Source organism: Sinohyriopsis cumingii, unplaced genomic scaffold, assembly GCF_028554795.1.
Source record: "Sinohyriopsis cumingii isolate HCF-2022 unplaced genomic scaffold, ASM2855479v2 utg002967l, whole genome shotgun sequence".
NCBI classification, from domain to species: Eukaryota; Metazoa; Mollusca; class Bivalvia; order Unionida; family Unionidae; genus Sinohyriopsis; species Sinohyriopsis cumingii.
The window spans coordinates 1-117,500 of record NW_028316355.1 but is presented as its reverse complement, the minus strand read 5'-3'; the positions used below and the strand labels follow the sequence as shown (position 1 = coordinate 117,500).

The 117,500-nt window shown below is 37.6% G+C and overlaps 1 protein-coding gene across 2 annotated transcripts; it reads left to right on the top strand.

Annotated features, from left to right (window-relative positions):
• Positions 1-27,658: 27,658 nt before the first annotated feature.
• On the top strand, positions 27,659-114,450 carry LOC149769941 (uncharacterized). 2 transcript variants are annotated; one of them, XM_089949635.1, is made up of 13 exons: positions 27,659-27,876; positions 70,138-70,215; positions 71,862-71,951; positions 73,835-73,937; positions 78,793-78,922; positions 88,714-88,772; positions 89,583-89,668; positions 96,447-96,608; positions 102,147-102,199; positions 106,400-106,461; positions 107,330-107,393; positions 110,133-110,186; positions 111,542-114,450. In XM_089949635.1, the coding sequence occupies exons 2-13, from the start codon at positions 70,173-70,175 to the stop codon at positions 111,695-111,697; spliced, it is 1,062 nt and encodes a 353-aa protein (XP_089805761.1). In that variant the 5' UTR covers positions 27,659-27,876; positions 70,138-70,172; the 3' UTR covers positions 111,698-114,450. The 2 variants fall into 2 exon arrangements, with proteins under 2 accessions (XP_089805761.1, XP_089805762.1); XM_089949636.1 differs by lacking the exon at positions 27,659-27,876 and adding an exon at positions 67,113-67,215.
• Positions 114,451-117,500: the final 3,050 nt, after the last annotated feature.

The window sequence follows — 117,500 nt, the reverse complement described above, 5'->3', positions numbered from 1 at the left end:
CTTATTTAAAGTAATATATATATATATATATATATATATATATATATATATATATATATATATATATATATATATATATATATATATATATATATATATATATGTATATGTATGTATGTATGTATATGAAACGAATGTGTGGATATTAAAAAGCGAATTCCGTTTAAATACAGCATTAAAGCATTCAAGAAAGAAACTGCATGTAATTTAAATTCAGATATATAGTAAATTACAAAAGTATATTAAGTTTCCTGATATGTTTATTTTCTTCTAGCAAGAAAGACAGGAGAACCATATATTTTTACTTCACACACACACACACACACACACACATGGATCAGGGCTGAATCAGGTCAAGAGTTGGAGGGGTCTCCAAAATTTCAAAAGGGCCTTGACCTTCCTCGAAAGGACACCTAAGCAAACGTTTAGGTCTATTTACTCAATGTGGGCATAATAGACAATAAACGTACGTACGAATGTAATGATAGACAAATTTCAAGTGACAAATGACTGTGTGCGCGCGCGTGTGTATGTGTGTGTGTGTGTGTATGGTTCCTTTTTATAGCCTGGTGGGGGGTTCCGGCAATCCCGGACCCCACCCCACATCCACCTGTGGATAGGCATATCGGGATTGGGGGCGATCCCTCCCCCCCCCCAATGAAGACATAAATGAGCGCAAAACAAACTAAGCATTTCCTTATGTATGTTTTCTCTACAGTGAGATAGGGAAAATTCATCAGACTGTACGTCAGTGTTTATTGGCAGCAAAGAAGAATGACGAGAAGAAGTCCAGCTGTACCAAACGATCATGCCTTCATTTAACATCTGAGGATGCGGATGCTCCAGATTTCCTTGTTATGTTTTGTTATGGAAATGACACAGTGCATTGTTTGTAATAAAGGCAACCTTCCCCATTCAAGTGATATTCATTGTACGCTGTGAACACTTGTACCCAGTGTTGACATGCTACATATATATTTATTTTGAGTTGATTTCAAGTTAATTTCAGAGGCGGACTGGGGGGGGGGGCAAACCAGCATCTACCACCACGACCACTCCCACACGAAAAAATAACAAAAATGAGCGTGAATATACTGGAACTGATTACACTATACCTGGAAATGCTTAAAATCCAGGAACTTCCGTGGATTTCGCCCCTGGACTCACACCAAGGGTTCCACTAACCAACTCCCACATAAAAGAATGCACGTGTTATATATATATATATATATATATATATATATATATATATATATATATATATATATATATATATATATATATATATATATATATATATATATATATATATATATATATATATATATATATATATATATGGGTGGGTGTGGGTGTGTTGTAGAGGGGAATGACAAACAGAAGATCAAGGCAGCCTGGCAAGAGTGGAAAGACTTAACATGCGTAATGTGTGGTCGTAAGATGTTAGTCCGAGTTAAAGGAAAAGTATACCAAAAAAACAATGATAATACAAGTGCTGTTGTATGGAGGTGAGCATGGTCACTAAGGAAAACATGAAGAAGAACCGCTAGAGAGAAAAGAAATATGAAAGTAGTAAATAGGGCCACCATAGGGACAATGGGAATTAGCATTACAGACCCCCCCCCCCCGGCCACTATAGGGACAATGGAAATTTAACATGGAGAAAAACGCTGGGCCACATAGAGTTTGGGCTTGTTTAGGGACAAGGGAAATTAACATGAGGAATAGAGTTTGGGCTTGTCTAGGGACAAGGGGAATTGAACATGGGATTTTTTTTTTTTTAAAAATTTTTAAAAAGGGGTAGGCAATTGAAAAGTCATTCTCTTTTCGAGAAATATGGCTGGCCCTGAAAAGGGCCTTTGGTTTTCTTCTTCTTCTTCTAATTTCTTCTATTTCTCCACCAGCTTCTTATTTTCTGTCCTACACTTTTTCTCTTCTTTTCTTTCTTTCTTTTCTCCTCCTCTTCTTTTTTCTCGTCCTCTTCTTTCTTCCTCTTCTCATTTTCTTCTTCTTTTTCAATTTTTTCGTTCCATGCTCTCATCCCTGTCCTTTCCTCTTCATCCTCCTTCTCCTCCTTTATTTATTTCAACAGATCACTGATGATTACCTTCATTTTTCGTAAATTGTTTATCTCCATCTTCACTCGATGGGGACTATAAGAATAGTGATCCTCGTTTAGGTTAACCAACATTTGCTCCATCATTCCTAAATTGTCCAGGACGTTTTGCAATTTTTCCATTTTGTCAAGGTGGTTCGAAGCCATCTTCTTTTTTATTCTTTGCAGAATGGTTTGAACGAAGAATACTGTGGGTTCTTATACGAAAAGCGCGGACGTGATGGAAAACATCCCCCTAAGACATAAAAATTGATCTTACCTAGATCATGATCAAACAACGCGCGGACGTGAAGGAAAACATCCCCACTTTTCTCATTTCATATAATAAAACCCAAACTATACTCTCCACATACGCTAATAAACAATAAACAAATCCATAATTTACTATCCACACAATCTTACGTGAGCGCTTACAATCACAAACACAAACACACAAACACACAAACACATACCCTCACACTATGAAAAAAGAGTCAGTGTTTATATTCACACTACTCTACCTACACATTGGCAAATTGATGGTTATTTCTTGTCTAGAGTATTGGTTAGCCCTTAAAAGGGCTGTTTTTTTGAACTCCAGATGCGCCTATCTAATGATGGCACCTTCCTGGCCTGGCGCCACACACGCATCTTATTCCCCAGTCTCCTTTCACCTTTCTTCTGGGGAGCGCAGAGGGAGGATGATTCGCTTCAACACCCCAATCCTCTGTCTCGGGAATATTGTACGACATCCTCTCTCCAATTTTCTTTTTCTCCTCTTCCCTCTGTCTTCTCTCCTCCTCTTCCTTCTTTATTCTTTCCTCTTCTACTATAGCCTCCGCGGCCAGTTCATTTAACAGGCGCCTGACATATTCCAGATGTATCTGGAGTTCAAGAAGTTTGCTTATTCTGCTATTAATTTTTGGTGTTGATCAATCAACAAGGGTAGCTAGACTGCCGAACGAGTTTCAATTTATAGTGAAAGCGCGAACGTGAAGGAAAACATCACCCTAAAAACATAAAATTGATCTTACCTAGATCATGACCAAACAACGCGCGGACCTAAAAGAAACACTCACTCACTTTTTTATGCTACCCATCACTATTTTAAAATTTTTTATAAATCACTTCAATAGACTATCCACATACGCAAAGCAATCCAATCTAACCCCAAATATACACCTCAAACGTCCAAAAAAAAGACATCATTTTAATCTACTATCCATACCAACTTACTTGAGCACTTACAAACACAAACACACAAACACATACCCTCACATTTTTTAAAAAAGAGTTTATATTCACACTAATCTACCTACACACATTGGCAAATTTATCGTTATTTCTTTTCTAGAGTATTGGGTAGCCCTGAAAAGGGCTGTTTTTTTTGTTTGCTATGGCAATCTTTTTTTAGTTTCTAAGAATGCGATGTCCTCTGAGGATAGACTTTCTGGCGATAGGTCTGCTTCTTCGGAAAGAGAAGAAGAACTCTTTGGTGTCGATACGACAATCGACAAAGCCTCTGTCAGGTTCAGGTTGCTGCTGCTGCTGCTGTTGTTGTTGCTGCTGTTGCTGCTGTTGCTGCTGTCTCTGAAGTCTGTACTTCTCTGTCCATTCTTCTTTCTCCCTGTTCACTTCTTCTCTGAAGAGCTCTTCTATCAGGTCTTCAGTGACTTTTAGCATTCTCACATTCTCTATTTCTTCTGGCTTCGGTATCAGACTGTGTCTGACCCTATGCAAATTCACGTAGGCTTCGTTGAGTTTAGCTAGTTTGGAGCACATCTTCGTAGGAGGATGAGTCGACAATGGATGGTTAGACTGGAAACAACCCCGGCTCTTAAAGTCAAAGCGCGGACGTGAAGGAAAACATCCCCCACACGGTTTTCGAGCCGCAACGTTCATGAGAGGGATAGTAAGAAATGAAAGAGCATCAATCAAACATTTTTATAGCTAAACAAACCACAAAGGCATTTTTTTCAAAACACAACATTTTTTATTCAAAAATCACTTAACACTAAACAACAACTCTAACATTTTTAACAATAATCCAACAATATAACATCAAACAATTTTTTTTCAAATCACAAACATTTTTTTTTCTCAATTGACAATCTACTTTAAACAAGGCTGACAACGTTGTGAATGAAATTGTGATTTCCACTGTTGGAAGTCATGAGGCCATTGATGGACACTACGTTTCCTAGCTTGAGACAAAAGATAAGCATAATGGTCACAAAACTATCGATCTACTTTCACATCATTTCTTGAAGAAGAACGAGGATCAAAATGAGTCACTAAATGTTCTAAGGAATAGCCCAGGCTGCGATGATGCAGAAAATACACACAATATTGTCCACACACCAAGGAATCTGTGCCTTGTAATTTCACATTATTGAATCGGGTGGTCTGAGCATTTCTTCTCATAAAGTCAATGATATCGTCTTCCAAACGGGGCAATCCGTACGAATCGAAATATTCCACACATCCTTCTTGAGGAAAGTAAACGGCTACCCAGTGGGTTCCTGGGAGATGACTGTCGTCCGTGTTGATCACGTAAGCTTGATGGTCTTGAGGTTTGCGATGAGGGAGTTCATCTTTAGCACAGACGACAGGATTCCAAGAAGCCGTGTACGAACTGTGGTTCAAAAGGTAATAAAGTTCCCAGGTATCCATTTGTGTGTTTTTTTTCTTCACAGGTAATAATAAGTCGTCAATTCGATCCTGACTTTTTGCTTGAAAATGTCTGACAAGTAACCGTTTCTTCGTTTCGTCTCCTCACTCTGATTCAGGAGAGCTTCGATACGATGGATCTCTTGAGTGGTTAATGGTGGACAAGAATGTTCACGCAAGTCTTTATACCACTGGTGCAACACGTCTTCGTCCGAGATGAGACTCCAAGCTTCGTCCAGATACTCGTCCAATTTTTCTTCTTGACTCAGCATCAGGCATTTATCGTGTTGAATTTGACTGGGATGATCGTTTTAACATCCATAGCAATTTTTCTTGATCAATTCCGTCATTTTTTCGACCAAGTGTTTGGCAAAACAGGAGACTAAATGGGCTTCTTGTTCTGGCCATCTCGACGTCATCATGATCACTTCTTCTTCCACAGTCTCCTCACATTTCATGTCCAAAGTTTCTCCACTAGGTAAAGAGGGACAACAGTCTTCCATGGTTTCTAGTAATCTAGGATGACTTCTCTCAAACTGTTGATTTCTATCGTTTTATCGAATTCTGCATACAGGATGACGTTCACCGTTTCATCAGGGTCTCGGTCTTTAAACTGAATTTCCACACGAATCTGGCCGGATTTTATAGGGTGGAAATGTGCCTCGTCGCTGCCTTGGTCTGGAGTGAAATCAAAAGCCCACAAAGCGTAGCCTCCTGCATAATCCTCGTACGTAATACCGTGACTGGTATTGGTTCCTAACTGTCCGGTGGCTTCGTACAGGGACAAGTACGATCTCAAGTAATTCTTCTTGGTAAAGTCAGGTTCAAACGGTCGGGTATACAAGGTTTTGCCATCGCGACTGACTTCGATTTTGGACACGCCAAAGTGTTGAAAGTAGAAAGGATTTTTTTCGGCAGCTCCGTTGAAGGCTGTATTCTCGACGATACCAACGATCAAACGTTTGGGTAACTGTCCTTGGAACAGATGATCTTCGATCATGGATCGCTGTCCCTTGGGAATGGTGAAGGTTTTCACTTCCACGCGTCGTATGGGATACTTGGCGGTCGTTCTGCTCAACGTCTGACTGATGTCGTTTCCCACTTTAAATAACACTTCCACACGGCGTACGTAGAGTCTGGCTTCTTGGATTTTGGTTTTGTAACCGTCACTATCAGCAATTAATGGAAAGCGGTACTGCTACGATTCAGTCTCAGGCGGACATCCACCCCGTTCAGCAAATACTTTTCTTGCAACCACATGTCCAAATGCAAACGATCCATCAGTTCTAAACTTGTGTCGACTCCCGTGATTCACTTTCATCGTTCCACAAATCCATCATTGTTGTCTTTCTTTTCATCAGTTTCCAATATTTCAAACTTGGTAGGTTCGTCAGCTTCCCATAGCACACAGGCATTGAGATGAGTGTTCTTGGCATCTATTCCGTACGTCAAGAGATTTTCCAGGTAGGCACGATAAGGGTAAGTATCCATGCTGCTACTGACCAGTTTGTTATTCAAGTACAAGTCCACTCCACTGAACAAGGAATGCATGAAATTGTTGACGGGAGCTGCTGCTTCATCGTCTATAGTACCTCCAGTCTTATCTAGAATTTTGACTTTCAGGTACAAGTAACTGCTATTCAGATCGATGTAATCTTCGGGCTGTCCTTTGATTTCAAACTCGATGGGAGCGGAATCCGTCAAAGAGGAGACGGGGTGAAATTCCACCCACTGGGATTCTTGCATGGTCATCATGGTGGGGGGCATGGCAAACAGATCCAGTTCCGACTTGGAACAAGCGCAAGACTCTCGATGCATCATTTTTTTTTTTTTGTTCTTTCTCAATAATCGAAAACGTCTAAGTCTCGAACGGTTCTTCTTTTCTTGGCCTTTCTAGCTTGAAGTCTGGTGAAAGGGTGTTTTCTTCGTCGTCTCTTTCTGCCTTGTCCTTGCTGAATACCTGACTCGGTAGCGTGCAGGTCATTTATAGGTGTGTCTCGTCGGCCTAAAATGTCTTTGCCCGTTTGCAGCAAGACATTTTTGCCTGCCCTCATGAAGGCTTCTTTGGGGTTTTGTTTGTCGATGATGATATTTTGGAGAAATTCTTTGCCTTGCGTCAGTGCCGCATCTTTCAAGGCGTGTAATCCGCGTGTCACCATCGGTTTCAACACCGGGGTCACCGAACGAAAGGCCGATTTTAACATATCTCCTAAACCGTGTCCTCGCTGTCGAGCAACCCCTCGGTACACTGGATACAACACTTACGAATCGTGAGAGAACCGTTTTCGAAAATGGAGTTTCACCGTGACTTTTCCTTTGGTGAATGAAATATTTTGTCCCAAATCTCCTTTTATAGTAATGTTGACCGTGTCCAAATACGACTTACTGACAGGCAAATAGTGAGGATGGACAAATTTGCGGTGAACGTGGTAAGAGTTTCCACCTTCCTCGTCAGCGTTCGTGGCAGAATCCACTTTGAAAGGAATGACACGCAGTAACGGCACAGAGGTGTGTCCCACCACGTTGTACTCCACCACATCGGAATACACGAACATCAAATTCAGTCCTTGATTCAGTTCTACTGGGGTACGAAATAACTTGCTAAAAGACTCGTTGTCGTAAACGATGGGTAATTCGTTTTTCTTCATCATGGCCATTCTCATGTTCATGTCTCCGCCCAACATGTCGTACAATTCAGGACAAAATAAAATGGACATGATTTTACTTCGTTCAAATTTCATCGAGAAGCGACGAGCTGCTTTGTGGTACTCCATGGTGACACTTTTGTTGACATGCTCCAAAGCTTTCAGAAACACGCCATTAAACCTGGTGGCTATGGTGCTGACCAAATGTTGACCACTAAAATAATAGCTTGGGGGAATGAACAAGTGATAGGTGGTGTACTTTTGATTTTGTGTACGGGTTTTCTTGTCATATTTGACATTGCTATCCATCCACTGTTGCAATTGTTCGTCATGAACTTCCACATCAAAAAAATTTTGATTGGGAAGGACATTGAGGACTTGGGTCGGGTGAATCATTTCTACTAAAGCCACTTCCTAATGGGCTTCGTGATCTAAGGGGATGGCCTGAGGTAATTTGGCCGTGTAACAGCACAACGTGTTGTGGGGAAACACCTCCATGGAACTGTCACTGGGTAAGGTTAAGTAAAATTGGTTTTGGTGACTCATAATTCCAGAGTTCTGTGGCTGTCCGAGGGGTTACTGGACGTCAGAGGCGTGTCTCCGCCCAAAATGGGGTTCTGGTTGTTGTTGTTGGAGTGGTGACTGGCACTGGCACTGGACACAAGGTTCCCGTGGTTCCCGTTGGAAGAGAACTTCAGGGAGGGATTGGGAAGCAGGTAACCGATGCAACTGCTCAATAAAATGGTCCACAATTGTTTGTCTCCTTGTTGCAACTCAAATTGGCAATGACTGCCCCGATGACACAATAAGCCACGAAGATTTGGCAGAAAAAGACGATTTGCGTTTTAGGCACACGTTCTCCACACCACACCCACAAGGGTTGTTTTTGTAAATCTTGCACAGAAGAACTGGGTGAAGGAGGAGTGGTCGACGTAGCTGCGTCTGTGTGAAAGGGCATGATGGTCACTTCTTTTTATAGTCGATGACTTGCGAAGCGTCGATCCAAGAATCAAAACTGGGTGGATATCCTTTCCAACGTACTTTGACTTCTTTGACACGTCGTTTGCCCACTTTACGGGTTCTGCGTTCGAGAATGCTTTCGATGTCGTACACGTCGTCTTCTTTTTTGGTGACACGTTGTAACTCGGGCAAATAAAACGTTCCTTTGAGCACTTCTCCGTTCATGTCTTCCAATTTATAGACGGCAGGATGACGGCCATGCACTCGTTCAGTGACACGAAACAGTTCGGTCGTCCAGTTAGGTAAGTAACCTTTGTCAAAAGTGCGTTTGGTTTTGCCAATGCGCACCCAATCTCCTACGGCCAACATTCCACTTTTCTTGGGGACAGCCCTCGTCGGGGACGTACCAAACAGACGCTCAAACACTAGCACTTCGTTGTCGGGAGTCACGTCTTGCGGGGCACGTCCGATGCTTCGATGGTAAGATTGGTTGTACGCTTGCACCAGGTGCGGTAAGATGTCGATGTACTTCAGAGTGTGGTGATGCGTAAAATATTTCCACATGCGTTCTTTCAAAGTGCGTTGAAAACGTTCCACGATGCTGGCTTTGGTTTCGGGATTCTCGGTGGTAAAAAAATGAATGTCACGTTTCTTTAATTCTTTTTGGAAAGCTTGGTTCAGAAATTCGGTGCCTTTGTCCGTTTGCCATCGAAGAGGGTGACGACCACTTTGTTTTAACACCCGTTGCAGGGCTCGCACTAACTCGCTGCTCAATTTGGAAGTCAAAGGCACGACCCAGGCAAATTTGGAAAAGACGTCGATGACACAAAACAAATATTTGTAGCCACGATTGTAGCTGGCCAAATGAGAGACATCGGCTAAATCGGCTTGCCATTGAGGATCGATGCCTTCCACTCGGTTGCGACTTCTGAAAAACTTGCGTCGAATGGGTTTGTGTAAAGTGTAGGTAGCTTGTTCTTGTAACCATCGTTGCACTTGAGGTAAACGGAGACTTTTCAGTCGCGTTTTGGCAGGACGATACAATTTTTGATCTCTTGCGTAACCTGCAGGATGCGAGGGATCGTAGCAAATGCTGGCTAAGACTTTTTCCATTTTTTTGTGTTGGTTGGTGTGTTAATAAGGCACCCGCTCTTGGAAGATGCTACTCTTTTTCTCTTGCGGTACTTTCTTGGATTGCAATGCTTTGCGTGTGCGACCGGCAATAGGTGTTGAAGAGGAGGATATCTGAGCGGGGGATATCGGTTCTTGTTTCACTTCTGTCTTCACTTTCTTTTTCTCTTGTGATGATGAAGGGGTGGCCATCATCTTTTTAATCCATCCAATTCTGGAGGTAGGTGGTGTTGTTAACTTGCGTACTTTTTCTGGTGGAGTTTGAAACCCTTCTTCTTCTTCTTCTCCTTTTTCTGTCTTGGTCAGGGGTAGTGGTGGTACTGGTACTGGTACTGGTGATGGTGCTGGACTTTTCATCAAGGTCTTAAAATCTTTCAGAGTGGGTAGAGCTGTTTCGTCTAAAGCTTTCTGGTGAAAGAGTTGCAGTCGTTGCAAGAGTTGACCGTACTTTTGCGATTTTTCTGTTTCGGACAAATCTTGGCGATCCATCAAGGACTGCAATTCGTGTTGTAACTGGGACATTTCGCTCAAATGGGGATTGGGAGGTAAATGCGGGGTGCATTGTTCTTGCCACCGATGGTATTCCATCCATCGTTTGTAAGGCACTAAAGCTAGTTTTCGTCCTTCCATGGGGTTGTCAGGGGTCGATTCTGAGATCTTGGGACTTCCGAAGGCCTTTTTATCTTGCTCCCACCAGTCCTCCCAACATGGTTCCCAAGACTCCTTTCAGTATGGGGCCTAACAAGAGAGGCAAAATGCCTCCACGTTGGACCAACATCTTCTTTTTTTGACGAATGGGAATTTTCTTTCGAACCATTTGGCGAAGAACGTGACGATGTTTGCTTAAGCATTGTTTCTGGTGTTTGGACAAAGGGATCGTGCCTTTCAAAACGTTCAAACAACATTCGCACACGGTATCGATGACCTCTTTGGAGGCCGATTGAATGAGTTTTTTTCGTAGAGGTGGAGAAGCTTTGGACAGGACAGATAACATGTCCCCATGTTTGACTAAACGTGGTGGTAGTCCTTTTCTTTTCTTTCCTTGGGGTTTTCTGGAGGGTGACATCTTTGAGTCTTCAGGAGCACCAAAAAAAAAACACTGATACCCTATTTGGTCACAGGCCTTTTTTTATACTGGAACGCGTCGCCACTGATTGTCTTTACGTCGTATCAATTTGAGGACAGGCATGACACGTCGTGCAGGGGTACGTAACGGACTAAATCGAGCCAGTTCTTGCTTGGACAAATCCAGTAAACTTTGTAACATGCCCGATCTTTCTTGAACTTTGATTTTGGGAGAAGGTACTTTGTGAGCAGCAGCCACTGCCACTAAATTGGAGGGTCCTGCCACTGGGGAAGTTCTTTTGGGGGTCATCAACGGAGAAGTTCTTGGTGTGATCAACGTCTCCAAGTACTCTTCAGTTCTGGGTGTCATCAACGGAGAGGTGGATAAACGTGAGGCTGCAGGAGACGCAGTCACCGCCGTGGCAGGTCGTGGTTTGCGAGTGTAAGGTTGCGTCCTAGCCGAAGTGCCTCTCTTGCGACTAGTTTTCTTATGTGGACTTTTCTTTTTCTGGGGACTTTTTTTCTATTTCTTTTTCTCGGGGCTTCTTTTCTTTTTCCGGGGTGGTGGTGTCTGGTCAGAGGAGGGTCCTGCCACTGGAGAAGTTTTTCTTGGGGACCTGGTCTTTTTCTTTTTCTTCTTCGGGCTTCGTTGGACTTTTTTCTTGGGTATAACTTTGCGGGCATTAGGGTCCCATCTTAAGAGAGAGCGAATGATGACCCCTCCTAGAGTACCGCTCCCTCCAGGTTTCAAAATGATTTGTTTTTTGGTTTGAGTGTCGATGCGAGGATCGGCCAGTTGGACCAAAGCGACTTTGTTTCGATCGAAAAAGCGTTTGGTTTGATGAGGAATCTGAATGATTCCTTGGAGTATTTGACGTGCCGTCACCGTGAACCATCGTAAGACTTCTTTGAGACTAGCTTCTAAGACACGGGCTCGTGTTTGCGGATTTTTTTCTCGACTGATGCCATACAAGGCACGAATCAATTTGACGGGAAGATGCGACTGAAGGGACGTCATGTTGACGTTGTGTGAGACAGACGAAAAAGGGTCTGAGGTTTTTATAGATTTTTTTTTATGTGGAGTGAAATGAAGTCGAGGACGGAGACGTGTAATGGACAGGCCCTCCGTCTTGGCACCAGTGGTGAAACAAGTGGGTACGAAATCGCAAATCCTCGGGGGTCGTAGGTTTCAAATCGACGAGTAAATAGGCGTGTGGTGTTTGAGTGGCATCGTCGTACGCCTGAGTCAGCCAAGGCGTTCCTAACTGTTTGGCTAAGACTTGCGCTTGCGATTTATCTCGAGGGCTTTTAAACAAGACCACGTAATGCGCATTGAGACTGATGGTGCGATGGGCTTTACTTTGTTGAAACAAATTTTGGGTGATGTAAACGACACTGGCATTACGGTGATGCCCTTTGCGCGTGAACCACAATTTAATTTCTTCTTCGTCTTCTCCTAACATGTCGTCGAAAATGACCAAATGGGTTTGACGGGAGTCAGAGACGATGCCGTCGTCTTCTTTAGGAATGCCTTCCACAAACACGATGGAATCGCCTTGACTTTCTCGCAAGAGGTTGTACGCCGATTGCCACTCTTTGTAACACCACACGATCCGTTGAGGTGGCCGATCGATCAAATGATTTTTATGTTCGATCAAACGTTTGACGAATTCGGTTTTGCCTGAACCGCTAGGTCCAGCAATGAGCATGTTAAAGGGATGGCGAAGATACAAAGCCTCCCAACTGGCACGATCTAAGTGTTCGTCGATGACTTTGACAGTAGAGGAAGAGGGAGCAGAGACAGCAGAGGTAGCCATTGTGTGAAAAATGTCACTTGTGACACGAAAACAAACAAGACAAGAGTTTATATACTTTTTCAGAACACGTTTATTGAATGTTTTTTTCAAACATGAATACGAAAGACAAAAATACATAAAAGCCAAAGGTTTAAGTACAAGAATAAAAGGCACATGATAACCATTAACGTGGAATAAAAACAAGTGTCTGTACAACAACAACATGTTTTGGGTAATGTTCTAACCAGTTCTATAGTAGGGGGTAAGGTCACACAAGTGTCCTCCCGAAAGGGTCTTTCAGGCCTGTCCACGACAGTCCCGTCCTGGGTGACGGGTTCTTCAGGCACCGTCACTAACACGGGTTGAAAAGTAACTTTTTTCCTTGAACAACTCTCGTGCATACTGGGCCACTTCTTGGGTCCAAGCCTCAAAACCCCATTCTTTCCAGGCACGGACATCTGTCCAATGGGGATGTAAGTCACAAGCTACACACACATCGTCATACACGTCTTGGGTAGCTAAAAGTTGACGAATCTTTTTTTCCTGTTGAGGTCGAGAAGTATCCAGATGAAAACGCAAGGCTTTGAGCAAAAGGAGTTTTTCGTGACCATTTAAGGCCATTGAGGTGGTAAGTACTGATCGTAAAGAGTCCACAAAGAATCGGCTGGTAAACGAAATCCCAGAAAACAAGTCACTAAGACACACACCACTTGTCGTCCCAAATTGAATGGATACAGTTCTTGTAATAATTGATGGTAATGATCCACGGTTTGAATATGGTCATTGAGTTCCTTCCACGGAATCTGTTCAATAATATGTGACATAATCCGGGGCATGGCAACTTGATTTTATAGTGTCTTTGTTTCGGAAGCAATAAAGGTAATTTCTAACCAAACATGTTCGTTCTCCAGTAGGGAATTTAAATGTTACATACTGTAACTGAAACGTCAGAGTTTGTCTAGATGTTTCGTCTTTTTCTAAGCATATTCCATGTAACAAATGTTGGTAATCCTTTAACTCGTCTTCCTCAATACGTTGCAGTAAGTGAATCTCGAAGTAACCAAAATTACGAACGTCTAGTCCATCATCATCCCCAAACTGAAAGTGTTCAACAAGGTCTGACCACTGAAAAAATTTCTGACGAATCAGTTTTCTTATACCATTCAGGTACGAGTGGTTAAAGATCTGGTGACGTAACGGATGCAATTGTTCTTTACGTTTCACTTGTATTTTCACCAGCTCTCGGTAAATCCTTTCTCTCAACTCCTCAGGCAAGCCCAAAATGTTCTCTTGTAAAGTATCCATAAGTATATACACTGTTTTTGGAATCGTTGGGTGGTGGCCAATAGCCTCGTTTAACTTTGTGCCTAATGTAATATCCACTCATAATCAGTCTTCTTGTACTTTGGAACAGAGCATAATTTAAAAACGGATGAATCACTTTGAGTTTGTGTTTCACTTGTATTTTGATCAGTTCTCGGTAAATGCGTTCTCTCAACTCCACAGGCAAAGCACGAATGTTCTCTAGCAAAGTATCCATGAATAGGTCATACTAAATCCTCTTTGGTCTGACACATGAAATGTACTCTTTGCACAAACATGGTTTTACTTCAGTGTCGAATTTAAATCCTTTAGTTACTAATTTGCACATTACAATTCGTTCAGAAGTTTCCTCTTTCACTAAGTTGACATTGTGTTCAAGATGTTGGTAATTCGTTAACTCTTCCTCTGGAATTCGATGCAGTAAGATTACAATGATGTAGGTAGAATCGTCCATAACAAACCAATCCTTTTTAAAACTAGAGGATCGTTCATCAATGTCTGTCCGATGGAACACTTTCAATTGAATCAATCCTTGTATAGCCTTCAGGTACCAGTGGTTCAAACACCGGTGACCTAACGGATGCAATTGTTCTTTACGTTTCACTTGTATTTTGACCAGCTCTCGGTAAATGCGTTCTCTCAACTCCACAAGCACAGCACGAATGTTCTCTTGTAAAGTATCCATGAACAGATTATGGTAAGTTACTTCAATGTCTCGGTCCCACTAAGGGTAAGTAATGACAATTCGGTGACCATCGAGCATGTTCAACGTAGGCCGAATCTTGCGGTTCCCAGTGGTGAAGTGACACACCGCAACTGAAGCACTTGACTTTATCTCCTTCGCCCAAGTAGAAAAATCTGGCTCTGGCTAATTCTTCGGGGGTCGGTCATCCCAGATACTTAGGCCATTTTCCTTTGATCGATTGAAGACGATTTTCAAAGTCGCAGTATTCCGACAAACGCACAGGGAACGAATATTCGTCTTTCACAGGTTCGTTTCGATGAGGGTTGAGTGACATGGGCAGGAGTTTGCTCAGGGCTGGATGACATCCGTAGGGGGGTAGACGTGAAGGTGAACATTTCCCTTTAAACCCAGTAAAGTGTCCAAGAGGACGAGCGGCATCACTTTCGCATCCCACAGGTTTGACACGCACAGCATCCCTTTCCATGATAGGGGTAGTGACACTAAAGTTCCCATGATGCTTTACGGCATCGCTAAGGTCACAGCGTACAGCATCGTACCCATCGCAAGGCTCACAATCGCATTCCACTTCCGAAGCCTCACACTTGAATTGTGCCTTTCTAAACAACTTGTTCTGTGTTTCTCTGAAAGTATTCATCTTGTTCGCTCGGTCTTGGTAGTCACAATGAACTATTGATCTTGACCATAGCCCCTTTTTATACTAGTCGCAATGCAGTCTCCAGCTTGTACATCTTTCCTTTTTTACGTTTTCTATGTCCTGTTTTGGAAGGTACCGTCTCTAAGGTACCGTGAACATTGTACCGTAGTGTGATGGGTGGAAAGGCCATAGAAAGGTAAGGGCAGTGCGGAGACCATCGAGTATGTTCCAGAATAGCTGAATCTTTATAGATACATAGATCCATTCGTAACTTCAGTCCGCAAGCGAAACACTGTACCTCGTATCCCAATCCTGACTCAGGTCCCAAGTAGACAAATCCTGTTCTAGCTAAAACATGCGAAGAAGGTAATCCTTCCCTATCCGTAGGCCATTTCTGAAACGTGTCCAATCGTCGGGCACAATCACAATAGTCAGGTAAGAAGAATGGAAAATGGTAGGGTTTGAACTTGGAGTTCTCATCGGGTTTCTCACTCGATTCTTGCTGTGGCGAAGTCATCTTTCTGGTGGGTGACTATCCTCTTACAACCAATGTTTTATACCAACGTGTCCATACGGTAAGGTGAAATGATTGGGAAGTCGAACTCGCTTCTGGTACACGATTTGATAGACTTTTTCCAAGGGCCGACTGACGATGTGGTGAGTGGGTAAACGTACAATCTTGTTCGGTTGATAGGTGGTCACTTTAAAGTTTCCATCCTCTCCCGATTGCAAGGCTTCTTTCAATACCCCAAAGTTGACCACTCGACTGGTACGATGATTCAGAGTCAGTCCTTTCACTTTGCACGTCGTGTGCACTTCTCCTTGTTTGTCCCGGTATTCGTAGCCGTAATTTTTGGGACCGCCACTGACGAAGCTTAGAATCTTGTAGTCGGGATGCTCGTCTGTCCAGGCTCCTAAACGGTCTCCTTCGATGTCAGGGAGCTGTTGACTCGGGTGATGGATGTAAATGCAACTGTCCGTGTCAAAGTACAGGACGCGTTCTCCTAACAGTTCTAAAGCTTCGTACAATTTTAAGCGAGCATGAGCTGTCACGTAAGCCGCAATGATGACATTTCCAAAAGGGTCGTCTTGTACAAAGTCCAGATCTTCTTCGTAATTGACCAAGATCAAATCCTCTCGAACGACGTCCACGTGTTTCATGTATTTGGTTTTGTCGTGAATCATCTGGAAGTAGCGGGAAGGTTCTGTCAAATATTCCGTCTTGGGTAAACACGGGCGTTGTGCCATTTTACCCACAAAAACAATTTAACATCACTTTGGCAAACGATCGCCTGCCTTCGTTTTTCTCGATGTGGTCTAAAGTGATGCCTTCTTGTTCATAGTATTTCTCTTTGAATTGTATTTGGTCTTGGGGAGTGTGACACCAGGAAGGATAGCCGCTGGCTTCTTGCTTCAGTTTCAAAAAGGCATCCACGTAGTCGGCGAAAATGTCTTTCTGACTGGGGTCACCCTTGTGGTATTGTTGTGTCTTGGGAAAGTGGCAAATTTCGTACACTTCTAACAGTTGGTATCCCATGTCCAGAGCTTTGAACAATTCTACGCTGACCCAGGTTCCCGTCAAGGCACGTTCTTCCTGGGTGTGATGGCAAGGCTGGTCTTGGTTGCACGTTTCGGCACAAGTACGGCACAAGGGAAACATCAGTTTGCCTTGAAAATGGTGAGGTAAGACGGGATGGTATACGTTCGTGGGAGGCAAAACTTTACACTTGATCAAGCCTTCGTATTGTCGAATGTTTTTCAGGTCGATGTGTTCCGTTAACAATTGCGGGTGTCCTACAGGAAAGCGACAATATTTGCACACGTAGGGATACAGCGAACACACGTCCAAGTATTTGATTTCTTCTCCTTTCTCTTCGTCGACTTGGTACAGCAAACAGGTGGCATTGGTCCTTCCTCCGTACAAACTATCCCTCGGGTTCAGCGGGTCCATGAACTGGTAACTTTCCACGAGACGTTTAAACTCGGGATCGGTTTTCATACGGTGATCGTACTCGTGTTCCCACATTTCCACCACTGGGTATCCTTGCTGTTCTAACTTTAGGCGTCGCTGACATGTGTCCTGGTAGAAGTCTTCCATGGTCCGTTGTAAAAACTGATTTTTAGTGTCACGGTCAGGGTAACAGACGGTGCATCCGTGAAATAAGCAACCGTTAAACTCGTACACGATCTTGGGGTTTTCTAAGTCCCAGCCATCGACCGAATACGTTCCGATGGTCTTTTCACCCCCTCCGTTGCGGGCATGCTGAATCCACTTGTCTTCCTTGTCGCACAAGTAATGTAACCAACGTAGGGCTTTGACCGAGTATTGACGTTTGACATAGTGGGTCGTTTGAGGGCTAATGACAGCTACGGTCTTTTCAGGCATGAATCGTTGTCGGTACACTAAGGAACACGCTTTGGCAATGGTGCAAGCTTCTTTCAAAGGATCGACCCCTCCGTGTTCCATGAACAGTTCTCGAAATTTTCCACAGCAACGCCGTAAAATGTCCACGTCGGAACGACAATACTTTAGCATTTCTTCCTGAAAGTCGAAAGGGTCTGAGGCGTGAGCCTGGTACCAAGCGTAGAAAGCTTCTCGTTGTTCGGTACACATGTTGTCGGGGTCGTAATAGTGAGCCTCAGGTAAATGGGGTAGAACGGCGTGTTGATTGGCTTCCGTATTGAAAAAGTGTGGAAAGTACCCTTTAGCCATTTCTGTCATTCCAAACGTTTTGGGCATTCGACTCAAATGCATGGCCAAGTAACTCATCGAATCTTTAAACTGTACTTGTCCCACTTGCATGAAAATGATTTTGGCTCCGTTCAAAGTCACTTTAGGACGCTCGGTGTCTTGTTCCGTATAGTATCTGAGAAGAAACTGTCCATCGTATCCGGAAAAATTGTGAGCCATCACCGTGGCATAACGATGACAATCTCCGTAACGTTCGATGTCCTCTTGGTTCCACGTCTTGTCGATGGGGTCTAAGACCCATTGGGGAAAATCGGCTAACGTGTTCGGTCCCCGAAAGATTTTTTCACGTCCTCCAGGAAACTTGCTGCAGTGAGGGCAATGACTGAAGACAGGTTCTTGAATGCACTTCTCGCACGCTCGATGAGCCATGCAGAAATTAGGAATGTGAATGCCGGTCTCTTGCATGCATTCGAAATCGAAAAAGATGAAATTGCCTTTCTTCTTGTGACCGTCCTCTTTCTCTGGTGGGGGTTGGTATTTTTGCACGCAACATTCGTGTTCCAAGTCCACGATGTGGTGACAAATGTGACATTTTTTCTTTCCTCGACATACGTGTGCCTTGGCAGTATTAGTACATATGCCTTGTCCACAGGTAGGGCACAATTTCAGGAGTTGACAAGCAGATTTCTTCTGTGAACCTTGTGTTTTCAAATGTTGTTGGTAACAGGTATGGATGACAAACGTGCGCAGACAAGTTGAACAAGGTACTGGTTCTTCGCTCAGACAGGGTGGAGAGGCCAAACATCCTGGGCATTTCATTCCACAATGCTTGTGTTGCTCTCGATTATTATAACCACGGTCACATTTCTCACAGTAATATCTGTATCCCAGGAATCCGGTGATACTGGTAATGGTATCGAAATGGTCATCGTGATAATAAACATGAATGTATTTTCCGTCCTTAAAATCTTGGCCTCGAAACAACAGAGGCCCGCGCACTTCTTGAGGGTGAACTTTCAAGGTGTAGCGTGGAGCTAGGGCATCTTGCAATGTTTGCATCTCAGGAATGCCACAGGGTGTGTCTTTGGACAAGCCAGCTTGTTGCAACAGGAGTTCTGCTTCGTTTCGTTGTTTGGTTCGGTTCGATTTTCGAATGTTCTCCCAGGTTCTTTTCCATTCTACCGTGTCGTTCTTGTTGGCATAGGTTCGTCCCACCACGATGGCACGGGCTAAACACATCTGGTCTCGAGGGTTGTTAATCCGGACGAGACTCTTTTTGGTGCTGCGAAGATCGTCCACCAATAACATCTTTTTGCGTCCAGTCCCTTGAGGAGCAGAGACGTGGGCCATTTTCAGTGTGGCTTTACCATCGGTGATGTCAAACTGATCATTAGATTGTTGTACGTGTTGAATCTTGTCCATGACTTTGGAAGGGGTTAGTTCTGCGGGTCTGCTAAATTCGATCCAAACAGGGGATTTCAAACCGTCGTGATCTATGGATAGTGTCAAGCGATCGTCTTCTTTGGGTTGACATTGTCGCTTGAGTGCGGTGAGCAAATAATCCCACATCTCGGTGATGAACCCTTCTGCCTTCTCTAAGGGTACGTCAGCCTTGAAATCTTTAAACTTCACTGTGTAGGTGTAAGCCGTTTTTCTAAATTTTCTAGAGGAGCGCTTTTCCGTCTCTCGAATGGAATAGTACTTTTCAGGGTTGACTAAGGGTGACGAACATGGTTTAGAGGGTTCGGATTCTGGTTCACTCATGTCCTCTTCAAAATCACTGACATGAATTTGTGCCAAGATTTCAGCCCTGGTACGAGGCGATAGATCACGTTTCTGCCTCTTACTTTCTTCTTCTTCTTCTTTCTTCTCGAATGAATGGGATCGTTTCATCTTGAGTGCAAAACGTCAAATGACTCAAGTTTAAACACCATAGACTAATTTATGGTCTTGGCAAACCAGCGTATATAAAAAGGGTGTGTCTTGTCCTTTCACTATTCATTTCACTCTCAAACCGAGGAGAACGATGGAAGAGACTACCCAGATGGAACGTTTCGTCAGAGCTTTGCGAGGGGTCATTAGAAAATTCTCTTCAGACCAGCCGACGGACTACTCTCCTTCCTTTCGAGATAAGAGTCAGGATACTTGCTATATCTGTCAGAAGAAAGGGCATTGGTCTTCAGAGTGTTCAGACCGTCAAAAAAGAAAAAAAAACAGGGGCTAAAAAAGACAAAAGTCAAGATACCTGTTATTATTGTAAAGAAAAAGGACATTGGTCTCCAGATTGCCCAAAAAAGAAACAAGAGGAGTCAGAAGAAAAGAAGGATTCTTCAGAAGAAGAGAGGGATTCTTCGGAAGAAGAGAGGGATTTTTCAGAGGAAGAAAGCAGACAGGTGAAGAAAAAGAAACAGGAGAAGAAAAGAAGAAGGGAAGAAAGTGAGGAGGAAGAAGAGGAAAAGAGTGTGACGGTGATGAAATTTAAAAAACAGAGAGGCTAAACAAGGAGACAGAAGAAGTCAATGAACTTTTTATTAAAGTGTTCTGTTGTGAATTGTGAATTGGATTGTAACAATGGATAAAAGAATAAATTAATGATATAAGGTAAGTGTCTTTGAGTTTTGATTTTAAAATAAGAAGCTACACTCACGCACTCATACAAAGACACGTACTATAGGGGTAAAATGGGTTGTTTTGTTTGAGTTATTGGCAAATTGAAATTGTATTTCTTTTCGAGAAATGTGGGTGGCCCTGAAAAGGGCCTTTTATTGGTGTAGGGGTGAGTTTAAGCAATCAACTTTAACTGCCTTAAGCCTTTGCCACGGCCAAGGCCTACTTCTGGACTGCGTAATGTTGATGATGATTGGGTTGAAATCACTAAGGGTGGTACGGTAGGCTTAGTCACAGGGTTGACGTGTTTAGCTCGGGAAGGTCGTATTCTCTTCGGTCGTAATAAAGAAGTCTGATACATTTGTTTCAGACTTCTTAATTCCGCTAAAATGTCCAACAGTACCGTGGCCGTTTGATTTTCACCCTCTTGTTTCTTTGCTGCTGCTACTTCTTCTTGCTGTTGTTTTTTTCTTACCTCTTCTTCTTGCTGCTGTTGCTGTAGGAGAAAAGCTTGTTCCGCTTCCTTTTGTCGTTGTATAAATTTCTCCAAATCTTCTTTCTGTTTCTGTCTAAAATTCTCCACTTGCGGTAATGAAGAAGGTAACGAAGGTTCCGGAACAAATTCTTGCGAGGAGAGAAAATCCACAAAATCCCAATTCACCTCTTCTGAAAGTAAGTCCGGGTTCCTTTGGGCAGTCTCCCCTGTTGGTGCACCCCAATGGATCGTTTTCTGAATTTCCGTCATGTTGAATCACTGTCGCATAGATTGACTGCACACAAGCGCTAGCGAATCTATATAGACTACATGACGTCACAGACTGCTCTCTTCTTATTGGATGCGAGCTGACTGAATTTTGTAACGCGTGTTCGGATTGGTGAATGAACTCAATCCGTTTCAATCCTTGCTCTACCTGTAAATAAGCGCAGTTCACTGCATTGATTCACCTGTTCTCGTCGCTTCAAGATGTGGACCGATGTGCAATCTTCTACGCTTGTGTCTTCCATGATGTTCCGGACGGACATACCCATGTATGTCCGATCCAAGTGGACCGTTGTCCACAGGACAGACACCAGTCTGTGGATACGTAGGATCTACGTAGAAAGACAAGGATGCCTCAAAAGAGTCCTGATTTACGGGCCAACAGTGAGACGCAGCCTAAGGACAAGAAGAAGACCAATGCGGTGCCCTTTATGTTAATGGATACATTAACATAAACCCAAAGGCCCTTTTCAGGGCCAGCCATATTTCTCGAAAAGAGAATGACTTTTCAATTGCCTACCCCTTTTTAAAAATTAAAAAAAAAAATAAAAAAATCCCATGTTCAATTCCCCTTGTCCCTAGACAAGCCCAAACTCTATTCATGTTAATTTCCCTTGTCCCTAAACAAGCCCAAACTCTATGTTAAATTCCCATTGTCCCTAAAGTGGCCCAGCGTTTTTCTCCATGTTAAATTTCCATTGTCCCTATAGTGGCCCGGGGGGGGGGTCTGTAATGCTAATTCCAATTGTCCCTATGGTGGCCCTATTTACTACTTATGAATATTGAGTTGGAGACTTGGGGTCGCACTTAAAGAGAGGAAAAGAAATGAAGACAACCACCAAATAGTTGTATCACAGTCAAGGTTCGTGAAGCCAGACAACGGTGGCAGTGTAACATAAAACGGAGGGAAAAAAACAGCTAGATCAGAAGAATCGTGAAGACATAAGGGTATAGGCAACGGAGCCGAGGACGATATACGATGTGGTACATCAGGATCTGAAGAAACTCAGACTCAGTGCAAAAAATACTGTGACAGAGCTGAATGGAAAAAGAGAACCCATGTGGCTAACCCCTATCCAGAGAGGGAATAACAGCCAGAAGGATATATATATATATATATATATATATATATATATATATATATATATATATATATATATATATATTGACTTATTGGCAAAATAATTTTCATTTTTTTACATTCTTATATTTTCACATGTGAGCAAAATTTATTTTCACATGTTAACATATTAGAATATTTCCATCATGCCATGCGACGCTTGATTGTGTGTTTCTGCAAAAGTTGTATCTTCAACAACAAATAAAGTGTACCCTGAGAACAAATATATAGAAACTGTCTTACATTTTAGACATGGAAATTGATCGTTGATAATGAAATTGACCGTTAGCGTCTCGCTAGAGTTATTTCCCTTACTTCATTGATAACGACAAAAACCCGTTGTGATACTAAGGATCAAGAGACAGATTTTATGCACACATTTAATGCTGCATACACCTGCCTAATATAAAAATTCATAAACATATAACATAGTTAATTGAGGTCCAAAAGGTCCAAATATTTGGATAGATATAATTAACCCAAACATAAGACTATCATTCATTTATCCTGAGAAGTCAGTAGGAATTCACAAAATAAAAAGTTGTTTCACCGCACCCCCAAATTTGTACACGCATTTTTTCATGTCTGTTCTGTCATATATAATGTTTTGTTTAAATTTTTATTTTGTTATGCTATTTGGTGTCGAGAGTATGCGATCTCGTTTAAGGAGTAAAAGTCACGTGATCGCAAACACTAGGTTCAATCTGATATTTTCTGTAAAGCAGGAGCATGCTACAGACTGTTCATTTTATATGGAGAATTTGAATAAATTCTACTAGATACGGATGATCATTCCTGTCTTCGTATGTTTTCGTTGGAACTGTGTTTAGCTATCTGTTTAGTTGTACATCGTTACGTACGACGAGAACAGAATGGTAAAAAGATATAAAATACGGCGGTCTCAACTACAACAGACACGTTATTGTGCGGATACATTCTAGACATTTAGCCACGTCAAGGGTGGAAATCGGATCTCGTTGCTCAGGTACTATTAGGAATGATGCAAAATCTATAATCTCTATGCAGTCAAACAAATGAGTGACTATTGTTCTTGTTACAAGGGCGCGTGCTGAAGCAGAGGCTGCACGCACGCGGCACCTATAATGAAAAGATATCAATCAAAAAGCTCCAAAGAGCCCTTATTGAAGAAGCAGAGCAAATGACAGCCACTATCGCTACAAATAGGAAGTTAGAGTTTGAAGTCAATTTAAAGGCAGTATATCAGGGGAAGGAAGCTGCTGAGGCTGATGCCCGGACCAAGGTCTTTGAAGCAGTTGTAGAACGAAGCGCCAGGGAGACCCAGGGTACATTTGTCAGTCAAATGCTTTTAGATGATCCAGGCCAGCGTACCAGGGACTATGTGCCAAAGCAAAACGCTATGCACACCGGCTCATTCTCTACTCCTGATTGCAGGGGAAAACAGATGCCGAAAACATCGCCGCTCTCACATGAAGAAGATGTACGTCTTCTTGATATGAACCGGTATTACCCACATTTTACCATGGATGCCAGTCGCCATTACACTGATCGATACGTCTACAAGCCCACATATGCACTAGACCAGGCTTACAATCCATACATGCATACGCAGAGAGACACGCTACTGCAAAACCACATGCAAACACTTTACATCAGTCAGACTCAGAGCTTACCTATGACATCGCCGTCAGCTAGGGTCGTTGTGCAAAACATTCACACTTTTCACAGGCCAGATGCATCCGACCAACAGCACATAAAACCATCATTCAATGTTGCTTCGTCCATCCATGGCACTCCGCACGTGTCTCATATTTCGCATGTCGAAGCACCAGGTATGAAGGATTTGGCCTAATACTTGGTTCGCCGTGAACTAGTCAACACGGTGCTCTTCAAGTTCGACGACCGTCCAGAGAACTAAAGAGGACGAAGTCCACATTCACAAACGCCATCAGAGATTTGGATATTTCTGAAAGTGAGAAACTTGACTTTTTTGATAAATGGATGGAAACGAATCCTCAGAGCACGTGAAAATGGTCAGGTCATTACATGTGAATAACCCTACAATAGGACTGAAGACAGTATGGGATAGACTGGATCAGTGTTACGGCCATCCGCAGGTCATCAAGAACTCGCTATTCAAAGCATTAGAGAATTTTCCAAACTTTTCTAACAAAGACAATCAAAAGCTACGAGAGCTTGGAGATCTGTTAATGGAAATTGAGTTTGCCAAAGCAGATCCACACATACCAAACCTCAGTTATTTAGACACCGCTCGTTGAGTAAACCCCATCGTACGAAAGCTGTCACACTGTTTGCAAGAAAAATGGATCTCGTAAGGCTCAAGATATAAGGAGTAACATAAAGTCCCATTCCCACCTTCTCATTCTTTTCAAAACTTATTCGTGATGAAGCTAAAACAACGAACGAGCAAAGCTTCACATTCAGTTTTTCAAAGTCTTCAAAGTCTGAGAAACCAACTACGAGATACGGTAACACAATAACACCTATATCCGTACACAAGACAGAAGTGTCTTCTACTACGTTGACCCCACTTACACATATTACCACTTCAAGTTGCAAGATCGAGGATTCCAGCGAACAATGCCCATTGCATAAGAAGCCTCACCCCCTTAAGAAATGTGGTTTTAGAGAGAAACGCAAAAACCTGCTGAAGGAATACGAAGTCTGTTTCCGATGCTACACTTCAACGAATCACGCAGCTAGAAATTGTAGATCGACAGTTTAATGTACAGAGTGTAACAGCGATAAACATGCGAACATTCTACAGCCAGATACTCATCAATCTATCCACCCAAAGGCTTCTATTTTTGACTCAAGACAGGGATTGTGGGAAGAAGGAACACAATGCCACTACCTTCAGTCACTTCCAAATGCACTGAGGTTTGTGGAAAAGGTATCGAAGGAAGATCCTGTTCTAAAATATGCCTAGTTAGAGTGTACAATAAAAGACAGCCTGACAAAGCAATGAAATGTACACTATCCTGGACGATCAAGGTGATAGCTCGTTAGCTAGGTCAGAGTTCTTTTATTTATTCGGCGCACATGGAAATGTTTCTCCATATACAATCAGATCGTGTGCATGACGGATGGAAACTATGGAAAGAAGAGCAACCGGTTATGTCATAGAGAATATTGACGGAAGTACAACGCTATTGTTTTTCACGCTGAAAGAATGTAACCAGAGACCGGATAATAGAAGCGAGATCCCGACACCCGATGCGGAGCATCATCACCAACATCTGCAGCTCGTTGTCAGCCATATAGCCCCGTAAGATAAAGACGTACAGATACTGTTTCTACTCCGTAGGGGCATATTGAGAGTGCACAAGGTTCACGAGCAGCACAACGGTCTCAACGGCGCTGCCTCAGCACCAAGACTTGACCTTGGATGAGTTATAGTAGGTGATGTCTGCATTGAAAAAGCGTCTAAACCTGTGAACGTCAGCTCCTTCGCTACAGGAGTGCTAGAGAATGGACGCACATCTTTTTTCAGACCATGCCCGAATAATTTCTTCGTGAAAGAGAGAATCAGCAACACCGAAAAACAAAGTTTTATTCCTTAAACCTTCAAGGAGTTTTCCACTCAGGGAAGATGTGACGGTGGTCCTGGACATAAGTGTTCGACAAAACAAAAGACAATGATAAAGCGGCCCCTTCTATTGAAAACAAAGAGTTCATGAAAATAATGGACAAAGCATGTTTCAAGGATGCATCAAACAGCTGGATATCTCCGTTCCCCTTTCGTACGCCAAGATGCCGACTTTCTAATAACTAAAAAAATGCGTTCACTCGACTCGCGTCACTATGACTACATGAGACGAACATGCCTCACATCAATTTCAAGAAAACACGAGCCAGAAAGACCAAATTCACAAGTATATCTATATCTTTAATTATTACACAATACTAGCTCAAAAAGTCACAGCATAGTCTTAAGGTAAGAAATTTGCCAGGGACCAATTTACGAAACTGTCACCTGCCACCTAATGCATCTGTCTTGCATTGTTTTCAGATAATGCAGATAGTTTACAAAATAACAATTACAGTGACAGATTATGTCCTACTACTTTCTTATGTCACGTATATTTATATGATCAAGCTATGAAAGTGAGGTGAATTTTTAAAACAGGGTAGGGGTGCATGTTGTGCCGAAGAGCGAGTGTAATCTTAACTTCTATTCTGGAGCAAGTATGATATACAATAAAAAGAAAATGTTATTTTCTTACGTTAATACCGGATGGATTGTATCATGTGGTACCAGTATATATATAAAGTCGTGGTTTCGCCACTCGTTAAAATATGTTTTTGGTACCACACAATATACCTGTTACTAATGTAGGAAAAGAAAATATCCTCTATATTATATTATATTATATAATATTATATTATATTATATTATATTATATTATATTATATTATGGTATATATAGTGCCGGATTACCCATTAAGCACACGAAGCACGTGCATAGGGCATCAGCCCAACAGGGGCACCAGAAAAAATTCAAATTAATTGTTGATGCTAAAACTGAATGAATTATATTTGACCATTTCGATCTGATATGTGAGCATTTTCATTTGGACTGATGGTAACACTGATATTTCCCTCCTTTTTAGCTCTTAATATTGCTGTTTTAGTCTCGCATTTGTTGGGGGGTGGGGGCGCACAATAATATTTTCAGTTCTTAGGGCCCTGGAAGGTCTTAATCCGGCACTCTATATTAATATATATATATATATATAGAGAGAGAGAGAGAGAGAGAGAGAGAGAGAGAGGCGCTTGACATAGCACCTGCTATTCTTTCCTAAATTATGTCATTTGTTATCTATGTTATCTATACCTTCTCATATGTTTCCACCTGTGCCGAGGATAGGGCGTGGCAAATAGGACAAAATTCCGGGGACCACAATTGTAAGGAGGTCCACCGCTGTCAAATTTGTAATTTATAGTGACATACTGAAGAATTTGTTCTAGGCCCACAAATCCTGTCCGCGGCCCTGGTTTCCACCCTCCAGCTTGCACAGTAGACACGCGGTGCTATCGAGCGATCAAAAACCAGCTATTAAACTACTAAATATACCAGATACGACTGGCACGACCCAGTGGCGAAACTAGAATAGTTGGACCCCTATGCAAAGCTTACCGATGGGCCCCAGCCGAATCTAATTTGTACGAAAATAATCCATGGACCCATATGCTTTGCATACTGCCTAAATAAAATTGTGTGAATGTGCCCATTAAGTGTTGCCCACATCTTTGTTTTTGCTAGTTATAAAACAAATGCTTTTAATAAAAAGCCATTCTCTGTCAACTATTTTTACATTAGTATATGACAAACTCGTATTTTAAAACTGCACGGTTCTAAACGCACCAATGTTTACAACCACCAGTCTCAAGACGGTTGGAGAGCTATTTATATGTATAGTCACCAGTCTAATATATACATGTCCCTTAGAAATGAACCGACACGTCTACTGATATTGATAACGTTGCCTGTCGTTAGTAACTGGGGTAGTTTCCAATATGTTCCCGCTTTAAAGGCCAATCATCTGCATAGAAACAATTCAGGAAGTAAAAGAGAAAATGTATCAGTTACACAGTGTTCTAGAAAGTTTCATACATAAAAGTTAACCTGACCTGGAAATGTGTATTTCGTATTTGGATCGGATTACTGGTAAGTGTATTACATGTATTAAATGTAACGAAAACGAAAGCATGTAGTAAACAAAACTTAGAGCCAGGAGACGTACATTTTCATGAAAAGGCAACATGTTTTAGCGTGAAATACTTATGTGTTAGGTTGAACGCCATATTTCAGAAAACGATAGACCAGGTGTGGGCCAGAGTAGGCCCATGTGACATTTCTATGTGGCCCACAAACTGGTTTACAGTATGAATTGCCTTCAACGATAAACATTGGATAAACATGTCGTCTAATTGTTATTGCGTCTAATTACTTTTGTTGTGGAAGAACATGATGGGGTCTTTATGATAGTAGAAATATGTGGAGTGCCTTCCACCCCCGCCGGCTGCGAAAATTATTGCCCGTTCCTGTGTGATTGGCTGTACATAGCGGTCAGTATACTTGGTTGAGAAAAGAATCACCAACCCACGGGGAACTACTGGCAAACTTTATCACGTACCCGCGCTAGCCTGGTCAAGACTCCAGGTCACGTTGACAGAGGTGTGAGTGATGAAATCTGAGATGGAAGGGCGTGACGTTACAAATAAGACGATACTACAGTAACAAAACCTACTTTAATCGTACACAGTTGTAGAATCTCAAACTGACAAATGTAACAAATGTCTCATATATCAAGGAAATTAGCTTGTAAATTAGATATACTTAAACAGTTCGGTCTGTGTATGAGATCAGCCCAGTCTAATGCATATTATACCGTTAGAGATTATGTAAATCTCATGTACATGTCCGACAAATTGTTGTTGTTTTGTTGTTTTGGGGCTTAACGCCATTTTTCAGCACACGATAGGCTATACATGGCGGCCAGTATTAATGGTGGAGGAAGAACCCGGGAAAACCCCGGAAAGAACCACCGACCCACGAGAAGCTACTGGCAAGCTTTCTCACATACCCACATTGGCTGAATCCTAGACTCGAACCGCCGAAGACAGAGGTGAGATGGCAGTGATCCGTAACGGAGAGCGCTTTAGACCACTCGGCCACTCGGGGCCCCTTGTCCGACAAATAAGACGATGTGTGTTATAGGACACGTGACTTAAATTTCATTTCAGATGACATTCGTGTCTCAGCACTAACATTTCAGTGTATATATTGGTATATCATTTTATTGAAAGTCATTGTATTATTTATAGACAGCGAGAATCCCGTTGTACTAGTGTGGATAACTCATCCGTGTCACAAGATCAAATTGTGTATTAATAAATATTCAATCATGTGACAGTTCATTCGTATCGTCGATTAATTCTTGCCAAAAAAGCTGGTCATTCAAAAAGATGGTGAACAATTTGGGAATCTTATCTACGCTATTCGAACCTTGATGCAAAACAAAAAATTATGGTTTTTGAAAGTAGAAAAAGGATATTTCCATCAAAACGTTTCAATGGTGAATTATTAAAAAATGTACATTCATTTACCATGGCTTGCGTTTATTCAAAGATGGTTCATGGATGCCACAGCAATGTGTTCGTGAGAATTTAGTTGCTTTTAATTTACACCAAATATTTTGAATGCGCTTTTCTTCCTATAAGATTAAAATGTAAACTCGTTGACACTCACATGGGATCTGTGCTTATTTATGAATGGCAGATATGAGGTTTCCACCAAGGAAATGTTCAACAAATTCATACAGAATTTTGCAGACGATTGAAAAGAATCTGCTCATTTAAATAGTCTCTGTGGCGAATGGGAGAGATACCAACTGTGGAAAATTTGACAAATACGCCTTTATAAATGTTGGACTTGAATATTGGTGAATAGAGATAGTTTGAAATTTTGTTTACACAGATACTACGTTAAAAAAAGCGATGTTGATAACGGTAACTCTTTAAATGGGGAGAAAAATGGGCATTTCAAGTAAAATTTATGTTACGGCCAAACAAACAAAAAAATGTGTTTCCAAACGGCGAGGGTGTTTTATTTGTCTGTGTCTCTCTCAATCGGACTACTTTTGCCCTTGTATTTAAACATGATATTACAATCAGTGCGATGGGTGTATGGAAGAAAGGAAAGGTTAATGGATGGAACAAGTCCCGTGTGATCACATTTTTTCACTAAATGAATCTAATACTTTTCGGCAATTTTAATACCAAAATGGATGTGTCAGTTTAATTATTATTCTTAAGGTGTTTCTGAAATTTCTTCTTCGTCTAAATAATTGTTGCTTAAACTGCCATTAATAATCTAATTAATTCAGTTTGCGACTTCAGTGTTCAATATTTTAATAAAAGGAATGCCCAATGAAACTTACAAACAGGCATACATAAGTATTATAATTGACCCACTGTAACATTTCCTGAAGTACAGATAAGTGGATATTTGAAGGGAGTGGCATAAGAAAGCATGATTAAGCGAACAAACAAACTAAATAACAGGGAAATGAATATACGAAATGAGAGACACATGGCAGAGTTATGGAAATAGTCAAATCTTTCAATAGCGGCATTCCTAGGAAAAAAGACAAACTGAATATGTGTGCATGGTTCACCTCTCAAACTTGGATTTTGAACAAATGCAATACACCGAATGTCATTATTATTATTATTATTATTATTAACAGGTTTAATTTAGAGCATCATTCAACACAATTAAATGGACATATTGTTCTCTCCCAAAGTTATGTTGAACACATTATGGCTGTATCCTGCTCATTTTGCACAGTCGTAGAATTAAATCATCACTGACAAATTGTGTCCATGTTTTAAGGATTTTACATTTAGTACCTTTATCTTTCAACGAGCTTTTACGTTTATTTGGAAGTATCTGTCTTTCTAAATTTGTATGCAATCAAATTTTACCATTTTTCGAACTTATTTGGTTCGCTCCATATAGCCACTATCGTATTGTGTGCCGTAAAACGCTACTAAATATGTAGTTTATGGTGTGTGTCACGACATAATAATAATTTCCCTACTCCTTGATAGCTTGACTGTAAAACAGAGGACCGACTCTTTGTTCGGCCAGCTTGTATAATTAAGTTTCGGTGAAGCTATTCTAACTTAAAATATCTGGATTAACCAGTTTCTCAGCTCACCCGTCAAGACCAAAAGATTTTGCTTATGTGAGAGGCATGTGATGAATAGGAAATGAAATGAGCTTAATTTATGTATTTTGGATTTTTAATGTAGCTTTAAAAAATATTTCAGTCGTTTCGCTACGATAGTAGTTAAGTGGGGCACTATACGTACAATGGAAATTAGCAGTACGGAGACCCCTGGGTGAATATACGTACAATGGAAATTTAACATGGCGAAATATCGTGGGTTAATATACGTACAAGGGGAATTAACATGGGAAAAAATTGTGGGCCGATATACGTACAAGGGGAATTTAACATGGGAATAGAGTTTGGGGGTTGTTTAGGGACAAAGGGGAATTGAATATGGGATTTTTTTTTTTTTTTAAAAATTTTTTAAAAAAATTTTTTTTTAAAAAGGGGTAGGCAATGGAAAGGCTATCTCTTTTCGAGAAATATGGCTGGCCCTGAAAAGGGCCTTTGGGTTTATGTTAATGTATTCATTAACATAAATGGTACCGCATTGGTCTTCTTCTTGTCCTTAGGCTACGTCTCACTGTTGGTCCGTAAATCAGCACTCTTTTCAGGCATCCTTGTCTTTCAACGTAGATCCTACGTATCCACAGGCTGGTGTTTGTCCTGTGGACAACGGTCCACTTGGATCGGACATACATGAGCATGTCCGTCCGGAACATCATGGAAGACACAAGCGTAGAAGATTGCACATCGGTCCACATCTTGAAGCGACGAGAACAAGTGAATCAATGCAGTGAACTGCGCTTATTTATAGGTACAGGAAGGATTGAAACGGATTGAATTCATTCACCAATCCGAACACGCGTTACAAAATTCAGTCAGCTCGCATCCAATCCGAAGAGAGCAGTCTGTGACGTCACGTGGTCTATATAGATTCGTTAGCGCTTGTGTGCAGTCAATCTATGCGACAGTGATTCAACATGACGGAAATTCAGAAAACGATCCATTGGGGTGCACCAACAGGGGAGACTGCCCAAAGGAACCCGGACTTACTTTCAGAAGAGGTGAATTGGGATTTTGTGGATTTTCTCTCCTCGCAAGAATTTGTTCCGGAACCTTCGTTACCTTCTTCATTACCGCAAGTGGAGAATTTTAGACAGAAACAGAAAGAAGAATTGGAGAAATTTATACAACGACAAAAGGAAGCAGAACAAGCTTTTCTCCTACAGCAACAGCAGCAAGAAGAAGAGGTAAGAAAAAAACAACAGCAAGAAGAAGTAGCAGCAGCAAAGAAACAAGAGGGTGAAAATCAAACGGCTACGGTACTGTTGGACATTTTAGCGGAGTTAAGAAGTCTGAAACAAATGTATCAGACTTCTTTATCACGACCGAAGAGAATACGACCTTCCCGAGCTAAACACGCCAACCCTGTGACTAAGCCTACCGTACCACCCTTAGTGATTTCAACCCAATCATCAGAAGTAGGCCTTGGCCGTGGCAAAGGCTTAAGGCAGTTAAAGTTGATTGGTTAAACTCACCCCTACACCAAAATAAAAAGGCCCTTTTCAGGGCCACCCACATTTCTCGAAAAGAAATACAATTTCAATTTGCCAATAACTCAAAAATAAACCCCACCCATTTTACCCTTATAGTACGTGTCTGTGTATGAGTGCGTGAGTGTAGCTTCTTATTTTAAAATCAAAACTCAAAGACACTTACCTTATATCATTCATGTATTCTTTTATCCATTTTTTACAATCCAATTCACAACACAACACTTTAATTAAAAGTTCATTGACTTCTTCTTTCTCCTTGTTTAGTCTCTCTGTTTTTTGAATTTCTTCACCGTTTTTTCCTCATTTTCTTCCCTTCTTCTTTTCTTCTCCTGTTTCTTTGCTTCTTTTAAATAGAATTGTCTTCTTTCTTCCTCTGAAGAATCCCTCTCTTCTTTCGAAGAATCCCCCTCTTCTTCCGAAGAATCCCTCTCTTCTTCTGAAGAATCCTTCTTTTCTTCTGACTCCTCTTGTTTCTTTTTTGGGCAATCTGGAGACCAATGTCCTTTTTCTTTACAATAATAACAGGTATCTTGACTTTTGTCTTTTTTAGCCCCTGTTTTTTTTCTTTTTTGACGGTCTGAACACTCTGAAGACCAATGCCCTTTCTTCTGACAGATATAGCAAGTATCCTGACTCTTATCTCGAAAGGAAGGAGAGTAGTCCGTCGGCTGGTCTGAAGAGAATTTTCTAATGACCCCTCGCAAAGCTCTGACGAAACGTTCCATCTGGGTAGTCTCTTCCATCGTTCTCCTCGGTTTGAGAGTGAAATGAATAGTGAAAGGACAAGACACACCCTTTTTATATACGCTGGTTTGCCAAGACCATAAATTAGTCTATGGTGTTTAAACTTGAGTCATTTGACGTTTTGCACTCAAGATGAAACGATCCCATTCATTCGAGAAGAAAGAAGAAGAAGAAGAAAGTAAGAGGCAGAAACGTGATCTATCGCCTCGTACCAGGGCTGAAATCTTGGCACAAATTCATGTCAGTGATTTTGAAGAGGACATGAGTGAACCAGAATCCGAACCCTCTAAACCATGTTCGTCACCCTTAGTCAACCCTGAAAAGTACTATTCCATTCGAGAGACGGAAAAGCGCTCCTCTAGAAAATTTAGAACCACGGCTTACACCTACACGGTGAAGTTTAAAGATTTCAAGGCCGACGTACCCTTGGAGAAAGCAGAAGGGTTTATCACCGAGATGTGGGATTCTTTGCTCACCGCACCCAAGCGACAATGTCAACCCAAAGAAGACGATCGCTTGACACTATCCATAGATCACGACGGTTTGAAATCCCCTGTTTGGATCGAGTTTAGCAGACCTGCAGAACTAACCCCTTCCAAAATCATGGACAAGATTCAACACGTACAACAATCTAATGACCAGTTTGACATCACCGATGGTAAAGCTACACTGAAAATGGCCCACGTCTCTCTTCCTCAAGGGACAGGACGCAAAAAGATGTTATTGGTGAACGAGCTTCGCAGCATTAAGCGTAGTCTTGTCCAAATTCACAATCCTCATGACCAGATGTGTTTAGCCCGTGCCATCGTGGTGGGACGAACCTATGCCAACAAGAACGACACGACAGAATGGAAAAGAACCTGGAACACTATTCAACGATCCGATCGAGCCAAACAACGAAACGAAGAAGAACTCCTGTTGCAACAAGCTGGCCTGTCCAAAGACACACCCTGTGGCATTCCTGAGATGCAAAAATTGCAAGATGCCCTAGCTCCACGCTACACCTTGAAAGTGCACCCTCAAGAAATGCGCGGGTCTCTGTTGTTTCGAGGCCAGGATTTTAAGGACGGAAAATACATTCACCTTTATTCTCACGATGACCATTTCGATACCATTACCAGTATCACCGGATTCCTGGGATACAGTTATTATTGTGAGAAATGTGATTATGGTTATAACAATCGAGAGCAACACAAGCATTGTGGATTGAAATGCCCAGAATGTTTGGCCTCTCCACCCTGTCTGAGCGAAGAACCAGTGCCTTGTTCAAGTTGTCTGCGCACGTTTGTCAGCCCTGCCTGTTACCAGCAACATTTGAAAACACAAGGTTCACAGAAGAAATGTGCTTGTCAACTCCTGAGATTGTGCCCTACGTGTGGACAAGGCATACTTACCAACAATGCCAAGGCACACGTATGTCGAGGAAAGAAAAAATGTCACATTTGTCACCACATCGTGGACTTGGAACACGAATGTTGCGTGCAAAAATACCAACCCCCACCAGAGAAAGAGGACGGTCACAAGAAGAAAGGCAATTTCATCTTTTTCGATTTCGAATGCATGCAAGAGACTGGCATTCACATCCCTAATTTCTGCGTGGCTCATCGAGCGTGCGAGAAGTGCATTCAAGAACCCATCTTCAGTCATTGCCCTCACTGCAGCAAGATTCCCGGAGGGCGTGAAAAAATCTTTCGGGGACCAAACACGTTAGCCGATTTTCCCCGATGGGTCTTAGACCCCATCGACAAGACGTGGAACCAAGAGGACATCGAACGTTACGGAGATTGTCATCGTCATGCCACGGTGATGGCTCACAATTTCTCCGGATACGATGGACAGTTTCTTTTGAGGTACTATACGGAACATGGCACCGAACGTCCTAAAGTGATTTTGAACGGAGCCAAAATCGTTTTCATGCAAGTGGGACAAGTGCAGTTTAAAGATTCGATGAGTTACTTGGCCATGGCTTTGAGTCGAATGCCTAAAACGTTTGGAATGACAGAAATGGCTAAAGGGTGCTTTCCACACTTTTTCAATACGGAAGCCAATCAACACGCCGTTCTACCCCATTTGCCTGAGGCTCACTATTACGACCCCGACAACATGCGTACCGAACAACGAGAAGCTTTCTACGCTTGGTACCAGGCTCATGCCTCTGACCCCTTCGACTTTCAGGAAGAAATGTTAAAGTATTGTCGTTCCGACGTGGACATTTTACGACGTTGCTGTGGAAAATTTCGAGAACTGTTCATGGAACACGGAGGGGTCGATCCTTTGAAAGAAGCTTGCACCATTGCCAAAGCGTGTTCCTTAGTGTACCGCCAACGATTCATGCCTGAAAACACCGTGGCTGTCATCAGTCCTCAAACGACCCACTGTCAAACGTCAATACTCGGTCAAAGCCCTACGTTGGTTACATTACTTGTGCGACAAGGAAGACAAGTGGATTGAGCATGCCCGCAACGGAGGAGGCGAAAAGACCATCGGAACGTATTCGGTCGATGGCTGGGACTTAGAAAACCCCAAGATCGTGTACGAGTTTAACGGTTGCTTATTTCACGGATGCACCGTCTGTTACCCTGACCGTGAGACTAAAAATCAGTTTTTGCAACGAACCATGGAAGACTTGTACCAGGACACTTGTCAGCGACGCCTAAAGTTAGAACAGCAAGGATACCAAGTGGTGGAAATGTGGGAACACGAGTACGATCACCGTTTGAAAACCGATCCCGAGTTTAAACGCCTCGTGGAAAGTTACCAGTTCATGGACCCGCTGAACCCGAGGGATAGTTTGTACGGAGGAAGGACCAATGCCACCTGTTTGCTGTACCAAGTCGACGAAGAGAAAGGAGAAGAAATCAAATACTTGGACGTGTGTTCGCTGTATCCCTACGTGTGCAAATATTGTCGCTTTCCTGTAGGGCACCCGCAATTGTTGACGGAACACATCGACCTGAAAAACATTCGACAATACGAAGGCTTGATCAAGTGTAAAGTTTTGCCTCCCACGAACCTATACCATCCCGTCTTACCTCACCATTGTCAAGGCAAACTGATGTTTCCCTTGTGCCGTACTTGTGCCGAAACGTGCAACCAGGACCAACCTTGCCATCACACCCAGGAAGAACGTGCCTTGACGGGAACCTGGGTCAGCGTGGAATTGTTCAAAGCTCTGGACATGGGATACCAACTGTTAGAAGTGTACGAAATTTGCCACTTTCCCAAGACACAACAGTACCACAAGGGTGACCCTACTCAGAAAGGCATTTTCGCCGACTACGTGGATGCCTTTTTGAAACTGAAACAAGAAGCCAGCGGCTATCCTTCCTGGTGTCACACTCCCGAAGACCAAATACAATTCAAAGAGAAATACTACGCACAAGAAGGCATCTCTTTAGACCACATCGAAAAAAACGAAGGCAGGCGATCGTTTGCCAAAGTGATGTTAAATTGCTTGTGGGGTAAAATGGCACAACGACCGTGTTTATCCAAGACGGAATATTTGACAGAACCTTCCCGCTACTTCCAGATGATTCACGACAAAACCAAATACATGAAACACGTGGACGTCGTTCGAGAGGATTTTATCTTGGTCAATTACGAAGAAGATCTGGACTTTGTACAAGACGACCCTTTTGGAAATGTCATCATTGCGGCTTACGTGACAGCTCATGCTCGCTTAAAATTGTACGAAGCTTTAGAACTGTTAGAAGAACGCGTCCTGTACTTTGACACGGACAGTTGCATTTACATCCATCACCCGATTCAACAGCACCCTGACATCGAAGGAGACCGTTTAGGAGCCTGGACAGACGAGCATCCCGACGACAAGATTCTAAGTTTCGTCAGTGGTGGTCCCAAAAATTACGGCTACGAATACCGGGACAAACAAGGAGAAGTGCACACGACGTGCAAAGTGAAAGGACTGACTCTGAATCATCGTACCAGTCGAGTGGTCAACTTTGGGGTATTGAAAGAAGCCTTGCAATCGGGAGAGGATGGAAACTTTAAAGTGACCACCTATCAACCGAAGAAGATTGTACGTTTACCCACTCACCACATCGTCAGTCGACCCTTGGAAAAAGTCTATCAAATTGTATACCAGAAGCGAGTGCGACTTCCCAATCACTTCACCTTACCGTACGGTCACGTCGGTATTGGTCTGTATATAAAAAGGAACCCTAGGCAAGATCGATAGTTCATTGTTCATGGAAGTAACTTACCATGTCGTTGACGAAGAAGAAACCAGATTGGTTAGGAGTCAAATGTTGGACATCACCGAGACCAGGGTTTTGAGGCTTGGACACAAGAGGTGGCCCAGTATGCACGAGAGTTATTCAAGGAAAAAAGTTACTTTTCAACCTGTGTTAGTGACTGTGCCAGAAGAACCCGTCATCCAGGACGGGACTGTCGTGGACAGGCCTGAAAGACCCTTTCGGGAGGACACTTGTGTGACCTTACCCCTACTATAGAACTGGTTAGAACTTTACCCAAAACATGTTGTACAGACACTTGTGTTTATTCCACGTTCATGGTTATCATGTGCCTTTTATTCTTGTACTTAAGCCTTTGGCTTTTATGTATTTTTGTCTTTCGTATTCATGTTTGAAAAAAACATTCAATAAACGTGTTCTGAAAAAGTATATAAACTCTTGCCTTGTTTGTTTTTCGTGTCACAAGTGACATTTCTCACACCATGGCTACCTCTGCTGTCTCTGCTCCCTCTTCCTCTACTGTCAAAGTCATCGACGAACACTTAGATCGTGCCAGTTGGGAGGCTTTGTCTCTTCGCCATCCCTTTAACATGCTCATTGCTGGACCTAGCGGTTCAGGCAAAACCGAATTCGTCAAACGTTTGATCGAACATAAACATCATTTGATCGATCGACCCCCTCAACGAATCGTGTGGTGTTACAAAGAGTGGCAATCGGCGTACAGCTTCTTGCGAGAAAGTCAAGGCGATTCCATCGTGTTTGTGGAAGGCATTCCTAAAGAAGACGATGGCATCGTCTCTGACTCCCGTCTAACCCATTTGGTCATTTTCGACGACATGTTAGGAGAAGACGAAGAAGAAATTAAATTGTGGTTCACGCGCAAAGGGCATCACCGTAATGCCAGTGTCGTTTACATCACCCAAAATTTGTTTCAACAAAGTAAAGCCCATCGCACCATCAGTCTCAATGCGCATTACGTGGTCTTGTTTAAAAGCCCTCGAGATAAATCGCAAGTGCAAGTCTTAGCCAAACAGTTAGGAACGCCTTGGTTGACTCAGGCGTACGACGATGCCACTCAAACTCCACACGCCTATTTACTCGTCGATTTGAAACCTACGACTCCCGAGGATTTGCGATTTCGTACCCACTTGTTTCACCACTGGTGCCAAGACGGAGGGCCTGTCCTGTACACGTCTCCGTCCTCGACTTCATTTCACTCCCCATAAAAAAATCTATAAAAACCTCAGACCCTTTTTCGTATGTCTCACTCTCAGTGCGAACATGACGTCCCTTCAGTCGCATCTTCCCGTCAAATTGATTCGTGCCTTGTATGGCATCAGTCGAGAAAAAGATCCACAAACACGAGCTCGTGTCTTAGAAGCTAGTCTCAAAGAAGTCTTACGATGGTTCACGGTGAAGGCACGTCAATTACTCCAAGGAATCATTCAGATTCCTCATCAAACCAAACTCTTTTTCGATCGAAACAAAGTCGCTTTGGTCCAACTGGCCGATCCCCGCATCGACACTCAAACCAAAAAACAAATCATTTTGAAACCTGGAGGGAGCGGTACTCTAGGAGGGGTCATCATTCGCTCACTCTTAAGATGGGATCCTAATGCCCCCAAAGTTATCCCCAAGACAAAAGTTCAACGAAGCCCCAAGAAGAAAAAGACCAGGTCCCCAAGGAGAACTTCTCCAGTGGCAGGACCCTCCTCTGACCAGACACCACCACCACCCCGGAAAAAGAAAAGAAGCCCCCAGAAAAAGAAAAGTCCACAGAAAACTAGTCGCAAGAGAGGCACTTCGGCTAGGACGCAACCTTACACTCGTAATCCACGACCTGCCACGGCGGTGACTGCGTCTCCGGCAGCTTCACGTTTGTCCACTTCTCCGTTAATGACACCCAGAACTGAAGAGTACTTGGAGACGTTGATCACACCAAGAACTTCTCCGTTGATGACCCCCAAAAGAACTTCCCCAGTGGCAGGACCTTCCAATTTAGTGGCAGTGGCTGCTGCTCACAAAGTACCTTCTCCCAAAATCAAAGGTCAAGAAAGATCGGGCATGTTACGAAGTTTGCTGGATTTGTCCAAGCAAGAACTGGCTCGATTTAGTCCGTTACGTACCCCTGCACGACGTGTCATGCCTGTCCCCAAACTAATACGACGTAAAGACAATCAGTGGCGACGCGTTCCAGTATAAAAAAGGCCTGTGACCAAGTCGGGGTATCAGTGTTTTTTGGTGCTCCTGAAGACTCAAAGATGTCACCCTCCAGAAAACCCCAAGGAAAGAAAAGGAAAGGACTGCCACCACGTTTAGCCAAACATGGGGACATGTTATCTGTCCTGTCCAAAGCTTCTCCACCCCTACGAAAAAAACTCATTCAAACAGCCTCCAGAGAGGTCATCGATACCGTGTGCGAATGTTGTTTGAACGTTTTGAAAGGCACGATCCCTTTGTCCAAACACCAGAAACAATGCTTAGGCAAACATCGTCACGTTCTTCGCCAAATGGTTCAAAAGAAAATTCCCATTCGTCAAAAAAAGAAGATGTTAGTGCAACGTGGAGGTATTTTACCTCTCTTGTTAGGCCCCATACTGAAAGGAGTCTTGGGAACCATGTTGGGAGGACTGGTGGGAGCAAGATAAAAAGGCCCTCGGAAGTCCCAAGATCTCAGAATCGACCCCTGACAACCCCATGGAAGGACGAAAACTAGCTTTAGTGCCTTACAAACGATGGATGGAATACCATCGTTGGCAAGAACAACGCACCCCGCATTTACCTCCCAATCCCCATTTGAGCGAGATGTCCCAGTTACAACACGAATTGCAGTCCTTGATGGATCGCCAAGATTTGTCCGAAACAGAAAAATCGCAAAAGTACGGTCAACTCTTGCAACGACTGCAACTCTTTCACCAGAAAGCTTTAGACGAAACAGCTCTACCCACTCTGAAAGATTTTAAGACCTTAATGAAAAGTCCAGCACCATCACCAGTACCAGTACCAGTACCAGTACTACCAGTACCAGTGACCAAGACAGAAAAAGGAGAAGAAGAAGAGGATGGGTTTCAAACTCCACCAGAAAAAGTACGCAAGTTAACAACACCACCTACCTCCAGAATTGGATGGATTAAAAAGATGATGGCCACCCCTTCTTCATCACAAGAGAAAAAGAAAGTGAAGACAGAAGTGAAGACAGAAGTGAAACAAGAACCGATATCCCCCGCTCAGACATCCTCCTCCTCTTCGACACCTATTGCCGGCCGCACACGCAAAGCATTGCAATCCAAGAAAGTACCCCAAGAAAGTCCTCCAAGAGTGGGTGTCTTATTAACACACCAACCAACACAAAAAAATGGAAAAAGTCTTAGCCAGCATTTACTACGATCCCTCCCATCCTGCAGGTTACGCAGGAGTTCAAAAATTGTATCGTGCTGCCAAAACGCGGCTGAAAAGTCTCCGTTTACCTCAAGTGCAACGATGGTTACAAGAACAAGCTACTTACACTTTACACAAACCCATTCGACGCAAGTTTGCCAGAAGTCGCACCCGAGTGGAAGGCATCGATCATCAATGGCAAGCCGATTTAGCCGATGTCTCTCATTTGGCCAGCTACAATCGTGGCTACAAATATTTGGTTTGTGTCATCGACGTCTTTTCCAAATTTGCTTGGGTCGTACCCTTGACTTCCAAATCGAGCAGCGAGTTAGTGCGAGCCCTGCAACGAGTGTTGAAACAAAGCGGTCGTCACCCTCTTCGATGGCAAACTGACAAAGGCACCGAATTTCTGAACCAAGCTTTCCAAAAAGAATTAAAGAAACGTGACATTCATTTTTTTACCACCGAGAATCCCGAAACCAAAGCCAGCATCGTGGAACGTTTTCAACGCACTTTGAAAGAACGCATGTGGAAATATTTTACGCATCACCACACTCTGAAGTACATCGACATCTTACCGCACCTGGTGCAAGCGTACAACCAATCTTACCATCGAAGCATCGGACGTGCCCCGCAAGACGTGACTCCCGAGAACGAAGTGTTGGTGTTTGAGCGCCTGTTTGGTACGTCCCCGACGAGGGCTGTCCCCAAGAAAAGTGGAGAGTTGGCCGTAGGAGATTGGGTGCGCATTGGCAAAACCAAACGCACTTTCGACAAAGGTTACTTACCTAACTGGACGACCGAATTGTTTCGCGTCACTGGACGAGTGCATGGCCGTCATCCTGCCGTCTATAAATTGGAAGACATGAACGGAGAAGTGCTCAAAGGAACGTTTTATTTGCCCGAGTTACAACGTGTCACCAAAAAAGAAGACGACGTGTACGACATCGAAAGCATTCTCGAACGCAGAACCCGTAAAGTGGGCAAACGACGTGTCAAAGAAGTCAAAGTACGTTGGAAAGGATATCCACCCAGTTTTGATTCTTGGATCGACGCTTCGCAAGTCATCGACTATAAAAAGAAGTGACCATCATGCCCTTTCACACAAAAGACGCAGCTACGTCGACCACTCCTCCTTCACCTAGTTCTTCTGTGCAAGATTTACAAAAACAACCCTTGTGGGTGTGGTGTGGAGAACGTGTGCCTAAAACGCAAATCGTCTTTTTCTGCCAAATCTTCGTGGTGTATTGTGTCATCGGGGCAGCCATCGCCAATTTGAGTTTGCAACAAGGAGACAAACAATTGTGGACCATTTTATTGAGCAGTTGCATCGGTTACCTGCGTCATAATCCCTCCCTGAAATTCACCTCGAACGGGAACCCCGGGAACCTTGTGTCCAGTGCCAGTGCCAGTCACCACTTCAATCACAACCAGAACCCCATTTTAGACGTAGACACGCCTCTGACGTCCAGTAACCCCTCGGACAGCCACAGAACTCTGGAATTATGAGTCACCAAAACCAATTTTACTTAACCTTACCCAGTGACAGTTCCATGGAGGTGTTTCCCCACAACACGTTGTGCTGTTACACGGCCAAATTACCTCAGGCCATCCCCTTAGATCACGAAGCCCATTGGGAAGTGGCTTTAGTAGAAATGATTCACCCGACCCAAGTCCTCAATGTCCTTCCCAATCAAAATTTTTTTGATGTGGAAGTTCATGACGAGCAAATGCAACAGTGGATGGATAGCAATGTCAAATATGACAAGAAAACCCGTACACAAAAGTACACCACCTATCACTTGTTCATTCCCCCAGGCTATTATTTTAGTGGTCAACATTTGGTCAGCACCATAACCTCCAGGTTTAATGTCGTGTTTCTGAAAGCTTTGGAGCATGTCAACAAAAATGTCACCATGGAGTACCACAAAGCAGCTCGTCGCTTCTTGATGAAATTTGAACAGAGTAAAATCCTGTCCATTTTATTTTGTCCTGAATTGTTTGACATGTTGGGCGGAGACATGGACATGAGAAAGACCATGATCAAGAAAAACGAATTACCCATCGTTTACGACAACGAGTCTTTTAGCAAGTTATTTCGTGCCCCGGTAGAACTGAACCAAGGACTGAATTTGATGTTCGTGTATTCCGATGTGGTGGAGTACAACGTGGTGGGACACACCTCCGTACCGTTACTGCGTGTCATTCCTTTCAAAGTGGATTCTGCCACGAACACTGACGAGGAAGGTGGAAAGACTTACCACGTCCACCGCGAATTTGTCCATCCTCACTATTTGCCTGTCAGTAAGTCGTATTTGGACACGGTCAACATTGCTATAAAAGGAGATCTGGGACAAAATATTCCATTCACCAAAGGAAAAGTCACGGTGAAACTCCATTTTCGAAAACGGTTCTCTCACGACTCTTAAGTCATGTATCCAGTGTACCGAGGGGTTGCTCGACAGCGAGGACACGGCTTAGGAGATATGTTAAAATCGGCCTTTCGTTCGGTGGCCCCGGTGTTGAAACCGATGGTGACACGCGGATTGCACGCCTTGAAAGATGCGGCACTGACGTAAGGCAAAGAATTTCTCCAAAATGTCATCATCGACAAACAAAACCCTAAAGAAGCCTTCATGAGGGCAGGCAAAAATGTCTTGCTGCAAACGGGCAAAGACATTTTAGGACAACGAGAAACACCTATAAATGCCCTGCACGCTACCGAGTCAGGCATTCAGCAAGGACAAGGCAGAAAGAGACGACGAAGAAAACACCCTTTCACCAGACTTCAAGCGAGAAAGGCCAAGAAAAGAAGAACCGTTCGAGACTTAGACGTTTTCGATTATTGAGAAAAGAGACAAAAAAAATGATGCACCGAGAATCTTGCGCTTGTTCCAAGACGGAACTGGACCTGTTTGCCATGCCCCCCACGATGATGACGATGCAAGAATCCCAGTGGGTGGAATTTCACCCCGTCTCCTCACTGACCGATTCCGCTCCCATCGAGTTTGAAATCAAAGGACAACCCGAAGATTACATCGATCTGAATAGCAGTTACTTGTACCTGAAAGTCAAAATTCTAGATAAGACTGGAGGTGCTATAGACGATGAAGCAGTAGCTCCCGTCAACAATTTCATGCATTCCTTGTTCAGTGGAGTGGACTTGTATTTGAATAACAAACTGGTCAGTAGCAGCATGGATACTTACCCTTATCGTGCCTACCTGGAAAATCTCTTGACGTACGGAATAGATGCCAAGAACACTCATCTCAATGCCTGTGTGGTATGGGAAGCTGACGAACCTACCAAGTTTGAAATATTGGAAACTGATGAAAAGAAAGACAACAATGATGGATTTGTAGAACGAAGAAAGAGAATCACGGGAGCCGACACAAGTTTAGAACTGATGGATCGTTTGCATTTGGACATGTGGTTGCAAGAAAAGTATTTGCTGAACGGGGTGGATGTCCGCCTGAGACTGAATCGTAGCAGTGCCGCTTTCCATTTGATGGCTGATAGTGACGGTTACAAAACCAAAATCCTAGAAGCCAGACTCTACGTACGCCGTGTGGAAGTGTTACCTAAAGTGGGAAACGACATCAGTCAGACGTTGAGCAGAACGACCGCCAAGTATCCCATACGACGCGTGGAAGTGAAAACCTTCACCATTCCCAAGGGACAGCGATCCATGATCGAAGATCATCTGTTCCAAGGACAGTTACCCAAACGTTTGATCGTTGGTATCGTCGAGAATACAGCCTTCAACGGAGCTGCCGAAAAAAATCCTTTCTACTTTCAACACTTTGGCGTGTCCAAAATCGAAGTCAGTCGCGATGGCAAGACCTTGTGTACCCGACCTTTCGAACCTGACTTTAAAAAGAAGAATTACTTGAGATCGTACTTGTCCTTGTACGAAGCCACCGGACAGTTAGGAACCAATACCAGTCACGATATTACGTACGAGGATTATGCAGGAGGCTACGCTTTGTGGGCTTTCGATTTCACTCCAGACCAAGGCAGCGACGAGGGACATTTCCACCCTATAAAATCCGGCCAGATTCGTGTGGAAATTCAGTTTAAAGACCGAGACCCTGATGAAACGGTGAACGTCATCCTGTATGCAGAATTCGATAATACCATAGAAATCAACAGTTTGAGAGAAGTCATCCTAGATTACTAGAAACCATGGAAGACTGTTATCCCTCTTTACCTAGTGGAGAAACTTTTAGTGTTGCATTGTTGTTAAAAAATGTTAGAGTTGTTGTTGTTTAGTGTTAAGTGATTTTTGAATAAAAAATGTTGTGTTTTGAAAAAATTGTTTGATGTTATATTGTTGGATTATTGTTAAAAATGTTAGAGTTGTTGTTTAGTGTTAAGTGATTTTTGAATAAAAAATGTTGTGTTTTGAAAAAAATGCCTTTGTCTTTTGTTTAGCTATAAGAATGTTGGATTGATGCTCTTTCATTTCTTACTATCCCTCTCATGACACTCACTAAACGTTGCGACTCAAAAACCGTGTAGGGGATGTTTTCCTTCACGTCCGCGCTTTGACTTTAAGAACCGGGTTGTTTCCAGTCTAACCATCCATTGTCGACTCATCCTCATAAGAAGATGTGCTCCAAACTAGCTAAACTCAACGAAGCCTACGTGAATTTGCATAGGGTCAGACACAGTCTGATACCGAAGCCAGAAGAAATAGAGAATGTGAGAATGTTAAAAATCACTGAAGACCTGATAGAAGAGCTCTTCAGAGAAGAAATGAACAGGGAAAAAGAAGAATGGACAGAGAAGTACAGACTTCAGAGACAGCAGCAACAACAACAACAAGAGCAGCAGCAGCAACCTGAAGCTGACAGAGGCTCTGTCGATTGTCGTATCGACACCAAAGAGTTCTTCTTCTCTTTCCGCAGAAGCAGACCTATCGCCAGAAAGTCTATCCTCAGAGGACATCGCTTTCTTAGAAACTAAAAAGAATGCCATAGCAAACAAAAAACAGCCCTTTTCAGGACTACCCAATACTCTAGAAAAGAAATAACAATCCATTTGCCAATGTGTGTAGGTCGAGTAGTGTGAAAATAAACACTAACTCTTTTTTAAAAAAATGTGAGGGTATGTGTTTGTGTGTTTGTGTTTGTAAGTGGTTAAGTACGTTGGTATGGATAGTAGATTAAAATGATGTCTTTTTTTGGTGTTTGAGGTGTAAATTTGGGGTTAGATTGGATTGCTTTGCGTATGTGGATAGTCTATTGAAGTGATTTATAAAAAAATTTAAAATAGTGATGGGTAGCATAAAAAGTGAGTGAGTGTTTCTTTTAGGTCCGCGCGTTGTTGTTTTTTGGTCATGATGTAGGTAAGATCAATTTTATGTTTTTAGGGGATGTTTTCCTTCACGTCCGCGCTTTCACTATAAATTGAAACTCGTTCGGCAGTCCAACTACCCTTGTTGATTGATCAACACCAAAAATGAACACGAGACTGGAGAAACTGTTGGAACTTCATGTGCATCTGGAATATGCCAGGCGCATATTAAATGAACTGGCCGCGGAAGCCATTGTGGAGGAGGGAAGGATAAGAGAGGAGGAGGAAAGAAGAAACAAAGAAGAGGAGGAGAGAAGATATAAAGAAGAAGAGGAAAGAAGATACAAAGAGGAGGAGAGAAGATACAAAGAAGAGGAGGAGGAGGAGGAGGAGGAAAAGGAGAGAAGAAGAAGAAGAAATTTCAGAATCCCAGAAACCGAAAATTGGGATTCTGAAGCCACATATCCTGCCTCTGCTATCTCCCCCCAAAAGGTAAAAAGTAACTGGGGGATAAGATGTGTATGCGGCGCCAGGCCTGGAAGGTGCCACCATTAACCAGGTGTCCATGAAGTTCCAAAAAAAAAAAAAAAAAAAAAAAAAAACAGCCCTTTTCAGGGCTACCCAATACTCTAGAAAAGAAATAACGATCGATTTGCCAATGTGTATAGGTAGAGTAGTGTGAAAATAAACACTAACTCTTTTTTAAGATAGTGAGAGGGTATGTGTTTGTGTGTTTGTGCTTGTAAGAGCTAAGGTATGTTTGTGTGAATAGTAGATTATGGGTTACTTTATTGTTTCTTAGCGTATGTGAAGAGTATAGTTAGGGTTTTGTAAGCGCTCACGTAAGATTGTGTGGATAGTAGATTATGGATTTTGTTTATTGTTTCTTAGCGTATGTGGAGAGTATAGTTTGGTTTTTATTATATGAAATGAAAAAGTAGGGGGATGTTTTCCTTCACGTCCGCGCGTTGTTTGGTCATGATCTAGGTAAGATCAATTTTACGTTTTAGGGGGATGTTTTCCTTCACGTACGCGCTTTAAGTATAAGAACCCACAGTATTCGTCGTTCAAACCATTCTGCAAAGAATAAAAAAAGAAGATGGCTTCTAACCAAATGGACAAAATACAAACATTACAAGACGTTTTAGACAACTTAGGAATGATGGAGCAGATGTTAATAAGGCTGGTTGAAGACCATTATTCCTATAGTCCCCATCGTGTAAAGATGGAAATTAATAACTTAAAAAAGGTAAAGGACAAGATTAGTGGTGTAATGAAAGAGATAAAAGAGGAGAAGGAGGATGAAGAGGAAAGGATAAGAATAAGCAAATGGAACGAAAAAATTGAAAAAGAAGAAGAAAATGAGAAGAGGAAGAAAGAAGAGGAGGAAGACAAGAAGAAAGAAGAGGAGGAGAAAAAAAAAGAAATAAAAGAAGAGAAAGAGTGTAGGAGAGAAAATAAGAAGTTGGTGGAGGAAAAGAAGAAATTAGAAGCAGAAGAAGAAGAAGAAGAAAACCCAAAGGCCCTTTTCAGGGCCAGCCATATTTCTCGAAAAGAGATAGCCTTTCCATTGCCTACCCCTTTTTAAAAAAAAAATTTTTTTTAAAAAAATCCCATATTCAATTCCCCTTTGTCCCTAAACAACCCCCAAACTCTATTCCCATGTTAAATTCCCCTTGTACGTATATCGGCCCACAATTTTTTCCCATGTTAATTCCCCTTGTACGTATATTAACCCACGATTTTTCGCCATGTTAAATTTCCATTGTACGTATATTCACCCAGGGGTCTCCGTAATGCTAATTTCCATTGTACGTATAGTGCCCCACTTAACTACTTACGATGTCTGCAGTGTTGCAATTTATAGCAATGTCTAGAAATGGGGCATCATGCCGCAGACATGTACCATTATGTCCCACCCAGCCACATTATCCTGACACGAGGCCGGCCAGTCCTAACACTAACCTCTTAATGATGTGTGCCTAGCGAGGCAATTGTTTATACCGTTTTTTATAAATCTTTGGTTCGACTCGGCAGAGGTTCGAATTCGCGAACTTCCGCATCCGAGGCGGACGCTCTAACCGCTAGGCCACCGGAGCGATCAAATGAGCTTAATCTAGCAATTGCTATTGACACATTAACCAGTAACTTGGCCTGTGTTTTCTAGACAAGTTTTGTAAATGTTGACTGACACCTGGCCGTTATGAAATGGGAGGAATTCTTATCTCTTCTCATATTTTTTCATGAGATATAACTTTAATTAACCGACAGGTGAGAAGTAAAGTGGGATTTCGAACAATACCCGTCTCACCGTTACAAAAAGTGACTCACTTTTGTTGCAACTACATTATGCTGCTAAGTTTCTCGGCACTTAGCACCACCACATCGAATTGCTTCGAACCCTTTACTTTTAAGTAAGAAAGGAAATGCCTAGCTTTCCAATTTAATAACTAGACACCGTTATGACTGGAGCACTGTACATACACGCGAGATAAGAAATGTATAACTATATATTCACTTTATCTAAATAAATACCTTCGTTGTCAAGCAACAGTTTAATTTGCATGCACGGAGTGGTCATTGTCGATATGATTCAGTGACCGTGTATTACAGGGAGAAACTATTATTGGCTTAGGAAATATCTGGCCACTAACTACGGAAAGCAAGTGACTGTTATTTGAAGGTGACCGTTAAAATAAGTTGGACTGTATATAAATTTACACACAAGGATAACCAGCAAGAGGGTAAATAAAAGGAACATTGTGTACGATTATAAAATCCAACAGAAAACTTTCTCGTTTTATTCACAAAACTGAAGTTCTTATCGCAAATGAACATTAATATATTGTGAGACCAACAATTGAAGCAAATTTTCAAAGAAGAACTGAAGAAAAAAAAGATGCAACTGTTTTCATTAGAGTAAGCAGCAAAATAAGTATCTTCGGTTCCGCTCCATCTCCGGTAAACTTTCACTATACCTGACAAGCCACGTCCACTGAGTGTGAATGACTTTCAGACAGTAGAAGTCTTTCTTATTTTTATTTAATCAGCTACATCTGGGATTGATCTTGTGCTTGAGTGTATGTGTATTTATTTCTTATTTCATAGAAGAAAGATTTTTTTTTCATGCAATATGACATTTAGTCCTTAGAGATAGTTTAAACACACTGATAAGAACAGGGCAACCTAATTAAAGTTCGATCTTCGACAATTCTTCAATGACATGGTAGTCGTTTTGGTTAGAAGTACGACGGTAAATTAAAACTTGTTTATCGGTAATAAATTGAATATCAGTATTTGTTATTGTAAGTTTCGAAGTTAAAATTATTAATGTTTCAAACATACGTTTAACATATTGCGAAGTGTTATTGTACATTACAAACTAATTTTCGATGAGGTTTGCCGTCTTAAATGAAACCTCGTAAGTTCACGTGTGATTAACCGTTACTTAAAGGACCCTTGATATGCGCACAGACATTATTTAAAGTGGTTATTGAGAAGTTCAACAAACACGATTTTTACAGGGTAGGAAGTTTAAAGATTTTCACCGCTCTCTTCCCCCACCCACCCAAATTTCAACGCTCAGTTCGTGGGCCTAACCCTAACCAAACTTACGAATTGTCAGTTTCAACAGGAGTTTTGAATTCGTTATCAAAGTCCTGTATTTATACAATGCTAAATTTTAATTATATTCATTTCATATTACATTGCGTGAAAACTTTCTGCACATTGAGACAGGAAGTTTTTCAGAGAAAAATCGATAGAATATTTACTCAGGCGGATGGTGTATTTGGGTTAACTCCGTCATAATTTATAAACTTGGTGTGACAGCTTATCTTTGAGTGTTGCATGTAATAAATCTATCACCAGCGGAGCTTTGGAATTCTTAGTGATGCAGCAATTACTGAAAATCCGTTGTTGTTGTTGTTATGGGGTTTAACGCCATTTTCAGCACACGATAGGCTGTACATGGCGGCCAATATAACTGGTGGAGGAAGAACCCGGGAAAACACAGTGAACAACCACCGACCCACGGGAAGTTACTGGCAAGCTTTCTCACGGACTCACATTAACCGAGCCTGAGAATCGAACCCAGGCAGACAGAGTTGAGATGGTAGTAATCGGTAACGGTGAGAGCTTTAGACCACTCTGCCACCCGAGGTCCCTCAAACTGTCTGGTAAACCCATCGATTGGCCGCCCGTCTGTCTCATTCAGTTTTATGTATATTAAGATTCTTAGTGAGAGACAGAGACGGAGGCATAGAGTGGCAGAGAGAGTGACCGGGAGTGGGGTGGGGGAATTGTTTAGTTGCCCACAAATAATGAGTTAACCTGAGCTGAATTATGGTCTCTTAATCGTCATTTGTAGGTTGTAGGTATGGCTATGTGAATCGTGTAAAAAATGGGAGTTTTGGTCCATCTATCAAACTTTTAACTGAGATTACAACTTTTATCATAGCTGCTTTGTAACTTCGTTATATTTCTCGTGGGTATATGGTTCTTTCAGGGGTTTGCCCGGGTTCTTCCTCCACCATTAACACTGGCCGCCATGTATAGCCTATCGTGTGCTGAAAAATGGCGTTAAATACAACAACAACAACAACTTTGTTATTTAGTCCCTTCAACGCTTCGCGACTTGCAGCTATTCAGTTCGTTTCTCAATAGTTGTTACATATAAAACCATTTTGTAAAATTTACTTTACACAAGTGACCAATAAATTCTAATTTCCATTCGTTTCATTGACAAAGAAAGCATTGACATGATAAATTATAATAATCAAATGGATGAGAAGAACAATGTTGAGGCATCTTGTTAGGATGTGGAAATGATGAATGTTCATTTTGTCATGAACAAAAATATCCATTTGATTTTGATATGGAGGGCTTCGCGACTGTTTAAACACTCTTCATAAGAATTAGTACGTTAATGAGAAAGAATAATAAATGAAACAGAATAAGCAAAGTTTTATATGTACATTTACCAAAACTTAAATTATATTGTATGAGTGGATATATTGGGTCACTATTTTATGTGTTAGGCAAGATGAAAAAAAATCAGAATATGTGATCTTATTAAGTACACAAATGGACAATTGCGTACAATAAAAAGTCAAGTGTAAAAAGACTTTGGATGACCCCTTGTACAAAGCATTTCACGGACGGTCACTATATAAATATACATTGTCTGTAGGAAGAAAAATTATAATCATTTTTGTAACAGTGATCAGATTGCTTCTAGGTACCCTTGTTTGTATTTTTAAATTGCGTCATAAAGCCCATTGTTTGTATTTTTAAATTGCGTCATAAAGCCCATTGTTTGTATTTTTAAATTGCGTCATAAAGCCCATTGTTTGTATTTTTAAATTGCGTCATAAAGCCCATTGTTTGTCTATGGTTTAACTTAAGCTTTAAGTAAATGTCTTTGAACGGTAGCACAGCGATTCAAATAGTTTATAGTAAATTGGATAGTACTGTAGTTATTTCACATGGTGAACAAGAGTTAATTCATATATTAGCAAAGTGATATACATTTCATTAGGAATGTTTTACAAGATTTTAAATATACTGCTAATTGTGGAAAGACAATTCGGAGAGAAAAATGCACAAAAAGCGTAACATCAACTTTTGCAGCATTTCACATATTTAATAGTTATTGTTGTGTTGAAAAGGTGGTTTCATTTTTTGGTGTGTACTTGTGAAGAGTCGACGGATAGGACATGTTCAGCAGTTATATGTTTTGGCAACATTTCTAGTCTATAGGATTTGTCCGATACAAGAGCGCTACAGAATGTTCCATATAGAATCCATTCTCGCAAACACCTTTCCTTTATTATTCTTGCTTAACATTTTCATAAAATTACTTTATATCCTTCATAATTGAATCATCCTCTGACATTTGCAACATTATTCAATCATTAAAACTGGTTAATTGCTTTTCTAGTTTATTAAACAATTCGAGAATTTTTTTTCTTTGACGGTTTAATTTGAGACAAAATTTGAATGCTTCTACAGTTATGCTCATTTATCTGCTTTGGCTAAACTTTACATGATAACAATTTTCGTCTCTTTCTGTTTCTTCTCTTTCTGTCTTTTCTTGGCATGTGTAACTGCAGGCTTTGAATATTTCAGTGAGTTAAATTAATCTAACTCGTGGAATATTTTCTGGCATATATTTTATAATACATAGAAAGTTAGTCACAGGAAAATCACTAATAGTACCTGAAAGTAACTGTCCAAATTAAACTCGGTGCTAAAGGGTACAAATAGGTTAAACGTAAAGTTTTTAAAAACAACCAACTGAATGTAACATTTTGTTTGCTAGATTGTTGAACTTTAACAAAGTTCTATCCAAAATAAATGTTGCAGCGGACGCTAAGATTAAAACAGATGTTTCTTTCGCTAGAAGATCATTTTGTGAAATCATTAATACCGTGTGTAGGACAAACACGTGCACCCAATTAAAGTAAAGGTGAATGGAAGAGGTACTAAAATGTGCAGAGAGGGAAAGTTACGCATGGTTCAAACGTTTAAATACAATTAGCAAATTAAGTTTGGAAGGCATGTACAAATCCGTCCAGTTCTTACGTGTTTCGGCTGGAATAAACAGTAACACAGAAAGAGTTTAAAACAAAAAAGCTTTTTAAAATTTAACAAATTTATTTTCCTGTAAAAATTCTGTAAAAATGAAAAAAGGAGAAGAACATACTGTTTCAAGAATCAAATCCAAAAATAATCTAAGAATAATCCACGAATTATTTTGCAACAGTCCTAATAACAAATGTTCTAATAATTTCAAGTTCGAATCCTGATGAAAAATCCAAGATGGATGACGATGACTTATGATGTGGTCAGTACTGTGCTTATCTACAGTTTCTTGTAGAAATACAAATAATGACACTCCGGTGTTGGAAATCCAAATTAAATTTGTAAGCAATGTCTTTCCAAAATCTCTGTGTGAGCACTCCTCAAAATATTTCCAGAGAAAAAAGAAATAATCCTTTTGAAATCCAACTGATATATCTGAAGAAAATTATAGCTCAAAATCTGGCTACAATAAACTAACGTGACATCAGTGTGAAAAGCCCCAAACTGAGACAGATCTCTTTAAAACAAAAGTTATATTGTATTATAAGACGCAGTTTCGAAATTCCCCCAAGTTGCGAAATCAGAAGGGGTGGTGGTCACGTGATGATGTTTATATCACGTACACAGAATGTGGCCTTGATTAGACCAATAATTTTCTCAAAGAAATAAAGAATAAAAAAAGCTGTTTGCAACTTAAACCCAAAGCCCCATCATGACCTTGAGAAGAACCAATCATTTTAAAATAAAATTAGAACTTTGTTTACTAATTTTGAATCAAGGTCAGGATCCAGGCCAAACAGTGATTGAGGTCAACCAATTTTCAGGGAAAATATCTCCAGTGAATAAATTTACATTATAATAGCATATAATAGAATAAAAAATTTAAAAATGACAAACAATTAAATTAAAATAAATAGAAATTAAATCAAATATATGTAACACAGTAAGTACACATCTAAAATCGAAGATACATACCATGTTGATGAAAGAATTGTTGAATTGTTATTATTATTATTATTATTATTAGTAGTAGTAGTAGTAGTAGTAGTAGTAATAGTAGTAGTAGTAGTAGTAGTAGTAGTAGTATTACTTATGACGAAAATGTGGGAGCATCAGAACAATCTCTTGAGATTTGCAAAAAGAATTTGGCTTAAATAAATCAGAAGATTTTGTATTTATGATAAAATATGAGAGCAGAATTGGAAAATTCTGATGAGCAAATATTTTAATATTTCGTTTAAATGAATGGAAAAATAATGTTTCCTATGACGAATAAGAGAACAATAAAGGCAACAACAAAAGTAAAAGAGACCATTTTTCATCGATGATATTCAGACATACAAATTGTCTGTTAGTATCAGTAAGGGTGGATATATGTTCATTAGTCGTGTTGAACCGCACCTAAAATTATCATTAGTAAACTCTAATAAATTTGATCAACTACTCGTTGATCATTAAATCAATGTCAGCTTTGAACAATTAATTCTTTCTTATTCAGGAAGAGAAACAAAAGAAGAAAAGTAATTTAACTAGTCAACATATTTAGGGTCAATATTTAGCGTAATTTAAATGGATGCCGTGGTAAATGGTTTTCTCGATGAAGTCGACATTTTTTAGCAGATAACAACGGATAGCACGAATTGTGTTCTTGTTTGGATTGAATAATTATGAATACTGATAAGTTCGAACCGCCCATGGGGAAGATCAAACATGAGGAAAAAAATTCAAACTTAAGTTAAGATAACTAATGTTTCTCCTCTGATGTAGTCTCTATCTAAAACATACGGCTAACTTACCATTAATGCAAACCATCCAAAAATAATTTATATAGATATATTAATTGGTTAAATATATGTAAAAAAGGAAAAGTACATAAGTTTAAAGGCAAATTCAGTATATGCATTAACATTCTGCATTCTTTGAAGTGGGATAAAACATATATTATTCTTTAAAATAAAGTGGGGAAAAACCATACTGAACAGATTAAAAAATAGTTCAAATAACATTGAAAAAAGGAATATTTTGATACCATAATTGCTTTTAATGGCAGCTACAAAGAAGGAAAGTATCGTTATGTGGGTGGAAACAACCTAGCAGGATTCTTATCATAATTAAGAAACGAAGCAAACAAATCCTCATATGCAGAAAATGCTTTCTTTCAATGCGGGGCCCCGAGTGGCCGAGTGGTCTAAAGCACTTTCCGTTACGGATCACTGCCATCTCGCCTCTGTCTGCGTGAGTTCGAGTCTTGGATTCGGCCAATGTGGGTATGTGAGAAAGCTTGCCAGTAGCTTGTCGTGGGTCGGTGGTTCTTCCCGGGGTTTTCCCAGGTTCTTCCTCCACCATTAATACTGGCCGCCGTGCATATCCTATCGTATGGTGAAAAATGGTGTTAAAATCCCACAACAACTCTTTCAGTGCATCTAAAAAAAGATCATGCGTTGATGAAGGCAACGCGGCCGTACATGAAGAAGGTTGAGTCATTAAATAAAATAATGTTCAAATTCAACTTAAATTCCCATTTTGTTATTTGCTGGAACTTCCAAATGCTACGAAAGCAAACCCACGGAAGATTATATAGAATCAAATAGTCAATCAAAGTTGGAAAGCAAAACCATCTAAAATATTTGCTCACGATGCTGTATATGCCTCAAATCAATGTATAATCAATAAAGTTAACCGTAAACGCATAGTTTACATTGCTGTTTGATGAAATCATTACGATTTGGTCGGGATGACATTTCGGTAAGTCCATGATGAACACACAGCTATCATATTCGGAGAAGCTATGAGTGAAAAGTGTGATGCATTTTGAATACATGAAAATATAATTGTATTCATTGTGATCAGAAAGTCTGTAGTTTCTTGTTTATACATCATGATTCCTAACCTTGTCCGCTTTACTGTTTTTATCACACGTGTAACAAATGTTAGTTGATTTGCAATGTAAAATAGGTTCTTGCATGTTATGGTATAATGCTTGATATATAAATGTTGAAATCTTAAACAATTCATCGTAAAATACTTTAATGTACTCAGTACATCTGTCTTTTTTTCTAGTGACAATTAAAAGGAATTTCATGAATATGGAAAATTAAAAGGATTGGAATAAAATGGCTCACGAATCAAGCAGTTATTTTGTATTGTTGTGCTGGAATACAGTTGAAATGTGAATTTTAAATTTTAAGGACTTAACTAGAATTTACAACATTTCATTTTTGAATGAAGTTTTGCAATTTAGAGAAAAATAAAAATAGTTATGTATGCTTGTATAAATGCAGAATCCACAGGAACATGGATGTGTAAAATCATGAAGAACTTATGTGCATCGGTTCATTTAAGGCACAACAACTGCATAAAATAAAACGTTGGAAGTTAAGTAGGGTAAAACAAGTTTAGTCTAAGATCTGAAGGAGAATTGTATTTATTTCTCATCAAGAACCATTATTAACTCAGATAATTACCATCAGATGAAATAACTGAAACGAAAAGAAATCAAAGCACGCAGCAATATAAGTAGCAGATTGTAGGCCAGTTGGCTTTTAAAAAGATTGCAAACAAACTAGACATTGATTTAAATAAATGTTGATGCTAAAGGTGATGTTGCATATAAGAATAATGGCAGTAGCATGTTTGCAGTAAACACTTCATCAAGGATAGACAGGTAATTAGCTGCCTTTAATCCGATGGTTAAACACCCAGATTTGGAGAAAAATTATGCAAAAGGAAATGCAGTGAATATGATTAAAGCAATTCGTTTCCTTTCAGCCTTTAATAAAAGCAATCCTATCTATTTATCAATTGATATATGGAAAATTACTGAAGTGGCTTAATATTTATCTGATACAAAGATGTTCGGAGTTTTCAAGGATGGAAGTTTGCTGAATATATTTCATCTAAACCTGAATCACAACTTGAAACGCATCATTTAGAGACCTACCAAGCATCGTTCTAGATGTGCGAACGCATTATCAGACTCAAAAGAAAATGTCGAATTTCTTCAAAATAATTTGGATTTAGCTAAACGACATACCGAATGAAGATCAACATTTGTCAAAGCAATGTTCAAAAAGCGAGCAAATTGTTTGATTCAGTAGGTAAATCACACAGCGGCAGAAAAGAACGCTATGGGCCAGCTGTGATAGAAATTAAAATAGTCAATAGTTTAAATGGTGGCCTAGAAATCCCGTATTTAATACTACTAATATGGCAAATAAAATGTTCTGCCTTTCGATGGAAACCACCATACGCTCTATAAGCTTAGTGGATGTAAAGAAATACCCGTTAAGTACAGGACAATTATTTCAGTGTGTGCACGAGCTTTCGCTGCGTGCCTTATAAATTTACTACTCCCGGTGTTGGGATATCTTATAATTTTTCTGTAAATGATATTACTGAAATAATGTAATAGGGATTTAATAACTTGTTGAATAGTGTAATTAAACATCAAAATGATAAACATTTCCAACAGTCTGTATGTGATGCCATGCAGAGAAATACATATGTATGCACAAGAGATGCACGTGTTTTGATGAAGGCCATCAGTTTTCCAATGCTGTTAAAGGCCTGTCACGCCCATTTCGTCAATATTTTAATGTTCACATTGGGATTCAGATCACAATTAATTTTCCTATATAGCCTCTGCTTTTGTTTTATATCAGTACTGAACTTTCAGTGTGCGACAATCAATGGAAATCAAATGTTAATCTTAAATACCTTAAAAGATGACTTCACGCTGAAGTTCTTGTCATAGGTTTAAGGGTATTTCTTTGAGAGGCTGGACTGTAAACAAAGCAATGTGCAATGGAACACATATTTCACTTCCGGATCATCGCCACGGCCTTATCAGTCACTCACCGTGTACTGTCGCCGATATACACACAGACAACCACACCATAAGCTCGTATTCTAAAGAATAAATAATTACCTTAAAATCCCTACCAAGAACACCTAAATCTGACTCTTGTATCACCACCAAAAGGAGACAGGAAGATATGCTCTTACAGTAGACTGGGACTAGATTCGTACCCGGAACTAATAACTGTGATCTGATTCCATATGTGTTTCATCTTTAAAACAGTTCTGCTGTTATCTAAATAGCACACATGCATCTGAAAATTGACTTACATATATCTAATGATACACATTGGAAAAGTCACAGTTACAAGGGCCCATGTGGTGACCCTCTGGCTTCACAGTTAACAATTTATGAGACAACATAAAACTGCAACATTCATAAGAGTGGGTCAAATACAAGGTTAGAATACAGCCCGTATAAATTTATCAAAAGTTTTTGAGCGAGAGAGAATCAGTTATACAAGAACAAAAATCTCCAAAACGTGTTCGGTAATTTATTCCAGCCTTTAAAATAATCTATTTCAAATAGGGGCATTTTTTTAATCTTTGGGAGATGAAGAAATAAAATGTTGACTTTATGTTGTTGTTTTTTTTTTTGTTTTTTTTTTTTGGTTGCAGCTCAAGAGTAATTATTTTTCTGCTCCAGGCTATTTTAATATAATTCACAAATATATTGATAGAAGTCATTTTAAAGTTACTGTCATAAATATTTTTAATACTTTTTCTTTTCCAACTCTAATGAGACTACTAGGTAAGTTAGTTCTTGGAGCACGCTATGAGGATTTGTAAACTCATCAGTAGATGAGAGCAAGTTTTGATAACGTCAAACATTCAATAACTAGTTTTACCAAAGAGGTTAGTGCTCTTTTTGAAAACTTCATGTCACAACTTCCATGACAAAGTTAAAATAACCTCCAATAGTCACATATTTACTGCTGAATGCTAGAGCTGGGTACCGCGAAAAAATTTGCACCGCGGTATACCGCGCTATTTCTCAACGTGCCGCGAAACGTACCACTATATACCGCAATTATATTAGGGACGAATAATTCAGTGTCCTGGGACAGCAGCCTGACACTGTTTTTTTGTTAATTCCATCTGTCTATAACTGGAAATTTATCTTGCTCAGCTTTATAGCAAAATAATACTGTAGTATATCAGTGATGTTATTTTAGAAAAATATTAATTATCTTGAGATAAAAGAAACGAAAATATGTTAGCTCAAAAGAAAATCACAGCCTTCTCCCCAGTAAATAAATGATCAGTACCTTACATTATATGAATTTTAAGTTGCAGTCAAAGAGATGTAATTACACTGTGATTATTAAGCTCACACTATATCTAATACTGCGAAGACACAGTGCTGACCTTAGAGAGCCTGTTGACACAAATATAAAATGTTGATACTGTAGCCTACAATTCTCTAGCTACATTATTGATATAATAGGCAAGGAAACTTTGAGTGGGATACCATCACCTGAACAAGACATTTATCAGAGAGGACCGATAAACATTAAACACGCTTACTCCACAAACAAGAAAATATTTAGCGGACTTAAGAAATTAAGTATGAATCTGACAGAAAAAAAAGTGCCCTCCTGCAAATCTTAGTATGATTCGCGGTCTTACAAAAGAATACATGTACTTAACACATTAACATACGAGAGTAAAGAACTAAAACATGGCATGTATTTTTGTATGGGGACGGCGGTCGTTTATTTGAATCCGACATTTTTCTGAAAGTTGGATTTTGCCCTACTCTGTTTCATAATTCATTTTGCTACCACGTTGGGATACGTGACAGATGTAGAGATGTAATTAAATTTAATTATGTATCACCATTAATTTGTGACAGATGAAACTGTTTTGCAAAAATGAGATATTTTTTTTTAAATTGTTCTGTCATGAGTAATAAACGCATGCTGTTTATATAATTAAAGTCGAGCGATACAGATGTTCAGTCTGTGATTCCGTATCGCACACCCAGCCTGGAACTACTATCACAACTTGAAGTGTGTGTGTGTGTGTGTGTGTGTGTGATTTGGATTTTTAACGTAGCTTTAAAAAAATTTCAGTCATATCGCTACGATGTCTGCAGTGTGACAGTTTATAGTTATGTCTAACACTGGAGCATCATGCCGCAGACCTGTAGCATGATGTCCCACCCAGTCACATTATCCTGACACCAGGCCGACCAGTCCTAAAACTATAATGCTGAGCTCCAAGCGAGGCAGCAGCTAGAACATATTTAAAGAATGGCGGCTATAGGTGGAAGCTACTAAAGTGGGCTCTGTAGATTTTGGCGGTTATAAGTGGTTATTTTTACAGTGAAATGGTTCATAATTGTTGGGATGATGTGTGAATATTCAAGGAATGCAGGGTATAGAACATTACTAGTGAATCGTAATTAATTTTGAAGAAAAAATGTCTTTTTTCACTCATGATTCGATTATGATGGAGTAGAGATGGAAGTTTAGTGGTCCAGTTTTGAGACATTTCCTACCTGATTTGTTTGACTCATTTACTTATTTCAGTGTAGTTACCTGTCCATCAGTTGCCTTCAGTTGTAAGAATTGTTTGGCACATGGTGGGTAATAAATGTCAGCGTCACAATCAAGTAGTGAGAAAAAATTAGTCCAAATAAGATTATCTACAAGTATGAGTGGAAAGAAATATCAAGGCAAGCAACAAATAAAAATCATATTATAGAGTGGCGCCCTAATGGAGACATCTGACTAGACAATTGTACTCAAGCTTGATTCACTCATTCATACTTGTTATGAGTGAATCAAGCTTGAGTACAAGTCAGCTGGACTTAGATGAAATAAAGCGAAGTCTCAGAGGGAGCATTTCAAAAGCAGATTTCACATCTGCTATTGCTGACTTGCTGAAAAAAGATGACCTAACAGAAATTGTCTCAACTATTGTGAGGAAATTGTTAGAAAATGTGAAGGATGATCTGAGAAAGGAGATAGTTGTAGAAAGTGAAAGGGTGGTAAAGGAGACGACAGAAGAGTTGATGGATAGGGTGGATTCACTGGAATTCGAAAACCACCAACTGCGAGCTAAATTACAAGAGGCAAAGAAGGAAAATGATAAAATGAGGAGTGACATGAAAGATTCTGACAGGATATCGAAACAAGCAAGTGCAGCTTCAAACCTAATCGAACAATATTCCAGGAAGCTGAACGTTAAAGTTTTAGGGCTGGAGGAGGAGGAAAATGAAAGTCTGAGATAAAGAATTCCGAAATTGGTGAAGGAAGTCACGAAGATTAATTTGGACATGGTGGCTGTGCATGGGATCCCAGGCCGACAGGGACAACCAAGGCCAGTGATTGTCAAATTTTGGAGTCTGGATTGTAAACTTCCAATTATCAAGAAGCGGAAGGATTTTAAACAGTACAAAGGAATTAGACTGGTAGAGGATGTGACCAGGATGAATACTTAACTGATCAATAAATTATCCAGCCATCAGGAAATTGACAGTGCATGGTATTTTAATGGATCTGTGTATGGTAAAACCAAATTAGGAAAAAGGATAAAATTTGACATATATGATGAAATTGATGAGAAAATTAGAATATAAGTGTAATATGCAACTCTATGAACTCATGAAATTGACCAAATAGGTATGTGAACTTTTGTTTTGATACTCCTTTTTCTACTCTAATTTGTTTTAATATTTTTTTAAAAGACACTTCTTTCCCTCACCAGTTTTGACCTTAGTTAATAGATGTGTTTATTCGCTCTTCCACTGTGTCATATCTCACCCTAATCAGTTCACTCATTAGTACATAAATAATCTTTCACTCATATATACTTATAGACATATTCATTTACTCAGTCGTTTACTCACCTTTTTCAACACTACTCTTCCACGTTCAATTTTTCAGTCTCCTATTCTTGCTCATTCATTCAATCACCCCATCACTTCCATGTATGCGCTCATTCATACTTTCTTTTTCTTCCCTTTTACCCCTTCTTCCATTCATTAATTTGTAATTTATACTCTTATTAATCTGTGCCTATTGGTTTACAAAACTGTCTTAGCTCCAGAAAGGTCTGTCACAGGTGCATAAGAATTATCGCAAATGGAGTTGTTTCACTTGTTGTCTATCGTATACTGTATCAATGTTAAACGCAGCCAAAGCTACAGCATGTACTGTAACACATGAATGATTTTAATATGGCTGTTTGTATTCTTTGTGAGTGTGAAAGCCATGCATATGATAAACTCAAGGTGATAATTACATTCATACAGTCCTGTATGAGGACATGTATATGTAAAATTTCTGCTGTTTTCATAAATAATAACATAAAAATGATACATATAAATGTTAGAGGCCTGCAAGGTTCAGTCTTTAAACGAAGGGGCATTTTCCACTGGGTAAAACATAATAATGTATCTGTAGTATGCTTGCAAGAAACTCATAGTACAAAGAACGATGAAATATATTGGGCAGCTGAATGGGGATACAAATGTATATTTAGCAACTTCTCTAGTAATAGTGCCGGGGTTGCAATATATTTTAGAAATACTTTTGAATTTATAATTCACAGAGAAAGATGTGACAGTCAAGGGAGATTTATTATTTTAGATATTACAATTAATGGCAACAGAATAACCCCCGTGAGTTTGTATGGTTATAACGATGATAATCATAGCTTTTTAAAAAAAAAAGTTAAAGGAGGAGATCTTATTTTATGAGAACTCATCAATTATAATGTGCGGAGACTGGAATACTGTTCAAGACTTAGATTTGGATACTTATAATATTTTACATGACAAACACCAACAGTCTAGGGCAGTGATTCAAGACCTGAAAAACGATTTGGAATTAATTGATCCCTGGCGAAATTCCAATCAATACTTAAAGATGTATATCTGGAGGCAAAAATCTCCCTTGAAACAAAGTAGATTAGATTACTTTCTTGTATCGGATGACATTCATATGAATACAGCTGATGCGTGTATCTTGCCAGGGTATAAGACTGATCATTCAGCTATTGTTTTGAGTGTGGCTTTTTCAACGTGTCCGAGGGGAAAAGGATATTGGAAATTTAATGCCCGATTGTTAAGGAAAACTGAGTATACTGATTTGGTCAAAATGTTTATAACTGACACTGTAAACGAATACTATATAGGGGGTAATAAAGATGACTCTCTCCAGGTTTCTCTTTCATGTGATGATCAAATGTTCTTTGAAATTTTGAAAATGAAATTAAGATCTGAAACTATATGTTATTCTGTTAGGACAACAAAAGAGAAACGGGAAAAATTAAAGAAAATTGAGCAGGAAATAATATAAATTCAGGGGGGACTGTCGAATAACATAGATGGGGAATCTCTGGAAAATTTAGAGAAAAAAAGCAGAATTAGAGGAATCTAGGAAAAAATACATAGAAGGTGTTATATTAAGATCAAAAGCTAGATTGTATGAATTTGGGGAAAAAAAGCACAAAGTACTTTTTAAGACTTGAAAAAGAAACTATGTCAATAGGACAATAAAGGAAATTATTTTAGATGATGGGACAAATATATCTGACCAAATAGATATTTGAGAAGCTCAACAACAGTTTTATATGGAATTGTACAAAAGTAGAATTGCTTAGCTTGATGATGAGGCTACTCAAGAAACTCGAAATAGATTTCTTAATCACAATATTAAACTTAGTCACGAGGAAAGAGAATCATGTGAGGGTCTGCTTACAATCAATGAATTCGGTATGTCTCTAAAACGGATGGAAATTGGAAAAAGTCATGGCTCGGATGGATTCACTGTAGAGTTCTATAAATTCTTTGGGAAGTCTCTTGTGGGATTTATATGTAGATCAATAAATTACGGATATCCTGTAGAAAAACGTTCAGATTTTTAGACTCAAGGAGTCATCACATATCTACCAAAGGAAGAAAAAGACAGAATATATTTTAAAAAATGGAGACCTATATCACTTTTAAATGTTGACTGTAAGATTGCTTCGGGGGCCATTGCACATTGCAGCTAGGATTGAAAAGGTTATTCCATCAATAATCAGTGATACCCAAAAAAGGATATATGAAGGGTAGATTCATAGTAGAAAATACCAGGCTATTATACGATATCATGGACTTACTTGAGAATGAAAACAGATACGGTTTATTATTGTAATGGACTCTGATAAAGCCTTTGACTCAATTAATTGGATCTTTGTGGAAGGAGCTTTACAATATTTTAACTTTGGTGATTCCGTTTGTAAGTGGTTTAAACTGTTTTGTAATGACTCTAAAAGTTGTGTTATAAATAATGGGCATATGTCATCTGTTTTTAGACTTGAAAGAGGATGTCGTCAAGGAGATCCCCCTTGCACCTTATTTGTTTAGCATTGTGGTTGAGATTTTAGCTATAACTTTAAAGCAAAATGTGAATGTACGGGGACTAATCTTTGACGCCAGTGAAAATAAATTGGGTCAGTATGCCGATGACGCTTTTATTCTTCTTGATGGATCTCAACTTTCTTTTAAAGCAACTATGAATGTATTGCAAGTTCTTTTCTATTATCTGGACTTAAATGTAACATAACAAAAACAAAAGCTATTTGGATTGGAAGCAGGAAATTTTCTAATGAAAGAATATGTCCCGAAATGGGCCTAATTTGGTCCTCTTCTAACTTTACACTCCTTGGCATAGAATTTTCTCCAGATTTACAACAAATGGTGGAAATTAAGTATAAGAAGAAACTAACAAAGGCAAAACGAATACTGGCAAGCTGGAGTCAAAGACATCTGACAATAGGTGGTAAAGTAATTGTTGTAAAATCTCTTGTTCTGCCCATATTCATACATCTTTTTTCAGCATTTCCAAACCCATCAGCAAAAGTTGAAGCAGAACTAAATCGCACATTATTTAAGTTTCTAAGGGATGGAAAAGTAGAGAGAATAAAACGCGATATACTAGTTTCCCCAGAAAACGAGGGAGGAATAAATATGATACACATATTTTCATTCATTAGGTATATTAAGATAAGATGGGTTAAAAGATTAGTCAATACAACTATACTAAGAAATAAAAAGGATATTTGGAATTTAGGGAGAAGGAAATTATACAAATTTAGTAAGTTCATTAAAAACAGTTTTTGGAGAGATGTAATTTTGGCAGTATCTAATTGGAAAGAAGAACCGCAAAGTCCTAACTAGTATCTATCCATGAGTATTTTAGATTTTGCCCCCCCCCCCCCCCAATGTTCTAGCATTATAAATCCTGGACAGAAGCAGGCTTTGAAATTGTAAATGATCTAGTAGATGATCACGGTAATGTAATACCTTTTGAAATAATAAAACAAAAAACTAGAAGTAATGATTTTTTTGAAATACTTTCTCCTTAATATCCTAAATTCCAAAAACATGGAAAGACGCCATAAAAAACCATTTAGGACATAATAATTTTGATAAGCAGGAGGATAAAATAATAAACTTGCAAAAACAAAATTCACTCAAGTTTGTTTACAAAGATCTTTAAAAAGAAAAGCTATACGGCAAAATACTGCAAAGCAAGAAACTTTGATGCAAGTATTTAATAAAAATATAAGTAGTGAGGAGTGGTCTGAGATTTATAGCCGGGCGAAATGCTGTACCAAGGATACCAAGTTGATCTCTTTTAACTTTAAATTAATCCATGGAATAATCGCTACTAATGATTTTCTAAAAAGAATTTACATATTAGATGACAACAAATGTACTTTCTGTAAGATTGAAAATGAAAGTATTACTTCACAGTTTTGGTACCGCTTTATTGAAGTTTGTGCACCTTTTTGCCCGAATATTGTACATTTGTCCAAAAGAGAAACATTCTTACGATGTAAACAACTGGACAGTTTGTGTGATTTCCTGCTTATTTTGGCATATATTATATTTATACTCGCAGATTCAATATGAAAAATCCTTCTATTTTTGCTTTTAAGCAAATAGTTGCAATGCATAAGAGCATTGAAAAATACACTGCTAAGGTAAATAAACAAAGAGGACCAATTTCTTCAAAAAATGGACCTCAATAATGAACATGTAACTTGTATCTGACTTGATGGTAAAGAAGAACAAAATACTGTAATATCACAAAGCCCATATCACCTAGAGTGTGTGCCATATGCATGTATGAATGCGCGCGCTCGTGTGTTTTCTTTTTCTGTAGATTATATTTATTATCCCTAGATTATCTGATAATCAGAAATGTTTGATCGTAAGGTGACCTTGGGATGGTTCCCCGACCCAGTGGTCAACCTATTACGGGGTTAATAAAAAATAAAGGAAGTACATATTTAAAGGTCTTTGGTATGAACCCGCGACCTTCCGTATCCGACGCGGACGCTCTAACCACTTAGGCCACCGGAGCGGTCTGAAATATTAAATAATACTCCATGTATAAGATATCCGGAATGATTTATTGCTATATATTTTAAATTATTTACAAATGCCTACACGCGTTTGTAATATTAACAAATACAATATTGTTTAGAGCTGTCTCTTTAAAATTATCCATATGGTTCTTAAAAATCTAGTCCGCATGTTAGAAAAATAAATATACATGTACATGCAGAGTTGGATCGGGGGGGGGGGGCAGGGGATTTCGGAACTCCCCGGCTACCCACCCCCCCCCCCAAAAAAATAGTCACTTGTCACTTGAAATTTGACCATCAGTTTATTCTTGCCCACGATTATTGGGTATACACTTTGAGTAAATATATATATAGACGTTTGCTTTGGTGTCCTTTCGAGAAATGTCAGGGCCCTTTTGAAGCTCTGGAACCACCCTACCCCACCCCTAAACACTTGACTTGATCCGGCCCTGATATGCTTAAATTATGAACTTTAATTTCAATGTATAAACAGATAGTTTAAAAGTACTGTAACATAATGAGTTTTCTATATAAAATTGAATGTATTTAATTACTGTAAATTTGTGAAATTTGTCCTGAAATTTTCTTGTTCATGGAGTGTGTATATTCACGAAGAATAGTGTAAGAAGAGAGGGTCACCTACTTGTCCAAAACCTACCTATGTTCCATTGGATAAGTAAGGGATAACTACTTGCCTATGATTACAGTTTAAATTAACTCACATATCTGATTGCAACATTTTTGAAACATTTAAAGCTAAAGAGTAAAATACCATCTCGGCAGTGCAGACAGATCGATGACTCAACTGTACAGTATATATCTAGGTCTAGCTCTCGGTCACGTGCGTCACATGGGGATTTTTCAAGGATTGTACAACAACTGTCATAAAACGTTCAAATGTCTAATTCATATTTTGAAAAGTATACATATCAAAAATTGAAAAGAATGTTACGATTCAAACCGCGATATGCAATTAATACAAAACCACATTAGTGTTCTGTTTCGAGTCGGATTTAAAAAATGCACGTGTTTTGGTTATTTGATAGCGTATGTGAATGTGTTAAGTATATGTATTCTTTTGTAAGGCTGTGACTCATCCTACGACTGTCACGAGCGCACTCGTTTCCTGACTGAAATTTACGTAATTTTCTTGAGTACACTATATATTTTCTTGTTTGTCGAGTAAGCGTGATTTATGTTCACTGTTTATTATACCAATAGCTTTGCTCGGAAACTCTTGGCTTCAGTATCAACACTTTCGATTTTTATCAATAGGCTCTCGAATGACAGCACGACTTTTTTTAACAGTATCAACTAGAGTGTAAGCTGAATCAATCCACTTTTGTTACAGCGTTTAGATTGTAACTTATACAACAGTTAACATACATATGGCAAGGTCATTTACTATAAGGTGCTGGACATTTAAGTTTCGAGGGCGGACGTGATTTTCTTTTGAGCTGAAGTGTTTTCTTTTCATTTATCTCAAGACAATTAATATTTTTTCTAAAGAATATCATGGATATAATATGGTATTATTTTGTTATAAAACAAAAAAGTGTCAGGCTCCTGCCCCAGAACATTGAATTGTTGGTCCCTAATATGTAATTGCGGTACACCGCGGTACAACATTTTTCGCGGTACACAGCTCTAAAATATACGGAGATTCTAACCCAGGTGTTTCAGCTACGCATGGATATCTATACCCCTGATTCAGTGTCATCATTTTTTCGGGTGATGTGTGAATTTTCGAGATGGTATAGAGATTGGTGTTTACAGACACGGCTATGGGTACAGGCTACCCGCGGAACCAGGTTCGAATCTCCGTAGAGCACGAATTAAAATTATATAACCTATATGATAATGTCATTTATTCGTGTGTGTGTATATATATATATATATATATATATATATATATATATATATATATATATATATATATATATATATATATATCAGCTTGACGGTAGAAGAGAGAAGGATAAACAGACGAATAAATACGATGTAGAGTAGCTAGTAGATATAAGAGACATAAAGGTCAAGGGTAAAGGTAAGAATAGGGAAGATAAATGAAGAGTTAAATCAAAGGTAGCAAGACAATGATATAAATTAATATCAAAGGTCATACCGTTTTTTATTTGTTGTTGTTTGCTTTGTTTTTGTTTTAAATAAACAACAAATAATATGTGGAAAAAGCTCAGTCAACACAGAGCACCCAGTGCCCTATTGCAAGGAAACGGAAACAGTACAATAACTGCAATATTTCGCTCGAAACTAGCTAATAAAATCACCCAAACAATAAAATTATAAGGAAGTTATTTATATTATAATTATCCTATTCCACTTTACAGCATAGAATGTATGGGGGGGGGGGGACTTCCTAACTAATCGGAAAGAGGGGTATACTTTTTGTCTTCTAATAGTTATTTACGTAGTCATGATCTTATAGATGTTAATGCCCTCTCTTCATCTTAGTAGTCAGCCATTTATGATATTTAGATAAAAGGAGTCAATTATGGTCCTCCGTCCTGTCATGAATGCCCAGAGTGGCCAAGTCAGATAAGGCGCTTGCCTTTATAGATCACTGACATCTCACCTCTGTCTGCCTTGGTTCGAGTCCCGGGCTCGGCCAACGTGGCCGTGTGAGAAAGCGTACCAGTAGCTTCCAGTGGGTCGATGCTTCTTCCAGGGTGTTTGCACGGGTACTTCCACCACTAAATCTACTGGCCGCCATGTATAGTCCATTATGTACTGAAAATGGAGTTTAACCCATACCAATCAACCAACCAATATACTGAGTTTATCGCTCAAGGCATTACTGTCATTACTGGTTAAAAAAAAAATCTAAATTAAGTCGCTAACAAAAATAGTCAAGTCGGGCTAAAACAAACTCCTCTGCTAATTAACAGTTGTTCGAGAGCTACCTCCCTTGTTAAACAAAAATTAGCAACACCTGACAGTGACGAGAAATGCGAGTGAATTGTGATGTAGTTCCGTGTGCTTAAATCAAGTAACTATATACAATATCAAAGAATCGTTTTCCTTTTTAAATTATAGAAGAAAAAATCGACAAAAAATCACGAATCAGGTCAGATTAAATTTAAACTCCACTTATTCACTGTCCGATTACATTATTCCACAATTTTGAAATGTCGTCCCTTATTTTTATTCCGCTCACTGTTATATTTAGACTTTGCAAACATTCTTCCGTCAGATACCAGGCTGATCTGACGATTGCTTGAGAATGTAATCTTTGCATAAAATCAGATGTTGCTTTAGTCACGTGGTTACTAGTCTCGAACCTTTAAATTTGTTTTCTTTTCACAATTGGCTTTTACTCCTCGAAATTAAATGACAGATCATGTATGTTGGATGAGTTTGAAAATTGGCACAAGCTATGAAATATGCATCAACTGAGATCCCAATTCCCAATTTATTCTTGAGCATGTCCACCACACTTTCTGCACAAACGTCGAATGTCTCATTGTTCTTTCCATCCTCAAAGCAAGAAATCATTATATTATTTGTCCTTGTGCATTGTTCCTGTTCGCCGAAGTGTTTTTGTCCAGCTTTATTCCGAGTCTGTAGGCCTCCAATCAATGTTTTATTTGCCTTTTCCCTTGGTTTTAACACCAGTATCTTCTGTTTTAACTGCTCGTGTTTAGTCTGATATTCGAAATGCCCCCCCCCCCCCATTTATTCTGCTTCTTTGTAGACTTCATCGACTTTCTTGAGGATATCTTCAAATTGTTTTAGCAAAACATTGTGCAGGACGGACTTGAGCACACTTGCCATCATTAGAGACCTGGCCCAGTTATCCATATCATCCATAGACACCATTTTTCCAGGCCTGCAGTTAGTTTATATAATTTGATTTCAGCAGACTGCCTTTTGATTGTATATAGTCTAAGACTATCGGGAGATTTGACAAAGTGGATTAAAACAAAGACTTCAGATAAACTTTTAAAAGTGTCTTCCAGAACGCTAGTTAGGCAGAAGTTCAAATAGGGTTGAATGAAACCTAATAGGCACAAACGGACAATAAGTTCATAGTTCATAGTTCGACTAGATACCTGGCCGAAAAATAAATAAATGTGGGGCAATCCGACACGATTTTAAAGTCAGTTTAGCGATATTAGGCTGTCTGATGTGGCTTTTGATCGCCAGTAGCGAAACAGATTACTACTTATTTTCATGTATGCAGCTATGAATAGCAACATTGTCGATTGTCTGTTTTGTTTTTCAGAAAAATGACAGTGATTTTATTATTCCTTCTGGAAAATGGCTTCACAAAGTTCAGTTAGTGGGCCCCTCAGACACATAGGTAAGTGTTACTATTATCATTATTCGGAATGAAAATAAATATATGTTGAACGTATTGTTTGTTTGTGACGTGTTCATTACTATGCCAATTGCAAGGGGAAGGGGTTCCCTTAGTTCTCTCCATAGTTTTCTACCACTTGGTAAACCATGGAATTGTCACTTTAAATTAATATTGCCATAAAATAGCTTGAGTCACGTATATTTTTCCGTTGGCTTTCTAACAAAGAAGAAATAGCAAATTTGTATCATCGATTAATCATTAAAAATAACGCTGATTGACAACACAAGATAAAGTGTGCCTGTGGGAGGGCTGTGTTTCTTTAATCAAGTAAGATTCTGGTAAGACTACTGTATGCAAGTAGGGGTCACTATAGGATCAAAATTGTATGCAATTTTACAATCCTAATTCACAGACATAATGATATTTCACTCTTCTTGGCAATAACTTTTGTCCCTGCCAATAGTCACAACTGGTGGAAGTGTTCTAAGATATCAGAGCCACTCAGGCAAAAAAAAATCAAGCAAAAAAAACAAAAAAAAAAACAAAAAAAAAAAACAAAACAAAAAACACCCTAGCTACTGCACCCGCGCGTCTATGGATATGATGTGCTACATCAATTTCGCGAAATATTTCTTCAATGTCAAATTGCAAGCAAAACTGTGTTTCAAACCCGAACGCCGCCATCTTGAAAAACACGTACAGTAATAGGTACATTTTTGCCTTTAGTTTTACTATAATCAATATTCTTTGAAAACAATGTTGTGTATGACAGACACTAGAGTAACAGGAATAAATCTCGATTTCCTTTCTTGACTTAACGGCTATATTTTTCAGTCACTTAACAAGTTTTTACTTCGATCGTCTGAGATATCAAGTTAATGCAGGAAAAACCAAAGTGATCCAAATACAAGTGACGTAGGATGGTGCAGCTATGTATAATGACGTTCAAGTCTGTAATGTGTTTATATTTTTCGCATGCTCGTTTATATCTAGAATTGGCATGTAACACCGACATTTACAGAGAGAGAAACTTTAGGGTTATTGTAAACCAGGTCCGTCTCTCACAAATTATTAAGTGGATGATTAAACATCATGTTTTAGCAAACCTCTGCTGAGTGTTACTTTCCTTTCTTTATTTCTTTCTAACAGCAAACATTTCGATTTGAAAATAAACCGAGAGTTTATGAGACTATATGCTGGCATGCTTGCCTACTGTTTTAATGTAATCTTTTGAAATAAGTTGGTTTGAATTATAACATTATCTTCATCCGAAGGATGACATTGTAGTCACAACGTCAAATGGATAAAAATGTGCCTAATTTTCATATTTTAAAAATGAAGACTTTATCAGATTCGAACAAAAGTCGCACATAAATACATAAAACATAAAGCTTAATTCGACCAATGCAAAACTGTACATTCATTCAAACATATTTGGCAGTACAGTTGTTATAGGACAAGAAGCACGCATTTGTACACGTAATTGTTGCACTATGGTCATTGTTTTCCTACAATATCAGTATCAGTTTTGTAAATAACTAGAGAATTGGAGAGAAATATTATTTGTAATGCAGATAATTTGTTTCCAACAGCATCAATCTATTGTTTCAATAATCGGGTATTGGGTAAATATAATTTCATTGCAGGGGCCCAAGACGCCCTCCAGCTTTCTCCCAGTATATATGGATATGTACGGGTACAGCGGCAAATGGAGCGCATGTTCAAGTTCATGCGATGTAAGTGTACATACATACATGCATGCACGCACGCACGCTCGCACAACACACACTCACACACACACACACACACACACACACACACACACACACACACACACACACATATATATATATATATATATATATATATATATATATATATATATATATATATATATATATATAGATAGATATAGATATATACATACATACATACATACATACACACACACACACAAACACATACATACATACATACATACATACATACATACATACATACCACTCCTGTGGCCTAGTGGTTATAGCGTCCGCCTCGGATGCGGGAGGTCGTGGGTTCGATCCCCGGCTGAGTCATACCAAAGACTTACAAAAATGGTACTAACAGCTGCCTCGCTTGGCGTTCAGCGTTAAAAGGTTAGTGTTAGGACTGGTCGGACTGGTGTCACGATAATGTGACTGGGTGGGACATCATTCTGCATGTCTGCGGCATGATGCCCCAGTGTTAGACATCACTATAAACTGCCACACTGCAGACATCGTAGCAATTTGACTGAAAAATTGTTAAAGCTACGTTAAAAATCCAAATCACATACATACATACATACATACATACATACATACATACATACATACATACATACATACATGCATGCATGCATGCATGCATGCATGCATGCATGCATACATACATACATACATACATACATACATACATACATACATACATACATACATACATACATACATGCATACATACATATTATTTCGAGTTTAAGTGTTTAAGTACTGTTTACTGTACTCTTTTTATGAAATTATTTTATCCAAAGTGAACTTAAAATGATTGGGGCCCCGGGTTGCGAAGTTGTCTAAAGCTCTCGGCTTTATCGATCACTGCCATCTCACTTTTGCCCGCGTGGGTTCGAGTCTCAAGCCTGGCCTCTATGTGTATGTGAACAAGCTCGCCAGGAGCTATCCGTGGGTCGGTGGTTATTCCCGAGGTTTTCCGGTTCTTCCTCCACCAGGTATACTAACCGCCATGTATAGGCTATCATATGCTGACAAGTGGCGTTAATCCAACAACAACAATAACAATATAATTAGTATATGAACTTGTTTTGGTCAACAAGTTGAATGCAGAGGTTAAATATGTTCACCCTCCTTTCTAAAGAAAGACTGACCTTGACTGTAAAATGGTTTTAGCTAGAACCGTGTATTTTAGAGAAGTTAAACGTATCAGCATTTGAAAACAAAGAGACTTCAAGTTGGAACAACAAAACAAAATGCGGTATGTTTACTGAAGAAAATTTTTGTTTATTATCCACTGTGATTAGGGTGATCACATATTTCCCAGAATATATTTTCACTCAAGTGGAAGAATTAGTATTAGCAACAATTATAAGCATGTTTCCCCAAAATCAATGATGGGCGCGTTGACAGACTGAAAACTTTCTTCCGACCCATTGCTTTTTGTCAATTCGTCATGCACTTTAAAACATATGAATCAACACTCTTATACAGTCACTGACCATATAGTTCTTGCGATGTTCATTGAAATAGGTAGATTTTTGTCACCTCTTGTTGAGTTCAACCCTTTTATTGAGTTCAGTGAAGAAACTACTTAAACGATTATTTGGTAAAGAGATTATACAAATAATACTCTACTGAAGAAACTTATAGTTTTTATATCTTTTTAGAGCGGCGATGGTTCCTATTAGTGTCTAAGGGCTGTATTTATCTATTTGTAGGGCGGCGATGGTACCTATTAGTGTCCAAGGGCTATATTTATCTATTTGTAGGGCGGCGATGGTTCCTATTAGTGTCCAAGGGCTATATTTATCTATTTGTAGGGCGGCGATGGTTCCTATTAGTGTCTAAGGGCTTTATTGATATCTTTGTAGGGCGGCGATGGTTCCTGTTAGTATCTAAGGGTTATATTTATATCTTCAAAAGCGAGTACTCCATAAAACCTCGCAAGATAATGCATCTTAATGACTACATGAAGTAAGTACATGTTTCCAAATTTTGCCATTTTCTATCCGATACATATAAAACTCTCTCTCTCTCTCTCTCTCTCTCTCTCTCTCCTTTATATTTGTTTCAGTTACGCCTGTCAATCGAGATACATTTTAAATTCATCGATTCACGAGGAATTAGAAGTTTAATGTTACATATTTATATTTGATTTATTATGTCTGATTTAATATATATTTATTTTTTATTTAATTGTTTGTTTGTCAGGTTAATTTTTTTATATTTTTCATTACATGCTATTGTAATGTAAATTTATTCACTGGAGATGATACTTTTTCCAGAAAATAGTTTGACCTTGACTCTTCGTTTTAGCAAACACCAAATGTTGACCTAGATCCTGACCTTGATTCAAAATTAGTAGCGGCCACGTAAATAAGTTCTATTTTTATTTTAAAATGATTCGTTGTTGTCAAGGTCATGATGGGACTACGTGATTAAGAAGTAAACAATTTTTATTTTATTTCTTAGAGTAAAATGATTGGCTTTCGCCAAGGTCATGTTAGGCGTACGTGATATAAACATGATCAGGTGACGCACCCTTTTCAAATTCACAACTTGGGGATTTTCATAATTGCGTTTTAGAATACGGTATAACCTTTGTTTTAGAGAAATGTTCTAAGTTAGTTCGGCTATTACACTGGAAAGTGACTTGTGTCGTTTGGAGTTATTTCAAATTATTTGGATTCAAAAGGCTTAATTTTTTTTTCCCTGGAGATATATGTGTGCTCATACGAAATTCTTGAGAAGAAAAAAAAAACATCTCTTATAAATATTTATTTGGATTTCCAAAACCGGAGTGATATTTCTTGTTTATTCACGGAACTGTAGACTTCAATAGGTTACATCATACGTCATCGTCTTCCATCTTGGATTCTTCGTCCGGACACGAACTTGAAATCATTAGAACATTTTAAAATTTTATTCGTGGATTATTCTTGGATTATTTTTGGATTTGATTCTTAAAACCGTAAGTTCAAATGTTTTCATTTTTACCGAATTTTTCCATGGAATTAAATTATTTTATTTTTCAAAGCTTTTTGTTTTCACCCTTTCTTGTGTTACTGTTTATTCGAGCCTAAACACGTAACAAAAGACATATTTGTATCCCTAGAAAGTTTAATTAACTCTTTTCTTTACTGTACTGTATAACACATTGTTGGTCAATAGTGTATCAGACGGTTCCGGTGGCCTAGTGGTTAGAGCGTCCGTCTCGGATGCAGGAGGTCTCGGGTTCTAACCCCGGCCGAGTCAAATCAAAGACTTATGAAAAATGGTACTAACAGCTCCCTCGCATTAACACATTAACCCCTGCCGACGAGTTTACGTGGCATTAGGTAGTAGCCTACTGCCGAGCTCGATAGCGTCATGGTCATGTACGATACACTAAACTGGGTGGTATTATAGAAAGGTGGATAGATGTAGTTCTACAATGATACCAATTAATCTGAAATTTCTACTTGCGCTACAAAATATAGGGGGAAAACCTCATTTTTTGGACCCTTTTTTTTTTAAACCAAAATTCGCCCGTGGTCGGAATCCGATTTTGTGTCCGGATTTTAGACTTTTTGGTCTCAGATCTAAGGCAGACCGGTATGAACTGCAGACAGATGAACCTTTGCAAAAAGTAGGATAAGATGGGCATTTGGAATAAAGAGTGGTCTTGATACGAAAATAATGGGTCCGTTAAGAAAAAAAAAAACTTTTACCCTTCTGCTCATGCGCGAGCCAAATATCCAATTAAAAACGATGTTTCTAACACAACTAGGCGTTAGGTTATTTGAAAATCACCTGGAAGTTGATGTGTTAGGATGTATTCAGAAATAGCTTTCAAAATGTGTTCCCTACTGGAATTTCACGCGAAAATGACAAAAACCTCCAGAGGTTAATGTGTTAAGAGGTTAGTATTAGGACTGGTCGGCCTGGTGTCAGAAAAATGTGACTGGATGGGACATGATGCTACGTATGTGGGGAGTGATGTCCCAATGCTTGACACCAATATAAACTGCCACGCTGCAGACATCGTAGCGATATGAATGAATATTATTTTAAAGCTACGTTAAAAATCCAACACACACACACACGGACGCACGAACACACACACACACACACACACACACACACACACATATATATATATATATATATATATATATATATATATATATATATATATATATATATATATATATGCACACACACACACACAAATTAACTTGTATAAGACACTGAAATAGCCCAACCAAGCAATAGCCAAAGTCATAATACTGGAAAAGTGTGTCTTAAACATGGCAGATACGACATTAGCAGTATTAGCCCCGGACAAATATACACTTCATCTTGTATCAAGTTATGGTTGCAGTGTTGTAAGCATTCTTTGTGGCGATATGGCTTCACGTGTTTTCTGAATGTTAGAACTTGTTTCCTTTTCTGCCATTTCGCGGTATCAATGATACATCACGAGATGTATAATTTATAGAATGAGTGGTACATTATTGATACAGCGTACATAATATACACATATTTTATTTATGACACATACAAAAATAAATATTTGCCCTTTGAACGTATTTAAGATTGATAATGACCGAGTGAATGAAAACCTCACATTCCTGCCGAGTGTGCCCGCTACAAATTGTAGTTCTGTGCTTTTGGTGGCTATTCACAATCACCTTTGCACATTGATAAGTTGATTGTTTTCTTTTTTGAGTTTCTATTTTTATTCACATTGATTAAATCAATATCAGACACACTTATGATTTAAACACGAAACATGGTTTTAATGAAGACGGTAGAGCACTACAAACCAAACACATGATTAGCCTCTTGAACACTGAATGGTTAGCCATTCACGTACCGGCGCATATAAATTAGTATGGAAGAGAAACTAAGCGAAATGACGAACCAACAAGCAGTAATTAAAATATTTTAATACATTTAAGTTGATCTAATTCATTATTCTGCATTAATTAACTTTACTACCGACCATAAAATTCTCTCTGTCTCTCTCATTTTGGTCGGTTTGACACAAAGCGAAAACAAATCCTCTACGCTGGTCTTTTCATGGATTTTCGCCTGTTCTTATCTTGCTACGATGGTCCAGAGAGAGAGAGAGAGAGAGAGAGAGAGAGAGAGAGAGAGAGAGAGAGAGAGGGGAGGGGGGTAGGGGGAGGCCTTTGGACATTTTCATATTTAACTAATAATAATAATCGATTTTTGGAACATTATAATAGGTTTAAGGAACACCACCACCACCACCAACAACAACAACAACAGCAAAGCATTAAATTACAGTATATGTGCCTTGTAACCAAAAATTTACCGTATAGTGTCGACAGGCAAAGGTAACTTTGGAACATTGATTATATAAACACTGTAGATAAAACCCAAGGTAAGTGCGCACATACCGTTACGACGAACCACATTATTGTAGGTTACTTGGTGTAAATTCACTTTCAAGGTTTTCATCAAGCCCAAATTCTTTTTCTCTCTCACTCCAGATTTCTGCTTATTTTGCCCCTTGAGCATGAGAGGGAAGGGGGCACGGAAAGCAGAAAGGAATGCAATGAAATCGTGTACCATTTTAAATTCATTTAGAAAACGGGGATTATTAATACATTTTATCGTTATTTTCATATGTCACTAATGATTGACGAGCGGAAATTCATCATTGATCTATATTTATAGAATCGACAGCACACAGTTGCAAGAATCTTTAAATTATGCGTATTATTACGCCATGGCGGATCACAGTTTCATATACAAATCGTATGGGTATATCAAATTGCTTTATACCAACACTTTAAAAGGCATGCTATTTTTTATGTATGTTATATATTAATATATATATATATATATATATATATATATATATATATATATATATATATATATATATATATATATATGTATATATTTCCGTATATCCTGGTAAGTCATACAGTTTGTGAATTAGTCCCTTTCATTAAATAATAACGTTGTATTACTTGTTTAATAAAACCATCATCCGTTATTTTGAACACGAAATATAAATGTGACAACTGATGGAGGGGACGACGGTCCTGATGTGTATCATTATCATCTAAAAATATTCTTCCAACAACGTTAGTTCTTGTATTTATAGCTTCTACTGGCACTATAATTATCAATGAAAACGATAGCTTATGTGGCCTACATTTTAATTACTTAAAACGATAGCTTATGTGGCCTACATTTTAATTACTTAAAACGATAGCTTCTGTGGCCTACATTTTAATTACTTAAAATGATAGCTTCTGTGGCCTACATTTTAATTACTTAAATTGATAGCTTCTGTGGCCTATATTTTAATTACTTAAAACGATAGATTCTGTGGCCTACATTTTAATTACTTAAAATGATAGCTTATGCGGCCCTCATTTTAATTACTTAGAATGATAGTTTCTATGGCCTACATTTTAATTACTTAAATTGATAGTTTATGTGGCCTACATTTTAATTACTTAGAATGATAATTTCTATGGCCTACATTTTAATTACTTAAATTGATAGCTTATGTGGCCTACATTTTATTTACTTAAATTGATAGCTTCTGTGGCCTATATTTTAATTACTTAAAATGATAGCTTATATGGCCTACATTTTAATTACTTAAAATGATAGCTTATGTGGCCTACATTTGAATTACTTAAAATGATAGCTTATGTTTCCTACATTTTAATTACTTAAAATGATAGCTTATGTGGCCTACATTTTAATTACTTAAAATGATACCTTATGTGGCCTACATTTTAATTACTTAAATTGATAGCTTATGTGGCCTAAATTTTAATTACTTATTTTATGTCAGAATGATGAGATTGGACAGCAAACAGCTAGAGCAACATAGCAGGATCAAATGGGGATTTAAGATCCTCCCACATGACCCCGATAACATGATGATTGCCGCTTTTGCTTGTGTCAGTGATGAGGACAGACGGGTAGGAGCATTTTTATGACATTACTATATATATATATATATATATATATATATATATATATATATATATATATATATATATATATATATATATATGTATGTATGTGTGTGTGTGTGTTTGTGTGTATGTGTGTGTGCGAGGGTTATTTAAATGTTCTGATTATTCGTGCGCTGTGCAACAATGTTCTTAGGTAGTAATTATTAAGTTAGGGCATTCCCACAATCTATTGCCCAGGCACCTCTTCACACTTTCTCAGTCTGATTATCCAGTTATTAAATGCCGTTTTCTATTCATTTTGTGGTATGTTGTTCATAAGGCGGAAAACTGCACTTCAAGCGCATGAAGGATTTCAAACCGTCTGATGCAAATGTTTGATAAACGAGATTCAGTCAAAACCCACATGGAGCTTTATCAGAGTTGTATGGAGAATGTATCAAAGTTTCGAATGTTATTCTTTGCTCCGTTAGGAAGTCCTTCGCGACGGCGGATTCATGGGCCGGTGCGTTGTCATCCAGCAGATGAATACCTCAGGTACCGGTACGCGGACAAGTGGTTCGGCAACACTTTGGAGGCATAGCAATAAACATTGACAATATCAAAGTCAGGCACGGGATGTTCGGACCTTTTGCATTGAAAAATAATGCTTAAAAAAACTCTCTGAACAGGCTGACTACGTCGAGCGATTTTTGGCGAAAAACTCCTGGTCGATTTCAACTCGAGTCCAGTTTCATTTCCGTAATAATATAATTATCTTCCACTGCGTATCGAGCATCTTCATCATCTGCTCCCTTCACAGCAATCACTTCCCGCTCACTAATCGCAGATAACAGTTTTCCAGATGTGGATTCACGATCAACTATAAAACGATGACACAATCTCCGTAAACTTTATCAAAGACATCCTTGACACCAGTCGAAGAGTACTCTGATTTTACAATATGCTCCTTGCTCAGTGTCAGAATTGTTCTCCTTCAGCGACATTTTTATACCACTGCCATTCACGTACTGGCAAGCTTTCTCATATATCAATTATTAACTTCTTAACCCCTGGAGATTGGTTTCATTTTTACCTGGACTTGGGCGGCGGGACGCATTTGGGGTAGTGTTCTTCTGAATACATCCAACTACATCTGCTTCCGAGATTTTCGTTTCGCCATCTGCCTAAGTGTATCAAAGACATTGTTTTCGATTGGATGTTTTGCTCGTGCATGTGCAAGGGTACAAGCTGGACTTTCTGTGGGTATTGGACCCATGATTTTCGTGTCCTAGTCACTTTTTACTCCAAATCTCAAACTTCTAGTTTATCAAAGGTTCGTCTATCCGTGTTGACAGTTCGGACCGGTCTTTTTATTTAGCTATCAGGCCAAAAATTCTAAAATCCGAACACAAATTCCAGTTCCGAAAGGCGATAATTTTTTTACCTAAAAAAAACAGGTCTAAAAAATTAGGGTTTTCACGCCGTAGATGTAATGCGAGTAGAATGTCTACATTATTTGATATCATTGTAGAGCTACATCTGTTTACTGTAATACCACCAAAACGATGTTTACTGTACAATCTCACGACACGTAATCTCGGCACGCGGGATTAATGAGTAAATAAAGCGTATATGCGCTCTCGCTACAAATTTTTATAGACCTTTTTCCGGAAATCGAAATCTGGGTTTTTCCACGCCAATATTTAACGCATGCGCAATCAACGTAGGGCAACTTTTAAGCGGTCGTCATTGACAGTGTGTATGTTCGTGTAGGAAGTTTCTGACAAAGACGTAAAGGTTTGACATCTGTACACCATTTACAGAAATAGTCTGTTCGCCAATCATGAGTGAATATTTCAGTAACCTTCCTAATACAGAAAAAGGTAGATATGAGCAAAAACTGCATCAGGCAGGACTTACAAAGTTGGACGATCCATTGCTGAAATTTGAAGACGATAGTTACTATTTACACACATACGAGCAAAAATAAATGTTAATCAATTACACTATCGTCTAATGGAAGGGTAAAAATAGCTGCACATGGCTAGTTTCAACACACACGGTCTTATAAAGATCACAGAAATGCATGTTCAATAAAAAAAAATACATACAATATGTTACAACTGTGTTAGTTTTCTTTGAGAATAATATTTAGAGTTTGTAACTTCTTAGGCGTCCAAACTACAATTCATAGCAAAAACATTCTTTTCAGGTTAACTGTATATCAATTTTTTTTTTGGTAACATAAATATTTCATTACCATCGAAAATACAATGAATACCATCAAACCAGAGATATAAAAGACAACATTGTAATTAAAAAGCTTAAGAGAAATATTGGCGTGTGGTCCAGTAGACAAGATATTTACAAAAGTGGGTCATTCATATTGACAACAGCACTGATTACTGTAAGAATTTTATCACATGTTGTCTCCTCATTACAGCTAGGTCTTTTGGCTAGTGTCAATGGAAGTGTTCCTTGAAGAATTTCAAAATCTTTTATCCGACCTGTAACACGTTCAGCATGTATCCTTGCACGCGACATAAACCTAGATTCCTCCACCTCTTTTGCCGATAGTTGTTTTCTTTTTTTTTTTGTTGTGAAAGCTGGTACCATCAACTTTGCTCCCCTGAATGAAAATTCTTCCACCATCGTGAACCCACGATCCGCAAGGACGGTGTCCCCAGGAAGCAGCTTCTCCAGCAGACCCGACTGACGAGTTATCTCTCGGTCTGAGACTCGTCCGCCTCAGCATGTTGACAAGAATACCACTGCTCCAGTGGGACTAATGGCAACAGGCACCTTCAATGTGTTGTGTCTCTTATAATTAGAGTAGGTTTGTGCTTTGGCCTTTAACTGTCGGTCTTTCAATGAAAATTTCATTACAATCTATAATGCATCTAACTTTTCTAAGTTTATCATTCTGAAATACTTCTGGAAGTTCCATTTCATCACTGTCTGGACACTTGACGAGTCCATCAACAGCAATGTACAATGCATGAAGCCAACGGTGAAAAATCTTGGTCACTTGTGACTCATTGGTATCAAACCGATAGGCTAAATCTTCCTTAGCCAGATTTCTCCTCAATTTTATTAATGTCATTAAAAGTTCATCCTTGTGCTTCAGTTTTGTTTTGTGTCTCTTGGCATGAGTGCACGTTTCTTCAAATAAACACAGAAAGGTGTCACAGTTTGGAAGACCTGCATAGAATTTTATTTTCTTGTCGTTATGCTGCATATATTTAAATTCAATAGACTTTTGCTTCCGCGATTCCATTAAAATGGCATATTTTCCATCAGCATCCTTTAATTTCTTCTTAAGTTCAACATTTTTGCATTTTTTACTGTTTAATACTACCTGCGGCGATCTATTATGACAAATTCAATATTCATAAAAGACGTGTCGGTTATGGGATAGGTTTGGCAAGCTAAAAATAGTAATGGAAAAAGGTCTATTCTCCTCGATCTTTTTTCCCAGCCGACAGAATGAGCGATTGCTGGGATTAAAAGTATTCTTCTCAACCGGTGGAAATTCGTCTCCTCACTCTCTCTTTATATAACTATTTACTTTTTTTAAAATGATAAAGAAAGAAAAGGGCAGGAAATCATTTAGATTATAATTACTTATAGTTTTAGGGCATATTTTCGTCTCCATATTCAGTGACTTTGAAAGAGCATTTTTGGGGTCGAAATCTTGAACAACTCTACCATTTATTTAATCGTGCATCAGTTCAAATTGTCACGTGAGTACTGCGAAGAAAAACAAAAGTTTGTACACTTGGTATTTAATGACTGAAACTGGTGACCGAGCACTGATACCGAGAGTGTTAAATGGATGACCGAACACTGATACCGAGAGTGTTAAATGGATGACCGAGCACTGATACTGAGAGTGTTAAATGGATGACCGAACACTGATACCGAGAGTGTTAAATGGATGACCGAGCACTGATACTGAGAGTGTTAAATGGATGACCGAGCACTGATACTGAGAGTGTTAAATGGATGACCGAACACTGATACCGAGAGTGTTAAATGGATAACCGAACACTGATACTGAGAGTGTTAAATGGATGACCGAGCACTGATACTGAGAGTGTTAAATGGATGACCTAGCTGGGACTGGATGTGATATTATTCCCGACTCGATGTCAGTGCTAAAATCGCAAACCGGTGCGGCATAATGACGAAATTGGCGGCATGTTTGTTTCGTAAGAAAGTCACTTTTGAAATAAAAATACAGTATTATCACACGTTGAAAAGTTTTCTTTCGTGGTGGTTTGTAGATAATTTAGAAAATTGATACAAGACTGTTTCATCTATTTGATAAAACAAAGATATATAAGACTACGTTGTCTCGTAAAATCGAAGATTTTTAACACTGTATGAACTCTGATAATGAAAGGCCACAACGTACTCTTCGATTTATAGTTACATATCATTATCATTATTATCCTGTGAAAATGTAGAGTAGGTGCAACATGATTGTGTATTAGAGAATCATTATTAAAGGTTGGAAGCTGTAATGCCCTAAAATACCCGATGTATATTACTTTCAGAATATCTGCATTGTCCCGTGTTACAACAAAAAATAAAATAAAAAAAATAACCGGACACTTTCGCGTGCGCATAATCTCTAACGGACATTCGTAACAATCGGAATCGAAGGTTACATTATAATAAGTGCAATTGCATTAGTTGGTAAATGTAATGAAGATTTATATTGGTCAGAACGTAGCCGATCAGGCCGAGGTTGTTGTTGCTGGGTTTAACGCCATTTTTCAGCACATGATAGGCTATGGGTTGTTTTCACAGACGTCACGATTGTGTACGCAAATACCCACAATGCAACGAGCGCGTATCTTGTGCCGCCGTTTTGAGTCCCTAACAAACCTTTGTCAACACGAGTCATCACGTATATTCAAGATAATAATCTGATTTCATTGTTGATTAGGATATTTACTTAATCGAAATGATACACAGATTATATTTGAAATTATGTGCCCTTATAGCACGAAAATAAAAATAAAAATGTTAGTTATCTGGTCTATATCGAAAGACAGAAGAGTGAAGCTGAATCATAATGAAGCATATTGCTGTCAAATAGAAATGCAGTTATTTTTTTTATACAAACAGACAATATTGTCTTTTAAAAAAAATAGTTTGTGTGATGTCCCTAAGCTTGTCACCTTGAAAGAGTATTTACGGACAATGATCTTCGGGATACAATAACAGTCACGAAAATAAAATTTCACAGCATGTGAATTATGCCAGAACGTTTATGTACAAATGTTTTTCGCAAACACGTGCATGTGACAAAGCTGACAAACCAGTTTTAATAAGTAGGTTCAAATATTGTATTTGTGGTGGAGATTATGGACGTAGGATGATAATGAATGAAAGCGATAACCGTTCAAAGAAAGATTGTCTTTTGTGTATTTAAATGAAACATTTGCCTAACGGAGCATGCCTTTCTACCGAATGTCAAAACCGATTATTCTTGAAATACTTTGTTTTTTTAACTTGAACTATAATCAAATGATTGATTTCAGCCCGTGTAAATTGAAAATCATTACATGTTTCTACTTGTTTGAGTATCCATTCGTGTATTCGTCTGTTTATTGATGGATCTATTTCTTTATGAAATAATCAAAAAGATGTTTGAAATTGCAATGTTTTACTTGAAGAAAAAGGAGAAAAGTCACGCATTTGGTCTCGTGCAGTTCATATGCACAACAGAATGTGATGTTATATTGTATCCTTCAGCACAAAATGAGACATGCCTTCATAATTATGTGGGATGAACAATGTTGTTAGGTGCCGATTTGTGTGGCTAGAGAATCAAAATGGCAGATATTGAAGTACACACGTTTTGTTATGTCACGTGAAAACAACGGATACATGGCGGCCAGTATAACTGGTGGCTGGAGAACCCCGGGAAGAACCACTGACCCACGAGAAGCTACTAGGCAAGCTTGCTCACGATCAGGCCGAGGTCTGTTTATTTCTGTATAAACTTACGGATAATTACTTTATGCTGACTTCTATAGACCTTTTTCAGGAAGTCGAATTTGGGTTTTCCACTCCAATATTTAACGCTGCGCAATCAACGTAGGGCAACTTTTAAGCGATTGTCATTAACATTGTGTATGTACGTGAAGAAAGTTTCAAACAAATCTGTAAAGGTTTGACATCTGTACACCCTTCACATAAATAGTGTTTAAAAATAATGAATGAATAGTCCAGTAATCTGCTTAAAACAGAAAGGTAGATATGAGCACAAAAAGCGTCAGAGCGGACCAGGGCAGTGTACAGGATTTGTGGGCCCTAGGAAAAATTATCCAGTAGGCCCCAGTGAATCACAAATTGAAACAACGGCGGACCCCCTGACCGCTGTGGTCCCCCGGAATTTGTCCTACCCTGCCCGCGGTTCTGGATAGGACTTAAAAAGTTGGATGTTCCATTTCTGAAAGGAAAAGGGTGGGTGCACGATTTTCCTATGTGACCAGAATTGCAATTTGTACAAATCTACGTGTATTTAGATGACTCATCAAGACTATATACTCGCGAAAACACGAGGACTTATAAATGTCTTTGTTGCATGTAATTAATTTCGTAGTAGATGGATGCATACAGGCGAACACAGCATTATCAGTGCCAACATAATCAGATCCCAAGCCCAATCCGAGAAGCCACACGAGTTACACATAGCTGATAGTAATGTAGCAACTGGCTGTTGCAAATGTATCGCATGATGAGTTAACTCATCATTATTACCCATATTTGTTCAAGGAGTTAGCAGAGAGAGAGAGAGAGAGAGAGAGAGTACATTCCTTAGCCAATCCAATGTATCATAAGCAGTTTTGGGATCCACATTCATACCCATTTAATCTATTAACTAAATGGTAAATCTTTGAGGAATCTGCTTAATATATGATATGCCGCCTTTGGTGTTCATTGTTAACAGCTAATTAGACAAGTTAACTTGTTTATTTTCGGATTATTCATTACTATGCAGTCATAAGGGGTGGGGCGGAGTTAAGACGAGAGTCACAATGCAGTAACATAAAGCACTAGATACTCATTTATTGTTAAAAAAATGCTTCATGAAAACCTACAGTTCAACGCATACTTGTGGGCTGGCATATAGTGTTTACTAAGATCTGCGGCGATCAATAATGACAAATGTTCTATTCATATAAGAAGTGTAGGTCACTTGAGTTGCCCTACGTCAAATGCACATGACCGTACCGGATGCGGCTATGGGATAGGTTTGGCCAGCTAAAAATAGTATGTGAAAATGATCTATAAATAGACTCACGCGCAAAGGAAGCATTGTAAAATCCTCATGCCTTCAAAACGAAATGAAAATGTTAATAGATGTTTTTGTTTTTGTTCTTTAAAAACAATTACAAAAATTGATTTTAACAGATAAATCTTTGCAAATTATTTCTGAAAAAGTAATTCTTTCTCAAACAATATTTGACACAAATCTGTTTTTTTTAAAACCAAAACAAAATTCAACATTTCGCTAGCTCAAGGTCTGTTGTGTCGACGGTATTCCGATGTTGTGTCCGAAACGGCAGAGTTCTTAAAATTTTAGCTAAATTTTCGCTATCGGTTAAATTTCATAGATGGAGATACAGAACACTTTGACCCATCGATATCTGAGGTGGACGATGAAGTGGACGATATTCCATAAACTGAATTAACAAGCAGTACGAATGAACCAACTTTAGTTACTGGCTAGTTGGACAGCAGGATGACCAGAAACCAAACACGATTTAAATCTCGAACAGAGTTAGGTCTCTTATGTAGACCCCTATCTCAGAGCTGGAAAACTCAAAATCTACCCCCCATCCACCAAACCCAACCCCAAAAAAGATTGATGCTACAGCACTTTCGCGGGGGGATCGTTACAAATGAAATTAAAATTAGAGTAAATGGGAAAACATGGTAACACTTAGACTCCGAGTCCTACTCCTACAGTGTAAGACGCTGACCCTGATACGATTTGGGGGTTGTGGTGGGGGAAGATAGACACCGACTCTCCCCTGTGGACGTCAAGGTCTTACAGCCTAACTAACGGCGCTGTGTAGCGTGTTTTTATGTCGACTAACATCGTTACGAAAGTCAAATTTTAGGAATATTTCACACAACTGACAACTAAAATAACAACGCTTTTCTACAAAGTAAAGTCATAATGTTTTAGTCAGATTTCACTTACTCTGATGTCTTTTCTCTAATAAATTCAAATTCTCACAAAAGAAATGGACCAGTTTTCAAGTTTCGTTGGCCTACATTTCAGTTGGCTGGAAAGCGACGAAAGCCGGAAATGCTGAAATAGGGTTAAGTTTAAATATTATTCTTTAACGAACTTCAGCATACCTCGACTACCGTCGCATTGCAACAAATTCAAATGTATGTCAACGGAACGTGAAAATGCGTCAGTTAGTTAGCATCATATTTTCATTCCGCCAGGATAAAGACAGCACAGTAAGTATATTAATTACACATAAATTAGTGGAACAGTGTCGATATAGGCTGCCAAGTGTGTGCGATGTTCCAGAAACTCTGATTACTCATTCCGATGTCAACGACATCGGAACACGCTATACAAGGCCGTTATTTGGATAGTAAGACAATAGCACTAAAACAAAACCAACACGTGCCATGTCTTACATTGTACGGTACGGTAGATGTCTTTGTATGACAAGTTTCCATTCTCCTATAGTCTTAATTTCATTTTAAGGGGCCCCTGTAGTTACCCTAGGCTGTTAATGAACACATATGATTTAAGGAAAAGAAACCTGGTTACTTATGAGTCCGAACAGTAATGAATCGGACAAATCACGTTGAACTCGCCCATGAAAGCATTAAATCATAGTCATTTTTATGTATAACAAACAACACATCCTTCGCTTTGAAAAGTGAGCTTCTACTCAGAATACAAGTGCCCATTTAGATAAAGTATCAAGACAATGCTGTTAAATATTCAAAACCTTAGATCGCCTACCGTTGTTAGAATTACTTGTTTGATGTAGATGCTGTTGATGGAGAATCCCCTGTTCTATAAAAAGATGCGTAATAGATGCCCTCAACAAGTGTTCATATGCTGATATAAGGCTCTAAACATTATACGAGGCATATTTAAAAAGGAAAATAACAAGAAAATAATTATTAAAATTGCAGTTATAAAAGTTTAATGTTTTCTTCTGCGTTTATCGTGGTATGTGTCATAAACTGTCAGTTGCCGAATCACACAGCTTACATAAAACTCTTCAGGTATTATTTTATATGCAATTCGGCAACTAACAGTTATACCACGATAAGCGCAACAACAACAAAAACCCACAAAAAAAACACAGCATTAAACTTTTAAATAGTAGTAACTAGGTCAAGCATAGCATGATGCTGCCCTGCTTTAATAAAACATATCACCTTTAAAAAAAAATCTAACTGTAGGGTAATTGTCCCACACAAACCCAGAAATACTGCTTCAAAACATAGGTTGAGTCCATTTGTCTTACAGTATTTTAAAATTAATCAGAATGCAAACTGCGATCTGAAAGTTTACGTAAGATTCAGAGGCTGATGTTGTCAATCGCGGGTATCAACATATATATGCAAATACAAATCCCCAAAACGGTATGTACTAAAATAGTATGATTAGGCATTTTACAGGTCAGTAAAAAAAAAGTGCACAATCTTGGGATATCGTATTTATATATTTAGCAGGGTATTTTCAAATTTTATTTAAGGGTATTCCAACCTAGCATTTTATCTGACACCATTTTGCTACGTATTTGTTCCAGAGATGGATGAGATGTTTGCGGGTAGAACTATCCAGTGCTAATGATGTGGAGAATCTTCCGTACGTAATTGCTTCTTCTTCCTTATTCATTTAGGATTGGTGGATTATAACATATACAATACAACCGCTCTAAACCAGGTTTAATCAGCCAACATAAAGGATATTGAGGAGACGAATGTGTGTGTGTGTGTGTGTGTGTGTGTGTAGATATAGATATATATATATATATATATATATATATATATATATATATATATATATATACGGGAGAGAAAACTAGCACAGGATTGGATGAAAAAAAAAGTGTATGTTAATCACTTTTACCCTTCAGAGCCCCCCACATTTTTAATTTTACCCCCAGTTTTGATACCAAAGTTTGTTTTTAACTCATTCGGACCCCCCAGTTTTGACACCAAGGAGATTTTTTTTTACTTTCAGTCTTGCGCCCATAGAAGATACACTAATGGTAATGGAAGATAAATATTATGGAATGCTGTTTTGTTTGCGAATTTTTAATTTGAAACTATTAATTTGCCACGCATTCAGACACGTGCTTTTCTTTTGTTAATATAATTATTTTGTTTGTTTGTTGTTTTTTTGTTTTTGTAGTAGTTAACTATATCTTTACTATTTTAGTATATTTAAAGAATCAAAAACGCTATTTCCTTTAATTAAAACTCAATAAATTACGCTATTTTCTGATATTAGAGTGTCACTGAAAATGAACCACCATGTTGCCACTCCCTTGTCACGATGAGATGATGCGTGCTGCTAATTCCCTTTTTCCTGTATGATCTGGAACACATCGTGTAATAACAATATGTGCATTGAATGATTTATAATACACAATTCCTGCCTGCCTTTTTGCAGATATCCGGAGGGCGTGAACATAGAGGAGGAGTACGTATATCTCGAGAAATCAGTCACCCAAAAACAGCCTCCAGTCCCGGTTCCAGGTATGTTGTTCGGGAACGTAACATGCAGATGGAATATTGTGGCTATCTATGGGAATTTTAATATGGAGATGAGTCACTGCTGCATCAATGGGAACGAATGATGGAGTTGGGGCATTATGTCTGTCTTTGGGAATTTAACATCGTATAGGAACACTATGACATTTAATGGGAAGCTAACATCTTTTTATATGTGGGTCCCTCTCCAGCTCCAGCTATATAAACTGGTAACTGTTGAGAAACCCCCAATGTTTCTTAAATTATAAAGGATTTTATATCTGTATGTAGCCCCCTAAAGTCTGCAATGTTGTATTTTTATTAAAAGAATTCTGTATAAAAAATTATTTAGTTACCTACCTACCTACCGCTTCCCAGATGTACTCTGTTTCTCCTTTTCATTTCTGAAGTATGTTGATAATATTTCCTATTTTCGTTATCTTTTGACGGGGTAAATTTATTCCCCTTTTTCTATTTTCCTATATAAATACTCTTTAGGCAGATAATGGAATTTATTTTTCCAAATATAATCAATTACAAACATGTCTAGTCGGTCAATTGCAAACATGTCTAGCCGGTCAATTACAGACATGTCTAGTCAGTCAATTACAAACATGTCTAACCGGTCAATTACAAGCATGTCTAGCCAGTCAATTACAAGCGTGTCTAGCTGGTCAATTACAAGCATGTCTAGCCCGTCTAATAACTTTTCCTCTAAGTCTAAAGAGCTCGCTAGATAATTTATATTGCTGCAAATATAGATTTCTGCAATCTGAACACTCTCCATTATGCTTAGTGGTGTCAGTGCCCAGATTTCTATATTTTGCGTCATTTTTTCTCTAATATATTTATAGTTTTCTCTTATTTCATTTAACATCGGGATGAGCTACTGTAACTGTCTATTGGACTATAATGATACGTTTTAAGCCACTATATAGAATTTAACGTTACTAATGGGCAGCTTTGACTATATGCGACCTGGTTTTGTCCGCTTTTATCATAGGGCATAGCTTTAAAAATCACCTATCCAGATTGCACCTTGGGGAAGTTGCACATGGTTGATAACATTACTGGGCCAATATGAGCTCTAAAGAAATTTAAGATTATCGATGTCATGGAGCCCTACATGAATTAGGCCAAAAAGGGTCCCTATGGGGATTTAGTGTCATGAATGTATAGCCCACTATGAGAAATTAACATATTAATTGGGTGTATTTTTTGGCAATATTTATGAATTGTTAGTTAGTTTTTTTTTTAATATACATATATTTTCAGTTTGAACATTTGCAAGATAAGTTGTAAAAATTAAAAAAAAAAAAACTATTCTTTAACGGGTTATTGAAAATTTGTTTTGCTCATATTTTTTCTTCTTTTTTGTCTCTTATTACTCACATGTCCTCTTCATTATCAAAAGGTTGCATAAGTAATGAAACATTGATTACTGTAATCGAATAGCTCAAGGTCAAAGTGTTCTAATTAGCAAAGCAAGCAAATGCACACGCTTAATTTTTTTTTAAAATTCATTACTGCCTGTCACTCAAATTTAGAGCTTAATGCATGGTTTTTGACAAAATTTAACGCTTTTTCTTGCATTCCACAAACCCCGCAGAAAAGCATAAAGAAACTGAATAAAAATGTGACACTTTAGCTATCTTAATTTACAATTGTGAGTTAATGCATCAAAGATTTTTTTAACTCTATTTTTGCTCTTTCAAGTGCTGTTTTGGAACCAACTGCATCTAAAGGTGAACCAAAGTCCAATGGTATCTTATTCACTGTTAGCTTGAATACAACAGCGCTTAAAACGCTTTTCAGTCTAATGAGTACCATGTGTTATTTATTGTTGTCATAACTGGCATGTTGTTTGTTTGGTTGATTGCTTGTTGGTCTCTTTTCAATGGTAGGTGGATGCTTGGTTATATGTTTAATGAAATTTGTCTTCAGTAGTGCCTCACATATTTTTCTCTGTTTATCCTTATTCTATCTACCCTACAGTGATTCAGCTGGAACCCTCTAATGGCATATTAAAAACTGGTTCCAGATTTAAGAGCATAAGAAACCATTTACTTGCAAGCTTACAGTCAGGTAAATAAATGAAGAAATAATTGTCTCTATTTTTACAGTTGGAAACTGCTCCCTTTTTTAAAAAAATATCTTCAATGGATGTATGAAAATATCATTTGTTTACTTCGGTTACACCATTTACAGGAACAAACATTTTCAATGACTGTAATATTAAACATGACATACATTATAAAATACATGTGCATCACTTTTATCTTTTATTTCAAAACATTGGCACAGCATTCTATAATAGATCATACAGAATTCATTCATTCTTTTGATCACATAAAATACTAATTTTAAAGTATTTTCAATCAATAAGTATACATTTCACACTTTAATCCTTCTTCAAATCTCAATTTCCCCCATTTTTTTATCTGAATAGAGAAGTCTGTTCTTTCATTTTTTGGGATCATAGATTGTGTCCAGTAGACTTCAGAACTTTAAGTGTTTATAATTGTTTTCTCTCCTTTACATCATGTTTATGCGTACATGTATCTTTGTTTTCATTATGATCATGGTGAGTTTCTTTATTTCATATGCACACATGTAAGCATACACAGTTTGTTACATTTTTGCTTTTTATTTGGCCATGCCTGATTATGTTCTCTTTTCTGAGAGACCAGATAATGCATGTAAAATTCATGAATTTTCGCTAATTATTCCATTGTCTGAACCCAGTTACCATTTTTATGATTACTTTTTGCTGCTACATGGAATTTTTCATCATGTAGGTAGTCCTCAAAGGTTTTCCAAAGAAGTTTATATAATGCTCTCATCTCATTTAGTTCAGTCAGGATCTGATATAAACACCCTCATATTTCTTGACTCAGTCTCGTTCCCCAATATCACCTTGGAAAAACATAACAAAAGCAGAAATTCACAACAACAAAGTACTTTTATTATTGCTCTTTAAAAGTAAGTGAGATCATAGGACAAATGCAGAAGTTGAGAGTTTGTGTCCACAAAGTCTAGCTAGATGTCGGTTCCCAAAGAGCAACAGAAGCAGTGATTGAAAATAGCAGTTTACACTATGCTTATTGATGAAAAGTACATGACACATGTTGAATTTCTGTTGGTTCGACTGCATGAAGTATTGATTAGTCAGAATAGGTATTGGTATGTCTGAATAGACACTGGTTAGTCAGAATATCTTGGTCAATCAGAATTGGTGTTAGTCAGTCAGAATAGACATTGTAACAATCAGAAGAGGTACTGTTCAACCTGAAAAGGTATTGTCAGACCCATTTGGGTCTCATCAGTCAAAATATATATTAGTTAGTCAAGATATATATTAGTCAGCTAGAATAGATATTGGTCAATCAGAATGGGTGTTGCTAAGTCAGGATATGTTTTGGTCAGTCATAACAGATGTTGGTGAATCACAACAGATGTTGGTCATTCAAGGTAGGAATTGGTCAGCCACAATAGGCATTGGTCAGTCAGAATAAGTGTTGTTCAGTCACACTGGATTGTTCACAGCTTTTATTAATCACCTAAAATAAGTATTAATCCGGCAAAATATGTGTTGATCAGTCACAATAGTTGCTGGTCAGTTAGAATAGGTATTGATAATTCAGAATATGTTAACAGCCAAAATAGATGTTGGTCAGTCAGTATAGGTATTGGTAAGTTAAAATAGGAATTGGTCAGTCAGAATTGGTTTCTGTCAGTTACAGTTAGTACTGGTAAGTGAAGTTAGGTATTGGTGAGGTAGAATATATGTTGGTCAGTTACAAGAGGTGTTGGTTTGGTCAGTCACATTAGGTATTGGGAAACTACAATAGGTATTGTTCATGATGTCATTAGGTGTATCTTACCCACTCTGTTCAAGTGTCATTCACCTTAGAGTGTCTTGTTATGTTAAATTCCCATAAGCTCCATAATGTCATTCACACTGTTAAGTTTAATAAGCCCCTTTACTGAGTGTCTCACTGAGCTAACTCGCCAACAGCGTCATACATCAGATTCCTCGAGGGATTAATAACCTGCTAAAGTTAAATTCTAATTGGGCCCCATAGTGTCCCAGTAATGTTAATTTTTGTACTGACTCATACCATCCCAAAACCACTAATAGAGGAAGATAATGTCCCAGCTCATTTAGTTCTTCATTTTGAGAAAGCTTGTGATTCAGTAGAGTGGTCCTTTATAGAAAAGTCTTTTGGATTTATTTGCATATTGATCCATCTATCTTGAAATGGTTTCAAACCATTTATCATGATAGACCAAGCAGTGTGCTGAATAAAGGACACTATTCTTAGTTTGACCCTATACAGTGTGGGGTTAGACAGGGAGACCCACTTTCACCACATCTATTCATAATGGTTCTAGATGTATTAAGCACTGGTCTAAAAACAATGCTGATATAAATGTTATAAATATTATCAACTCTAAATGCCTGATAAATCAATATGCTCTCTTGTTAGATAATGACAAACTTACCCCAACACTGCATTAAATATTCTAGATAGCTTCTCCTGTTGCTCTGGATTAGGGATGAACTTTAACAAAACTGTTGTATGGCTTAGTGCAAAAAGAAGTTGTGGTGAAGAATTAAGAACAACAAAACATATTACTTATAATCATGCTTCAGTAGTACAGTAGTAAATCATACAGAGAAAAATTGAATAAGTTAATACATTACTTGCTAATTGGTCATTTACCAGTATGTCTGTGGTTGGGAAATCACGGTATTAAAATCTTTAGCTTTACCTATGCTTGTTCTCTGTTTTATGGTACTTCTTGATGATATGAAAGAAATAATGCAGCATGTTCAAATGGTCTTTTTTAATACCCTTTGTGGAGGAAAAGGTGACAATTAATAGAACATTCTAGTCATTGACTGTCAAGATGATGAGCTGAATATACCACACATCAAGTCTTTTTGTCATGCATTTAAGATCATGTGGAGAAACAAAATGGATCTACTCAACCATTCACCATGGAAACTTCTTCTTATAGACATACTTGAAGACTTTGGAGAAGACTATTTTTTTAAAAGAAAAGACACAGTTTCAAAGAAGTTTAACAGTTTTTGGAAAGATGTGTTTTTCTCACATGGTTCAGAATTTAATGACTACCCCACCATAACCCCTGAACATATTTTATCAATTCCACTAAGATAAACATTAACACATCTTTTCTTAGGAAATGGTGTGAGAAGTCTGTATTCTTCATTAATGACATAATTAAGGAAGATGGCATGTTCTACTATGGCTTCCTAAAAATGTTTATATTAATATTACTTTTGTGGAATTCTGTGTAGTTGATGCAATACCAGGAGCCTAGAAAAACGATATTAAAATTACTATGAAATTAGACTCTCCACTACATGAAAACTCTTCTCAGGAAGCAGGTCAAAACTGCAAAATCATTTTATATATTATATATGAGGAGGAAAAAAGACTTCTAGTTCAAATGGAACTTAATTTTAAATCAGAATTACCAAATGAAGATTGAGACTTTTTCAGGACTTTAGAGTTTCAATAGAAAGTTCTCCACAAAATATTCTAAACTAATGGAAGATTGTTTAAAATGAAATCTCTGAATCTTCACTATGTACATTTTATAATGAAGTTGAAGAGACTGCTTCATTAATTTTTGGGATGTCATTTTGTGAAAATATTATTTATAAATTTTATGTCACTTCTCAGAGACAGATGTCATATTTAGTTAGATTTAACAAGAAGAATCCATACATACTAGATACTTGTACTCCTTGGCAAGGGCAGAAAGAATAAGATGGTGGGAAAAGATTAAAGCAGCGCTGACAGATAATAATTATGTAACAAACAGATTATTATTGAAAATTAACAATATTTGTACTTATATATATGTATATAACTTGGCTGGGATAAAAACCCAAGAAACTCAAACGTTAAATTCCAGTAATACCCATACAGACCTAGTAATAGTAGGTTTTGTCGATGCCCATTGTAACCCAAGGGTAAAGTTAAATTCTTATGAATAACAATTATAACAATCCAAGTGTATTATTAAATTCCCATAGATTGCTATAGTAACCCATCCCCATGATAAATGCCCATAGATTGCTATAGTAACCCATCCCCATGATAAATTCCCATAGATTGCTATAGTAACCCATCCCCATGATAAATTCCCATAGGTTCCTATAGTAACCCCTCCCCATGATAAATTTCCATAGATTGCTATAGTAACCCATCCCCATGATAAATTTCCATAGATTGCTATAGTAACCCATCCCCATGATAAATGCCCATAGATTGCTTTAGTAACCCATCCCCATGATAAATTCCCATAGGTTCCTATAGTAACCCCTCCCCATGATAAATTTCCATAGATTGCTATAGTAACCCATCCCCATGATAAATGCCCATAGATTGCTTTGTAACCCATCCCCATGATAAATTCCCATAGGTTGCTATAGTAACCCATCCCCATGATAAATTCCCTTAGATGGCCATGCCTTACCAAATTTACCATAATGTAATTCCAATATATAGCTATATTCATCCCTATACTACTGACAATCTGCTTTAATCACAGACATATGCTAAATTTTTATATTTAAAAAAGCCAAGATAGTTATTTGCATTAGAAAATCTGTCCAATTTATATACTGAATTTTTAAAGTTTCTATCCCAACTAATGATGTAATGGTTGTATGACATATACGTACAAACATGTATACAGATGCACAGGATTACATAATCTCCATAATATGCAATCATCTCTTAAGCGAGCAAAAAGCCAAGGCCACCAGCCCCAAGTCCCCTTCAAACAACAACCTCTGCACCAAGACAACCTTCCAAGGAAGAGGTAGAGGAGGATCATGATGATGAGGATTACACATCCATTAATGAAGAGGACTTGGATATGGTACAGCAGCCAAAAAAGAACAGTAAGTTTTGTACTGCCTGCAATTTCTAGTTGGTCTGCAATTGGGTTGTTTCATTTTTAAGCCTTGTGATTTACTATTTAAACTCTTTCTTCCATTCAGCTCATCAAAATAAAAATGTACACTAAATGTAAAATGACTATAATGTTCATTTTTGTGTATGCCTGAGAACCCAAGGTAGTTTAATTTTGAGGACAGTACTTTTGTCAGTCTGTAGGAGATGCAGTAGCACAGCTGGTAGTGTATTGGACATGTAATCCAAGGATCACGGGTTCAATACCCAACCGGCCCAGGCCATGTTGTGGCCTTAGAAATGAAAAATGTGCATTATAAACCCTCAAAAATTGTTTGTTTTTTTTTGCCTCATCCTATATCTCTCTATATATGTCTTGTTATGAGGGGGCCCTGAGTACCCACCTGGGCAAAAACACTCACCATTACTGATCACTGCCATCTCACCTCTTTCTGCATGGGTTCAAGTCTCAGATTTGGCCAAGGTGAGTATGTGAGAAAGCTTGCCAGTAGCTTCTTGTGGGTCAGTGGTTCTTACCAGGGGTTTTCCAGGTTCTTCCTCCACCATTTATATTGGCTGCCATGTTTAGCCTATCTTGTGTTGAAAATGGCATTAAACCCTACGACAACAACTTATCTTGTTATGACCCTAAAATCTTAAACTTAGAAACAGAAAAAGCAAAACAAACAGGTGTAGTAGAATGCAACAAATAATTTAATTCTCTATGTTATAAAATTAAAATTTAAGAGGAAACTACAGTATTGTGAATTATATCCCAAATGGTCTTATAGGTTCAGTAGTATTGTGCTCCAAACGAATTCTGGTATTGAATTTATTGATGTGTCAATAGACTTGAATGAGCTGTTTTGCCAATAGTCATGATATATCATGATGATGTAATCCATAATGTCTTTGAATGAGTCCTCGTTAATCCCAAAGCAGTGTTAATAATGTCAAATGAGCACTTTAGTAATCCCAACAGACTGATGTTTAAAATAGGATCTAAATAATTATGTTTATCAGAACCTTATATTAAAAACCAAAACACAATGAGATGACCAGGATGTGAGTCATTTTCTCATTAAATTTGTAAACAAGATCACTTCTTGAACCTTCCAAAGTCAAAAGGCCATGTAAACATGTTTACACATATTATCTTAAAGTGCAAACCACAGTCATGGCCAAAAGTTTTGTGATGTGCCATTTACAAATGACCTTTACAATCTACAATCATGGACAAATGTTACACATACACATATATATATATATATATATATATATATATATATATATATATATATATATATATATATATATATATAATAGGTAATATTGAAAAACATCATGCACATTCTCCTTCAACTAAAATGACTGCAACACAAATGGAACATTTCCAAGAGTAAGTTTTTGTAATGGTTACATGGTTAAAAGTATGCTCTGGAAATGCTTATAATGCAAGAACTACTGATGGCTTTGCTCCCTGGTCTCCATCTTGGGTTATATTCTGCAGACCCCTCCTTTAATCCCCCCTTCCCTTCCAATGAATTACTTGATCTGCCCTAGGAAATCAATTTGATCTGCATTAAACACTTTCATTAGGATATATATATATATATATATATATATATATATATATATATATATATATATATATATATATATATATATGTGCTGTTACATATGGTAGATTACCATGTTTAGGTCTAATTCATCATCATCATTGTTACACTGCATGTATTATTTATATTATCTATAAGAAGGTTTTATAAAAAAAATTTACATATTATCAGTGAGAGGGTTCCATCAAAGACTGTACATATATATTATCAAAGAGAGGGTTCCATCAAAGACTGTACATATATAATCAATGAGAGGGTTCCATCAAGGACTGTACATATATTATTAATAAGAGGGTTCCATCAAAGACTGTACATATATTATATCCATGAGAGGGTTCCATCAAAGACTACATATATTATTAATGAGAGGGCTCCATCAAAGACTGTACATATATTATCAAAGAGAGGGTTCCATGTACATATATTATGAATGAGAGGGTTCCATCAAAGACTATACATATATATTATCAATTACAGGGCTCCATCAAAGACTATACATATATATTATCAATGAGAGGGTTTCAAAGACTGTACATACATATAATCATTGAGATGGTTTCATCAAGGACTGTACATATATATTATCAATGAGAATGTTCCTTCAAAGACTCTATATATATTATCAGTGAGAGGGTTCCATCAAAGACCTTACATATACATGTATTATCAATGAGAGGGTTCCATCAAAGACTGTACATACGTATTATCAATGAGAGGGTTACATCAAAGACTGTACATATATATTATGAATGAGAGGGTTCCATCAAAGACTGTACATATATATATTATCAATGAGAGAGTTCCATCAAAGACTGTACATACATTATCAGTGAGAGGGTTCCATCAAAGAATGTACATATATTATCAATGAGAGGGTTCCATGTATATATATTATCAATGAGAGGGTTCCATCAAAGACTGTACATATATGTATTATCAATGATAGGGTTCCATCAAAGACTGTACATATTTTATCAATGAGAGTGTTCCATCAAACATTATAAATATCTTATCAATGAGAGGGTTCCATCAAAAACTGTAGATACTTTATAAATGAGAGGGTTCCATCAAAAACTGAACATATATTATCAATGAGAGGGTTCCATCAAAAACTGTACGTATATTATCAGTTAGAGGGTTCCTTCAAACAATGTACATATATTATCAATCAATTGGTGCGATATATATATTATCAATGAGAGGGTTCCATGTATATATATTATCAATGAGAGGGTTCCATCAAAGACTGTACATATATGTATTATCAATGATAGGGTTCCATCAAAGACTGTACATATTTTATCAATGAGTGGGTTCCATCAAAGACTGTACATATATTTTATCAATGAGAGTGTTCCATCAAACATTATAAATATCTTATCAATGAGAGGGTTCCATCAAAACTGTAGATACTTTATAAATGAGAGGGTTCCATCAAAAACTGAACATATATTATCAATGAGAGGGTTCCATCAAAAACTGTACGTATATTATCAATTAGAGGGTTCCTTCAAACAATGTACATATATTATCAATCAATTGGTGCGATCAATCTATGGACATACATTATCAGTGAGAAGGTGCCATCAACCATGACTCTAAACATCAGCAAGTTGGTTTCAAGGATAAATATTTAAACAGTTTTGCACTTGAATTGTGCAAAAGTTATTTGACTGAGCTTACTTAACCTATTTTTGTTTAGCATTCAGGATGAGTCTTACCTGCTACAATGTACAAGAATGGCAGAAGTATTTAGGGCAAAATCAAATATTAAATGTAACACAAAGTATTGTTTAATTAGCACATTTAATTATCATCATATTCTTAATCATTTTTTTTCTGGTGGCCTAGTTGGATAGAGCATCCGCTTTGGATGTGGGAGGTTGTGGGTTTGAACCCTGGCTGAGTCATACCAAAGTCTTATAAAAAATGGCTCTTGCAGTTGTCTCGCTTGGTACTTAGCATTAGGAGCTTAGTGATAGGACTGGTCAGCCTGGTGTCAGGATAATGTGACTGGGTGGGACTTGATGCTACATGTCTGCATCATTATGCCACATTGCTAGACATGACTCTAAGCTGCCACACTGCAGACACCATTGCAATATTACTGAAAAATTGTTAAAGCTATGTTCCAAACCACACACACACACACACTTAATTATGTTTAAAAGTAGTTTATTAATTGGACATGTGAGAGTGGACTGCAAAACAAAATTGAACAATGCTCAAAAACTTGGGTGCATCGTCAGTTGCCAAAATAAACTGCAAGCTTGACAATACCACATAATTCACATTTAAATGCAGAAATAAAAAAATACTTAAGAAAATCCAAATAGATAAATTCATAATAATTACAAAATGTATTAGTTGAAAGATGTTTTCTGAAGGCTATTCGATCCAACCACTTTGTGATGATGATAACCCAACACTAACGAGGTTTGCTGTATCAGTCTGCTCAAGAAATGTCTTGACAAAGTAGATATCCTTTTTCTGTATGAAAACAGTCATTATTCAGACAAAGCACACAGTTTAAATCACTATGTATGAGGGAAAAAGTCACTGCCCAATTTAGTATAACATTTTTGAATGTCTTTCTCTTTCCCTATAGCAGTTCATCCTATTTGTCTGTAGTGGTAATTGCATTGGCACATGATGAAAACTGCACCTAATGTAGATCTTGTTTCTTTGTTGGGTTTTTTTGTCAGATTTTTATTTCAAAATTTATAATCAAAAAGAAATCTATGTTTTGGAGTAGATACTTAGCAACGCTGCACTCATGAAGGTGCAACATTGCGTATTGTCAGTAATGTCTTCACCTCTCATGAGAATACAATGTTCCACTTCACTTGTGAAATATTTATACATATTTCACACCTATCAATCTTTTTTTTTTAAAAATGAGCCAGAATTTTACCCTCATTTCCAAGAAGTGGGAAAATTACTTATTTTTTTATTCTATATCTCCATCTCCACAAATGAGGCTGAAAGTATTTTTTACTTGGTGTTTCCAAGTTACAACTTAAAAAACATGAGCAACTGTGCCAGAGTTTCAGTTGACATGCAAAAGAAATTCTTTGTAACAACTCTGTATCATCAACAATTTGTTTAATCCTATTGCAAATAACTGTGAAAATAATATTCATTTCCTGACCAAGTTCCACTGGAGCTTCTCTTGTTGCTTTTAGTCTGGTTTAGATTCATTTAGCTTTTGAAATCTTTCATGATGCAGAATCGGAGAACAGAATAATAACTTTAAATCACATATATGAGTCTGCTGCCTGAGTGCATCAAAGAGTTTGAGTTACAAAAGAGATCATAGATAAAAGGAGTAACTTTTGTTTCATGTACTTCATTCATAATTTTCAATATTCATGCATACATCAGCTGATTAATATGTAATTTGGCTCATGATTTAGGACAAAGTATGTATCAAAGATGTTGAAATGTTAAGCAATTTCCATTGATTTTCAGTTCCATATAGTGATTTTATTAACTTAAGTGAAAATTATGTGGTATATGGATACAAGAAAAATATAATATCATAAAATAAATAACAAAAATATAATTAACACTATCATGTAATTTTGGTTGCTTAATCAAGTGTTATAAGCATCAGAAATTCTAGATGTTGACTTGACACTTCGCATCTCATAATGATCTGACTTTTCTAATGTCAACAACTCGACATGATCTATCAATCAAGATTACATTACAATAATAATAATAAAAATACTGTATAGACATATACAGTAGACATACCTGTACACTTCTGCAAACTATAATTCATTTTTTATATGAAAATGTGGTTAACATTATTTCATATCAAAGGTTTAATTAATTATGACAAAGTCACCTGACCAATGCAAACAATACTTGATAGTTTACATTAAATTTATTGTCTTTCTGCAGTTCCAAGGTATAAACCAGCCCCACCTGTTGAAGAGAAGAAGATGTCATCACAGGTATTTGATAATATCACACCTGACATATTCCCAGATACTGTTGGGGGAGAGGGGGACTCAAAACAATGTCTTTTGAGGTTCCAAGGGATTTCAGTGTGTGTGACTAAACAAAATATGACATGGTCCAATCAACAATAAGCTAACTTTTCATATAAGCCAATAGAAAATGATTGGAAATTCAAATCTGAATGAAAGAAAATAACTTGTCTTTCTTGTTCAAAGCATTTAATACACTTAATAAGAAAAAAAGTAGTTGGTAGGCTTGGTATTTTCAGATATCACCATCATACACATGTATGCACACACTCAAATAATTGCAACCACATCAACATTAAATAAAAACATACACCAAGTTTCTGTCTTCTGTTACATTTAGTTTCTTAATAAATGCAACAAGAAAAGAGTGAAGACAACAAGCTTTGTAAAATTTAACAAATAATTTATTTCCCTAGAAAAACAAGGTAACAATTACAGTTCTGTGAATCAAATCCAAAAAGAATTCAAGAATAATCCAAGAATTAAAAAAAAAATAAGTCCTAGTAATAAAATGTTCTAAATGAATCTGAGTTGGAGTCCTGATAAAAATCCAAGATGGAGGATGATGACATATGTCACAGCTGTGGTCAGTGTTGTCCTGATGAGTCAACAGTTCCTTGTTGAACCACAGAAAATAATATTCCAGTTTTGAATTTCGAATAAAATTTCAATAAATGTCTTTGTCCAAGAATTTTGTATGTGAGCACTTAAATATTCCCAGGAAAAAGATTTAATAATTCCATGAAATAGAATTTCAACTCAAACTGGTCAAAACAAACACCTTGAAGTGTGAATGGTTTATAGCCCAACTGACTAAAGTCTCTGTATAAAAAGCTTATACACTAATTTAAGAGATTCCCATATCAGGATCACATGATCATGTTTCTAGACCAACACAGAAGCTTTTTACATGCCTAACATCACATACTCCCAGTATGGCCTTGACTAAAACCAATCATTTTACTCTGAGAAAGAATTAAAAAAATATATAAAAAAATAAATTGTTTACTTCAACTCTTACTGATTCTGAATCAAGGTCAGGAACTTGGTGAGCATTTGATACAAAGTTTCTATTATTAAGTGTTTATGAAAAAAACAGTCATGTCAAACAGATTTCTGAAAAATATCAAATCCAGTAAAGTTAAATTACAATAGCATGTAATTGAATTTAAAAACTTTTTAAACTAACAAATGAACAATTAAATTAAATCAAATATAAATTAAATCAAATATACATAACACTTTACAATCCATTGGATGGCAAAATAGAGGCATAAACCGATGCAGTCTTTGCTACTCTCAACAGTTCAGTAGAGAGTTTGAAGGTAATGCAAGTGCCATTAGTGTTCAGCACTACACTCGCTAGAGACTGCATGGTACTGGTGTCCAAATTTCTCTGCTGGATTATCTTAGTAAATCCTGGTTATAACCAGGTTATTCTTGATGACCATAACATTAACATTGTCATATCTGTAACTAATGCAAGTAGACCACAAGATATGCTTGTCTCCATAGAAACAATGAATATATATCACATTTGGGACTGACCATTTCATTGAGTGAAGGGGGAAGAGGGAATATACTATTTTCACATTTATAGGGTGTTTACAGCAGTAATGAACTACTCTGTCTAGTACAGGTGTTAATGCATTATCATAAAAAATCAACTGTGCAAACAGCAGCAGTGCTTTGTTATTGTCTTTCAGTCAATTTATTCCATGGCTAAAATCATACTGAAAAGCACAGGTTAAGTAGTATTTTAACAAGATTATGGTAATAAAAAATAATAAAAAAATTAAACTGGATGTTCTATTCAGCATATGAAATACATTTTGTACAGGTGGTGCATCAATTGCCATGGATGTCTTACACTCCAGACCATCATCATGTCAATAGGTTGTTTGCAGTTCGTGCAAAATATTAAATTCTCCACCTTGATTCTGTGCTTCACAAAGTAAAACTCTGTTAACCAGGAGTTCTGAAATTTATTTTTGCTGGGCTTTGCTTGCTTTGGTGACAGCTTTTTGCTTCCTGAATGGCTTTAAAAAAAATGAATAACACTTGAACACTATTCTGACAACTGAAATAATCATGCTTCACGTTTTGATACGAGGTAAAATCCAGCTTCCAAGAAATGTTGCCACGGTTTGCAAACTTGAAACTAATCTTTAATACAGATGGCTTAAACATTCTCATTGAAGCAATGATATGTAATAATCTTTGTTCTTCAACATACATCTAGCAACTCTTTGATTTAAGTACAACTTAAAATGAATTGGTTTGTTCCACTTTTTGAACTTTACTTCTGCAAATTAGCACAATGGGCTCACCCACAGCAGTCTTCAAAGTATTTATGACATCACACTAGCCATTGTCAGCCTTTACTCACATTGGTCAATTGGTCATATGTGACTTTAATTCAGGATAAGTCAGCCAATTAAATAAATATGTGAAATGGTTGTTTATACCTGTCACCTCTTTGCCTTTTAATTGCCACTATTTAAACTGCCACATGGATAGTTTTACATCACCTCCAGGCAAGACTGTTTGCCATTTAAACATGCTAAAAATTACAGGTATATACTCAAGTGGTGGGTTTTGTTTGTTTTATTATAAGCTTACTGAAAATCATGCTTTTCAAAACATGACTTTGTCAGGGGGTTTGGGAGTAAATGATCATATTTTTTTTAGCATCACAAGTCACATTATGGCAGGTATGCAAGATAACAATTTCCATGTAGACTGACAAATTTCCTTGGGGGTTCTTTCATGCGTCACTTACTATTATATTTTCATCCGCAGTGACAGCATCTGAGCAATGTGCAAGACAAAGATAAAAAAATGCATGGTTCACTTTTATCTTGTAAACTCTTCTCCCCTGAAAGGAAGTTATTGAACCAAATGCTATGATTATTAAAAACCACATCCACAACATAACATGCTTATCAAGCCATTCTTACATACCAGTATAAGACACAATGGACCTGCTTTCAAAATTTTGATTTAATAGTGTACAAATCACCATGGAGAAAAACTGCTTCTGACAATCATGATAATTGGACCCAGAAAAGATATTCACTTGGTGTGCTTACTTGATATGGTCTGTTTCCAAGATAAAGATGAGGCTGTTCTGATCTGCAAAATACCATTCTAGTTTCATATCAGGGGAAAATAATTACATAAACATGAATTGATTGTTATCCTCTTCAATACCAGTCACCAATATCATCTGCATTAATTTCCTTCTAGATTGCAATATCCATCCAGTATTGCCATTATGTCTGACATAGTTTGTTCACCGTAAAAACAACTGACTTTAAGAAAGTCATTGGACAATTAGGAAGATAAATTTTTGTTCAATTTTTCTGACAGTTACAGACTTGAATAACCTTAAGTTTAAACACTCTTTTTTTCTTTTTCTATGTATCGACCCCATATAATATATGACATTATTATTTACTACAATTGTATCGTTTTTCAGTGGCATGAGAAGCACACATCAAGTATCACTTCAGTGAAATATGCAATAAAGTCATTAGTAAGAAATGCTTTGATTGTTTAAAACAGACCTTTCTACAAGATGTATTTCCACCACATATAGTTACAAAGCATTATTCAGTGTAATTAAACAACTTTCAAATTACATTTTTGATTTCCACAGTAAAGCATGCATGTTGTATGAATTCCTCTGAGTTACGATTCAACATATTTGAAAATAGTTTCTTTCACATGAATGTTTTATATTGATGTGAAAGTTCTTTGTCATGCAAAGCGTTTCATAGTCATTTCTGCATTTAACTGTCACTGTTTATGCTGCATGCTGGTGCAGTACCTGAGTGTTAGGCATGGTGAATGCAGCTCAGTCATGATACCCAGCTAGATTTATTCAATTTCATCTTTTACAATTGTTAATTCCATAGAATTAAGTAAATGCATTGTTGGTAGAATATTCATGTAGAAAACTCCAATGGATTCTCTAATGTATATATGATTTACATATAAAAGTTTTTAGTACAAGGGGTCAGTTACATATGAATTAGAGCAAATGACTGTTTTCAACAGCATGAAAGATATGGCATAAAAGTTATCTTATAAAAATATAAAATGGTAAAGATATCATGATCCAAACCATATTTAACTTTTTCTTTCTTTTCCTTGTAATAGCATGACCTTCTGACAAAGGAGATGTATGAATTCAACAGCAGTAATCGTGAGGAAGTTCATAGGTATCATGTTTAAATCTATTCATCTTAAAACCATTATCTGCACTTGAATCTTTCTCCTCATATTTCATAGTAATGGAGCCAGTGCATCATCTCAGTGGCCAGAATCACAGTCAGTGGGTTTCTGGTACCATCTCTTTGTGAGATATTTTACTTCTATTATCTTCACAAGAAATAGTCTTTTATATGCTCCTGTGACACTGAACACAAATAAATTCATTAAACATTTATTTTTCAAATATGGACTTTAACATGAAACAGTCTTGGATAATAGGTGTTGTCCATCAGGAAAATGCAACCAATTCATGATTATTGCTTTATTTTTTTTTTCATATTTTGTGTGTGATGTTGCTTACACAATAGAGGAAAACAGTATCTGCTATTTAATACTGCAACAAGCATACATTTAAAAAAGTGCAGTTTGAAGATGCGCATAAAACACATTTTAAATGTATTTTACATGTAATTTGGATGTTTGCACAAAATTTTAATCTTGCTTGGCAATTTACATGGGAAGAAAACATTTCACTTGACACAAGATCATCATATCTCCAAATTTCACACACAGATAACTTTGTATTCATGTAATTTCTATTTGGTATAGACCTAGCATAAGTTTTCTAATTGGTCTGCATGATAAAAACTTGACAAATGTTTTCCTTAATTCTTTTTTCAACAAGAAATACATATTTCTCTTAACAACATAACAACTCTTTCAGCATGATGTCACTCAGCTGTGCTTTTCTTCCCTTCATCAGTTGATGCTATATGTGTATTATATAGTATATTTTCTCACTTAAATTTTTACCATTATTTTATTGTTTCTTTTTGAGATCACTTTACACATATTTTTGTTTCTTACATGATGCAGATTGCTGGAAGATAAGCCGGATGGAACTTTCCTTGTTCGAAAAGCAAGAAACACTGAGAATCAGGTAAAACTCTTTAGGCTTACAGAAGTGATTAGTACAAGGTTATAACAATAACAATGAAAAATGGAGGAAAGGGACAATATGGATAATAGGAAATGCTGACACTGCTGTGAGAGAGAGTGGTAGAGAGTGTAAGAAGTGGAATTATATATATATATATATATATATATATATATATATATATATATATATATATATAAAAGAGAGAGAGAGAGAGAGAGAGAGATCGTATACATGTATATATATATATATATATAGAGAGAGAGAGAGAGAGAGAGAGATCAAAATACATCAATGGGGAAAAAATTATATTACCACAATGGCATGTTACTGAAACTTACTCTAATCAAATTTCCATGGTATGGCCTATTTCAATTTTCTTCTTCTCTCCTACCCTCCATTCTCTCTCTCTCTCTCTCTCTCTCTCTCTCTAACTGGAATGAACAAATCTTAAACTATCTCAGTGCTTTAGACCCTATAATATATATTTATGCAGTCAATAAGGATGTGCCTTAAAAATACCTATAATCAAAACTCCAAACAAAAGGTTGGCTTCAGGTGTTAATAATGAGTTGTATACCTTTTACATATTATGACAAACCGTAACATTAAAAGGAAAAACTCTTGATTAAATAAAGCATTAAAATTGCTTAAGTAGCGATTTTTTAACTCTCTATACAATAATAATTATTTTTGAAAATGACGGAGAAATCAAGAATAGATGGATATTGATTGTAAACCAAATTTGAGTGGTTGTCAATTTTTTTTTACAGCATCCTCTATCAAACTAAACTGCAAGCTTGCACAGTCATGTCTGGATGCAGAAATAAACAAAATAAAGAATAAAAATCCATAAAAGTAAAGACTTACAGATTAAAGTGTTTTGTTTAAAAATGTTATGCTTTGAAATCAGATTGATCGCTCTGTGCTGTTTATACAGTTCTCCCACCCTAACAATGTTCATTGTATCAATCCACACAATAAATGTGTTAACAAAGATGAAACTCTCCTCATTTTTGTATGAAAACAGTCATTCATTTCACAAAATACACAAACTGACAACTTCAGTTTGTAAAAGATTGCTGTCCTATAATTATTAACTGAAAAACAGATATTCTAAAAATACTGAGAAAGGAGCACTGTGCCCCACTTAACATTATATCCAGCAAGGAAAGATGGCTATTAAAACAAGAATAAAGAAAGAGTAACAATGAATTTACATGAGATATTCTTTTTTAGTTAACCAAAAACAATGTAAAGGACAACCTCAGCAGAGATTTATAAAAATCATAAGAAGTAAAAAAATTCTAATGACAAGAAGCAAGAAGAATAGTTCTATGAAACTGTTTATATAGAAATAAATTATATCACTGATAAATATTTACTAACACAACATACATGTACCTATATGTATATAGCACACTTTACAATAAAACAAAGGATAAAATTGTCAAATAGTTAACAGATTACTTGTATTTATTCATTAATTTGTTCTCTCATTCAGAACATTATATGACAGATAAATTACATATTAAATTACACAACACAAATAACAATAGCCATCCATAATATAATGTCATATACATAAATATATAATCAATCCTAAAGTGATCATAGTCTATAAAATGTATAATGCATATATTTAGGGTACATATTTTTGTAGATACAATAAATGATTAGCATTAATTACTAAAATATTCAGGTAAAACCACCTGTGTAATGCTGCTATAAAAAATATGTAATGACCTCTGTAATACTTTTATATAAAGCATGTAATGACCTCTGTAATACTGTAAAATGTGTAATGACCTCTATAACACTATTATAAAAAGTGTTTAATAACCTCAGTAATACTGTTACAAAAAGTGTGTGATGACCTCTGTAATACTGTTATATAAAATGTGTAATGACCTCTATAACTGTTATAAAAAGTGTGTAATGACCTCTGTTACAGTTATATAAAGTATGTAATACTATTATATAAAATGGTTAATCACTTATATAATACTTTTATATAAAGCAGGGGTGGGCAAACTAGGGCCGATGGGCCACATGCGGCCTGCCAAGGGCTTTCATGTGGCCCGCCAAGGGTTTTCATGCAGCCTAGGAACAAGTCATCATTCGCACTGACTCTGTTTATATTACTCTGTTTATCAAATAAATGTGCTTCTTTTGAAGTTTAAGTTTTCAAATATTAACAACATATTAACAACTGAAAATTAATTATGATGTTATTTAGAAAAACCTTTTGTTTTTGCTATTTCAGATATTAATTATTTTACTTAATGAACTATGCGGCCCGCGACAAGGTGTAAATTTGTGTATGCGGCACTTGCACTGGAAAGTTTGCCCACCTCTGATATAAAGCATTATCACCTTTGTTTACTATTACATGAGGTTATTTCCTTGTAACCCTTGAACCTGTCCAATAAAATTCTGGCCTTTAAATTTTCTTTGCCACTTAATTTAATGAAAACATCAACAGATATCAATACATATTAAGAAATTATGTTGTATATTAAAGTAGATATAGTTTACTGATAATTACTAAGTAAGACCTTAAGCTTGAACTGAGGATGCTGTCTGGTAGCAAACCTTAAAAAATATCATGTTGAAATGAAAATTGAGGAAGAGTCGCTTTTTAAACAGTTGAGAATGTTTAAAAATATAAAGGTCTTTGGATAATGTATTTGTGGATGTGCATCCTTATACAGCTAAAATTAAAACTTTTTTATTTTTCAGGTTCTGTCAATTGAGATTGATTGCCAATTAAAAGAATTTAAAATCAATGAGCTGGTAGGTAATTTACATCCAATAAGCGTTGAGACTATTTATTGTTGTTGTTGTTGTTGTTGTAGGGTTTAACGCCATTTTTCAGCACAAGATAGGCTATACATGGCGGCCAGTATAACTGGTGGAGGAAGAACCCTGGAAAACCCAGGGAAGAACCACCGACCCATGAGAAGCTACTGGCAGGCTTTCTCACGTACCCATGCTAACCGAGCCTTGGACTCGAACACACGCAGACAGAGGTGAAATGGCAGTGATCCAGAACGGTGAGCACTTTAGACCACTCGGCCACACGAGGCCCCAGACTATTTATTGTAACAGAAGATACACATGTGAAAAACAATACAAACAAATGGATGACTTGTATTGATAAATCCTTATATGTGAAAGTGACTTTAGTTTTAAATCATGTCTCACAAAAAAAATCATAGAAAAATAATGTAATTTTTGTAGGAAATCCTTGTCTGGAATTTTTGTGACCTATTTATTTTTTGTTTGGGGGGAAGTGGTATACTTTGCCTACAGATTCTAGTTGCTTGCATTCAGTGTTTTAAGAAAGCCTCCAAATTTTCTGAATTTTCTTAAATGTTTAATTGTCTGGTAAACCAGTCCATAGTGTCAGTTTGAATATGCCTATGTCATACATAAATAAGAAAAAGGAACTTCCTTATTTTCTGTATATATTGGGACACCATATTTGTTGGAATGCCATAAATTAATTTTTAAAATAATTTTTTGTGCCTTGTATGTTTCCGGACATTGTTTATTTCGAGTCATAAGTTGTGAGACACCTATGAAATCATTCAAAAATTCCATGTAAAAAAAATGCACTCAAACTTAAATTTTACTGAAAAAAACTTATTAAAAAAGATGTTGTGAGTATTGATTGTGTACACGTTCCTCCCTAACTGCAAATTTTTAAGAAAAATAGTTCAGTATGAATGAATCATTTATGTATATCAGAAAAAAATTAAACTTTTTCTGTTCTAATTTATGCTTCAGCAAAGTTTCTTCTTGATAAGATGGCATTGCATAGATTTATTTACCGTTCTTATTCATTACACGATTTGTTTTGGCCAAATGACTTTTGTTGAGCACAGCAGAAACTATATATTTTAATTAATTGTAACTGATATGAGTACCTAGATTACAGTATTGTAATTATGAATAGGTCATAAGGCCAATGTACTGGTACATCAAAATTTTATCATATCTATATGTGGTATAGTTTGTTTTCTTATGTGAATTTTGCAAACTTGTGATGAATTATAATAATAATTACAGAATGCATTCTTTGGACATTATGTGTTGTTATAATTTCTTCATCATCATGGTGTACCTATCTTTTCCACTAATTTCAGAATGGACAAGTTACAATCGACTCAAGTTTATACTTTCCAACTGTGGAGAAGCTGCTGATTCATTATACCAAGAACAACCTACCCAATAAAAACATCAAGCTAACTAAAGGCTACTTCTTTACCAAAGGGCCTGGATATGTGAATGAAAGATTATAAGATTATAGGATCATAAGGGTGTGGATATGTGAATGAAAGATTATAGGATTATAGGATCATAAGGGTCTGAATATGTGAATGAAAGATTATAAGATTAAATGATTATAAGGGACTAGATATGTGAAAGATTATAAGATTGTAGGATCATAAGGGCCTGGATATGTGAATGAAAGATTATAAGATTATAGGATCATAAGGGCCTGGATATGTGAATGAAAGATTATAAGATTATAGGATCATAAGGGCCTGAATATGTGACTGAAAGATTATAAGATTATAGGATCACAAGGGCCTGGATATGTAAATAAAAGATTATAAGATTAAATGATTATAAGGGACTAGATATGTGAAAGATTATAAGATTATAGGATCATAAGGGCCTGGATATGTGAATGAAAGATTATAAGATTATAGGATCATAAGGGCCTGAATATGTGACTGAAAGATTATAAGATTATAGGATCACAAGGGCCTGGATATGTAAATAAAAGATTATAAGATTAAATGATTATAAGGGACTAGATATGTGAAACAAAGATTCTAACTTTAAAGATACTTTGAAGTATACATTTATATTTCCAGATATAATGGATCTGAATTATGTTGTTTTTTGTTTCATACCTGGTTTATTTTGTGACCATCATGAAAGTAAATGACTGTTGAATATAGTTAGTTCTGATCAACTTGCTTTCAAGATTGGGGAATTATTTTATAATAGAACAAACAGAACAGGTAGACAATGCAGTTCATATGAAATGAAACCTCTCTGCATGGTCGACTGGTTGATTAGATGTCTGGCTACTGGATCACATGATAGATAAATGGCTGACTGGTTGATTAGATGTCTGGCTACTGGATCACATGATAGATAAATGGCTGACTAGTTGATTAGATGTCTGGCTACTGGATCACATGATAGATAAATGGATGGATAAATTGGTTGATGAATGGATGGACGGATGTTTATTTTATCAATTATAAGCAGAAAACATGGCCAAAATTAGAAATGATAAAAAATAGGATAGCTAAAACTATTATTACTGTTTAATTTCTTGTGGCATCATATCCTTCCTTTTCTTTCAGCGGACAAAAATTGATGTATGTCTGAATTTAATTATTATACTGGGGTCATATGGTGTTACCCTTGTTCATTTATCAGTACATCCAAAAATGTTTGCATTTAGTTAAGTTTCTGAGGGACTATGATGCTGAAATAGTTTTCCTTGAACACATTTCTAGTTACTCTAAACATGTTATTTTCTGTTCTTATTCTTAATATACATTTTACATAATTTTTTATAGTTTAATTTTGATTTGAAATGTTATATGTTGTAGACTGTAGAATTTTTTCTTTATATATATATATATATATATATATGGATGGTTCTGTTGACATGCCATTAAACCTCCCATATATGCATACATGAATATATTTTTTACATATATCCATACTTATATGCATGTATACATGCACACACACATTTAAATATGTGTATGAAGGATAGATAACTGAACACAGTATTTTCTTTTTAGGCAGTTGCCATTTATATTGATGGAGAATAAGGTTGTGTTCTTTTTGAGTGAGTGGCCATAATATGAAGGTGCCCAATTAGACAGGCATTACTCTACTGCTACTACCACCATTACCAAAGAAACAGTGCACAGAACATCGTCACAATAGTTGACATTTTATAGAAGTTCCTTTGAAATAAGTGTTACATTATTGGATATATATTTCTCATTTGTTGCAATTTTCTCTTAATGGTGTATTTAACTTGACTGAAATCTTAATTCCAATATGTAAGAGCTAAAGGCTGACAGTGGTCTTTGAGCCATGGCTTTTTTTATACTTACAGATTTGCTTTACGAAACATTTGCTTGACTGCATGCCAGTTTCATTGTGAATAGTGTGCAATAAATATCTTGGAAATAACATTAAATTCTTGACTTACCATTCATACCTTTCTGTTATTCAAGGAAGATATCCTTTTTTATTTGTGTTTCTTTTTAATGTAATCTAATCACGAGTAGTCTCGTTTTTCAGTATTACAAGATCAAAATAGTTTTATTTTGTTGTTACGGGTTTAACATCATTGTTCAGCGTATGATAGCTTAAACATGGTGGCCAGTATATTTGGTGGAGTCAAACCCAGGAAAACAGTGGGAAGAACCACTGACCATGGAAAGCTACTTCCAGCTTTGTCACATACCAGCATTGACTGAGCCTGAAACTCCAACCCATGCAGACAGGTAAAATGTGAGAAAAGTGAGTGCTTTTGACCACTTGGCCACCTGGCTCCCGACATAGTTGAATAACAGCTGTGGTAAAACAATGTGTATATATTTGGCAAAATGTGCCATACTTGTTACAGGCTAATTTTGCTCATCCTTGAGCTCGCTTAGTTGTATCAGAAATTTGATATAATCTATTTTATCGCTAAATTTTCAGAACTGGAATGAATGAATGGTTTTCCTACTGTATAGAATTAGACCAATAATGGCAATGAGACTCCTTTTAAGACAGTTCCTAGTGTTTTTGAGTAAAACAATAGATAATTCATGGTAAAATAATTCTTTTCTACTGCTTATTAGAATGTGATAGAGTACAATTTTAAAGCCAGTTTTTAGTCTTTTTGCATGAAGATGATCAAAGAGTTTGTATTGACAGTCACATACAATCAAAGTTATTTAAGTATGAATGCATATGTATTGTTAAAGACACTATAAAATCTGGGAATAAAAATGTATCACTATTCGTGTTATGGATGATTTTCAACATATTCCAAATAACTTATCCTTAAAAATAATTCAGAATCTCATTTCAAGTAAAAATTCACTAATGGACAAATCTACCATTTGAGTTATGGATGTCACCAATTATTTTCACTGTGAGATATTTAAATTATTTCACATTTTAGAAGTTTATAAGTGAATAGTATTACGATGATTTACTGCTAAATCTAGTGATGCTGAGAAGTAGAGATCCCACCTTACTCAGGAACTTAGGTATTTGAGTAAATGTTTAGAATTTTGACTTATTTCCAGAGACATGAAACAATTATTTTGGTTATACCATTACTAGTATTAACAAGAATGGTAATGTTCAGATCTCTGTTCCCAGAAAGAATGGTTACAAAATTAGATCATCACATATACATTACTTACCTTTGAAAAATGTATATTCACTGTTAGAACTCTAGAATACATAAAAGGTTAGAACAAATATGCCATTTCCATTGTTGCTGAGAAATATGTATATGTCATTTGCAAAATCCTTAAGACAACAGAAAATGAATTGTGATATTCATAGTATTAGATTTAGAGTGGTGTAGTGGAATGCAACTCTAATTGCATGCAATGGAACAAATGAGGTATAGATTACAATATACTTACAGTTGGTAACAGATGCAACAAGTCAGGGTTGGAAGACCATCAAGTCGAAGGTTTATGAAATCAGGAAATTCCATTTAAAGCATTGCATAGTCTAGGAAATTAGGAAACGCCATTTAAAGCATTGCATAGTCTGGGAAATTAGGAAATGCCATTTAAAGCATTGCATAGTCTAGGAAATTCGGAAATGCCATTTAAAGCATTGCATAGTCTGGGAAATTAGGAAACGCCATTTAAAGCATTGCATAGTCTAGGAAATTAGGAAATGCCATTTAAAGCATTGCATAGTCTAGGAAATTAGGAAATGCCATTTAAAGCATTGCATAGTCTAGGAAATTAGGAAATGCCATTTAAAGCATTGCATAGTCTGGGAAATTAGGAAATGCCATTTAAAGCATTGCATAGTCTGGGAAATTAGGAAATGCCATTTAAAGCATTGCATAGTCTGGGAAATTAGGAAATGCCATTTAAAGCATTGCATAGTCTGGGAAATTAGGAAACGCCATTTAAAGCATTGCATAGTCTGGGAAATTAGGAAATGCCATTTAAAGCATTGCATAGTCTGGGAAATTAGGAAATGCCATTTAAAGCATTGCATAGTCTGGGAAATGATAGATGTGCTGAAATGACTAAATTCATTCAGTGATCAAATACATGGAAAGTGGTTCAAGTTCTGGTAGGTAATATATCCATAGTAGCTTTCATCAATTTCAATGGTTGTATCAGTGCCAAGTTAACAATATTGCCAACCTCCAGAGTGGTAGAACAATGTAATATTAACCACCAAACATGTACGTAGCCAGAACCAGACAGCAGACATAGTACAGAAAACAATATCACATTCAGACTTTAAACTAAATCCATGCAGGCTTTGGGGTTGAGACACACAGTACGTAGATCAGTGTGCATCCTTCATTGTATAACAAATTCTTGTAAATAGGGATACACTGGTTTTGTGAACAGCTTTTGAAATGTTGCAAAACTGTAGAGAAAATCATAAGCCAGAAGGCATTAGCGAAAGTGATAAACCTGATGTGGAAAGCAAAATAATAGCTATAGCCACTTGCTATTGTGTCAATACACACACACACACTATTGATTTCCATTCACATGTGCAGCCTACCAGTGTTCATTAGCAGACAGATCTGAGACCTAAATCACAACATGACTTGAAATGTCTTATGCAGCTTTGTCGTGTTTCAAGGAAGACAAGTCTGTTCAATCCTATACTGAGTTTGTATCTGAAAAGTGTACAACTTTTGTAAGATTTTAAAATATTAAACCCAGTAAAAGAGTAGTAGGTATGCCAGTTTGTGAAATTAATCAAACGAGGACCATGATAGTATCAAATATTTCAGAAATAATTCATTTATTACTTGATTGGCACTAGCACTACATGTATAATTAGAAACTGGATATGTACTTTCAGAAAATAATGACTCCACTGATAAAATTCATTTCTATATTTAAAAAAATGAAAACTAAAAACAAACAGGTAAAAGTTTGGGGGATCAGCATTACTTACAAGTTCATTTTCTGAGCACAAAGGAACAGGCTTTTTCACAAGTTGTATTACTCTACATCAGGGGTCTCACACAAACGCATGCGGGTCACCAAACCGTATCATGTTGCCTGCAAAACGAATGGCGTCACAAGGTGTCATGAGAGACAACAAAGGTGAAAATGCCCTTATGCAGCCCTCAATGTGGTTTGAGTTTGAGACCCCTACTCTACATAATGTGAGCTAAAATTTAGTGTAAACAATTTAGCAGCTGTACATTCCCATCTTTCAGCCGTGTATTGAAACTGTAAAGTGTGGTCATAGTATGATGATAAGGTGTTTCATTTATGAAATGAGCATCTTCTGTAAAACTTATCCAGTTAAAATGATCTCTTTATTCATGATTGTACAGTGTCTTCTGTAGAAATATCTTGAATGGAAACTACAGTTCTATCTTAAAGTATGGGCTTACATTGGAATAAATGTGTCCTGACAAAAAAAGAAACAAAAGAAACAAATATTTATTTATTTAAAGATTAACATTTTAGCATTTACCATATTTACTTTGCATAGGCATTCTTGATACCTTATTTTAAAACAATAATAATCCATATCTAGCCATGGAGAGAAGCTGTAGCAAAGTTGATAGAGCCATGCTGCATTAGTGTGTCCCTTGGGAAGAGCACTTAGCTCCCATTTCCTCTGCATGATATTGACGATCCTGTGTTAAAAAAAGCTGTTAAAAGATAATAATATAAATAAAAATATTATTATTATTATTATTATTATTATTATTATCCATATCTGTATTGGCATTCTATTTCTTAAATAATGACACAAGGATGCAGGAGTGATCTCCCTTCCTCAAATTACATATTGAATTCGTGTATACTAGTTGTCTGGTTTCCAAGG

Excerpts from the sequence above, each read along its gene's own strand:
- LOC149769941 (XM_089949635.1), top strand. The coding sequence starts at position 70,173 with ATGGCTTCACAAAGTTCAGTTAGTGGGCCCCTCAGACACATAG. Across the intron at positions 71,952-73,834 it reads CATGTTCAAGTTCATGCGAT|GGCGGCGATGGTTCCTGTTA; the intron begins GTAAGTGTACAT and ends ATATCTTTGTAG. Across the intron at positions 106,462-107,329 it reads AATCGTGAGGAAGTTCATAG|ATTGCTGGAAGATAAGCCGG; the intron begins GTATCATGTTTA and ends TACATGATGCAG.